This window comes from Anopheles arabiensis, chromosome X, assembly GCF_016920715.1.
Source record: "Anopheles arabiensis isolate DONGOLA chromosome X, AaraD3, whole genome shotgun sequence".
Lineage (NCBI taxonomy): Eukaryota > Metazoa > Arthropoda > Insecta > Diptera > Culicidae > Anopheles > Anopheles arabiensis.
Window position 1 is genome coordinate 15,433,437 of NC_053519.1, and position 125,691 is coordinate 15,559,127.

Sequence of the window (125,691 nt, forward strand, 5' to 3'; positions counted from 1 at the left end):
GCATTGTATTAAGATAACAGAGTTGGTTTAAGAACAGATATTCATAAAACATATTATTGAAAGAAACATACTTTCCCAGGCCAACTGCTCACTAGATGAACTTCTAGCAATACCTATCATTCGTTAAACGAGACATACTAATTGTATGTTTTTGAATTCAAATCAAAACGCCAGCAAATTCCTCCACCCTATTTACGAAACATAAGCAGTGATTTACACAACGCCCAACTATTTATGTACGATTTTTTTACGATAAAGCAACTGATAACAGAACCATAATATCTATGTTTGTGCTATATTCTTTTTCTTTGATTTGCTTCTTGGTGGCGATTGTAGTTTACAGGTATATGAGATATTTTTTAAAGCAAAAGTCTCAACTACGTGAAGAATGATCGCCAACTGTGAAATAATTGATGTCCGGCTTTGTAAAAGCATTTGCCACTGCCTCTAAACCAACGGGCTTCACCCACTAGTCAACTGTCCTGTTCTGAACATATCGTTCAATTACCAGGTTTACTAGCACTGTCATTTTGGTTAATGATACGACGGCAGTATGAACCTTAAGTTTATGGACAATCGTTTATTAGAGATCTGTTTACGCATAATTGATGAAGATACATGTAATGAAGATACCCAAAATGACACGAAAGTAATGAATGTAAAAAGGTATTCGATATACGGTTCAACTATTTAAAGTTAAAGTAAGAAGTTCATTCAATCATAAATGATTGGCCAGTTTACATCTGAATTTGTCGAAATATGTACAACAAATCTGTGAGTTGTTGCGGACGTGTGACCGATGTTCTATTTCTACTTTAACTGCATCCAAATGAATCATACATTATATAATAAATTAAAAAAATGCAAATAATAAGGATGATAAGCATAAAGAAAAATCTACGTACAGATTAATTAGGATGTATTAACTACATTTCAAAAAATTGATAGTCATATGTTTATGAATTGTTGGCTTATTAGATGCATGTAAATTGTTTGATTTTGGCCATATCGTGTAGCCTATTAGCTAAGCCTACCACGATGTTTTATTGGCCTGCTTAAGGCACACTTACTACTTCTTGAAGTTGTCTGAGTTCCATGTTCGAAGCCATTTGTTGTCAGCTAGTTTACTAAGATGTTTAGAAGATAAGCCTCCCGGATGTATCTTCTTCCCGGTCGTGTACCCATGCGGTAAGATCTACAACTCTATTTACCGAATAAAACGAATTACAAATTGTAGGCTCCAAACGCACAGTGAAGCCGCTTAAAGGTGCATATTTACTAGCTATCGCTACATATTTTCTACTGCTCTTAGAGCGCTACTGTGCTGCAATTAATTCTGTGCTATTTCCAAAACTAAAATCTTTAAACCATCGCCCCGAAGTTCCCTCCAGTCCTAGGTCCACAAGACAACCGCGCGATACTTGCGAGGTGAACGCCGGGGCGAGGGCGTACCACTCTGCCAAGATCTCTGTCTTGAGTGGTACTTCTATCGATCAAATTTGTATTCCCATTTCTTACAACCCAGCCGCCCATATTTTCTTCCTGCCGGTGGAGAGTCCGTGTCTCGCAGTTAACGCAGTTAGTCACAGCAGTGTAGTAAGTTCATAGAAGCGCCATAATTTGATATGCACCCTTCCTGTACATTTCGATCCGAGGAAATGGGCATCAGGGAAGGAAGATTTGGGGAGATGCTGGGAATAAGTATGCTTTCTGCTGCGGCAGTACCACACATGCAATTACTCGGGCGCCCGGCAGAACACGAAGCGCAAGGATCTATATATATCATGGCCGGTGGTATACCGTTGCCGCCAGATTATGTCGCGCGCGCTCTCCATAATCAGTACACAAGCGATGGATGCCTGTTTCGGCGAGCGAACGACGGTTTTCTGTGCGTGCGGTAGGCGGAGCTACCGGGCGAAGGGAACGCTACGCCCCGCCCAGCAAACGCCAGAAGCCGCCATCCTAGCTCCACCCCATCACGTTTTCTCTGTCGCGTGTTGGTTTCTCGCTTTGCTCGTGTTATGTTTTCCTTCGCTTTATCGTTTCAGTTGCGTGCTCATGTTTTCCCGTGTTTTATTTTCCGTTTCATTTTCTTCCCATTTATGCTTTTCATACCAGGTTCCCCCCAAACCGTTCTCGCTTCTTTTGTTTTTTTTTGTTTTAGCTTGAAAATACTTTTCTTTTCATTTCCAATTTGTAGCACAGTTTTTGAGTGGAGTTTTCTTGCTTAGCGGTTGTTGTTGTTGTTGTAGCTGTTTCGGGAAAATTGGTTGACATTAACGATTTGTTTCCATCCTTCCCACGATTCTGCTGAATGTTCGGTACCGTGGGTGCTTTTTTTGACCTGATGATTTTTATTCGCTTCTACGTGTCGTTAGGTTAAAACAAACAATGTACAATTTCTTTAAAAATATATAAATCACTTTCTTAGCAGAACGAAAAAAAAAAAAAATAATAATAAACAAAATGTCTTGGGACCGAAATCCGAAAACCTCATTCCAATTCAATCTTCCTCTTTTATGCTGCCAAGCGTATCTTCACGATTTCCTTACACCTGCACATGAGACAAGAGCGAGGGACAGAGAAAGATAGCAACAGACCTGGTGTGTGTGTGCGTGGATGTGCTGATATGCTGCACAAGAGGAAGCTGTAAATGGATGCCAAGTGATTGGAATGGCTCACCAGAACTGGTTTCGTGGTGGCTAAGTAAATCAAAAATCTATCCCATCCTAATATTTATCTGCTGCTGCAGCCATTCTACCCGTGCGACACTGGGAGGGAGGCGTGGGGGGCACTTGACGCAGAAAAGCGATGCTCTTAGCCCCGTAAAGTGCTTTCACACCGTAGTGAGTAAGAGCCTAAGGGGAAGGTCGATAGGATAAGTAACAAAACGGAAGAAGATTGATAATGTCAATGTTGTTACTTTGCTTATTGGCTTTGCGTGTGAATCTGTAAGAAAAAAAAAACAATAAGTTGAAATTCTACCATGAGCTGAAGTGCAAATCTATGACAGAAATTGGTAATAGAAATACAGTCTTACGAGTATGGTGACTTAATTATCTCTTCTAAAAAAATAAATAAATAATAAACACGTAGGGAGTCTAAATACAAAAATCCTTCTCGTTCAAAAACGTTATATAAACAAATTTTAGACTTTTATTTTTGTTACCATGCCACAATGAATAAACGTTACCATGCGAAGAATATCGACCAAAAAGAACCACCGCACATCGAACCAAAAAGGAACAAAAAACCGCGCAAGCAAAATATTTCACCCAACCACACGTAAGGTTGCCAATTTCCCCCAGTTTCCGGCCCACAATATATCGTACACATGATAAATGTACTAAAATATATAGATAAACGTAAAGACACACGGGCCCGCTCTTCGCTCTATATGGTGCGGAAATTCCGTGGTAGAGCCGCTACCACCCAACGAGCTTCAATCGGGCGTGTAACGAATGTAGTCAACGTGCAGTGTAAATACAACAACCAACGGCTTGAATTTTCGGCTAAAAATTATTGAGCATAACTAACCTACGCCTTCGCGGAGTGCTTCCAACCAAAACGTGTGACACACCACGTGCACCGCACTGGGGAGATTTCCATCGCTCCGGCTACAGCAAAGCATGTCGCGTGCGCCCTTCAAGCATCTTAAGTAGTGTATGCATGTGTGTGTATGGGTGTGTGCGTCTTTTCCTTTTATCTGTCTGGTGGGGATCTGAGCCGCCATTTGCTAGCGAGTGGCAGAGCACAGCAGGCATAAACTATTGCCAGGCGAAAGGAAGATCAAACTAACGTCAAAACAACGCGACCGGCCGTACAGTGTGCGCCACAGCACACACAGACACATACAGGCGCGCGCGAATGCGACAAAAAAAAACCCCTCAAAAACAAACCCTAAGTAGGCCTGTGGAAAAGCGAGAAAATTTTGGGCAAGCCCTTTCCTCAACTGCAGCAGTGTGCAGTGGGGCGACGAATGTTGTTTCGCCTGCCTTTTCCCGCATGCGAACATCGTTGCACGCCATCGGCAGCATCTGTTTGCTCTAGCCCGCGGGATTTCCTTCGAGTTTTTCTTCATTGGACAGGGAAGGTGTGCGAAGAGCAAGAGGAAAGAAAACAAACGCTAACGCAGAGGCAAACCCTGTCGCCGCTGCTGCTGCTCCTGCTCGCTGTGAGGAAAAGCCTGCACAGAAGATCCCTTTCCTCCCGCCCGGAGCGACGTTGAAGAAATGGGGCGTTGTATTGTGCAAGGGACAGTTGGACCAATAGGCGGCCTGCGTGCACACGTTGCTGTGCGCTCGCTCGCTCGCACTGCCACTTGAGGCAGTGCCGCGGCGTAGTTTGAGCGTGTCGCGTGCTCTCGCTTCCTCCCAGGCAAGAGCGAGAGCACACGCAATGCCCGAACACGCCGTCGGCCGGCCGTGAGTGGCGGGTGTTGCGCTGCACAACAGGGAAGGGGGCCCGCGGGCAACCAATATCGGTAGCTGCTCGCCACCTCCCTCTCCCCCTCCCCGGACCCCTTCTGGTCGGCGCGGGTAGGGGTTGCCCGCTAGCACCGGGCCCGGCAGCGAAACGGCCATACACATGCACCGTACAGTTCGTCGCGTTTGGTTAGTGGTCTCATCGTCGTCCGCTTGATCTATCGTTTGCGCTTCATCCGTGTCGACGTACGTGTTTTCTGTTCAGGGCCGCGCTGCTTACGAGCAGCGAGCAGCAAATCTACTTGAAAAGTCAACCGAAGCGCTCGCACAACGGTACGCACGCAGTTCCCTGGTGTTTAGTGTAGCGGTGCGGCAGAGTGTGTTTTTCACGGCGCTAGTGCGTATGTTGTGCGTTTTCCGCTCCCCGGGGCAGTGTTACAGAACAGCGCCCAACGTCAAGCAATACTTCGGGAAGGTAAACGAAGAAGAAGCAAAAGAAGAAAAGAAAAAAAAACCCGTATTAAGCTGGGATTTAGGTTGCTCTCGAGCGTTGTGCGCGGTCGAATAAGAGGTGGCTTAAGCGCTTAATGAGCTTTGCGAGGGGACTGCAAAAACAAACATACAGAGGCGCGCCTCAGCAAAAAAAAACATCGTTCACAGCCGTAAACAAACGAAAGGAAGCTGTGTAGATCCGTAGGGTTAGTGTGTGTGTGTTTTAGCCCCCAGGGTGACGACCTCGCGATCGTGGGGAACAAGATGCGTAATTGATAGGAAAAGTGGCAGTACAAATCACGATCTGGTTATCGGACGATTTAGCGCGAGTGCAAAGAAAAATACGGCAGCTACACAAAACTACAACCAATTCGACCTGCGGGAACACCCGAAGACAACGATCAATCAACAAAGCGAAAGCCACCTATGTTGATTTATTATCTCGAGATACTAGCGGACCTTCAGAAGGTAGGGCCTGAGCCAACACGTGTGCACTATTGCTATATAACTTGCATTGCAAAGTAGGCAGTGTGGCTGGATGGGATGTATAAGACATCGCACACTCGGGACCTGTAACGTTACGATTGTGGTGCAAAAACGTGGATTATAGCCAAACTTTGAGGACCTAACGCGTGACGTTCATGTGCATGTAGTGTGTATTAGTATCATCCGAGGTAAACAAAAAATCCACTTGGGAACTTTAGGTGAGGGTTTTCTTTTACACGAAACACACTCGCTATCGGCGCGAAACAGTGATGAACGCACAACAACCTAGCAAAATCTAGTCTTGGTGTGTGATCATTTGAACGTGTAATTTCCAGCGGTGTCGATAGACGACCAGTACCATACGGGAGCAGCTCGGTGTGTGCTATTGCTTCACTAGTGTGTCCGTTACAACAACACTCTTAATCCTTTATTCGTTTCCATATATTTGTTTTTTGTTTTGTTGCTAATGTATAATTTTCTCCAACATCTTAATCCCGCCAACAAAACCAAAATGCAAACCTTTAGTTCGTTCCTGTGCTTCTGGCCGGCGGTACGTACTTGAGTTTCAGTGTGTGCTGTGCCAGTGTCAGTGATTAGTTGTGATCGCGTGTCGTGATCGGAGCGAAGAAAAGCTTCTTCCTCACCCACACCCTCCCCAGCGAGCAGTTGCGCAAATCGTAACGCAAAACCCCCGAAACGAACCGTAGTGCGCACACTGGGTGCTGCTGGGTGTTGTGCGGCGGGGGGTGGCTCTATTAGTGGCTGGCGTGCGCGCGTATCCGTAACGCGAAAGACAAACACAAAGGTGAGCCTGCTACTGTCTAACACACAATCAATCCCCACAAATACCAATCCGAAATGACTGCCGGCGGTTGCTTTCGGTTGAGTCCAACAAACCGCGCAGGTAGATGAGTGCTTATCGGCAGACCTCTTCAATCAACTGGCCACCAGCGGCAAGCACTAGTAACGTCCAGGTAACGCGCAGGGATAATGGAGCCGCACTAAAACCGCCCCGCCTTTCCAATTCCTGGACAGGTTAGCACATGAGCGTTGTCCAGGTTGCGTAGCAAAAGAGCAGATCTGTGTGTAGCTGTTTTGAGTGTTTGCACAGTTGGTTACAAGTTTTAGTAGTTTTTGTTGCAGAAAAAAACAAATCAGCACCCCCTATTGGCACAGAATGAGCTTATAGAATTCTAGTTTATGTTGAATAGGGCTTTTTGAAATAGATATCAAAGTAATATGCTCAAATTATAGCTAACAACATATGAGCAAACAGTAATGAGAAAATAAGATCATTCTGGGAGCTTAGAATAGCATGCCTTATTAACACGCCCCTCGAAGCCATATTGTTATGGCGTACTTAGTAGGCGTGCAGCTTAACGTAACACCGACGCTATTTCAATTCTTATTTAGAGCCGATTTCTTCTAACGTCGACACTGGTTTGATTAGTTCAGAATAAGTTTTACAGATATTAAGCGTTTATTAATCAGAGATTTGATTGACACGAGAAAATGTGTCTAAAATGTTGATTTTGTGTTATGATGTGTGGTAGGCAACTCCATTCATCTCATGTTTGACATCTCTAACAGCACGGAAGGTTTTGTCAAACATACGCATTACTTGACTCAAACGGAGACTGGTTTGTTAAACAACTTTCCGTGAGATCGGAGCTACGGAAAGTATTTTGTTTTACAGTTCTACGGTAATATAGTAAATAATACACTAATAACAAGAAATTACATAAAGAAAGGAATTATTATCATTTATTACACTTAAGAGTGTGGGAATAACAAAATGCACTAGGAGTAGGGGAGTACTATAGAACCGTTTTCTTCCACGACAGGCTTAGCAAAACATTAGTACTCTCATGAAAAATGTTGCCAGAATCAAATAATAAAAGAAGAACAATAGAAGACGAGTAACATTTTTAACATTTTTGTACCGCTGCTTGCGTTTCTCGTTGGTGTTTGTTTTCAAAAAATAAGAACAGTGACAGACCAATTTGACAGCAATGTCTTGAGTAAACGAAAGCAATATTCAATAAAAACTGAGACCTCTCTAACAACCTGCTGTTAAACGAATACAATTTCCGTTCATTTAGAGTGGGTTTGTTTGACACTTTTCCGTATGATTCGGATAATTGCCCGGATCAACAAGGAACATCTGCTTGAGTCTGCCAGTTTCCTGATACACAGCTTTTGATTGTATGATTTTTAGAACTACTTACTTCTTGGAGATAAGGAACCCATTGTTTGTTTACCCTAACAACCCCCTGGCTGAAAAGAAAAGGTCACTCTCAATTCTATTGCAAATATGTTTTTATATTAAAAAACAAGATAAAGGAGAAGTTCGGTATACTGCATTATGAGTTTGACATTGCCCAAGAGTGATAAAGATTATGGGAAAGTAAAGATAGTCGAACCAAGGTCTAAAAGAAAGGGATGAGCTAGAAACGTATTGCTCAGTGTCATGTGATTCTAAGCAATTGTCCCACCGCACAGCCCCGAACAGATATGGCAGTGTGCTAATTGAGGCTCTAATATAGTGTGCGGCAGCATTGTGCTTATCATTTGCGTTTATGATAACCAACTTAACCGTAAATCTTCAATTAGAGCGCTGTGATGTTTGATGGACACGTTTAGATATTTTATCTATTTTACATTTTCGTGGTACAACTAAATTTTCCTAGACCTCCTAATCTGTTAGCGCTCTCGTGCACTGTGATAAATAAGGTTAAAATAGTCTGACTGGCATGGTACGTTATTGTTGCTACTACTGCCGCTGCTGCTGCAACTCGAGCGCATTCTCTATCCGTAATCAGGTAGCTAGGCTATTCCTTATCTCTTAACAGTGAGCCACCACTCTTGTATGCACACTGGCGCCTGGTCCCGTGTTGCTGTACCCATCTTTCTCGCCTTTTGCGCGGTCTCTCCCACCGTACTCGGCACCATGCTTCCGCCACCGTCGGGCCGGGTGCATCTTTTTGCCCCCGTTCCGGGTGCATCAGCGGTGCAGCGAAACGCGCGCGCGAGAAAGCACAAATACTGGGTAAAGATCTCCCGGGGTAATGTTTGATAACAAAAAGGTAGATCAATATTTGCTCACGCCTTCTCCTTTTCGCCCGCGGTGAAATAGCACCGAAATGGGAAGTGAAAAAGTCTAACGGCCGAGGGGCCGTACGGGCAAACTGACTGCGATGCCCCCAACACACACAAACGCACATGGCGCTGGTTAACCGTTCTTTAAACGAACGTTTATAAAGCTATCAACAACAAAAAAAGAACTCCTCTCTGAAGTGCGGTAGGGTTGATCTGGGTTGCCAGTGAAATGTATCTAAAGTGATAGAAAGGTGCACACTTTTTACTACGTACTACGCTTATTGACGTTTAGTAGTTGCATTAGTGTTACATTTTTGACGGATATTGTTTGGTTGTATTCCACATTTTTCCAAAGAAAACGGGACAGATTATTAGCATTTTAAAAATACATAAGATTGTTGTGTTTCAATGCATCTTAAAGTATACTATAAATATACAATACGTAGGACAGGAAGATTATGAGCAATGGAAATTTACCTGTTTAGAATTAAAGTTGAGGTACAACACCGTTCAAGTGTCAATTTTACATATACTAATTTTGTTATGGTGTAGGCAACAATGAGTAAAACTGCTTGGTGTTAATTGCATCGCACTTCCTTCGATTACATTTGAGCAAGTGAACCCATATGAGAGATTTGCTTCGATTTTTTCATCATCGGAAACACATTTAGAACAAGCACTAACAACACAGCTCAATACAACGGTGTACTATTTACACGTCATTTCGAGGTACAGCAAATCTGGAGCGCCGTACGCGCTGCTCCATTATCTAGATTTAGTCGATCCGTCGGCCGACGCTGTACCATTCCCCGACAGCCGACACAAATGAATCTTGGAGGTATCGTAGGGAAAAAAATGATACGACAAAAAAAAAAGAAACTTACTCTCTCATGTACACGCAACGATAAGATAACGCAACGTGTAGTGCGGTAGTGCCTCAGCGAACTCGGCATGTTTGTTGTTATACCTGATGTCGTTCGGTCGTTAGTTTTTGTTGTTGTTGGTGTTGTGTGTGCTGTGTTGTTGCTCTCGCTTTTCGTTTGGATTGTGTGAACCTTCGGTTGACAGAGAGTCTTTTTTTCTGCGTGGTCCGCGTAAACGACCTGTGCCGATGATCCGTTGCACCTAATGCACTGGGTCGCTTGAGCCGGCCCGCTAAGACACGACTGGATGGACAGTTTGCACCATTCCCGAGCCGTGTCTCGAGAAGCGGATGCTAAAGAGAGTGGCCCTACGAGGTGTGTTAATGCGTGTTTCGATTAGTGGTGTCGTGTCTGCTTTGCCGAGTTCACTTTTGTGCTTCTCGGCGACCGGCGACCGTGATCTGCTTCAATTCCTTACGATCTATCCGGGCGACAGCTTGTCGCCAAACGATGGCAAACGTAGTACGTTTGTTTATCGACACGTCAAACAAAGCACTGATCCCACGCAAGCTGTGTGCTTGACAGCAATGGTTACATGCTTGAGGACAATATTTCACTCTCATGAAATGTGCAGAAATCAAAACAATTGCATCGTGAGCTGTGTTGTACCGAGCATTTGATTGACTTTGTGATAGCGAAGATACACCGAAGAACTGTGGATGATTGGTTAGTTCTTCGAGTTTACTAAGGTTATTGAACTTAACTTAGTTTTAAAATTTTAGCCCGTAGAATGTTTGAAGGGAAGAATAGGATTTTTTAACATTGTTTTGTTGATTTTAGTGCTGCATAGAATAATACAGCGTAGCATGAAAGTTTTTCTCCATCGTTAATAAGAATTCCTGATTCGCGGGCGTCAAGACTTTGTTTTGATTCGAAGGACATTGCATAAAACTGTACACTTACTAACTTGGAGTAACCCACCAAGTAAGTTCGAGCACTACATTCGGACTTTCGTGCTATTTCCTTTGAAGTGGAGCCTTAAACTGCCCACCAACGTAAGGCCGTTTAAAATCCAATATGAGACCTCCTGGATTACACATACTTTGATTCTGTATTCCATCACCGGATCTCTTGAATGCACCTTGGGATAAATGTAAACAACACCGTGTTTTCGAGCAGGTACTCGAATCTAATTATAGCTTTGAGGCTAAAATAATCTAGACCGAAAATTGTAGGCTAGTTTATTGTGTGGTGTTGTATGGAGTGTGTACATGATTTCAGCCTCCAACTGTCAAACTCCATACAAAAAACTAACTAGAATCGTGAAGGGCCCCATGATGTGTCTTTTTTATTACATCGTTCTTGTTCCGCCGGGTCAATAACGTTACGGATTCTTTTGATTGGTTGTGTAGCAATTTTTATTCTGAATAATACCATAATGATATGGCACAACAATTTTTTTTAGAAGATGATAGAAGATGTTCCAGTATACACACTAATGAAATCTTTACGCTTTAAACCGGATTAATCGCACACAAATCTACATTGTTTGGAATTTCGAACAAATGCCACTTGGGTTGGGAACTAAGCCACACGATCGGCGTGCTCGGGGTTGGCTATAATTAAAGTAGTATTACATTGAACATGCAGAATAATGTGGAATGATTCGAAATGGAATGGTCCGAGTACAGTAGTAAAGTATGCATTAAACATTTTAAAGTGCCCAAAAGATAGCTGGAAATATGGAATCATCATCTGAAAACATGATTTCGTTCGTAAAAAAGTACGTTTCAACTCCCATCACATTGAATTAAACATGCTAATAAAGAAGTTTGTCCGTTGCAATACATTGACATAATACATTCGAGCCTTTATTGGTGAATTTGCAAAACACAACAAGACACGGGAACAACAGGGGCGTCTTACCTTTCACTACCTTGAGTATGGTTACGTTAATGTTTTCTCTAAATGTGGACCCACTGTTTGGGTGCCCGAGCTCGAGTGTTATGGAAAGCGAAGCATGAATAATACACCTTTCTTGCAGGATTTAAGCAAAATGGCTACACTCTTTTTGTAAGATGTCCACATAAAACCGAGGCCCTCCAATTGCGCTTGCCTCAAAAAAGAGAAAAAAAGAAAACATGTAACGATTGACACGAGTCTTTGCGGTGCAATAATCTAGCCCATCCGGGGCTCCGAAAAGCCAGCTAAGGCACAACCGTTACCGGTCTGCCGGAGCAAAAAGATTCGTCAAACTTTGCACGTTGACGTTGCGGGGGTTAGGATGAAGGTTTGGGGAGGACGTAAAAGTAAAATTTATTTCATTACCATGACTCCTGTTTCACCTCACCGTCCGAGAGCAATACAAAGCCGGCAAGGAAGAGCACACAACAGCATAATTGCCCGAAATGGGTAACAAAGTTCCTCTTCGTTGTTTAGTGCCAGTGGGGCCTCAAACAAAACCAACCGAAAAAAAGACGACAACCAAAAACTCCAAAGAAAAGATGGTTAAAGATCTCGAAATTGCCCTCTTGGGCCGGTCGTGAAGCAGTTGATTGAACGTCGTCCTTGGAACTGTCGACATACATCTAACGACGTGGAACTCCGCCCTATAACTCAGCAACTCGCCCCCTACACAAAACGAGCCGTAACCGGGCCGTAACGAAACCCACCGCTAGGCTCTTTGAAAATTTTATCGTTTTTTACCACTTCTTTTCGCAGGACGGTAGAGAGCCATGCCGTACCCGGTTGCTTATTTTTATCTTCTGCAACTCCTAAAGGCCACCCAGTGCCACCAGACGGTGGATGCTGTGGATGCTATCCCCAAGGTTTTGTATCGCCCACTTTCACCCCCGGGATAGACAGGACATACACTCACACACACACAGTCACAGGGGCGCGGACGATGGGGCACCATAGGAAGGCAGGGGGACAGATGTGGCGTGTCCGGGCGGCCTTACCCAGCGGCAGCTCAGAAAATTTGTGTTTCCCTTTTCGGCCCAGTGTCTTGGCGGCTCAACTTTACTCCTCCATATGTCATTCATAAATACCCGTCGTATAACACATGCACATGCCCTGTGTAAGACAGTGGAGCGTGCAGCACTAGGCAGGAGGGAAATAAAAACAGATCATAACCATAAACTATATCCTATCAACTTTATAAGCCATATTTTTGACTCGTTTTACTTGCCCGGCCCCGGGGTACCCGGGGACATTTGCGGTAGCGTAGGGTTACGGGACGGCAGCAGGCCGAACCGAGATGGCGTGTCTGTACATGCTCTACACTTTGTTGTGTTTCCTTGCCGGGGCATCGCTCTTCTTCTTGAAGGCAATTTTTCCGTACACCACACAGCGCCCGCACGAGGATACTTCCCATGGTTCTAGCCACTGGTTCCAGCGGATTGGACTGAGTGCCATAGAGAGAGAGAGAGTGCGAAGGAGTTCGGGGCAATGAAAAGACAACACTTTGGGTAGCTGGAAACAAGCGCGATGGCACGACTGTGTACTTCGGCCCCGGGGCGAAGATACACTATAACACATTCTTCCTGAGCGCTTGCAGCCGTTAATAATCTTCTTTATTATTGCGACTGTACTAACCCTCAATATTCAAGATGGTAGAGGATAGATAGGTAATTCATAAGCTCTCCTTTTGCCTTGTACCTAAACAATTCCAACTTGAGATTACGAGTGTGTAATATGTGGTCGTGTGCGGCGCTCTGTGTTACTATGAACCCTTCCTCCTTCATCCAAGCAGAAACTATGTTTTAATCAGGTTTCGGTAGTGCCGGATAGTACGCTACCACTTTCTTTCCCAGATTGGGAGAACCATCCTTGTGAAAGGTGCTTTGAAATTACTTACCGCACTACTATCCTGCCACAACTGTTTCTCGCAAGTTTACGTTTGCGGATTAAGTGCTGGAGCGGGCAATGTTCTGTGTGTTTTCAATTTCGCTTCTGAGTGCTGGAAACGGAGACCCGTACGCTCGTATTGCTTGTTAGAAAACATTTAAATTGCCCGCTTCAGTGTACTTACGGCAGTTGTCGTCGGAACTGTGCAGACTAGTGAATCATTTTGACAGTTGTGCAAACCAGCGGTAAAGATTTTGAGTTAGTTTTTTAGTATCAATAATTTGGTATGTTGGAAAGCACAAATAATAGCGTTAGCAGGACAGATTAGTTTGGTCACTATTTATACCATATCTGGTAGAAAGTTATTGTTCATTTGTACTTATAGCTACATCTCCACATAATTTAACTATATTTTATTTAAATTTATCTACCAAAAATCATAGTAACTGAGATCGCGCTCTCTTTACATTTTGTCCATCGTATTGCTATTGTGAGAATTATATTACTAAGGTAGCTATAATATTGATTACAAAGTATTTGTGAGCCATACATGCTGTTGAATTTAGTGAAATGGATATTTATCGTGCAACAAAAGGATTCACTCACAGTTAGGTTCATGTTTTATTGAGCGAAAACTATAATTCTGCTTTGACGAACTTTTCATCTCTTCCGTGCTTGATTTGCTATAAAACTGTATATGAATCTAGTTTGATGGTTTATGGCAGTACAGGCGTCCCCCGAGATACGACCCCCTCGAGTTACGACGATTCGCAGATACGACGATTTTGATTTTGACAGTTTAAAGATGTCATTGACAAGAAATCGAAGTATTTTTTTTTGAATTTCTGGGCTGTTAACTATCCGATTTTGAATATCTATATTGTGTACGGCTTTTGGAATATAATTATTACATTATCGAACATTATTTTACATCAAATACACGATGTCATAGATTCCAACTCTTCTACTTCGGTTATAAACTTTATATTCATAGATATTCGACATACGACTTTTTCGACTAACGCCTTGCTTTGGGACATTTTTTGGGTCTCAAATGCAGTCGTATCTCGGGGGACACCTGTATTTATTAACTGTCAATCTAAACTATTTGTTTACTGTTAAACCGTCACTTAAAACTCTTATTACTGTGATCTTACAAATAAGTTTGTGTGTCAAATTGCGTGTGGCATATGCATTTATTTTCGCCAGGACGGCTGTATCGCTTAAGATGACAAAAAAGATGCTTCAATATTGTAAGGTCCTTTGTTGAACAATCATGCCTATAAGCAAATGTTCAATGTTCACCATTTCACATTCTAATTGTAATTGCATCCATGGAAATCGAGTATTATAACTGTTTCAAGATAAGAAACAGAAGTAGATATGCTGCCTGTCAATACTAAAAGGTTCATGCTCAAATTCACCTCTAGAATCCTTTTTGTAGGTAGCAAAAAAAAGAAACAATAGAGATGGCTCGTTAAGAAAGAAAAAGACACACATCACCCTTAGTTAAATGAATTTTATGCCAGCCGAGCAATGTACTACAAATGTCACTGACTGAGGCGGCTTGCGGCAAGAATGAAAAAAAAGCAAACCCGACCTTACACTGTGTACATGCCACCCGGCGAGTTGACATCTTTCCAGTCGGGTTCACCAGTTCAACTGTCTTCCCTTTCGTGCAGTTTGGAAGACGGTAGAGCAGTAAGGCAAAAGGAAGAAGCAAAGCCCAGCAAATATAAAACTAAACCGATCAATGTAGATAGAATTTATGTACTGAAACATTAGTGTGTTCGAGTGTGAGTGTGTGTGTGTGTGTGTGTACTAAGGACAGGCGAAATGCGGGAAGATGAACCTGCCAGTGTGTGTTTGAAGCCTCGGTTATCTGCAGCCAACCATCAAAAGCGTACTGGGTGCCCTCTGTGCGTCCCTGGCAGCAGCTGTACTGTGAGCGCAATGGGAAAATACTATTTTTCCAGTGAATTTTCCAATGTTTATTGTTAACCCCTCAACCTGCTACCACCCTGCAAGCGCCCTCTAGTGGTTTAGTTGCTTACTAGAAAAGCAACAAAAAAAAAGGGAACAGGGCAACGGGATGGGGAGGCAAAAGGAAAGTAATCCATTTTATTCGCATGGTTCTGTTTTCTTGAACCGCACGACCACGACATCGAACCTTAGTCAGGGAGTAGCAGCAAGGCAAAGCAAAGCAAAAAAAGAAGACATACCTCCCCAAAAACAGGGAAAAGAAGGTGAAGCACTAGAAAACAGAATCATGCCACTAAAACCCTGAGACAGTGTTTGTGTGCTCGCTCTACCCTTGCCCCCGGGATTGGGCTTGGGAAAAACGGAAAGCATAATGCACATCCAATTATCTTTTTGTTCAATCAACTGGGCTCAGCGAGTGTGCCGTTTTGCCGGGGCCGGGGCGGGACGACTCGCGTTCGTTCGCATCTCCAAAATCCGGTGTGGCAGTGTGTATGAGTGTGAGTGTGTGCGGTTACCCGAAACGCCGTGCCGTCGTGTGGCTGTTTATGCCACCCGGTTGAGGTGCTTGTGATACTATAATACAACGGGTTTTGGTTGAGTAATATAGTAGGTTGGGTGTATTTCCCCGTTTTTTGTTCGCTTTCCACATTCGTTGGCACATTTTTTCTCTGTCAAAGCCCAACTGGTTGAAGTAAATGATTTAATCTTGGCACTGCTAGAGTGTGTAAATACTACAGCGGATACGCGGCTGTAGTGTAAACCATTCAGTTTAACCTGCCTGCCTTAAAGTGAGCTAATTTTATAGCAAATCATTTGTACGGAGACGAGTACTTTACAACATCCAACGTCTCTTTCTCTCTCTCTCTCTTTATCTCCCCGCCATCTTTACTTGTAATGCTGGAACACATTTATATAAGTAAAATCACCCAGCCATCTCCGCCAACTGCCATGTTGTCCCCCCTTCCCCCTCTCCGAACTGTTCACTCTCGCGCAAGATCCTTAACGTTCCATTCCATTTGCAATGAAAATTTAGCATCCCAAATGGGCACGGGGCAAGGGCAAAATGAAACTGGGGGAGAAAACTCAGTTCTCTGCGTCCACCCACCTACTGTGTGTGTGTGTTGTTTGCGAAAAACGGGGCACCATCGCACGGAACGGAACGCAACGGAAGCGACCGGAGAGACGGCAAGACGTGTGACTGGCATTTGACATTTGGGGAAATCCTTATTCACTTCAAACGAATTTCCAGATCCACCAATTCCGTACACGCGCGCACACCATCGCTATGTGTGTGTGTGTGTGTGTGAATGTGTGTGTTTGGAAGGGTTCGCTTCGGGGTGGAAAATCCCCCTCAAAAAAGGGGCATCCCCGTGTTAGGGCGTGCGGGCGTACCATTGCGTCCTTTCGGGCTCGCTCGCCGGTCTCGCTCTCGCACCCATTGGGCAACCAAAAAACACGCAGGGATGCTGCGCTGTCAATGGAATTAAGATTGTTGGTTGATATTTTTCGAATTTCATCCAAAAACTTATTTTGCTTTACCGCCCTCACCCAGGGGCTCGCGCCCGGCCTGCCACCATTTTCCCCGCTGTGGTTGCCCGTGCTTTCCCATGCTGCGAATCGAGCGCAAGGGATCCCGACGACTAGGCCGCCTTTCGCTTGCGCTAACCCTACGGCGCCTAGAGATTACCGGGCGGAGGCCATGCTTTTCTTTTCGGGGCACATTAAAGGGGCCAAACCAAACCCACGCTAGAATAAGTATATACTCCGGGGGAGGGGAAAAAGGGTTTTTCGATTTGTTGTTTTTTTGCTTCACTCCCTGCCACTGGCCCTGCCTCTGCAGCCACCAAGCTCGACCCAGGTAGTTTGGCGTGGAGACGGTTTTTGGGGGAGTTTGGTTCAATTTATATGCGCCGATTGGAGCTCTTGCACGCCTTGCCTGACTGTATCTCTGTGGTTGTGTAAAGAAAGGGACAGCGCTGGCAAAAATAGCCTCCCGGATGGGTACGGTTTGGGCATATTAAATTATTTTTAATTAACGTTAATCCCCATTCATTGACGTTTTGTAAAGAAATGGAGGAAAAGATAACAGAGAAACAAGAAGAGCAGGAAAAAAGCTCAACAAAACCAATCTAATGCCGCTACCAACCGTTGTGGCAGCTCCAGCAAACGGAAAAGGCCACCCGCAGTAAGGGCAGCGCTCGCAGTACGCAAACGCACGCCACGGAGTGCTAGTGGGGGGGCTAAAGATTTTGGCGTCGCTGTCAAGGACATCATTGAGCTTGAAAGTTGAGACACTCGGCTTTGATAAAACGGTGACGTTTGGCGCGAGCGTTCTTCACCGGCGAACGGTACGGAACGGTACACGCATGCGCCGTGCCCGGGAAGGCATGGGAGGAGATCGATCGGGCTTGATGGAGGCTGGGAGGGAGGGGGACGTGCAAAAGAAATTCACCAGCAAAAGAAAGTGAAAGGCCCACGCCATCTTTATTTCCTTGTCTCCTTGCCTCCCCCCACGAGGCGCTGGTGCGGCGCATTTGGCATCGTCAATCAACCGCCCGTGCTCAATGCACTTCCTTTGTCATTTATTTTCATTTATTCAGCGGGTGCTTCCCGCTTTCTTGGAGTTGGAGAGTTTTATGTTCCATCGTGTGTTTGTTTTTTTTTTTGCTGTCCTTTTCACTTCACTCCTCCGTTGCGTTGGAGTAACGCAAAGCAATAGGAAATGTAAATGCGCTGCGCGGGATAAACCGGTGGTACGGTTTTTGGCTTTAAATTTGCTCGACCGAAACCCATTTAAAGCAAACTTCCATTAGAATAATCATCATTTGAATGTTACATTTCGGTTTTCATTGCCGTCGCACGGTTCGTCCATTTTGAAATTCATTAAAATTCACAGCCTTTAGTGCGATGGAATGATGAAGGGAGCTTACAGCCGCGAAAGTTGTAACGGTTTGTATTAGTTTAAATTGCGTTTTCAGTATTGATTTTGATACTGTTCGGTTTGCGTCAGAACTTTGTCTACAAATAACACTCCATGTACGGCGGCGGTGCGATAGAGCTGTGGTACAGTGGCTGGCTTTACACACCAGAGGACCAGCGTTCAATTATGATCCCCATCAATTACGTTCCGTTTCTTTAAGTAGTTGGGTGTAGTTTTTCAGTAATGATTTGTGTGTGTAAACACCATAACTTTTGTCTACGTTTATGGCATGTCAACGAAAAAAGGATTTTATGTTATTAATGCCTACTGAGGCCTGGTTTAGTGCATGGTTTTCTATGAAGTATTGACATAATTTGCAGCTACAAATATCAATTGTCATAAAAAGATAGTAGTAATCCTAGGAGGCCCTCGCAATATCTAATATTGGGGGCCTTCACGATTCTAGTCAGTTTTTGTATGGAGTTTGACAGTTGGAGGCTGAAATCATGAAAACACTCCATACAAAACCACACAAAAAACTAGCCTGCGATTTTCAGTCTAGAAAATTTTAGCCTCAAAGCAAGAATTAGATTCGAGTACCTGCTCGAAAACACGGTTTTGTTTACATTTATCCCAAGGTGCATTAATGAAATCAGGTGATCGAATCTGGAATCAAAGTGTATGTAGTCCAGGTGGTCTCATAGCATTTTTTTATAATCAAATTTGAATATCACTTTTTGACAGAACGAGTGAAAACTTTTGCTCCAACGAGCTTTCTGGAGGCTTGACGAATACTCAAAACACTCTTAAAATTTTCATTCAGAAGCAGAAGCGATAAAAACCAGTCTTCTAAATTCATACACCTTGGGATAAGCCCACCTGTATATTATACTCCCTCAGATAGCTGCTCGAAAACTGCTATACAATGCAAACAGCTGACAGGCTGAAATTTCAGCCAACGAGCTTCAAACGGAAAGGGCCCCATTGCCTAAAAATGGAATGGACACATAAGCTTCAAAGTTGAAATTTAGGAAAAAATATTTTAATTAAAATAGTTGAAGCTGGTTAAAGTTGGTGTTTAGTGGGATAAAAGCTGAAACGTTAGATTATAATTTTAGTTTTTCTTTATTTTAGAAGTTGTAAATAAAACTTATTTTTAAAATCAACTATTGGGTACAACAAATAAAAGCAATGATGCTTGGTTGTTATTAATGAACGAAATATAAAGAGAAATGAAGATATTAGGACATCCTCTTTTATTTTATTTACTGCAACTCTCGTTGGCTTAGTTATGTCCAATGATGTTGCTGGCTGTACAAACTTATTTAATTATGACAAAATAGATTGCACTGACAACTAACTTTTGAGTTTATGTTGCACTGTAACATGCCCTTCAAATAATACTTTAATTATTGCAAAAAATGTCATTTGAAGCCCATTTGATCGGTCTGAGTTCTAAGCTAGATAAGCACAATAGAAACGCGTCTCAACGACTAACATAGAGCTGCTATCTATTCAGTTTCGGTCAACTAACCCGATAAAGCTTCTCACATGTTCTCGATATTTCCCCTGCAAGCGCACCTAACTAATGAGCTGCACCACCTTCTTTTCTTCTCTCTCTCTCTCTCTCTCTCTTTCTCTCTCTCTCTCTCTCTCTCTCTCTCTCTCTCTCTAAACCCTCTCCGCAACCATTTCTGTTTACCACCACCCCGCATGCAGGTGATAGGAAGCAACGGCCGCAGAGCGCACTCGCTGCATTCCACCATCAACGGTCGAGAAGGAGGCGCAGCTGTCCCACCAGCGCTCCCACAGCCGTACCGCAACTCCAGCAGTAGCAGCAGCAGCCCGCCAGCCGGTAGCAGCGGTGGGCCGTTCCCCTTTACTTTGAGACCCCGGTACGCAGCAAACCGTCAAAACGATTTATCTTCGGCCGTACAAGGACATCTTCCCGGGCGGTGGCCATAACCAGCTATCCTCGCTATATCCGCAACCCGTGATGGAGCGTAGCGGCGGCGGCGGTAGCGGTGGCGGCGGTTCCGGCGGTCCGACCCCGAGCAGCCTCGGCGACACGATGAGCGACTCGGCCGGCCTGTGCCTGCAGGACCTGGTCGGCGTCAACGGCACCGGGGGAGGCGGTGGCGGCGGCGGAGGGCGGGCGGAACGGGCGGTGGGCCCGGGGGAGCGAACAATACGCTGGCGGACCACCTGCACGGTACCGGGGCGCACCATGGGCCCCACACGCACCACAGCCTGCACGACGGGCTGGTCAGCGGCGGCGTGAGCGTCTCGTCCGCCATTACCAGCCTGATGTCGCCGGGCGGTATCAACAGTGGCGGGCTGGGGCACCTGCACCACGGCGCCCCGGACCTGTCTGCCCACCATCATCATCACCATCACCACCATCAGCATCACCATTCGTCGGCGCTGCACGAGCCGCTGGAGAAGTTGAAGCGTAAGTACCATCCATTGTGGGTAGGAGCGGTATGGAAGCGGGGGGGAAGTGGGCCGGTATGCCACTTGCTACGGTATGTGCAATTGAACCCAATGTGTTCAAACACGATACGCGCTACGAAAAACGAATGTTTTGTGCTGCTAGTTGCATACTTGCGGGAGTTTTACGTCAAAAACTGCCTGAAGTTATGCAAATGAGCAGCACAAAATCTGCTTTTCGCATTCTCAGCTGTCTCGCCGCTAGTGTAGTCAAGTCAGATGCGTTTCTAGTCCCATCAGAACGTTCCAATTTCCCACTCGTCCAGCGCGAAAAGAGCAGCTTGCGCTTTATCTTGCAGCTCGCTTCCCTCCAGTGGCGTACGTGGGAAAAAAAGTTCCCAGGGACAGACAGGCAGCGATCCGGTGTGTGTGTGTGTGTGTGTGTGTGATGAAATCTTCATTGACAGCACGGCATGACAAGTGTTCGCATTGTTTGGGCACTTGGCGCTCATGTTTTTGTGTCTTTGCTTTCCTCACCCTCCCTTTGCGCATCCCTTTGCGCGAGCATGCATGCTCTTTTTTGCTGTTGTTGTTGTTGCTCCTTATCGCGCCCGCCCCGGGGCTAACACCGATAAGCGGCGGCTACGGCATGTAGCCCGCAAGCGGTACGGCAACAACTTGTCGCGCGCTGCTGCTACTGCTACGCCGATCACAATGCCCGAATGATTATGATGTAATCGTTATTATGCTATCACACAATTAAACAAATTAGATCCGAAAAACATAATAGCGTCCAATTAGTTCGCTCCCTTTGCAGCGTTGGCTTCGGTACCCCTCCCGAATGCCGACCGATACCGTCGGGTTGTACGATATTAGCCGCGCGCGAGCGACAACCCCTTGCAGTGCGGTGAATAGCAGGCGAGTCACTGTATAGTAGGGGGAAGAACAAGCATCAGAATCTGTTGCTGCTGCTGCTGCTGCTTACGATTTTTAAGCCCTGACGCTGGTTTTTCCAGCTAAGCGGAGGGTTCGGTACGGGATGCCGCACCGGAAGGGATGGAAAGCACTTGCATTTGTAGGTGCGGTTTTGTGGGTACCGATTTACCGAAGCCCGCTACTCTAAGGGTCAGTTGTTTAAGCTGGGAGAAAGATTCGCCAGAAACTGCACTGCCCTAAACAGGTTAACCTGCAGTCTAGTCTCTGCTGCTTCCATTCCTATCGTCCTGTTTTTATTTGTATTTTCCCGTGGGGCCGTGATTTCGAAACTGTGATTGTACGGCTAGTGTTTGCTGCGGCGTGTTTTGATTCGTGCTGTTTGCACCGATATTGCTCAATTAGCTCTGGTACAATTTTAATCAATTAGCTGCTGCCCCTAATCCCTGCCGGGCTTTGGGTCGATTAAATATCATATCATACCTGCCGTTCGAACCTTTGCAGGAACGTTGGAATCAGTGCAGCAGGTTTAAATGCACTAAGAATGCTGTGTACTAAGCGTACAGTAGCGCCCTCTGGTGGCAAAATGTGCCAAACAAATTCGAAAGAAACCCCCGAAATGCTCCAACGACAGGTTCGCAGCCACAGGGCCGAGCAAGTCGCAGACCACGAAAGATATCCCAACGTTACTGCCACCACCGCCGGTTCAGATTTCCCTCCTCGCTAATCTGCTTGATGAGGAGCTTAGGGCAAACTTTACATTTAGATTAAAGTTTGCTCGCAAAAGGGCAAACACAGACACAGTGGGGCGCAAAAAAGAAAAACACAGAGCTGGTTTCATGAACCCGATTTCGTTGTGTTCTGTTGTCCTCTTCTTTTTTTTTTTGTTTGTTCGTGTCCATATAAAAAGTGTTGCTTGTGGGGGATTCGTTCTTTCCACACGCATCCTCTGTTTTAGCGTATGAAAATGCTTTGGATTTCGGAGAGTTTCTTTTTTTTTTGACAACATTTTTAACACCGAAGACCGTTACGGCACGATTAGAGCATATTAGTTAGCTTTCGTGTGTATTTTTTGTTGTTGTTGTTGTTGATGGTTTCTTTTTAAACCGTTCCAACTTTATACTTTTGGCCACTTTTCATCCCGGTTTTTCACTTATTGCAGTTGCCGTTTTTCCCGCGTGCCCATCTCTCATTTATCTCCATTTCGAGCGTGTTGTTGTCGTTTCTTCCTTTTTTTTTTATTGCTGTCTTCCTGCGAGGCTAATCTTTCCCCATTTGTTCCTGGCCTGTTTCACCGCCACCCTCCCCTTCACCCACATAGGTTGGTTCCCTTTTTTTACCGGGAGCCTTTTGCCTGCCAAACCTCAAACACACAAAAACCACTCGCTCGAGCGGCTCGATTATTCTCTCGCACAAAATAATAACAAACCATCGACCGTTCGCGGCGAAGGGTGATCAATTAGCCGTGAAGAGTTTCCACGCGTTCTTCCCTTCCTGCCCTGGTACCCTTGGCACACACACACAAACACACAGATAGAATTATCCAGCCCCGGGCGAAAAAGCAGCAAACGCATCATAATGACAAATTACCGACGCAGATTGAGCGTGACGGTGTGAGAAGGTTGATGCTTGAGCACGATTTCGTAAACAAATGACGGTGAGTAGGGACCGGATAAGGCAGGCCCCTTCTTGCCACAGCAGCTGGGCCATGCAAATTCGTTCTCCCATGGCCGCCCGGGCGCTGGGCCAAGGATGTACGCGCGTTTTCGGGCAGGACGATGGCCCATGGCTGCCGTTTTCGCCGCCTGTCCCTCTTTTTTGTCGACGCACAACGTTTTTACATTTTTCCAATAATGATAAGCGTGAATAATGCACACGTACACATCGTGTGCACCTTCCGTCGCGAAACGTCCCAGGGGGGAGCCTGTTCGTTGCGGGACAAAATGATAAGCAAAAGCGGAACACGCAAAACCGACAGGACGGTGACAGCTCCACGGCGGAGGGAGCCCGACGAGGCCATTAATTTATCTCAATTATCCCGCTGTTTATTTGTTCAGTTTATCCGTTTTGCGTACAAAACTCCATCTCCATTTCTTGATAAGCATATTAATTCTGTCCGCCGTGTTCGCTGCTGAAATGTGGGCCAGGCAAGCTGGTGGGAGCCGTTTGTGCGAGGGGAGAAGCAGCGAAAACAATGCAGCAGGAGCGCGCGCGAGCGCTCGTGATGAACGATTGGTTCTGCTCGCGGTTGGGAGGATTCGCATTTTGACAGTTATTTAGACCCGAGTGGGGGGGGGGGGAAGCTGGGTGTTGTTTTACAGGTGTCACTGTGTGTTTTGGTACGTACAATTGTTTAAAGATGGTTTCGCTATCAAGCTGTAATTTGTATTTGGCTTGCTTTTTGCCCCTAAAAGTATGCAATCGTTGTACAAAATGGGCTTAATAAGCAAAACAATTCATTTTGTGCCAAACTGACTCAATCTACAAGAAAGAAAAGGAGAAGAAAATTAACAACAAAATGCTCAACTTTTTTCGCATAATTTAGGAGTAAATGTTCGCTCCGAACCGCTGAGGCTAATCAAAAGCACGCTTTGCGCGGTACATCGTGTAGCAAAAATTGAGTCACTCTGTATGCCTACACCTAGAGAGCTCTATCCGCTGCTACAACGATACCGAAATGGGGGGGAAAAATGCTCAAAAATGCATGCTCCGCGCGTACGGTTCGTAGCGAGAGAGTCATAAAATAAGACTTCATCTAACCCCGGCCTAGAGACGTGCAGGAGGGGTGGGAGAAACCGAAACCGAAATGCGCCAAAAAACACGTCCAACTGCTGTTTCCACCGGCAGGGTACGGTACAGAACGCTTTGTAGGGACTAGGGGAAAAATAATCTATGCTATAAAATTTACCAATGGCACGCAGAGAATGTGCCGCCCTTTCCACGCCCGCTCTGCCTACGAGCGAAAACCCACCGAAAACGGGAAAAACCGTGCTCGCCGCTGTCTTCATGGGGAGGAAAATAAATCGAAGAAGGACAACAAAAAAACCTTCCGGAGGCGCGGGGTACGCATGCCAGCGTCGACCGCGTACACAATAAAAACAAAAGCAACCACACCCGAAGACACCGAGACCACAGTTAATCTCCATTTCGGCTTCCCCGCAACACACACACACACTACGGGTAATGATGCATTTTTTTCTAGTCTCCCACCGCCCCCGGACGCACAAATGCGTTTCGTCAGAACGGTGGTTTGTGCGGTGGTGCATATCTGCGTACACGGGACATAACCGGGACATCGAGCCAGCTGGTGAAGTTATAATTCTTCGAACTGTCAGTCCGAGGGTAGTTAAATACCAGAGACAGCAGTGAAAAGAAGAGGAAGAAGGCACAAAAAAGCCGTAGCTACGATGTAAAAAAAGAAAAACAACTACCGATGATGCCGTCACGAAATGCAAATGCATACGGCTGCGGAGATGCTGGGCAACCAAGATGTGCGAGTTCTACGGCAATTGGTTGGAATCTTGCATTCCTACTGGCCCAGAAGCGCTGACGCATAATGATAAAAACGCTTCAATTGCAAATCATTTTGCTCCAATTCAAGTTGGAACCGTACCGTCAGCTTTAGTTGCAGCAGTGCAGCTGTTAGGAATGAGACAACAGTTCAACCAGCTAAGAAGCAAATTTTAATTTTTGTAGATTTACCCTCTAGTATACCTTTAGCTTTGGGAATTATCTAATCGAAAGCCGAACCATTTTGACCTGTTTACATCGGCAGGAGGCTCAAGTGTCTAGTTTTTGCTATTAAAAATGGATTTGCCCGGATTTAAAGCACTCCAATTGACAAAAGTCAATAGCGCGATGTAGTGCATTACACCTGACGGATACAACGGAGGCTTAAATTGGACACCTTTTGTTTCTGCACCCATAAGTGGGTATGCCTCCAAGGAAGTTTTCATTGTTGCTGGAATGTTGGAAGTGCTCCAAACCAAAGCCCTCTTGTAGATTCCAAGATTACCCCGCTCCGCCATAATGCTAAGCATGTTCTTGAGCATCCCAACAGAATTTCCCTAATTCTACTTGTCGATTACACACTTGACACTTCAGGTACGGCCGCGATAGGGAATGTCTGGTTGAATGGTTGGGTGGTCTGGTGTTATGTGATACTCGGTCATGTTCAGCATCACATCTTTGGGCTTTGTGGCTCGCAATTACTCAGAGATATCTTCAAAAACAGAAGCGTGACATCATTTACCGTCTACAGTTTGCCCAATAAAGAGACATTTTCTTTCGCGCTGTTTCATGGGAGTTGCCCCCAAACGGTCTAAATCACGTTCAGGACATCAAACCGCAAATAGTGCCATTCTGTTCGATCACGCTATTTCCACTGAAGCTGTCAAATTAGCAAACACAGTAACTATCACTTCCAATGATGTCTAATTGAAGTACAACATCAAAGTCCTAATAACATTTAGCAAACGGCTCACTCGACACCTACTACTTCACTTCAGGAGGCTGAGGCTGGTTGTTGGCATTCCCAGAATTACGCACTCGACGGGACGCGCACTACGCCACCCGATGTAACAAGCTCGGGAAGCAATTTTAGAAAGCCTTATTGTTTGTCGGCGTGACATTACGACATCTCCAGCTGAAAGTTGTTACCCAACGCCGCTGGTGTAGCGCTTCCAGGCCTTGAAGTAGCAGCGCTCCGTTGTTTCGCCAGCAAATTGTTAACACCAACGGATTGTTGCAAATTGTTTTTTTTTTTGGTCCTATTTTGGGTTCCAGCACTCCCGGCTGCGCGGTGATGAGCACTAGCAATCAGCGTCATCGCTAGTTTTTCCGGCTAGAGCCCGTGGCTTCTATGTGCTGCTGTGTTTTTTTCTTCTGCCAATTTGACCATTTGACACCGAACCATCTCATCCGCACCGAAAAGCCGGCGGGTGGAAACCCCGTTGACATTTGCGGATACTGGTGCGACAACACACAGGCGATGGCAGGCGAGCAGAGAGATCGTTCAATACGCAGCTTGGCATCCCATCAACACCGTGTTTTTGATGGTTGCCGCTTGTTGCTTGCGGATCGGCCTGTCTGCGAAGCGTTACGTTCGCCGTGCGCAACACCGTGAGCAGCAGCGGCAACCTCCAGACATGTACTCGCTACGCTTGGGCCTCCCGTGGCGGATGTCCCGCGGCAGTGATTCCGTGGGCTAATTCCCGGGGTCAGCAGATAGCGCTGTTTTGGGGAGGGATTGCGGACCACTCATGAACGGTGTTAAGAGGATTCGGTACAACCACTTCTGCAGCTAGTGGTGCGGATCTAAATAGTGCGTTTTGGAACTGGTTGTTCGCGTGATCTGGCGCGACTAACAAATGTCACACAGACAGAGAAAGAGAGGAACTTCAATCAAGAATTCTTGCAGTGTTTTGGGGGAACGGAGAGTTCTCGAGAGTTCGAATTTATGGATTTTGTAAACTGTTTACGCTCCAATACATCTCACCAAGGTCAGAACCACGTAGAGAGATGGAGTAGATATAAATTTGGGATAATAATTCTACCAATGTTCCCCCTTTTTTGTGGAGCATATCCATTCACTATAAGATCATTCCATAGAAGTTAAGGTTAGTGCGCGAAGGAGTCACTCTGCTCCACTTCACACGTGATGAGATGCAGCAGCCTTATTGAAGAAGCACATTTCCATAAACGGCATCGCCATAAAACCGAAACACACTTCAACCGGCAGCACTGACGCTTCCGTCATGAAGCGGGAAAAAATCAATACCTCATCCGAAAATGATCAAGGTCATCAATGGGTATCATAGCGCACATCATGAACCCTTATCATTTCCATCATCTATCGTTATCCACTGAGATTTCGCACCGCACAGTCTATCGATCTTGGCCTTGTGTGCCTTGTGTGCCCGTCCAGGGGTGGTTTTTTTGCGCACGTACACTCGCCCGGTTCCGGTTTTTCTGCCCTGGCTCGAGCGTTCTCCTCATCGTCGTCTGTGCTTGCTGTTTTATTAGCTCTCGCCAGTCTGCCATTTTAGGACCCAACAGGAACTGGGATAGATTTACTATAAACGCGTCTCATGCACTCCCACCCCTCCCGTGATGGGTTTCCCCCCCTGTTGGGTTGGAATATGAAGAAGACCTAACCGAACCAAACCAAGCCAACAACAACGAAAAAATCCCCCGAAAAACCAGAAGCTCCACTTTAGCTCCGACACGTACGACCCGTTTGTGACGAAACATTGTCGGGGGTAGAAGGGCCGCCGAACCTGAAGTGAATGTAATGAAAGGAGCTTTAGATTATGTTTAAATTGAGATTTATGAAGACACATTACAGCGCAGACACACACACACACACACACACACACACACACACACACACACACACACACACACACACACACACACACACACACACACACACACACAGAGTGCGACGGGTAGAGCTGTTCCGAGGGAATGCACGAGAGGAAGCAACATTCTTCAATAACAGAATCGCTACCCGTTCACCTTTTCTCCCGACCCTCCCAAAACCCCCTGCAGCTCCTGCTCGTCGGCATTGGTGAGATGAAATGTGAACCCTTGCCTGTCTATCTCTCTCTCTCTCTCTGCTGCCACTTTTCCCCCTGGATGGTGTACGAAAATGCCGTCGGAAAATCGCTTTCGAAACCGTTCACCAGCCATCCGGTTTGCGTGGTGCGGGTGTGTTCATCCGGAGATCCGTTTTTCGGTTCGCCTCAAAATGGTCACGCTTCATCGAGCTTCTCTTCCTTGCAGGAGGCAGCAAGCGGCAGCACCAGCACCAAGTGATGGCAAAAGCCAAAACCTCGTCCCGTCAACCGTCCCGTGCAAGTGCAAGGTTTTGAATATGATCACCGAACGTCCGTTTCCTCCCGGGATCGGAAATGTGTACCGTAAAATAGCTGGGTGCACGCCAACCAAAGCACAGCATTTTGCGTGCACAACTTATTACAAAATATTTTCGTTTCGCTTTATTTTCTTTTACTTTACGATCTAGGATATGCCCCGGACACACACACACACACACCTGCTGCCCTCACAAACCAGTACACCATGGTTTGTGACGGAGGAGGATGAGCACGTCATGGGAGACTGCAATCCGTCGTGGATGAAGAGAAGAGGTCTTTGTTTTGAGTAATGTGGAAATATTACACACGCCTTCGTAAATAAATAGAGGCAGCACACTGTGCACTATGTTACACACTTTGCACAAACCCGAAATTGTTGCAGATTGTTGCTACACAGAGGCGGAGTCGTTTGTTTTACAAATGTAATATGCATTTTAAAAGACACCGTTTTCCCAGAAATGTCTTCATCAAAAATGCCAACTTCCATTTATAAAGCGAGGCACGCTAATGTTAATTATACGTATTTGCTGATTCATAAATTGTTGAGAACAATTTATCTCAACACAACGATATAAATTAAATGCATTTATACACACTCAGAGATAAGACATCGGCGCGCCGCCGCTAGGAGTCAGCGACAAAGTAGCGCGAACACACAGAGAGCTCCCTTCTAATCGAGAACTGGATGCGTGACAGGTGGTGCAGCAAGCCGTGCGCTTGCCAAATACTCTGCGCGCGGGAAGCAGACACGATTCGTTCGTAGCCAATCAAATACGATGACACGCTCCAGTGGGCAACGCTCGGTGCTTTCATGTAGCGACTGAGCACTGGTCGCCGGTCGACTGGTAGCTCGGTGACAGGTTCCATTAATTACACTGGATCGTGTGGCGCGATACGAGCCAGCCGAAATTCTCATTACAAAACAGTTTTTCTTCTGCAAACGATATTGGTTTCTTCGCTGGATGACTCCCTTCCCCCATTCTATGGCATCAGCTTTCTTCACACTGTGATTATCCTTCTGCCCTCAAAACCCTTTTGCCGCGCTCGCACGGCACGAGCAATCACGGTCGAAATTCCGCCCGTATGGTGGGTTTTCGGGCGCGCACAAACTCAATTTTCATTATATGTATGTTCATGTCGCACCGCAAAACAAAACACTTGCGCATCCATAAGTCAAACAAACATTGGATTTTGGCGAGGGGGCTTCCCCCTTTTTTTGTCGGGTGCGTTCGATTTGGTGCGTCTTTATCGTTTTGGTTTGTTTCGTACACAAACACACACGTTTTACACACTCCTGCTGCCCCGGAGCTCGAGTCAACCCGATCACGGGTCGCATTTTCTGGTGCGAAAAACCGCATAAATTCATTTGACCATTAAATTGGTCCCATATGGCTTATTGTTTTCTATTTTACCCGTTGCTCGCGCTCCTTCCATTCTTCCATCGGGGAAAAAAATAGAGGGGGAAAACAACAGACGGCGAAACAACGCTCGGGCCTGACTCGGTACATCGGAGCCTGCCGCTGACCAAATCGCATAATCATTATCTGCCTATTTTCTTTTGCCTCGCTCTCGGCACCCCACTGCTGCTGCTACTGCTGCTGTTTCGGTCGCCATTTCCATCGACAGCAACCGATAAGCATGCGATGTCCCCTTGCTGGCTGGCAGGGACAAAAAGGGGTTTTCCCTAGCCGAGGTATTACAGATTCATTTCGCTATAAAATTATCATTTTCCCGGTACCAAGTGCTGTCTATGGTGCTGCTGCATGCTGCTTGTTTTCCCTCCGTTAAGGCGTAAGGTGCTGCCAGCAGGGAAAAACCTGTGCGCCGTGCTGGGCCAAAAACGGCAGCGACAAAAAAGGTATCGAATAGATAGAAAAGCACTGTGTGTGTGTGTGAGAGCCAGTTAATAAATGCGTAGGGCATATTTAGCTGGCACCCAACAAAACGGTCCCGTTTGTTCTTGTCCCCTCGGTGTCTTCCCGACTTTGCTGCCTAGACCGCTGAGTGATTGATCGTTAATCGGTACCGCACCGCGAACCCCTCCGTTCCTGCCCGAGCTACTGCGTTGCTAGCCGCTAGCCGGAAAACGCCGGGGTCGGGTGTGAAATCAAAGTCAAGATAAGTTTTTCCCGGGCTTGGGGAAGGGGGGGAAAACGCACATTACGCACATGTTTCAATCCGTGCGCGCCCAGACTCCGGGCGAGCTTGGTGTAATCATTTACACCGCACCATTTAAAAACTCCCGACCCCTAGGCACAGAACGCGGGGAAAAAGTTTGTCGCTTCTGGGTGTCGGCGCGTCGGTCGGGACGCAGGGAGATAAGATTGAAACAGATGAGCCAGATTAGTGTCTGCTTGTGCGTGTGTGTGTGTGTGTTTTTTTTGTATATGCACACCAAATTTCCCTCCCTTGCCAAATTGTGTTCCGTGTTCGGAAACCGTCTGTTGCCCATTTTGTTACCCTGCGTCGGCAGCGGGGAAGGGAAGTGGGTTGAGGCCGAGCGAGATTGAGGAACATGTTATTGCCGATCGGTGTGTAATTTGTTTTGCGGGTGCATATTTATTAGGTCATCATTATACGGGACCTTATCAAATAATAAGAAACTAATGCCTGCGGCGACGGCGACTAGACGAGGGTTGCAAGCGTTCTCCGCCCCGCCGTTGGTTTGGTGGCTCCGGCGGCCTTAAGATTAGCAGCGCACAGATGATGGGTGGTGACTGGAGAATGGTCACGACTTTAAATGCAATTTGAGCAAACGATAGTGGTGCATTCGGGCGCCAACCTACGCACTAATGTGCCCGCGTCTGGTAAAAATTTCGTACCATATTGCATCTATTGCTCAGGGTTTTGCAGGTGCGCAATAGAAAGGGCATCCAGGCCGCGCGCACTAATTAGTCAAATTATCACCATTCAAACAGGGCACGGACTGAGCTGTAAATCAGGCCGGCGATAGTTTGCCGTCCACCGTGCCCCACACTATTTGCCGGTGCTCCAATGTCATCGCGCCGTCTGGGAGGATGCAATGGCTTGATAATAGCTCAGGCGCGATTGCGCGCTTGACTTGGTTGCGAAGCAGTCCGGGGGTTTGCAGAAAGCTGTCCCGGGGGGCCGACCGGGGCCAAGAGAGGGTGCAATAAATTTCCGAACCAACCAGTCCCCGTCTCCCAGTCGGTGCTGCACCAGGCCAGTCCAAACAAACAGTCAAGTGTGTGTGCACTTGTGCGGGGACCTGGGACGGCGCGAAAAATAGTGTGTGTGTGTGTGTGTGTGTGTGTGTGTGTGTGTGTGTGTGTGTGTGTCTGTGCCCCCTCCAAAGTAGTAGCGCCTAGGAACCGGAGCGCTATCATCATTAATCTGCGTCCAACTATCCGCACCGCTCATGTGGGGGAACCCTTCGTCTACTTCTTCTTCGCCTTCTTCCTCTTTCTGCCGCGACTCAAACTCAACCCACGTGATATGGTTGGGGCCTGGGTGCAATATAGACTTTCTGTCAATACATGTATGGGTGCAGTAAAAGTGCAGTGCAGTGCAGTGTCACGCTAGGCCTGCCCAATGCCTGGGTCCAATAAAACCTGCAGCTGCATCTATACACATATGTGTGTGTGTGTATGTGCATATCTGTGTCATAGTCGCTGCAGTTGGGGAGTAGATGATACCTCTTGTTCCTTGTCTCTCTCTCTCTCTCTCTCTCTCTCTCTCTCTCTCTCTCTCTAGTAGAGGTGCACTTAAATTGCAACAAATATTGCTCCTTCCACAGCCAACAAGCGGTGTCTCCGAAAGGGCCGTCCTAGCCCGCGACCGATTGAAGGTTGTCACCTTGCAGCCGAGCGGTGGTGCAAGCGTAGCGTGCAACTTCTTCCCCTGTTACTAGGCCGGGGCGATGCGGCTGGTGGTTCGGTATCGGGAGATAAGCACAAACCGTTTGCGCCTGTGGCTGTTGTTTGACTAACTATTTCCAGTTCCGCAGGGTGTCTGACATGTGTGCTGACGGTTGGGCCCCTAAATCAGGCCATCCGGATGCAGCAGGAACATCCCCTCTCACCCCCCATACAGAGAGTTCCGATGGGGGACTGACCCTACAAGACAAGCTTGATTGCTCTGTAGGCTATTTCCAAGTCGTCGATGTCCAACCGGGCTTAAGGTTCAATGCTCCGAAGCTCCGAACGGTGGCATTTGGCCGTTTTGGTGTGACCGGATCGCGCGAGCGAATTCTTGATCTCCTAGCTCCGGCCCTCGTGCTCGGTACGGAGCGCACACCCTGGGACATATGCGCGGTGCACTCAGGGTTTTGGCGCTATTTTTAACCAAGATGTTCTTTTCTCTGTTTTGTTGTGCTGGTTGTTGTTGCTGGTTCCAGACATCCCACACTGCGGGATCCGGCAGCGGGTCGAAAAACGCCAACAGCCAAGTCAGACATCGGCATCGGTTAATCCTGGTTAATCCTACTTTTCCCGAAGTGGCAGGCATTAGGTTGCTACACGCTGCCGCCTGCTTCTCGATTTCTTGGGAGGAGGGGAGGGGGGGGAGGAGCAAAATAAGGATGGGAAGAGTGCGCTAACGCGCGCATCCCGAAATCCGGTCGCGCGGAGTTATTTCCTGAACAATAAATTTGTCTGAGAAAATCGGTGTCCGTGTGTGTGTGTGTGTGTGAGTGTCGTGCATGCATCGGCATTAACCTCCCATTAAGTTAAAAAAAAGGTCAAAACCTGCATTTGCTTGGCCTGTCAGGCCCAGGCCCGTGCAGTATAGAAAGGCAGAATTTTTGGAAAACAGAAAGCTATATTGACAAATCGGTAAAGCGTAACCGGCCGGAACGGGTGCGCGGGCAGGAAGTTGAACGGTTGTTAGGATATAGGCAGAAATATTTTGTGGCACCCTATTTATATACACCCCACACAGCACACCAGTGTCCATGTGTGTGCCCTATCTATCCTCCGCCTTCAGCATTTTAGAAAACACAGCTCCGATTGTTTCGCACGGAAGACTCCCGCATTCGAACAGATAACTGTCACTTTCCCGGAGAGTGCTGTCACTGGCTGGTGGGACACGAATCGATACGCAACGGAAAGGCTCCAAAACACATACACACAGGAACACATGTGTTCCACCAGCAACCATTGCCAGTCGTCGTTGTCTGTTTTTTTGTTTAGTTTTTTGCTCGCAAACTGGGCGACTGCGCACCCAGCTGAAACGCGCGGCACTCCACGACTGTAGAGCGTTGGCACGCATCGAGGCGTACCGCTCTGTGCCTGTGCCATTTTTGGTGCCATTTTTGTTGTTGCAAGCAACTTCCCGACAAATAATGGCGCTACCGACTGCTCACTCGCTCTCGCACGCGTTTGCAAACGGGGTGTTTCGATATTGTGTGAGCGCGCGCGCGCGCGCGCCTGTGCTTACTCCACCACTAGAGCCTCCACACAAGAGACTGGTCCTGTGCAGAGTGCCCCATCTCTGTCGCACGGCACCAGATCCGCGAGGAGCAAGCAGAGCGAGCGCAGTCCTTGGTCGTGACGTCCTGCAGAACTGGGAAAGCATGGCACATGGCAGACGAGATGTCGTCCGCCATACCTGAGCGTATGTACAGCTATAGGTATACACTAAGCGTGCTGTCCTCGCACAAAGGTGGCGAAGTGAGTGCAACAACCACAGAAAGAATCGCCGCAATAGTGTGTGCGTGCGTGTGTGTTCCCTCCGCCTGTCTGTGCAGTCGATTGCACAAACAAATATTTGCGGACGCGCAATTTTGGACGCTGAAACCAAACAAAATGGATTACCTGGGAGTACATTTAGCGGAGCAAAATGTGCTCCCCATTTTGGGGGCACACACGCGCGCGCACTGTTCTGGCTGATTTGTTTGCCCGCCGATGGTCTGGTGGGACTGGTTGAGTGATGCACTAATTGCTATCGAATGGATCTCTCGTACGTTCCACGGCGTCGGGGTGTTGAATTCTTCAGGAATGTCTACAGAGCACGCACCACGCGATTACCAAGCAAATAACTCACACCACCACGGGCTCACATTCCACACGGGCGAACACGTCGCTCTGCAAGCCGCGAACAAAAGGGCGAGCAAACAACGAGCATTCCGAACAAGTGTTAAATGATGTTTAATTTTTCTTCAATTTGTATGCTTTCTCCGCAACGTTCACGGCGGTAGAAAGGCAGGGCGTGGAAGCGCACTCGGTTAAACGCTAAACGGGTGCAGCATATGACAGGCCGGACGGACGGGTTTCTGGTTGGGTGTATCGTATTTCTTCGGCGTTCAATTTGCCGGAACCGTTGTTGTTGGTGCAAGGCACAACTCCCTTGCACCCTGGCACGAGGAGCATTCTGACACTCTTTTCCCAAAACCAGTGGACAGCGCGCCTGGCACATCCGCTGGTGTGGCAGGAGAAGCAAAAGCCAAAAAAAAAAGGAAGCTTAGTTTCTGCTGCCCGTCCGGAGGTCGAGCGTAATCCGAGTGCAACTGTGATGCGTTCAAGATTTATTCCTCACAATTTCAATGTCACAAGCTAATATCCGGGCTGTGTGTGTGTGTGGGGCGCGCACCGTTTGATTTGGTGGTGCAGACGACCGCGGACGAGTTATGACAGTCGGTTGTGCAGCTCGCATCCCGCCGGTCACGATTTTTGATTTTTCTTTTGGATCGGAAATTCATCCAGGCATCATATCATGTAACGGGCATGATCTCCATGCTGCGTTAGGACACAGTGAAGTGCAGCCGCGTGCGTGCGAGTCATCTGGGTCGAATTTTCTTTGGAAAATGTCAGGAAGAGATAGAAGATCTTTTGCTAGAAGTCGGTAGAATCATTGACCGATTTTGAACTCGTTGAAGAATTCTTGACTCGATGAATATCTTGAGTCAAATCAACTTTGTACCTACGTTTGTTGGTTCGGTTATGAATTGGATATGATTGTACATGTAATGAACATCTTATCATAGACAAATCATCCATATTCAATTTTATTTATATTTTATTTTATTTATATTTTATTTTATTTATATAGGAACTTTTTCAGAAAGATTCTCTTCTTGACTAAGATGCCTAGTATACTCTCCCTACAGCTCACCTAGCTGATCTTTCTAATTGGTTCGCTAAACATATTGAAATAGTATGTCAATGAGTATTCTCAAATTAGAATTTTCCACTCACGATGCTAATCAAAATGCAAAAGCCCTATGAGAAACCATTGAAAGACATCAGTAAGGCACGAAACGTTTTCATGCTATGATTCAATTAATTGCCTCTGAATGATATGAACTTTGGAAGTATAAACTGCTTCAGTGAAAAAAGGTTTAATAATAATATATGCTTGCTTCTATTTGGCGTAACGTCCTACGAGGACCGAATAGACGCAGCCGAATAGTCAATCCTTGCTACGGGCGGACGGGTCCATTCTGGGCTTGAACCCATGCCGGGCATGTTATTGAGTCGTTCGAGTTGACGACTGTGCCATGGGACCGCCCCGAATGTATGTTTCTCTACTCCCAAAAGAAAATTGTACATTTGAACAAGACAAGCTTGATGGAGGTTACGTCTTCTAATCTCAATTTTAAAATTCATCGTCTCGGATTAAAATATACATTAACTACTGCGCATTGCAAAACTACTCTCAATGGTTCTATTCAGCAAATAAAAAAAAAAACAGAATCACTCTCGATACAAAAAGATCTCACAAAGAAAACCCCCACTATTGCATTATGAAAGTAAATAAAAACTGCAAACAAACAGTACCATTCTGCCAGCCTTTTGCTACCGTTCGTAGCTACTCGATCTTGCGGGCCTCTTTTTGCTCCGCTCATCCATTCCATTCCTGTGGTTGCCTATTAATTCTTTATACATTTAAGTTGCGCACACACATACACACTACTACTACAGTACAACCCCGCAATCAATCACGTCTGCCATACGCGCGAGGGGTCATAAATAGGTGTTAACAAAAACCAACTGGTTTCGCCCAAAACCATATGCACCGTGTACTAACCCCGGGGCGAAACACTCACACACGGGATGGCACACGGGGCACATTGCACACACTGCACACTGCAAAGCACATAACTTATGTTTCCCGAACCAACCCACCTTCCTCTCCTCTCTGCCAGGAGTTTTCCCCTTTGCCCCCGCTTAAAACCTTGCCTGAACACGATACGAAACTATCTATAAATTATTTTGATATTTTAACACCCCTTTTTTGTCCTCCCGTGCCTTCTTCTCTCTCTTGTGTATGTGTATGTGTGTGTGTGTGTGTGTGTGTGTGTGTGTGTGTGTGTGTGTGTGTGTGTGGCAAACCCTGGGTTGTAGCATTCCCATTCGGTGTGGATTCTGTGACACGGATACTGAATGTTCCTTTTTTATCTCTTTTTTGTTGTTCATTTTCACTGCTGCCTGCAATTGCTGCAGCACACACAGTAGCACACACCAATCCCGAACCAATTTGCTGTCCTTAGCAGAGTACGCATTCGAGTGTCTGTGTTTTTGCGTGTGTGTGTGTTTCCCACTACGAGTCAGCAGCATGGGATGGGTTTCGGAATGATTATCTCTTCGCGGTACACACACCCCCGGTTTGCAGTGTATGCAACACTCCTACACATCGTTTCCCCAAACATCGTGTACATCGGTCGCATTATCCAGGGAGTTTTTTTTGTTGTGCAGGTTGTTGCTATTGTTGTTAATTTTCTGCACCACTTTTCTGCATTGAAACAGTTCGGTGTTGTTCGTGTGGTTAATTGTTTTTATCTATTTTTTATTGCTTACGCTCCATCAGCTATCTCTATTGAACGTGTGTGTGAGTGTATGGTTTTGCCGCTTAATTTGGTTCGATACAAAGCCACACACACACACACGCTCAGGGCACAATTTAGCAGAGAAACCACGTGATGAAATTTAAAACGATCAATTTTGCGCTACTAATGGGCATACCTGACCGCACCGATTAATGTTGAAAAGTTCGTCTTTCGGAGTGTTTGGGTGAAATCGATACGCCACAATGATTGGGGAAGGTAATCATGTCGCTTTGTAGACTCAGCCAAACAAAAGAAACTTATGCTGTGTTATATATCAATAAAAAACTTCACGATGCATTGATTGGCTTTCAGTCTAATAAATCATTTTCTTCTTCCTACGTTTCTTTTTTTTGCGAGCAGTTTGGGCAGAAACCGGCGACTTTCGGGAAAACAGCCACACCGGCATGACGTCCGTCAGCAGTATTGACCACGCGCAGATGGGTTTTCCAGCATCTTCACCCCGCAACAGGAGCTCTCGGGATCGGAAAAATGATGGTACGTATCACCGCAAGCAATAGGACGAACCTGTATGCTCTGTCACAGGTAGTGTTCGTGTACGCTACGATAGCGCATACGGTAAGAGCGCAGTACATTCTGTTGTGGATGGGGCGGCGGCGGTTCAAGCCTCGCAAAGTAACTGATTCGCTTTTAGGGAAGATATTTCAAATGAAATGCGTTTTGTGTCATATGCCCCCTGAATAATGGTTTAAAATCACATAAATACTCCGACAAAAAAGGTGTTTTGATGATCCCTGATGTTTACTGCTCTTGCTAAACAGAGGGTGTTTTATATAGAAGGATTGAACCGGCAAACCAATATTAAAAAAACCGTAAACTATTTTCAATAGAGAATTCGTGTTCGACATTCGACATTCGACATTCGTGTAAAATCGCTCTCTCCCATTCTTTATTCACATCCCAATCCCCCCGCATGCAACGAGTATCATCGCTATGTGCATTTTTGGTAGGAAAGATTATCTTGCTACACCGGCTCCGTTCGTTTTTTTTCTTCTTCCCCCCGTTCGTCGGCTGCACACATTCCTTTCTAAAGTTTTAAATTGATTTGCTTCACCTTTTCTCTGCCCCCGCTCTAGTATCTCGATGTATCAACGAAGCCTCGGTAAAGACCGAAAACCTTAGCAGCGGCATGTCCCACGAGGACGGCACCGGATCGGTCGCGCCCGGCACCACGATCCAGCAGGACGGCACCGACGGCACCAAGAACGATAAGAAAAACAAACGCCAGCGACGCCAGCGAACACACTTCACCTCACAGCAGCTGCACGAGCTCGAGCAGACGTTCAGCCGCAACCGCTACCCGGACATGTCCACCCGGGAAGAGATCGCCATGTGGACCAACCTGACCGAGGCACGCGTGCGGGTAAGTTGCCACCGGCAAGTAGTATTAGCAGTAGTAGTAGCAGTGGTAGCAGTAGTATCACGCAGCAGTTCCTAGTAGAAATTATGGCCCGAGCGGGTGATAGGGCAAAAAGGGCCATGTGCTCACACTCGAAGGAGGTTTAGGAATAGTTGCCGCTGCCTATTCATCTTCATCTTCCAGCAATTCCGGAGCCGACTATCTGCATTCAGTTCAGTCGGTTCACGTTGGAGCTCGGCAGAGCATCGCGCATGGTATCAGGTTGTGGCAAACCCCTTAGTAAAGATTGTCCGGAAAAACGGAAGTGTACTCTTGCCCCGTAAACATATGCTCTCCCCTTGGTTTTGCAACCCAAACATAACAAAGCAGAAACGAAAAGAAAAAAACGGACCAGCCCGACTAACTCTGTAGAAAAGCGATTCCTTTCCTATTGTCGCAAAACACGCAGCAAAGCGGGGTCGAAACACAAAATTCGCAACACGCAAAAGGGGAAGCAAAAGAAAGTTTAGCATCATTTTTACACCCCGGCCTGGGCCCGGGTCTGTAGGGGTTTTGTAAATATATATCTTTCTGTTTTTTTTTTGTTGTGTTCGTTGCCCTCCTGCTGTGGTCTTCTCTTCCCTCCTTTCGGAAATAGGCGCAGAAGGGCACTGACTTGCTTCTTTTCGGTCGCTTCAAATGGCCCTTCGCTTCTGTGCAGCTTGCAGCTTGTTCGGTTTTGGAGCGGCGGTAATGTGACAAACGTTTTGTGTAATAGTTTTATTATTATTACCATAATGAAACTCTACACACACACCCTTTTCTTCACACCTCGCCTCGATGTTCCTGAGGGTAGTGGGGTGCTGTGGTGCAGGCACCTTAGTCAGATCGTAGCGCTATTCTGCCACTCTCGGCCTCGGGAGAAACAGGGGAGTCCGGCAGGGGCATTTGTTTGATTTTCTGCAGCCGAAGGGCAAACATCTCCTGCTGCTAGGATGTATTTTATTACGGCACATATCCACCCATATTTTGACTCCACCCGGCAGGTCTCGACTGGCGCGCGCACTACTACTACCACTGCCACTACTACTACCGGCACTACTAGCGTCACCGTCGCCGTACTCTACGGGCAATAAAACTGTGATTTTATGCGACACCACTTTCGCGATTTTCCCAATAGTTTGGATCGGGCAGCATCGGCGAGACGGGGAGAAGTTGCACAACTATCTTATCCCATTAGCGCAGCGGGGCACGGCACCGATAATCTCGGTGTCAGTAGGGCTGAATGTCATCTTATTTCATTCCGTGCCCGCTTGCTGCCGGCTCCAGACCGAGCCGGGGCTGGGCGGGATCGGCAAAAGGTTAGGGTTCGGGGCGTTCAGCGTTTGGTTTCGTGGCGTTGGGAAGGGACGAGCAGCAGGGTATGCAGATCGGGCCGGCACCGAGCAGGCCGCGGTGTAATTTAATCGACAAACTTATGGTTTTTAATGATTTTTTTCCCTGTTCGAAAGGGGCGTTCGGCTCGGTAGGTGGTGGTCCGGAGCGGCCTTCTTTTTTATTTCATTGAACCATGTTCTGTGCGACAGGTTTATTTGATTTTACTTTTAGTATGATTAAAATAACAATAATAAAGAGGGTTGCGAGCGTCATGTGCTGTTTTGTTCTTTATTTGTTTTCTCTCTCTCTGCTTGCTACCTACAAAGCGGATGATGAACTTGTTTTAACTTTGATTGAAACGGGCTGGAAATGACACGGACGCAAGGTTGCATCACTCTAATCGGCTATTAAATACAATTACCTTCAGCAAGTTAAAGGGAATGGAAGGGATGAGGAGCGGGAGGGAGAGATTGGAGGACGAGAAGCATTATACATTATACAAGGAAGGCAGAAGAAGAAACTGAAGCAGCAAACCGATGGGGAAAAGCAGTTCGGCAAAGGACCGAGCATGTGCTGCCCGCTGCCTTGTTGCAATTCTTTCCCAAAACTCCCTCATGCCATCCCCTCCACCCAACTAGGTAATAAATGAATTAATTATCTCGAAGTTCGGGGTAACTTGGCCGCCCTGCCGCCCCGGGGCTGACAATAAATAAATCATTTCACTCCCGCACCTTTTGATTATTATATGGGTCTGACTTCAAAATACTCTCTCTCTCTTGGCTGTGGCTGTGTGTGTGTGTGTGTGTGCTTGCGGGTGTAAGTGAGTACAAGGAGCCACCCCATTTCCCCATGACAGGAAAAGGGCGCCAGCACAAAATGGCAGCCATAACTGGTGGCTGTCAAAGTAAGACCGGTTCGCATCTCCAAAACTTTGCTCTCGCTCGTCCCCTCCATCCGTTCTCCCCCTCCCCCTCTCTCTCTCTTTCTTTCTTGTTAATTCCCCCGTCCCCCCCCACTTTCTTCACTACCCTTCGCTACATTGAGCTGTCAAGTTGCAAGGCTTTCTTTGATCAAAGACACTACAGCATCGGCTACTTACGCCTGCCGCCATTTATTGCCAGCCACCTTGAACCCGGACGGGTCTTTCTCACCACACTCTCTCTCTCTCTCTCTCGCTCTCTTTTTGTGTGGGTTGCGATCGATCCTTTTACCGCAGGACGACACCGGGAGCAGCCCGTGATGCGTTTAATAATAGGCGGAAAGGAGCAGGGTACTGGAACCGAACCCAGCCAGCCCAGCCAGGCGCCATTATTCATCCAATGTTCCGCATGATATATATGCGGCGTGTGATATTTATGGCAGTTTATTTAATGTATCGTTTTTTTCGGCTGGGATTTTCCTTATCGCTCCTGATCGGCAGGACCACTTTAAGTGAGAGAGCGAGAGAGAAAGATGGAAGGTTTGTGCTACACCTTTAATGTGAAGCAAGTGAAGCGGAAGAAGCAACCTACAAACGGACGAGAGCCTTATACTAGAGACCACTAACCACCGCCACGGTAAGAAGTCCCTGTGCCCGAAGAAAGCAGTAGCCTTAAGGGGGGAAAAGGGCACCGGGCGAGTGAAGCAGTCTCGAGAATGTGCCATTTGGAAATGGGTTTTAATTACTTTGCCCGCAACCGTGCTGCACCTGTATCGCATGAGTTATGGTAGATTGTTTTTTGCAACAAAAAAGCTCCAAATCGAAACAATTTGCGCTTCAGTTCACTTGCGCACGGCAACGGATGCGGTTTCAGGAAAAGGAGCTCGGTCTGCCTTCTTCTCTGCCAAGTGGTCTGTCTTGTGGGCTCAATCCTTTACAAACGTGGCACGTAGAAATGAGCAGACAGAACAAATGTCCGTATGTCTGCATGGCCGAACGCTGCGCACCGCTTGGTATGTGCGAGAGAGCAGGAAGAGAGTGGAAGAGGGGTCAAGAGGGGAGTAAAAGCGATAAGTTAATTGCAATAGTTTCTTGAGATTTTGTTCGATAAATCTTCACACACACACACGAACAACAACAAAAAATCTCCTAAAACAACAACATCCGAACAAAAACCACAGAAATGATAGCACGCACGGCAGAGCGCACAACAACGTGGCGGACGTGTTATGCAATTCAATGATTTATCGCTGCAAGATGTAGGTACACAGATAGAGACACTCGCATTCTCTGTGTTACCAGTGGGATGAAAAGGTGGGAAAAAGCGGAGCACGAACCCGCAAAACGAATCGCTGCCTTTCCTGCACTAGGTTTTTGGCTGGGCAGGATTTTAGAATTCTTGCCGCTACCGACAGTAATGTCCCGGGGTATCATACACAGGGGATTAGACGGGTAAAATAATGTACTGCCGCTACTGTGGCCTCCCCCCAGACTCTGCAGTCTTCTACTGTTTGCAAACCAACTGTGTGTAAGATAAAAATATAATGTTAAACAATGTGTTTAACTTATTTCATATTAAAAAAACGCACAAACCTGCAAACCCATTTGCTTTAATCCTGCAAAATTGCTAGCGGCTAATTGCAAACAAGATGATTGATTATGACAGCAAGCGTTTCTAGTGAAGCGTTTTTTCGAAGCGTTTCTCATTCCGGTCGCTAACTGGCACTAAGTGTCGCTAAGTGTCATTTGTTCGAGGGCAGGGGAGGAGGTGCGAATGATTGCTACTTAACGTGTTTTTCTGTCATACCAATGCTTGCCATTAGTAGCGATTGTGTATACTAAGACGTATACTAAGATTTTTGGTAGTGTAAACATTTGTTCTGAACCGAAATAAATTGTCACTTCACATTAGTAGAACGATAAAAATTCTTCAACTTTCGCCATTTTTTTTAATCCCACTACTAGTGCACCTTCGCTCGGTGAAGCAATGTACTACATGTGCAGCAGCGCCTTACTAAGCTCGCACACTACCTATCCCAACATGCCTTCGCTCGTCTTGACGATCGTCTGATGCATTCCTATAAGATACACACACACACACACGCACATCTGTGTGTACTATTCGCCCTTAATTCCAAGTCGCTCCGGATACCGGATCCTAAAAATAGCAAACGTTTTTTTGCACTTAAACACTCACATACACACAGACACACAGTGACTCTATATTCTCGCCACTACTTATCGTGAAAGTTGCTCCGGGCGAATCAAAACCGGCCAAACAGATAAATAAACATTACATTAAGCTAAAATATACCTACCCAGTAGTCCTTCCGGGGCCGGTTTAAGGGGTAATCCTCACATGATTAAGACAATAAATCTGCGAGGATTACCACCAGAGCGCCGTGCCGGTTTGGAAGAGCACAGACGATGCCACACACACACACACGTACGAATCTGTAGCACACATTCAAATATTTTGCGCTCTATATGTGTGTATATGTGGTGCAGCTGTTTTTTTTTTTTGCTGTTGCTGTTGTGTAGAAACAAGAAAAACACTCACACAGCGGGGCAACGGGAAAAGCCCGCCGGCCGACAAGCCTTTTCGGGAGGTTTGGAGCTGCCGTGATTTGGTATTCTGTTTCTTACTTCTAGCGCTTAATGTTTCTTTCCACCGTACTTCCTTCCTGCTTGGGTTGAGAGTGCTTTCTTCCGATGCCTCAAAAAAAAAAAAAAGAAAACAAAAAACCAGTCAGAGAGTCTCTTTGTTACCCGACGGCAAACAAACAAATTTAAAAAAGGTAGTTTTACACAAATATGCATACATTGTGCGGTGTGATGCTTATAAGGCGTGTGTTAGCTAGATTGTGGCCCTGCTGCTGCTGCTGGTGCTGCACGAAAACCCGTCGGGTAGATTAAAGGATCGTGCCCGGGCAAAAGGTGCGATTTTAATTTCGTTTGACCAATTTTTGCATCCCGTTTGCATGGGGCCGAAAATTCGCTTGTGGGTTTGGGATTGTGGGTGCCAACAATTGTGCGGTTGTACATTGTTTAAGGTTTTTGTTTTTTTTTTCGTTGCTGTTTTACAATTTGTGTACCTAGCGTGGCTACAACGGTGAACGTTTTAATTTGATTTTTGTTGAAGCAGCACCAGGCTTGCACTTTAAATCTGTGCGTTTAGTAAAGAGTTTTTGGGTTGAAAATATAGCCGTAAGCTGCACAGGTTAAATGTCCTTATGTTACAAAAATTACAAACCTGTTTTAAGGATTGACCCTCTTAAACGCCACGTTAAGTTTAAACCTCTATTTTCTATGTTTCAAATATATGAAATAGATTTGTATCATGTACTTCCCAGTTTGTGGCAGTAGGGCCATGAATTTCAACAAATGAATGTATAGTCTTATTAGAAGAATCGGTTCTAAACGAGTCTCTCAATGAGTTCCATTTATAAGCGCTCTAAAATAAGCTTGTATTACGAGCTGTTGTTGTTGCCCTACCTTTTTGACAAGACAAAATCAAGTTTGAAATCATGATTAGCGTTGAATGACAAGCTTGATCGAATGTTTTAGTGGTAAAAACGAAGCAAGCGACGCAAATTCTTCATACAGACTAATTGTCAAATTATAATGCTCTCAACAGCAGACAATAAATGGATTCATTCGTGATGGCAGGTAAGCCAAGCGTGTACCTCCACCTCGATGGCAGATGTGCTGTTCATTTTATCCAATTTATTCAGTTTTTCATTTGTTCATTCATACGTTATTCATTTGCTTGCTTTCTTGTTATATTTAATGATTTGTAACGAAGTTCAAAGTAGCTGCAGCTTGTTTCTTTGGTATTGGGGTCCCTGCCGTTTTAAGTTCGTAGGCTGAAATTTCAGCCTGTCAGCTGTTTGCATTGTATAGCAGTTTTCGAGCAGTTATCTAAGTAGGTATAATATGCAGGTGGGCTGAATGAAGATTTTAAGAGTGTTCAGAGTTTTCTTCAAGCCTCTAGAAAGTTTGTTGGAACAAAAGTTTTCACCCATCCTGTCAAAAAGTGATATTCAAATTTGGTTATAAAAAAACATGCTATGAGACCACCTGGACTACATACACTTTGATTCTGGATTCTATCACCTGATCTCTTTAATGTAACTTGGGATAAATGTAAACACCAGCTTGTTTTGCCATTTTTCGAGCAGGTTCTCGAATCTAATTATAGCTTTGAGGCTAGAATAATCTAGACTGAAAATTGTAGGCTAGTTTTTTGTGTGGTTTTGTATGGAGTGTTTACATGATTTCAGCCTCCAACTGTCAAACTCCATACAAAAAACTGACAAGAATCGTGAAGGGCCCGATTATTATACTCAAAATTCTGGCCTACTGCTACACAAAATAGTATGTGAGAAGCTCAACAACACCACCCAGAACTGATAGTTTTCGTTTGCTTGAACAGAAGAAATAACTATCTTAAATCACTCGATTTTTTAATGAGCAATCCAATAAGAATCTTTTTCTGAAGCAAGAAATGATTTTCCAAAAATTCGGTGAAATTAGATTTTTGTGATGCAAATTTTCACGTATACCATCGAGAAATAAAGCAACGGAACACACATGCCGTGTGTGAGCATGTGTGTGTGTGTGTGTGTGTGTCGCACATCACTATCACATCAATGAAACACATTGTTCCTTCCAAGGATACAGCAAAGAAATTGATTAAGCTTCTAAATTGCAGCGGAAACGATGTGATAAACACTAAATTTGCTTCGCGCTTGCACGTGCATCAACCGGCGCAAGGTCCGCATGATAGTACACATACACATGATTCACTCCAACCGGTTAGAAATTTCCCTCCATTGGCGTTTTTTTTTTCCTCTTCTTCGTCCCACTGTCGTTTGTTTTATTTGCTTTCAAGCAAATCCTCACACGAAGCAATAAAAAAAAAAACAAAGCAAAAGCGAAGCTCCATCACACCTCCACCGAACGGCGCAAGAACCGGCTGTAAATCCCGTAAACACATCAAACTTTTGCCGTGCAGTTGTGCGAACATGAATGGACCAGACCGGAGCCCGTGTCTTGTGCGGCGGCATGGGCAGTTGGGCCGTCTTTGCCGTTGCCCGGGGGGGCACCAGCACAAGAAGACATAGTGCTTCGACGACGTGTGGTCTGGGGCGGGCCCGAAAGTGGCCCAGCGAGGCCGGCACTGGAGCGCCGGGTAAAAGCGCCGGCCAAATCATTAATCTTGGTTCGATGTTCCAACAATCATCGCAAATGGCCTCCGGGTTTTCTTTGCTCGGGGCCCGGGAGGGGTGGCCATTACTCCGGCAAGATACGATGCGACCGGGCAGCGCAGGGGGGAATTGCTGCGATTGAAAATCCCAACACAACGGCAAACCGATACACCGGTCGCTCTGTTCGCACATCCGGCGATTCTAGCGCCCGGCACACAGACACTAAAAGGTAGTTACCGAAAGCCGTTGGCAGGACACTTTCACCACCGCCGCTCCAGCAAACTTGCAGATATTGGAAATGGTGCTGCCGGTGTGTTGCCGGTGTTGTAGTTTTGTTGCAATTTCAGCAAAGCGCCATATTTAATTTACCGTGCCAACACACACAAGCCAAAGGCACTTTTATGGCCTTTCGCTTGGTTTGATGCCACGTCCGATTGGTCCCGTTCCATGTTGCTAGCAGACGGTGGTTAACAATTTCACGTTTTTGCCCGGTGCAGCTTCAGCAAATCTGTGTTCGAAAACTTTTAGTTTCCGTTTGCTTCCACCGAAATACAGCAGCCGTCGGGGTATGGCGCACTAGTCCGACACGGTGGTTAAAAACTTGTTGATGAGCTTGAACCGGGGGGGGGGGGGGGGGGAGTTATAGTTTATTGTTAGTGGATTGTTGCTTGTTTCACGGTTTTAGTTTTGAGTTACGGTGAGCGCTCGCTGGAAGATACAAAACGGTAGAAAGTGATATAAAACCCGAAGCTTTATTTCGATCGTTTAGTGCTGTGAATCAATCATGTTTACCGGATACTAGTAGCTACGAATGACAGTTTACTGTGTGGATAGTGGTGAATGTATAGAATGCACTCATCCGGGTTTGATCGACTTTCTACCGTGACAGCCATACAAACGACTGATGGGTGAATTTGATAGAGTTTGATGAAAAGATACCTAAAAAGACATCCCAGAGATGTAGTTAAGTACCTTAGTAAACCAATTTGTCGCGATAGTAGCCGCTATAAATGTTTTCGGCTTGTTGGAAGCCCTGTTTAAAAATTAATGTCCCTTCAAGCCGCACTTTGAAGTGTGCAATCGAAACTAGCAACAAAAAAGTCGCTCGCTGAGATGCTTGCCAATCGAGCTGCGAGTACGATTACGGCTCGACTGACAGGTCAGCTTGACGGAGCTTAATACCTCAGCAAAGCGCCCCACAAACCATGCCGAGCTCTGGGCAGATCTGCGAGCAAACGAGCATGCATTAAACAACGTTTTAAGCGCGTTTGCTTTAAGCTCCCGTCGAGCTTTTAATTGTACATGATGCAAAAGGGAGCTTGTCAAACAGACACCAGGTTTGCTTTCAAATTCTTGTTCATTAAACTTCTTTTGGCCTCTAAGGCCTTACCACTAAGAGCAGTGTGTGTTCACTGTTTGGGTGAGAGCACATTAGCAGAGACAGCGAACCTCCTTGCCAGCTAAGCTGATTTCGATCGGCCAAAATTCGAAATCAATTTTGTGTAATCTCTCCCCCCCCGTGCAAACCTCAAAATGTTAAACAAAAGTGAAAATTATTTTATCCCCAACAATGGGCGAACCGGCGCGCTGCGACATTGCGCGGCCATGTCAAAAACCTCAAATCGTACGTTTAATGAAATTTCATTTGCAATTAATCCCCATCCGCCAACCCACTTTCGGCACGGGAGGGGCTGCTGGCAATTGTTTTCGATATAAATCAGGCCCCTCCACTGCCTCCACCCTACCCTGCACAGCATTGTGCAGCGCTTTTCACGTTTTATTTCGTTGTTGTTGTTGTTGGGAGCTTGCAGCTTCGCCATTATTCATCCGCCGCGGCAATTGTGACAGCCTGGGAGGACCCAATCCATATCCCCGGCCAACATCAATCTGCCACTATATGATGCCACCATATTTATTGTCGCGGCTTTTTCCAGGCTGCTGCTCCGGGACAGTGGCGGCGCATTTTGTGCCTTTTTGGTGCAACGGGCTCTTGACAGCCGGGTGTTGACAGCTTGGCCAACCGGCGGTGCACTTTTCGCGGTGGTAATTTTGTGCTCTCCTGCAAAGAGAGAGGAGAAGCAGAGGTTGGAAACGAGCGGGCGCGACAGGGTCGATAATTTTATGTTCAGGCCTTCCCCCCTCCCTGCGTCGTCGCCACTGCTGCCTCACTTTATTAGTGTTTACGCCTTGATAACATATCAAACACGGGGCGGTATTTTTGATGATAACGGGTGAGAGAGCATCATGTGTGTGGTGGTGGTGCCTCTGGTTTTGCCGGATGGTATTTTTTATTTTTCTTATTTTGTTGAACTTCGTTTGGAGGATTTTCGGGGAAGGTTAAACGACCCCAAAGCAAAATTCGACTGGCGGGGATGGGATATGCAGACGATTGAGGCGAGCGGTTGGCTGCCTGGGGTGACTGTCGTGACACAGTTCGATATCGCCCAGTGACGTCGGTGACATTCTTTTCCGACGTCGCCACGACCACGGCACGGATTTAAAGGAAAAGCAATAAGCCACGGCGCAACCAGCGAAGACCCGCGACCGGTCGGCATATCTGAAGGACTCGTCTGAAGTGCGACATCGGCAGCAAACCCTCAGCAGCAGCAGTAACACGGCAGGCAATGCACTTACTGATCGGCTGAGATAATTACGTATTCGCGTTGCTCCTGCAACCTCGGTAGCAATTTGGCCGCAAAAGATGTTCCGCCAAGGGAGCGCACGCCTGTCCCCGGGGACTTTATACCCCAAAACACCGAAAACGTCAGCTTGACGTTGAGCCGTCCCGTCGTTATCTAAACTGTTATCATTAGCCGGGGATGTGTCTATATCTCGCTCTCTCTCTCTCTTTCTCCCTCGCCAGAAATGCTTCTCGGTCGTCTTTCCACCAAAAACTAGTTGACCAGCTCAAGCCACAGCCCCACAGTAGCCTCCAGGGGGAGAAAAGGATGTGGGGATTGGCGGAGGGGAGAGGGGGGGGGATGAATAACAACACATGGAGCAAGAAGGGATGATAAAAAATTGTGTTCGTTATCAAATTCGGTAGCTGCTGCTGCACGCCCGTAGAATGTGTTGAAATGTGTTTGCTGGGCTGCCCAGTTGTGTGCCCCGGTGGGTTTTGGCTTTTGTTTGCTTGTCTGTTTGTTTGTTTGTTAGCTTTTTTTTTCTTTTCATGTGATGTCTAAACAGCTCCCGACTATGCTCTGCTTTCGGTGGGATCGTTGTTGCGTTCGTCACTCCGGTAGCCAATGGGAGCCGGACGTTCGGGCGAGGATTCAATCGAGGATCTAATCTACCGGAGTGCGCGCCCCGTATCAGCTGTCCGGTTTGTTGTATCTCGCGCTCTCGTGCGGCGACGATGCCAGATTTTTATGATGCAAACTGACGCTCATGCATAGCTGTGCTCAGGGGGGTGGGGGGGGGAAGTGGTCGGGAGACCCGTCTAGCAGCGTTGTGATGTGATTGAAAATAATTGTGAAATTAAGGCGCGTTTGGTCGGGCAGCAAATGTTACACTCGGCGGTTGCTGCGAACCAGGCACAGAGGAAGGGAGCAAAATCTTGCAAATATTTATATCCCACCACTTAAGCGTAAGCGTAAACACGTTTATCCGATGATCCTTGCACTTGGGATTGCTGGTGCTCGAAGAGAGGAAGCAATTGGCAGCAAAGGAAACGCAGCAAAACGAAGCGCAATCCCGGGATAATGAGGTTATGTCCATCACTCACTTCCCTGCCTGCACGACCGCCATGATTGTTTGCACTTTCGTTGCACTTTCCGTTTCCTCACGCTCACTCAGCTCATCGCTGACTCTTGCATGCACTCTTGCAACAAAATACAAAACAATAAAAATTCGTTCAAGTGGGTATTTTTTTTCGCATTTTTATTTTGTATGTGTGTGTCCCAACAAAGTCGCGATCTTGCACTGAACTTGAGTGCTTGGACGAACATTTTGTGTATGTGTGTGTGCGTGTATGTATATAGGTGCAAGCCGTACTTCACTCCCCGGTAGTAGAGAAAGTTGATTAGTTCATAATGACCGGGAGAAATCGTGTTCCGCACTCGACTACGCCTTAGCAACTGCTCTGTCCCGATCTTCGATCTTGAATCTTTGTCAAATTCACGTAACAGCTTGACCGTACTGTGGCCCGAACAAAGCATTAAAACCCCCCAATCGAACAGTCCTCTTTTATTTTATTTTTTTTACGCTACTATCAACTGCTTTACCGAAGCTTATTGTGAACGGTTTAATGGAAACCACTTTACTAAATACCTTCACACACCTCCTCCATTGCATTGCTGCTTTCTGTGGGGGGGCTGATGCAAAGTTCAAGTGCACCAGCCGGACAAAACGGGCCCACTTCATGCCCGGTCGGACGCAGTATCAAATCGATTGTCACGTCGCTCGCTTACAATGTGCCGGGCACGCTGTGTTGTCGCGGTTCTTTTAACCGAACCGAGATAACGACACCGAGCCGCAGTAGCCGCTTGTTTGTCATGTTTTAGGCGTGTTTAATGCATGTTTTTCCCTTCCCGCAAAAAGGTTGCTAGTGCAGGTGTGTCCAACACTTCTAACCCACAGCTCACCACCCAGATTGATAGGCTGTGCTCATGATTGATCGGTGGAAAAAAGGTAGAGTGAATAATTTCTACTGCAGCGTTGCGTCAGAAAATTGCACTGCACAAAAATGGATAATGCTTAATTACCTTGTGGGAAACATAAGGGATAATATTTAGCTTTTTTGTAACAACCAAATGATAAAGATTTCTACATAGATCTGGTCGTCGACTTGTTGTAAGATCACCTAAGTCATTGGTTTTGAATGAGGGAAAAGTAAGGAAACTCGTTTGTTTGTTTAAAAAATTATTTTGTTTTAATTGAGTATAACCGTACATTCTCCCCGGCGGTACCGTGGTGCAGACGTCAACTCTTACGACTCAATAACATGCACATGCCGTCATGGGTTCAAGCCTAGAGAGACGGTCCTCCCCGTAGCAAGGATTTAATTTATCTGGCTGCGGATGGTGTAATAATGAATTAAGTCTCAAACGCCTGTGTAATTAGGGGATGGCCTTGTCCACGTAGGACGATTGTATTAACGCCAAATAGAAGAAGAAGAAGAACCATATATTATCTGATGAATACAAACTTGTAGAAGAAATATTCATGTTTTTTTTTATCCAACAACTCTAGTCATAATCCCTCGACAATGATCTAAATAAATTATGGTTCTAAAAACATTCAATCAATTCCAATATCTAAACGGAAATGTTCGTTTACATGAATTACTAATTGAAGCAAAATTCTATCAATTCCGTTTTAAGTTGGTAGGCTGAAATTTCAGCTGTCTGGATTGTATAGCAGTTTTCGAGCAGCTATCTATGTGGGTATAATTTACAGGTGGGCTTATCCCAAGGTGTATGAATTAATAAGGCTGATTTTTATCGCTTCTGCTACTGAATGAAGAGTTTAAGAGTGATTTGTGCATTCGTCAAGCCTCCAGATGAAACCACCTGGACAACATACATTTTGATTCTATATTCCATCACCAGATCTCTTTAATGCACCTTGGGATAAATGTAAACGCCACCTTGTTTTGCCATTCTTTCGAACAGGTACTCGAATATAATTCTAGCTTTGAGGCTAGAATAATCTAGACTGAAAATTGCAGGCTAGTTTTGTGTTGTTGTTGTTGTTGTTGTTGTTGGAATAGTTTAGAGAGGCTTTGGCTCCAACGGAGTTCTTTCTCCTCTTATGGCTAGTTTTGTGTGTGGTTTTGTATGGAGTGTTAACATGATTTCAGCCTCCAACTGTCAAACTCCATACAAAAAGCTGACTAGAAACGTGAAGGGCCCCAATATTATTTAGACTCTTCCAAAACCGCAGAGCGACATCTTCAGAGTTCCTATCTAATCGAAATCGTAGATCCTCTTTGGTAGAAATCGTTGCCATTGGTTGAACGTTTCAATAAATATGTACATAAACACCTTTACTTTAATTTTAAATAATTATGTATGTTACATTAGCGTAATAGTTTCGCTATCACTACTAGTTATTTGGCTAAAAAAGTGATAATAACTGGGTCTGGGGTCATGTAGCTTACTCGCTGTCGTCGTGTTGGTTGGCCCTAGTTGGTCACGAATCAGTGAATTATCGCAGGATTTGAAACTATCTCTTGTCAACTTTTCTCTCTTTAAAATATAATATCTATCTAGCTTGTATCGTACAAGATGAATTCAAAAAGACACAATAATTGATGAGTTTATCTCGCCGGCCGTCACTGTCCGCTAAATAATTGCTTACCAGTACTGACTGACCGTAGCTTTGCCTTCCCTGCTTCCCCGGTCCGATTAGCATGTTTTGCACGTGTGAACCGCCCGCTCGCAAGACTCCCTCGATCCATCTTGAGAAAATTGTGGTGCGCGCTCGGGTTCCAAAATTAAGACATTAGTAATGGTTCATTCGTTTTCAGCTTCACCGAGCGCGCGCGCGCGCTCAGGCCACACAATGCATCCGCTGGGCGCATCCAATTGGCACGCGTCACGCCGGCCTCAGGCATCAGATTCTTTTGGTCGTCTCCGGTCCGACACACACAGAACCGGGCCGCTACGCTACAGCCGAACGAATTCAATTGCCACCAACCACCACCGGGCGGTGCCGACGGATGGGGCATGTAATACATTCGTTGTTGTAGTACTTTTTTTAAAGGTTGTTGGGCTGATGCGCACACGCTTTCCTCCAACAGTGCGATTCTACGGCTCATTATACGCCTCATCAACGGCATATTTTGTGTGCTTGTGTGTGTGTGTGTATGGTACAACCCCGACGGTATATAAATAAAAGTTTGTCTTTTGAGAGGTTTTTCCCATGTCCTGACGCGCCGTTTGGGAGGAAAAGCGAACCGAATAGAAACCAGAGGAGATGGCAAACAAACAAAAAAACGTTGAGACGAACAATCTCTGACAGCGGGAAAATACGAAACGGACCAATAAAAAGTGGCTCCGTCGAAATGTATGTGTTTGTGTGTGGCTAGGGAAATAAAACGCATCCAATTTTCCACCATCATTTCCTGGTTGGGTAGTGCTCCCCGTTTTATTCGTTCTTTTCCTTTTTGCACGCTTCGTCGAAGGTGGCTTAAGGAAACGAAACGACACCACACTCACAAAAAAGGCCAGGAAATGACGGAGAGCGGAGAAAAGTGGGAAAAAGAATAAGGCGACCCTCTCTCTAATACAAACACACACACACACTAAACAGCACACGCACGCACCGAGAGCATTTTCACGCCCAGAGGACGCCACGCCGCTGCGTCCGCAAGGTAACGAAATCGTTAATCATGACCGAGGATTACGCTTATAATCCGTTCGGCAAACAAAACCGCCCAGGCCCGCCGCCCGCCCCGCCTCGATGATGGAGGAGCGTGGGTACCCGCCGCGACACGTGCGGTTAAATAGGCGCAACTAAAAAGCGCATCCTTCGCGGCGTTCGAAGTTGATTTACTTTAGCGGTGCATGAAAGTCGATTAAAGTTAACGAGAGTTTAATCTCGTGCATACCAACACAACGCTCGCCCGGGGCCGGCAGCGACCTGCTGTGTGATTTGTGAGTTTAGAGCACATCTTTGCTGCTGCTGCTGCTGCTGTTGTTGCTGCTGTAGTTGCTGTGTTCGTGTGCGCTTTTGCTTAGACGTGCTTATGCGTGCCAGTAGAATAGAGGTACCAGTTTCGTTCTGAACCCAGCAACTCTGCAACTCTTTTATGGTTTTGTAGCTGTAGCCATCTTTAAGGCGACGTAGTAGTGTGTTTTTGGGTAGAAAATTCTACGCTTCATTATGTTTTGCTCTCCAAGTATCATCATCACCCCCTCCGAAACGTAGGACTTTATGAGCTAGCGTTTTACTACTGTTAGCGTCGCGCAACGGTGACTTTTTAATGTCTACCGGATGGGAAAAATGGGCCCTGCTTTCGGGGTTTTGTGTGGCAAAACATGTGTCTTTACCCACTGCCAACATCCAACACAACACTTGGACTCGGATTTTTGCTTGTTTGTTGAGCGTTGCGCAGCCTGAAACTATGCAACAGTAAGTAATTCATAATTGAAAAGATTTGGATTTAAAAATTAACTCCTATTTACATGTGTAAGATGTGCTCAAGCTGCATGAAGCGTTTTCTGTAAGTTGGGATTTCCATTGAATGGAAAGGAATGAAGTTAACATTTAGAAGTCAGTACAGACTGTTCCCGAGTTACGCGGTTTGTGCGTTCCCGAGGAATCCGCGTAACTCGAATATCCGCGGAAGTCGAATTTTAAGTTTTTTGGCGAATATACTATTAATTACTTGGAGATTTTGATTTAACTTCGTACTTTTATACACTTTATCATTTATTTGATATGATTCGTGCAGATACTTCTGATATTTCTGGTTTTAAGGCGGTTTCAATTTGTTAGCAAAAATGCAATTTATACAGAACTTGAAGCAAATTGTACTGATTTGACATTTAATCGGTCAAAGGGGCCCTTCACGATTCTAGTCAGTTTTTTGTATGGAGTTTGACAGTTGGAGGATGAAATCATGTAAACACTCCATACAAAACCACACAAAAAACTAGCCTACAATTTTCAGTCTAGATTATTTTAGCTTCAAAGCTATAATTAGATTCGAGTACCTGCTCGAAAAATGGCAAAACAAGGTGGTGTTTACATTCACCCCAAGGAGCATTAAAGAGATCACATGGTGGAATCTAGAATCAAAGTGTATTTAGTCCAGGTGGTCTCATAGCATGTTTTTTTTAACCAAATTTGAATATCACTTTTTGACAGGATGGGTGAAAACTTTTGTTCAAACAAGTTTTCTTGATTCTTGACGAATTCTCAAAACACTCTTAAAATCTTCATTCAGAAGCAGAAGCGTTAAAAATCAGCCTTCTTAATTCATACACCTCGGGATAAGCCCACCTGTATATTATATCTACTTAGATAGCTGCTCGAAAACTGCTATACAATGCATACAGCTGACAGGCTGAAATTTCAGCCTACGACCTTACAACGAAAAGGGCCCCATTTCTGGTTTTGAGGCGGTTTCAATTTGTTAGAAAAAATGCAATTTATACCGAACTTGAAGCAAATTGTACTGATTTGACATTTAATTGGTCAAATTTAGAAAACCGCGTATCTCCGAATCCGCGTAAGTCGAGAACCGTGTAACTCGGGAATACACTGTATGTGAATAATAATGTTCTATGAATAACACGTGTGATACATATAAGATTGCTACTCCAAACTTAGTTACAAGATAAGTTTACATATTGTTTGAATAGCGAAACTACAGCCAAGAACTATCTATCTTTACAATATTTTAGAAAACTTTTCTAAATCCGTAAGCTATTTCCGGTAGGCATATGCTGTGTATGACCACTAGCAGCATCCAAATGGACTTGCTATTTTGAGTTTGATGGTAGAACTCGTATGCTATGTTAAAAATACCTTTTATTAGCCTTGCACATACATGCGCAATCTACCGTCATGACTGGTTAGTAGCTATTTGAAGCGTCAGATTTTTTGTTTGTCAACTGTGAGAGATGTTTCTTGCAAAGCGGATGTAAGTATCTGGTACCTTGGCTTGACGAAATATTATTTGATGGTCTTTTCCCGTGATTATAGACATTTATCGCACGCAGCAAACAAATAACTCGGCAACCAGTTCCTTCCGTCCTCCAACGCCCCGACACACACACACATTAATAAATATGAAAAACCAAAAGGAGTGTGTTTCGAGTTATTTTCCATAATAATAAATAAATCTACTAATAGAAACAAATCCCCTCATATTTATCTATCTCCGGATGCTGGTTGCAGCATGCCGGCGGTAGAGATTGGTGGCAAGCCGTAGACGCATACACGGGACTACGGGAAAATGCCCGGTGTGTACGCGTGCGCACAAACGGAAACAACGGGAATAGTTGGGTATTGAGAGCGACAGTAAAATAGGTATTTCCAGGGATTATGTTAACCGAACGTAGAGGATTTCATTGCAGATGGCTTTCGCCATCCATACCGACGCCATACACACACACACACGCAGAGAAAACAAGAGCCAATGCGTCGCTGGTGACAGCCCAGACCCAAACGCGCTGGGCCGGGGTCGGTGTTGGGCTTGGGGGGGGGGGCATCCTCTGCCCAACCCAGCCTGGTACGGATGTACGGTGGCGGTGTAGCTTTAGGGTAGGCTTTTCACATATGCTCCCGGTATGATGCATAAATTTTAGCGGCGAAATGACGACGAGGATGAAAACATGGGCCCGGACACCGGCGCTTCTGATCGGAACCGGGAGCAGGGAGCCGGGAGACCTCGCACAGGCACGGAGGGACAAATCGAGCGCGGGTGGCCTGATTGCATTGTCGTCAGAAATCGCACATTTCCATATTTCCGGGCGAATGCCTGCCCACCGCCCCGGCCTGGAAGGCAGAGGATTGGCATGGCCGCTAGCACAGTGAGCACGTAGCCTGCGAATGTACGGGGCAAATGGCGCCGGCTAGCGAGCTCCACGGAGGCTCCAGCAAAGGGCGTTACATTCGCATGCCGCACTGTGTACGCCTTGTGTGTTGTGGATTTGTAAATTTATTCGATTGACTGCTACGAACCGGGTATTGGTTGGTTAAATGAAAGATATATAGTGCTGAAAGCCGATGCGTTCGTGCTTGCCAAGCGCACCGAGGAGTGTCCGTGGAAGGCTCCGACAGTTTGGACGCAATCCACGCGCTTGTTACAACGGCGAGCCTCGGCGATTGGGGGCGTTTTCGTATCGGCCCGCAGCTCTGGGGTCTCGCAAGCAGTGTTTCAACACGGACATTTCACGAGCTTTTTTCGAGCTGAATGATGCGGGGCAGCTTTTACGGACTCAGTGCCAAAACGTGGCCGTTGGTGAGGACACAGCAGGCAAGCGGGTGGGTCTTTAGGGTGATGTAGTAGCTGCAACGCGTTCGAATCGAGTTTGAGCGAAGAAAGCTTTCAGAAACATGGGAAAATGTCTAAAGAATTGCAAAAAAAAGATCCTGAGGTTCTGTGACAATGGTAGATCTAGCAGTTATGTAGATGGTAAGTTACATCTTGTGCCAACAGTTAGCGTTTGGAAGGATTTCAGTATACAAATGTTGTTGCGCAAAACGCCACCTCACAACCTCCTGTGACTCTGGAAGACAAACTCTGTAGGTTATTTGGATTTGATAATTGCCTGCATTTGTCGTAATGCTAGTTTTTCATCTTGTTTTGTTGAGATCTTTCTATGAGTTATATTTGGAAGACCGTGTGTTTATTGTACAATCTTCAATTCATTAAAATTTGATTGTAAGTTCAAATTAATACATATTGGTCATGGACTTCTACAACATTACCTTCCTAATACATGGAATATTCCAAATGTTTTCCCTCCTTAATTACGATACATCTATGTTTGACTTCTTGGTCATTGGAGAAGTGCTGGTGAGCCAGAACATGCCCCATTATACAGAAAAGACAGTAATCCAAAGGATTAATGTTCAGGTTAAACAGCGTGGAGATTAAACTTTTAATTTCAGTGTTTCTTAGCACTATTGAATATATGCCGCACGTTTTTACGGAGCCAAAAAGTGAACTAATGGCGTTCGTCGTTTGGCAGCTTTAGCAGACATGGGAATTAAAATATTCCATTAGTTGGATCATTCCCATTGATTTTACTTACTTGCTTACCCATTGATTTTACTTGATGAAATGATTTGATGAGATTCCTTAAAAGTCTCTGGAAGCTCTTAATGTTATTGTGCAGGATCTTCATCCAGAATTGCTTTCAAAATCAGAGTTTAAGAGTTCTTCATCTTCTAAAACAAAATTGCCTTTTTTACATGGGCAAATCACTTGGGACTCGTACGTTCAGCATGGAATAACTTACATTAATAACAGAGCCGTTGAACAAATTTGGGATGCTGTGTCCTGGAAATAAACCCAGAAAACCTTTCCTAAGATCTGTTTAAACTATATTCTGCCAGGAATCCTTTTTCTTCATTTGCAAAGACATCTTAAGACATGTTAAGGAAGCTTTGAAGTATACCTACACATGAGCTGCATTGTTTCTGAGCGGCCAATTCTTAGGCTCTAAACATTGAGATAGTCACGGTACGACGGCTACGTCTTGGAGTCATAGTTAACTACTGTTACGCATTAACAAGGATAGCTTTAATTTGCAAACTATATATCCTCATCAACTGTTCCATCTCCTTCTAAAGTGCTGATTTCTTTCCGCTCTTCCATCCCCGCAGGTATGGTTCAAAAACCGGCGGGCCAAGTGGCGCAAGCGGGAGCGGAACCAGATGAACGCGATCGCGGCGGCCGACTTCAAGAACGGGTTCGGCCCGCAGTTCGTGCAGCCGTTCGCCGACACAGACACGCTGTACTCGTCCTACACGTACAACAACTGGGCGAAGGTGCCGTCCCCGCTCGGTGCCAAGACGTTCCCGTGGACGGTGAACCCGCTCAGCACGTCGATCGTGTCGACCAACCACCACCAGAACTCGATCAACTGCTTCAACACGTCGGCATCGTCGGTGGCGGCCGGGATGGCCGGCACCGGCACGATGCTGCCGGCTAGCATGGGCACCGGCCTGACCGGGACGTCCGGGGCGACCGGCGTGTCGCCGACGCCGTGCCCCTACACCACGCCCACCAATCCGTACATGTATCATCATCGCGCCGCGGCCGAACCCTGCACGGCCATGAGCTCCAGCATCGCGACGCTCCGGTTGAAGGCGAAGCAGCACACGTCCGGTTTCTCCAGCCCTTACTCCGCGTCGTCGCCCGTCTCCCGCTCCAACTCGGCCGGCCTGTCCGCCTGCCAGTACGCGGGCGTCACGGATACGGTCTGAAACGCGGCCAGCGCAACCACCAACCCGCCGAACCCGTTCGGCACACTGCTCCTGTTCGTGTCGCAACCGTCGCCGATGCCACCGCCGTCGCCGCCGCTCTCCCTGGCGGCGGTGACACCGCAGACCGCCACCGACACCGGCCCCAGCTCCCCGATCACCCAGCAGCAGCCAGCGTTGCAGCAGCAGCACCAGCATCCTCATCATCTTCATCAACCGCTGGCAGGCGCGCCACTGTTCTCGCACCCGAGATCCGCCCGACAGCAGCCACAGTACCCGGTGGAGCAGCTGTACTCACCGGACCACCATCAGTACCACCATCGCCATCAGTACCAGGCGTCGCATCAATCGCAGCACCACCAGCACCATCCGCTACAGCAGCAACAGCAGCAGCAGCAGCAGTATCAGCAGCAGCTAGCCTTCTCCACTTCCTTTGCCTCGGTCACGCCACCGGACCTGGACCTGGCCGGGGACGACGCACTGCACGGCGGGTCGAACGCTACCTCACCGACGTCCTCCTCCCCGATGGCGGCCGTGTTCGTCGTCAAAGGACAACTGCCGACGCACGAGTACGGTGGCGCTGCCGTTGGGCGGGGATGATGATAATGGACGACGTCAAGGAAGTGGGAGCAGCAAAAGCCAACAACAGCAACAACAACAAGAGCAGCAGCAGAAGCAGCAACAAAAAAAGGGCCAGAAACAACATCCTAGTCGCATTTCTCCCCTCGGTACAGTGTGTTGAGCGATATAAAAATAGACAGAAAGATAAGGTGAGATATAAGATACAGTAGCGTTGCTGGAAGGGCATTGGAACGGGGCAGCAAATGAGCAACTTACACAATAGACATACTCACACACACACACACACACACACACACACACACACACACACACACACACACACACACACACACACACACACACACACACACACACACACACACACACACACACACACACACACACACACACACACAGCCAATCTGCTTTGCCGCGCACCAATGTCCCCCTAGGAAACGACGGACACCGCCATGAATTTCCAAAGTAAAACAATGAGCGTTGTACAAAATGATATTTGCATTAATCTGAGCGAGGAGGTCGTCCCACCATCAACCGGCGCACGAAACGAGATTGTGATGAGAACGGACGTTTGTGTCATGAACTACTCCATGAGCGCTGATTGGAGCATCCAATAAAGCGGGAATACGATGCTTCCTGTTTTTTTCTGGGGGAAGTACCAAATCTTCACATCTTCTTCTTGTTGCAATAATGTTGGAGGTTCTGGCTCACCGCAGTCTTCTGCCCTGCTGCTAAAATACTCCGCTCAATTAGTCCGCACACAATATACCTTTTAGTAATTATGTACATGTCTTGGCTTTATGGTATGAGTGCGCGATCAATTTTGGTTATCCTCCTAATGGTCGATGCTGGCGTCGTTCTGGATTAGGCAAGATGGAGATGCTCCTGTGTCTATCATACTGTCATTTGTTATCGAATCGAATTTAACACGCAGAATCAAGCGCTCCTCTGCCGTACTCTGTTCTAGGTGTTACTATCAAGGTCTAGATATTCCAAGAAGTATATTTCGCAAACAACACCATTGGCAGATTTGGGTGCCATGTTTGTTGACAGCTGTTCGAACATCCAGAACAAACATTCATCAAATTTGGGTTTTGAATGTGAAGTTGATACTGAGCATTTGACTCATGACTTTTAAGGACTCATTTAAGGCTCAACTCCTCCTAGATCACAAAAAAATATGTTTCTCAATGTCACACATCTTTGTTTGTGTGTGTGTTTTTTTTTTTTTAATTTGACAGTTAGTAGATGTCATATTTCTTTTACACTGCCATTCTCTTACGAGTGACGAATGGCAAATTTCAAACCTTCATTGACTGTAGTGTGAACCACATTATTATTCTACGATTGGCAGAGGATGAAGAACCCTTCAACTGATTGTTAGCGGAATTTTGCGTCATCATTTCGCGATACCAAAGAGCGCTGAGCACGGTAACATGATTAACAGTTGAAGGCAGCCCTACCAACAATGAAAAAGCGACGGGATGGAGAGGCAAGAGTCCACCTTTTGCCACCTAGCACTAGGCAAAACCACGTAATAACAATAGTAATGTTAAAACGGGGTAGAAAACACGGGCAAGGTGGTTTCAAGCGCGAGCGGTTTCCTTCGTAATGATCAAAGAGCGCGAGCTGCCGGCTGGCTGATGGGTGTTTGTTGATTTATTTATTTTCATTTTTGCCTCCCCTTTTTTGATTTCACCTCTACTCTACTACCCTTCCCCCTGTCCTTTACCCCTTCTGTACGCTTTGGTACACTCAAACACTTGCACACACGCACACACGTTTCCGAAATCGGTAAAAGTGACATCAAAAGATTGCAACACCCCGCGGGAGCGCGCACGTGAGTTAGCGCCTCGCCGAAACCAGAAGCCCAATTTCACCCCACTGTCCAACCCATCTGCTTCTCCATCTCCGCCCCCCCCCCCTTCCCTCATCACACCCGTTATCGGTCTTATCACACCCCGAAAGAGGGGATTAGTAAATTTCGGTATCAAAAGTTAATATTCACCGTCCCGGCCTGGCCCGAACCGAAGCAAACGGGCTGGGTGGGCGGTGACCGGGGTAGGGAGACAGAAAGGTGTTTGTGTCGGGTGACGGACAGCAGCGCGCCGGCACTAGCCCACAAAGCGCCCCAAATCCTTCAACCAGAGCCGGCTGTCGGCTGTCGGCTTGTTTCAAGAAAGCCCCTATTCGATCATTTCCATCTGCGCTTCCACCTGCTTGCCTCCCCTTTGCTTTCATTGAAATCGCCCCGTCAGCTCCGGCGCCCTATCCGAAGGGCGCGGTACAGATAAAGCGCGCGGGGTTAATTAATTAAAACGCTCGCTGTGTGTAATCGACGCGCCGCGCCGTTTTCGAGCAGTTGAAGGATGGGAACAGTTTAACCCGTTCTGTCTGTATGGGCGTGTGTGTGTGTGTGTGTGTGTGTGCTTGTTTTGCGAAAACCCAAAATGGCCTCATCATCAGTGTCCCTGTGCTCATACACACACAAAGAGAGACAAAGACAGACATTATTGATCTCTATTTGACATTCGAAATTAGGCGCTGGGTATCCCTGTCGCTGGAAAAACAGGCTGAAGTTTGTTTGTTTGGAAGTGACGTATGTTTTTTGCAATTTTTTTTTTTTTCATTAAAAGCGAAACAGCAAAGTAAAATACTCCGATACAACCGACAAAAATGGTGGCACAAATGTACCATAATTAAGAAAACACTCATTGAATTCCGAGCGGCCCAGCAAAAGGACGGAGCTTACTTACAAAATGAACGCACAGCAAATGCACATTCGAAGCTGTGATACTTCATCGCGGCAAAGCAAAAAAGGGGGGAAAATGCCACATTAAACACACAACTTCTTCCTTTCCAAGCAAAGCGCCCATTTCACTGACTCAAATCGAACGATAGTTATCCTCGGTAGAAGCTACCCGCTGTTCGCAGGTGTCGGTTCTCTTCGTTTGATGCTTTTCCGTAAATAGTACACGCCGCGTACCGCCAGTAAAGGCTGGTGGAAGCTCACGCAAGTGATACATTATGGAGGAAATGGGCAAAACAAAACAGACAAACATTACAGAGTTTTCCAGGAGTTCTCATAGCTGTGGGACACTTTATTGACCCCTTTCTTAAGTGAAATGAACTTAATGTAATGGAAATTGGACTCTGTGGCACGATTGTTGGACAAATCCAATAGGAATTTCCAACGAGCCTGACCGAATAGGGTGCCGTAGAGTCCAATTCCCACAATATGAAGCCTACTTCCAATAAGAAAGAGTTAAGGAAGCGTCCGACAACTATGAGAACCCCTGGAAAACCCTGTAACACAATGATCTACTCAAACACCCAATGGACATGCGCAACAGAACAGATTAAATGAGAAGAAGAAAATGCTTAGGCGTCGGTGCTGGTGGTGGTGGTGGTGGCGGCGAAATCGTGGGGCGAAACGGCGCAGTTTAATGCAAAAAAAACAACAATAAAATATAATAATGAAGAAGAAAAAGAAGAAGAAGAAGAAACTAGTACGATCTTTAACAAGAGCGAAGCAAGAAGAAAAAAACACTACAATACAAATTATTATAATTAACTGCAGTACATTTAATGGTAATAATACTAATAATAATATAAAATGCTTTTAATCATATCCTGAAACTGTAAAGGTAGGTGCAGGCGGGGATCGATCACCCGATTGCTCTGCTCGATCACTTAAACTAAACTAGTGGCCGGGTGGGACGAGGCAAGAGAAGCAAAGCAAACAAAACAACAACAAAAAAAAAACAACCAAAAAACAAAGGAAAAAGATAGTAGTCAAATGCGTTTGGAAAAAAGGGCGCATCTTCGTTTTCTTTTTTCTATTTTCTTCACCCTGTTCCAAGGCGGCAGGGGTTGTAGCTACACCAAACTTAGTCGAGACTTAGTATATACATAAAAAAAAATTATAAATATATATATATGGGCGTATGTAAGATGTTGCGGTTAGCAGTGATCTGTCAAAATTTGACGTTTTATTCACACCTAAGTACACTCACGTTTGCTGACTGTTTCCGCCAACCGTTTACATAGTCCCACTGCCACTGCGGGAGTGGCAGGCCATGTACATAATGCTACACGCAGAAAAGAAAAGAAGAAATAAAAACAGGAATGGATTATGTGCCGCTATGTTTCGCTTGGTCGAAAACTATCCGTTTCTAGTAAACCGAATAGCAACAAAAAAGGAGAGAAAGCAAAAGTATGGAATAAAAACGAGAAACAAAAATTTGGTTCGCGCTGATTAGTGTCTCACTCAAGGATGGCAATGAAGAGGAAACATTCGTTCCGGATGCTGTACTTCCGAAACGAAACGAAAAAAGGGAAAACCGGTGTCGTGAAATGTGCAATACACACGCTAAGAAACGGAAACGGAAAATACAAACCAAACAAACCCGCTAATCATTTACTGCAATTTACTGCTCCTTTTCTGTGTACACAATCGCACTCATAGAAGAAAAAGACGTTAATAAAAGGTAAAGCAAACTACAGACTACAGGAAAGCGTAAACTACAGGCGACAGACATCGTGTGAAAGGGGGGTTGAGTTTTTGTGTATAGAAATCTAAATTGGCGCTAAATTCATTCAGAACATTTGCGACAAAATTGAATCGCGCAAATGTGTGTGTGGACTAGAAAGAAGAATAGTGGAAAAAACAGCCATTAAAGCTCGTAACTAGATTAACGCTTCCGGAGCGGGGGTTGCTTCTTCTTTCGAAGCTTTTACCTACCTACGTACACTCAAACATGCGCACGACACTCACATGCGCTATGCGTGTGTCTGCCATCTTAATAATTTCCAGAGTAAACCTTTTTTTTTTCAAGCAAAATAAAATATTTTTCACAACATATCCTTGAATGAATGAGTGTAACGAGCCCTTCGAGGAACAACTTCCGAAAAGTCAATAGAAGCACTTGGTATATCTCTTTGCAGTGAAACAAAAAATTTCAAATAAAAAGCAAGAAGAAAAAAGAAGCATACACAGACACACACATACAAAGCAGTGAAAGACAAATAAGATAGCAGAACTAAACATTGGAGACGTTAAGTCGAAAGAAAGCGGGGAAAAAACAAAAACCGGACGAATGAGAAAAACTGACATGATCAATAACAGGGAAAAATATGAAAAAACAATGAAAAAAAAACAAAAAAAAAGATAAAAAAAGTTGTCAGGTTTTCTTACGTGCAACATGTTGCGGAAGTGGAAGGAAGATGTAGAAGCAAACATGTTGGCTTTCAATTCCTTTTTGCTCACACACACATATTACAGGAGGGTAGGTGTAAGAGCGGGCGAGACAAGTGAGGGACAGGGTCAGAAATGGGAAATGGAAGGTAGCTGCTGCAATAGTGTAATTAGGAGTGGTACAGCACCGGCTAAGGGTGCGAAAATGCGGCCGCACCCATTCTAATCTTAGTACTTTGTATTTTAGTAATTAAAACGGCTATACTGAGTTGAACCGAATACCTACCGTAGTACTCGTGTCTCCCGTTCCCTTTGCCGATGCTGCCGATGCAACCCCACAAAACCCCCCCTATCTCAGGCCGGGCATGGCGACACAATGATGATGAGCGATCTATGCCGGTTTTGCCACGGTGCGAACGTTTTGTTTTGCTTTCTCCTTTTTTTCATTTTATTTTACCAGGGAAGACAACAAACCTTCCATCCAATGCTTTTGGTAGGCGAACGCTGGTTCTTTACGCTTTGATAGCGTGTTTGTGTTGCTATTGTTTCTTTCTTATTTTATTTATTTTCCTATACGTGTAGTAATATGGGGCCAGCTGACGTTTAGCTCGACTATCTTAGATCGGTACTACTGATGGTTCTGAAATTCGGTTCTTCGTTCGCACAATACAAAAAAAAAACAAAGAAAACAAAAACAAAAACATGTATAGAAATATCCCAGTCAAATATTTAAATATAATAAAATCATTTTCACTGAAACTTTCTTTTCATTCCTCAATACATTTTTTCCTCCCATTCTGTTTACTCCGATGCTTATTTGCGTTGTGTTTTATCATGCTCTGGATATGGGTTTTGTAGGTTCTGATTATAGGTAGGTTTGTTCCATTGGTATATTTGTCTGTTACATCACATAACCATTAATATCACAATCAACTACCTTGGTTTCATTCTTTATTTACTTTTTGTCACTCTTTTAAGGTAGCTGTTTGACTTGTTTCACTTGTTTCTATTTTTCTTTCTCCAAAAACAAATTGAGTCATAACATAACAAGAACCATCCCATCCCAATAAAAGTAAGAATGAGCTTGTGTGTGTGTTTTTTTATTGTTCCGTGTAGCGTACAAAAGGTTGATATATCAACACGCGTAAAGATCATCCACATCCGCAATGTGAAAGGATTTTTTTAGCCTTCTCTTTTTGCTCATTTGTCACTTCTAAGATGAATCTTGTGAGAATGAAAAGTGAGAAGAGCCTAAAGTAACATTACAGAAGGAACAACATTCCACAAACACGCAAACGCACAAAAATATAATTGAACCTAGCATTGGATTATACAATAAACATAATCGTACTATGTTAATTATAAGATTAGTAAAACAAAAAATTAAAAAAAATTAACTACACAAATAAAATCCTGCTCAAATAGTGAAAACAAAAAAAAAACAATACTTCATTTAAAAAAAAAAAACAAAAAAAAGGTATACAAGAGTGATACAAAAGATGTAAAATATGACATTAAAATGGATTCAATTCCCGGAGGGATGCGAACATCAAAAACAAAGAAAAAGAAGCAGTAGGAGAAAGAGAAAGATTTAAATTTGGAGGAAAAATCAATAATGACAAATTTACTTTTTTCTATTTGTTTTTTTCTTAAGAATTAACTAAGCAGTACTGTTAGCATACGTGACACTAAATACGAAACGGAAAAATGCAAAGTTGTAAATGGTCAAGTTTTAATAGTGCAAGGGGTAGATGTGAAAAATACTCGAATGAAATTTACAACCCAAACAGAAGCATAGAAACACTAAAAACACTACTTCATGTACACATATCTCGTATTTCATTCTCACCGGTCGAGCTCCTACTGGGAAAGAGTGTTAGAGTAGTAAAACAAATAATATATATATATGAAAATTATAAAAAAGATAACAAAGGGATAACACGGAAAACGATAAACCTTCTTTTTTTCTCTCTTATTAAATTAGAAAGTTATTCATTTTCTACGCGTGAGTAGCGGCGAGGAGATAGGTAGGGGAAGAGACTCGTAAACCCAACAGGAAAAAATGTGTTTGCAAAGAATTTAAAGAAGAAAAACAACAACAACAACAATAAGAAAAACCAATCTATGGATAATAAAGTCAAACAATGTAAAAATAAAATAAAACAAACGCTATGTCATTGTATTTTACTAACGCTTCAAATGTCATTCTGATGGTGTTCAAACTAGTGGTGGGAGCTCGGAATCGGACCTACTCGATTCCGATTCCGTGTTCGGAATCAATTCCGGAGCCGATTCCGATGCTGGAATCGATTTCGATTCCGGAGTCGATTCCGATTCCGGAGTCGATTCCGATTCCGGAGTCGATTCCGGAGTTGGTTCCGGAGCCGATTCTGGAGTTGAATCTGGAGCCGATTCCGGAGTTGAATCTGGAGCTATTTCCGGAGTCGACACCGGAATCGATTCCGGAGTCGCCACCGAAATCGATTCCGGAGTCGACACTGGAATCGATTCCAGGATCGGAATCGGCTCCGGAATCAGAACTTGACTCCAGAAATGGAATGGTTTGAGTTGAAATAAGAAGTGTGGGAAGCGAAATAAGTTCACGAAACTCCATGAGAATGGATCATTTACAAGTAAATTTTGATTCTTTGCCGCTATCAACACATAGCATCATTGGACCCAAACGCCTATTCCTATGAAGATGCCGAAACCGACTCCGTTTTGAAGCCAATTCTGATTTCGGAGTCAATTCCGATGTCGGAACCGATTTTGATTCCGGAGCCAATTCCGGAACCGATTCCGATTCCGGAGCTGATTCTGATTCCGGAGCTAATTCCGATCTCGGAGCCGATTCCGGAACCAATTTCGGAGCCGATTCCGGAACCAATTCCGGAGCCGATTCCGGAGTTGGTTTCGGATCCGATTCCGAAATTGGTTCCGGAATCGATTCCGGAAACTGATTCCGGACCTACTATCCGGAATCGATTCGAGAAAACTCCGGAGCTAGCTGGAATCGGATCCGACGAAATCTTTATTAATCCCATCACTAGTTCAAACGAACCCGAGTGTGTGTGTGAGTGTGTGTATGTGTGTGTGATATGTGAAATATTTCTCACCGCATCGTGCTGTAGTGTCATACGTCCGAAATGGTTTTATTTGATATTGCAAGCGCCTAAAGGTATGCAATTTACCATGCAATAGCAATTGTTATACGATTTCCGCTCGCCATGAAGCGGCACAGCAATTTACAGCCGAACACACACACCGCAGCCGAAATTCGGTTTCATTTCGCGAAAACTCATAAAACAAGCTTCCAGTAGCGGCAGTCGCACTATTACTATTTGTAGAAGTACACGTGACTATCGACAATCAAACCCATTGATTCCTTTATTTTCCCGTCCCAAAAATAAGGGAATGGATTAGAACTTGCTTGTTGTAAGCGATTGCTGCGTTGTTTACAAATAACCCTTTTTTACGGTTAAACTAAGCAAACACAACCGATCATAAAATCAAAGACCCGAAGCAAAGCGAATCTTTAAGGTGAGCAATTTTGCTGCTTTTTTGCACCGCATTGTCCTCAGCCTCATACACAGCCGCTGTACACAAACAGGCACACACACATATTTTATTGCTCGTGAAATTTCGGCTCTGGTTGGTACATTTTCTATAATGCCTAAGCGTGAATTGATGCATATCATAAAAGTACGCATCATAATAAGGCCACACCCTCGCTTTTGCTTCTTGTTTTTCTTTTGGCAAAAGCTATAAAAACAACAACCACATCGAGTGAGAGACATGAAAGCGATATTCCATTATTTGGCGTATCAGTTTTGCTCGCAGTATTGTACCGATGGATTTGGATACTTTCCACCGTAAAAGAATAAAAACCAAAATCCAATAAAGTTGCATCACAACGCCGGCACGGCACACGGCATCGGGAAAACGCCAATGAAACTACAGTGCGAGCAGGATGCGGGCGTAATTGCGGGCGAGGGCGTCCGACCGGCCCCACGTCCCGTTCGCCATCAGCTTGTGCCAGTAGCGGTTGATGTGGTACGGGTAGACGATCCGCAGATGGCACAGCAGGCCCAGGCTGGCCGTGTACAGCAGTATCGAGACGGGCAGCCGGCCGTCGAGCCAGCGGACGGCGGGCGGCTTGCGGAACCGCTCCGACCGCATGTACACCAGCCAGCCGAGCTCGGCCAGCTCGGTCAGGGCGAAGGTGAACAGCAGATAGTTCGGGAAGCAGTAGTAGGCTAGGCCGGCGCACAGCCCGCCGGCGGCACTGCGCACGATCGGCGAGGGCCGTCGGGCGGCCAGCCCGCAGTTGACCGCTTCGTAGATCGTTTTGTAGCAGGTGATGAAGCCGAACAGGCCGAGATCGAACCGGGTCAGCAGCAGTTGGCCCAGCGCGACCGGATCGGTCAGCAGCATCGGCATGCGGGGCAGGAAGTTCTTTACCAGGCTGATCGCGAGACCGATGTACACCGAGCGCATCATGGCCGTTACGATGTGCTGCCGGCAGGTGGTGGTGGTGGTGCTGGTGGACGCCCGACTTGGGTCAGCCGGGTTGACGTGCTGGCGGGCGCAATGGTCAGCTGGGTAGGTGCTGGCAAACCAGAACCGGTCCAGCTGCAGCCATTGGCGGGCCGCCATAATGCCCGCACTGAGCGCGGCGAAGATGGCGGTCCCCCACGGCCGGGAGGTGCGCAGGTGGGCCACGAGCGGACTGTGCGCCCGCCGGATCAGGAACTCGATGTACTGGGTGACACAGAACGAACGCGAGCTTGCTGTTTATACCATTCGGAAAGAGTTCTTTGCACCGAGTAACTTACCATATTGAAGAGACCAATGCCCTGGGCACGAACGATGTGGCGCGGCAAGTAGCGTGCCGTCAACCCGCCAGCCAGCGAGGGTACCAACACGAACCAGGCCGCCGGAAAGCGACCCATACATTTGCTGCAACGCCACCAAAATAACACTCGGCATCAGTTAATGAGGCGAGTCACATTAAAGAAATAGAGAGAGAGCGATAGACCTTACTAGAACAGACAGAAGGCGAGGAAGCTGCCGCCCGTCATGGGCAGTCCGGCCAGGATGCAGCGCGCGTACTGCCAGAAAAAGTTGCGCCACTCCTCCGGATCGGACCACTGGCGGATGCGGAACAGCATCGGCGTCTGCCGGGGATAGACAAACATTCACTGAGACACTGAGCGTCACGCCAAAACCGTACCCCCCCCCCCCCTCAATTCACCCGATACGTACGACAACCGCTGGCAGGTAGTGGCGCAACCCGCCCAGCACACCCTCGACGAGGAAGGTGCACCAGGCGGCGGCGCAGGTTTGATCGGGATGCAGCATCTCGCGGCACGTTTTGTCCACCGTTACCAGCTGGAAGTGTTTGCTCAGCTGGCCCATGGTTGCGCTTGGTTTTTGGCGTCGCGACTGGTGCCCCAAGAATATATCGACACTTTGGCACAGGAACGCTCGTAGAATGGTTTCGCGAGCCGGGAGCAGTACACGTACCAGGAAGCGTGTGTGTGCCGCATATGGTCCGGTGAAGGAAGGTGAACCTTTCTAGAATAAATTGACCAACAAACTCGCAACCGATGTGCAGTTTGTGAGCACACACACACACACTTACACGGCAGTCCGTTGTCAGTAGTTGCAGCGGGCTCTTTGTAGTGAGGTGTGTCACGTCGTAACAGACGAGGGAAAGAAGAGTTTGGCGAATCAGGTCAGGTCAGGTAACCACAGTGACGAACCCTTTTTGGGGCGACTCTCTTGTAAAACCACAACATTTGAAATGAAAAAAATACAAAGAAATGGCAAAAATTGAAACTTTTTGTTTTCATATTGCCCGGCTGTAAAGATAAACCTGTATCACAATTAGTACAGGGTTTTCCAAGTCAGTTTCAATGGAAAACATTGTTATGCCCAGGGTTTTCCAAGTCAGTTTCAATGGAAAATATTGTTATGCCCCACATCCAAGATGTTTTTCAACAGCTGTCGAATGGTTTATTTGTTTCAAAATCAAGTTTCAGTTTCAACACATGATTTTCAACACAAAACAAAGAACTGTCAAGCTCAATCCAGCTAGAGTCGTGTTGAAAATCAGGCTGTAGAAATTAAAAATTATTGTGATGGAAATTAAATGTCAGATCGATGTGGAACAACATTTTGTATGCGGTGAATAACAACATTTACACTCGAAACTGACTTGTAAAACCCTGTAATGATAGGATATTAAACTTAACAACAGTTCAAATAAATTATAACGCACAATTTAGAATTAATCAACCAAATAGTGGTGTGCCTAATGATTCTTTCGTAAAGATTCATTCATATGATCGAATCGAATATCCAAAAGTTCACTTATCTCTAAAGATTCATGAATCTTTGAAAATGGCATACTTCATCGGGTTCAAAATAAAATGGACAAACGAATTTGACACATCGAGAAAATGTGCCACCGGCATGTATTCAAGTTTCACAGTCCCGGGTATCGTTAAGCATCGTGCGCTGTCAAACGGATGACTAAAGATAGTTTAAGTGTCCCACAGTCTTAGGGTGAATTGCAGACCCCATTAACTAAACATCGATTCAACCCGTGTTTGTAGTGATGTGCTCTCTGGAATCGTCTGAATTGTCCGGAGTCTGAATCCTTCAGAGACTGAGTCGTCCGAAGTCGTATACGTCCGGAGTCAGTCGGAGTTAGGGTCGTCCAAAGTAGTAGTCGTTCAAAGTCTGAATGATCCGGAGTCTGAGTCTTCCAAAGTCTGAGTCGTCCGGAGTAGTAGTCGTCTAGAGTATGAGTCGTCCGGAGTCTGTGTGGTCCAGAGTTTAAGTCGTTCAGAGTCGAAGTCGTCCGGAGTAGTAGTCGTACGGAGTCTGAGTCGTCCGGAGTCTGAGTCGTCCGGTGTAGCAGTCATCCGGAGTCTAAGTCACCCGGTGTCTGAGTCGTCCGGATTCTTTAGCTGCCGGAGTAGTCGGGAGTCGGTGTCGTCCGGAGTCGAAGTTGTCCGGAACCGTCCGAAATTCCGAACGGCTCCCAATAATGCTGGTCGGACCTACTTTTTGAAGTTGCTTTCGAACCAACCCAAACGATTTTTTACCAACTTTACCCAACACTAGTATTATACTTCGTAGTGCTATACGATTGTATTACTACAAAGAGGCTTAAAAGGGAAAAATCTTTAGAGGGACTTGCCTGATCTCCAGAGATTCATGATGTATTTAGCGATTTGTGAATCTTCAGGGAAACATAACGAAATTAATTAATGAATCTGAATGAATAACCCATTTCTACAACTAAAGTAAATATAAAAATGGGATTCTAATGGTAAAAGAAGTGAAAAAAGCACAAAAAGTTCAACAAAAGAGAGTTACGAAGGATCTGTGGACTCTATTCTAATTGCAAATGAAATCCAAAAACGCATCATTTGATCCAATCACGGCCGGATCATACACTACATTGAACGTAGCATGTGGAAATGGTGCCCGTATTAAGTACTGCTTTTAATGTAGCGCCATTCAATCGTTTTCGTACACTAACAGATAAACAGGCGGTCTCATATGGTGGTGATCGTGAGTTCGAATCTCGCTTCCAGTAGGAAACTTTTAAACAATCCATATTGAATCGATGGACATGACTGTCTGCATTCAATAGGAATACTTAACTGTTGCCTTGTTTAGAAAAGAAGAAAAAGAAGAACAATTTGTATGTGTTGATGCTATAAACACACATCATGCACTTAACCGCATTTTGTGGGGAAACTAAAACTGACTCTCTTGCTGGTTGAGCAACAGTATAATTGTTTGAGATGGATTCCTTCACACTCGATGCCACTACCCAGTAGCCATAGAAGAGAAAATTTGTCTCAAACCAACGCGCCAAACGCGCACGGCGGCACGCCTTTTAAAGCTCTTTCTAATCAAGGCTTCAACACCTCGATGCACCGTAATGTGTGGAATGTTTTAGATACAACACGTGTGCGTCCGCTGCCGTTGTACCGTTCAGGCCAGCGCCGGACCTCCAACGCCACGGAAACCACGAGCGCACAAACACGACGCTCGGGTGTGCTAGAGCAAAAGCCGCATTATTAATGTTTGTTTGAAATAATTTGGAAAATTATGTTGGCTTCCAGGGCTGCTGCTGCAGCTGCTGAGTCATTTCGGCACATTGTTTCGCGCCTTGGCTGCTCTCCATTCCGCCCGAGCATGAGCCGCGCAGAACAAGCGAGGAAAATTGAGAAGTGATGATCTTTTAATTGTAAGCCACCAAGACCGAGCGACCTTGCGATTACAGATAGATTTTTATATATCCATGTAGTGAAATCTCGACCGATCGAGCGCCTGGGTAATCCGTTTGCCGCCCCGGTCCCAAAGTCAGAGTGGCATATTTACATTGACCTTTGCGTTTCGTACTGGCCTGTTTCCATTTCGGAAGCTTTCCTGGCCTAGGCGAACACAAACTAAGTTCGGCGAATCCAGTGCTCCGGATGCCAGAGCGAAAAGGAAGGACAACAAACCGAAACCCCCCCCCCCCCATTGAACAATGCAACCGTCGGCCGCTCGTGAATCGAGGAGAAAAATTAATTAAAAACCAATCAATCGGAGTGGAGTGGAGCGAGCCGGTGTCTCTGCTGGTACAGAAAGAAAATGAGAAAAACGGCAGCACAGCACACGGGAGACTGGGCGCGAGGTGGCGACGCTTGAACGAATGGATTTGAGGCCCGCGCAGGCCGTAGAAGCATGCGAGTTGTCAGCGGAGTTGCCGCGTTGATCAGTAACAGGAGGAAACAACAAGAGTAATAATCAAGCCCGTGAGGGGTTCCCTCGTGTCGTCACGGCTAGTTTGTTAACTTTGCCGCTAGATCTGTGTTCGCACGGTCTCCTTTTGACCCTTGATCCAAACCAAATCGAGCTTACAAACCCATGTGCCAGGGAGGAAGGGCAGAAAACACAATCGACACGCTCGAACTGCCGCAGGAGCCATCTAGCAATATTCGAAAACAAATTAATAGCGTCCATTTAAACTACGGCTAACATTAGCAAAACTATAAAAAGTAAGATTGACGTGGAAAATAACAAGTCATTATTATTTTTTTTGTTTTGTTATTTTACAGTTTTATGGCCAGGGACAGTTTTGAAGCACATATTTGTTTTTTTGTATTTCTTTTTTTCTTCTCAAATTATGGTTTTGCAAAACGTACGCTGAGTGACAATAACATGCCAACATTACCAAATTCAATCGGAATGTCTACGTCTTAAAGCATGACGCAATTTGGACATCATATATCATATGCCGGGAGAATGTTCCAATCCTTGCCCCAAGCTAGACCGTCCATATTGCCTCGAATAAAGCATGTACAGCTTTGGAAGTTATCTTGAAAATAGCTCACAAATCCGCTACCGCTGAATTTCTTTGAAAGAAGTAATAATGCTGATCAAGTACGTGATTTTGCCTTGTGTTCCCTTAATGTTGATTACTACTATGAACTCCTTTATTGTCTGAAGAAATTCTTCCCAAACGTCCTTGGAGCATTGTGAGGAAATTGCAGCCGTTTTAATGATAAATTTGCAAAATATTTTGCTACAGGCACCGGTGCAACATCTTTTTTTTAAATGTAAATAGCTAAAACATGGGGCAGTCCCGTGGTACAGTCGTCAACACGAAAGACTTAATAACATGCCCGTCATGGGTTCAAGCCTAGAATGGACCGTCCCCCCGTATCCTTGACTATCCGACTGTATGGTAATGAATTAAGTCTCGAAAGCCTGTATAGGCCGCCGGCATGTTCGCGTAGGACGTTACGCCAAATAGAATAAGAAGAAGAAGCTAAAACAAAATCGTCCCTGAGACCTCATGCTAAAGTATGTTTATCGTTATAATTCATTTTTTTAATGCAAAAGTGGTGTGTTCTTGTTCAACTCAACTGATACTAATCAATAGATATGCAAAAATGTTCTACCTTACTCTTGAACAAACAAACAAAAAAGATTGTTGTTGATTGTTTGATGTTATAGAGTCTTTGGGTCGTTTTGCTTCATTTGTTTCCGAAATTAAAAAAAAAAAGTATTGAATAAAACATCCTGCGCTGCGGGGTGATATTTAGTCATGCCAAAACCATTATGTCTAGACCCTGCATCAGCAGATACCATCTTAGACTATGATAATTCATGCGAAATGCCTCTCAGCCCCCCGCTGAACAGTTCATTGGCACCCAAGCACAAGGACAACGCACCAAAGGATATTCTGATTAGATAACGTGAAGGTGATTCTGATTCGATTCCGTACGTGAAGGTTACTTTTTAGAACGACAAATGGATGTTAAAAGTGTGCTGACACTAAAATTCAAATAGAAAGCGGAATCATAGCTTCAGTGTTTGTCGCACACTGTGCATTAGAAAAAGAAGTTTAATTCAAAACAAATGTTAACATCGGTGTCTTACAGCTTCAGGCTGTACCGAAACACGCTAAAATAAACTTGTGACACAAAACGGAAGCGTCTGTGAACAATCAAGTCGAGCGTCCTAATTAAGATGCTTTTGAAACAGCAACAGTAACACATCGCACGAAAAACAAATCACCAGTCGTGCAAAAAAGAATAAATATCCAGTTTATCATTTGGCAGTCTGTAAATGAGGATTTCGCTAAAAGCTCGCCTGCTTAAAAGTGATACCTTTTTTACACACCTTCAAAGACCCCCCGCTGCCCCGGACTCATGCCGCATTACGCCGCGTAAGCTGCAAACACAAACACGGCAAACAATCAATTATTTGTCGATCATCCAACGAGCCGAGAAAAATTATCAACACAATCGGTTTCCTCGGATCCCCCACAACGCATCGCCCCAGTCAGCAGAGGTGTTTATGGACACGCGCGTTTGACGCTCTTTCTCCGGCCAATTATACATACACCTCCTCCCCACCCCCTCCCAGCCTGCGCTGGCTGACGGTCGCTGTTCCGCGGGCCGCACACAAATCGTCACCCTTGAAGCCAGCGAAGAAGCGGTACCCACAGCGCTGCGTCGTTTATCGGGAGGATGAAAGGAGGAGAGGGGGGGGGGGGGGTTGGGGGACGCCTTCGAGCTGGCCAGCTGCCCGAATTTTTCCTCGCTAGAGGTCACCGATCGGGCCCCGGTTTTTGGTTTGGTGTGTGAGTTTTTTTTGTTTTCGGTTATGCTCCGGCCGATCGAAACCAAAATTTTATAAATATGAGGCCCGGTGCGTTCGGCGCGCCCAGATCGTCACCATACTTTGCGCCGTCAGCGCGCGCGCGCCTGTTGTCTGGTTTGGTGTGTTTGGTGCTTAAAATTGTAAGCGAAACGACAAAAGAAAAAAAACAAGAGTGAAACAAAGCTGCACAGTGTGCAATGCATAGATAAAAAAAAGGAACAAAACGAAAACGAAAAAAGACGTTGCTGAAAAAGGTTGCAGTTTTTTTTGTTGGTCCAATTGGATTACAATACCCGAACACGTGGAACGGGTTTGACCCGTTGCGGTTTAAATTTTAGAACCGTCCAGTGAATATTCTGACAGCAGTATTTAAAACAGTGAAACCATCTAAGCATTCCGATTCTTTTGGACTTTAAGAACATTAGTGAAAACGGATTGTTTTTTCGATTGTGGTTTTGTTTTATATTTCCGAGAAGAATAATCGTATTGGAACACCGCAGCATGGAAAATTCGTTCACTTCCGATCGGATCGGGACGGTGCGGCGCGAGACGGCCGCCCTGGTGGCCGTCTTCTCCCCGCTAACGATGGCCATGCTGCTGCTGCTGGCGCTTGTGCTCGTGGTGTTTAAGGCGCGCCGGGCCAAGATGGTGAAGCTGATCGATCAAATACCGGGCCCGGTGTGCATGCCGCTCGTTGGCAACGGGCTGCAAATAAACGTCGGCTGCAAGGACGGTAAGTGCAATAAGGGAGGTGAGCGTTAAAAATCCCGTGGGACGTTGTGTTTATCAGCAATCAACCAGGCAGCCAAGTGTCTCGCCCGCAGCAAATGCAGCAATCAATTTAAACATACATCATGCAAGCGATTTCTAACGTGTGGAAAATTAAAAAAAATGAAAAAAGACAGCATCGACACATTCTTCCACTCATTTTGAGCGGACGTTCCACCGGCACGAACGAAGACGCAAGCAAATTAGGTGATTGATTAAAACCGAGCGTGCTTTTCTAATGCCTCCGCCCTGTGTGTTACGTCAGCCGCATTAATGCAACCGCATTTGTCCGGAAACGTCACTCACTCGTCCAGCGATAGTGCGTCGTTGGCGCAGGGTTTGCAACGAGACCGCGAGACGATCATAGTTGCCTCATAGTGTTGGGGAGCTTTGGCGAAAACACTGAGATTGCTGCCACCCCAAATATCTCCCAAACACACTAAAGCCTTCATCGCCTTGCCTCCCTGCCTCGGCGGTTGCCTATGTTAATTGCTGTCGCAGAGATTTGGATTTCGCCTTTAGCAGCAGATCCACGCACCGGTGGCCACTTATCTGCCAAGGAGGCTCGCGTAACGCCCGGGACGGATGAAATCGGTATTTCCTCTCGCCGGCCACAACGGTTGCGGCAGCATGCTGACCCCCCCGGGGGCGAGAGAGTATGTTGTGATGGTTTCGAATTAATTTTATTCCAAACATTGCATTTCTTGGTGGGCCTATCAACACACACACACACACACACCCAGAAATGGTCAAAACCAGATAGATGGGGATGGGAATTAGGAGCTGGAAAAACCTTCCGCATTGGTAGCTCTCTCTCACTTTGACACACACGCACAATAGCAGCTTTGAAAAGTGAAACACGCTCTCCGATTACATGTGGCCCACAGCGATATGGATATTTAAATATATTTTAGATTGTCACACACACACACGCACTCGGGTTAACATTTTACCCAGTGAAGAAGCGTCCTCGGCGGCAATAAGCGATGAGATAACTGACGCATGCAAAATGTGAAACTAGGTTATCAGCTATGAATAAAACAACCACGGGAAGCTAGGGTTGCTTGCCGTGTGTCTCCACTTTCGGACGATTCATCGCGTGCGTATCTAGCAACACATATTGCCCTTTCGTGGAAAACGGTACGATGTTTCCTAAGCTGCCCCAGCCAGCCTCGGCCGACCTTGACTTTCTTTTTGCGCCAGCGATGGAAGATAATGCTAATTTGTTGATTTAAATTTTAACATCCCTCCGCATGGGGACGCTTTTCAAAATCGCCCGAAACGCGCTAAGCGTTGCACAATGCAGCCGTCACTTTGAAAGGGTGGGCATATTATTTTCAACACGAATGAGAATTAAATAAAACAAACATCCTAAACGACTTCCCAACTGTTTATCTGCTTGCCCTCGACAGAACTGTTCGATCGCATTATCGCGTCGAGAAAGATGTTTGGCCGGCGACAGGGCATCAGCCGCGTGTGGAACGGTCCCATACCGTACGTGCTCATTTCCAAAGCTTCTGCGGTCGAGGTAAGTTTGGGGTTTAACTTTATTTTGCTAGCGGTGGCGGGAACACAAACAGGTAAACTGTTTTGCGTTAAACGTAAGCAGCAGAGAAGAACAGCGAATAAGAATAGCCAGCAATTTCCCGGAATTGAATTTATGCAGCTAAGCAGGTACGGAACGTGCTGCCAAAGCTGCTTGCGCGAAACAATCGATCGCAGCTCAGCAACAGGCTGGAATGCAAAATAAGGCATTTATTTAATGTTGATCGCTTAGTTTTATGTTTTTGTTTTCGTGAGAAACATTCTGCACTCGCCAGCTAGTGTACTTGTACGGTTATTAACATCCCATTAAGCGAGCTGCTTCTATAGAGCAATTGGTAAGCGCACGTGTAGCCGACAGACATCATAACGCCCTCTTCCGTTCGAATCTTAAGCTTTGACTTGCCCATATGCGCCGTTTTACGTACTTTACAGCCAAATTTCACCATTTTTGCATTTTCATCTCTTAATGGCACACAAAACGGTATATTAAAACAGACATGTGTAATCAAAGTGGTTGCAAATCTGTGCGTCATAACCACGTTTTCTCGTACCCATGCAGTGGTACAATTAATAACACACCAAACGCTCAACAAAAATACCGCGGCAAATCTTTTCTTTTTTTTTGGGGTGGGATTTTCTCTGCCGAAGGTGAAATGTGACTTTTCGTGGCCGGAATTGAGTCCCCAATAGTCCATTCTATGCACACACGCACACATTGATCGCACCACCAGCTCGCACCCATGCCACGCTGCAGACTTTCTGACATTGAACTTTTCCTATCCTTGAATTTGTTACATTTTCGAGACATTTAAATAAGAATAACAGTTGGTCGGCCGCTTCGGGCCTTCGCTGGTGCAAAAAAAAACGAAAACCCCCTAGCACGCATCGGACGGCATGAGAGCGTTGGCAGCGTCGTAGCATACTTTCTAACACGGTGTCGGCCGCGGTATCGAAGCGCGCCCCCTACATTTATGCTGAATGGTCCAACTGTTTGCCATCCGCAGCCCATACTAAGCAATCCGAAGCTGGTGGAGAAGAGCAACGACTACGAGTACATGAAGGCCTGGCTGGGCAATGGTTTGCTCACCTCGCCCGGCTACATCTGGCATCCGCGCCGCAAATCGCTCACGCCCGCGTTCCACTTCAAGATACTGTCGGACTTTGTGACGATCTTTCAGAACCAGGCGGACGTGCTGATCGACAAGCTGGCGGAGCACACGGTACAAGGGGAACCGTTCAACATAGTGCCGTACGTGACGCTCTGTGCGCTGGACATTTTCTGCGGTAAGTACTCATTGCAGAATGGTGACCGAAGAGCTCGAGATTGCTGATTGCTAATGATGCTGATTTGGACCTTTTTTCTCCCCCCAGAAACTGCCATGGGATGTCCGGTGTATGCGCAAAAGAACTCCAACTCCGAATACGTCCGTGCACACAAACAGTTAAGTTTGGCTAACGCCTTTTCCCTACGCACTAACGTCTTCTGAACATGCTCTTCCTCTTTTTCGGCACACAGAATCGGCAAGGTGATACGCAACCGGCTGCAGAAGATATGGCTCCATCCGGACTTTGTCTTCAAGCGCACGAAAGAGTTCCAGAAGCACCAGGAATGCCTCAAGGTGCTGCACAACTTCTCCGACCGCGTCGTGCGCGAACGGAAGGAGGAGTTGCGCAAGCGCAAGGAACAGCTAGACCAGAACAACAACAACGGCAATGGAGAGAGCGACTACAGCGTGCTGGAGGATGGCATCTACCGCAAGAAGCAGCTCGCTTTTCTGGACCTGCTGCTCGAGGGTTCCGGCCTGTCGGACCTCGCCATCCGGGAGGAGGTGGATACGTTCATCATCGGCGGCCACGACACGACGGCCGCCGCCATGGCCTGGATACTGTACCTGCTGGGCGCTGCGCCCGACATACAGGAGCGCGTCATCCAGGAGATCGACGCGGTGATGGGCAAGGATCGGGACCGTCGCCCAACGATGGCGGAGCTGAACGAGATGCGCTACCTGGAGTGTTGCATCAAGGAGGGCCTACGGCTGTACCCCAGCATACCAGTGATTGGCCGGCGGCTGACGGAGGACGTGCGGGTCGACAACTACACCATACCGGCGGGCACGACCGCCATGATCGTGGTGTACGAGCTGCACCGCGACACGTCCGTGTTCTCCAACCCGGACAAGTTCAACCCGGACAACTTCCTGCCGGAGAACTGCCACGGGCGCCACCCGTACGCGTACATCCCGTTCAGTGCCGGGCCGCGGAACTGCATCGGCCAGAAGTTCGCGATACTGGAGGAGAAGTCCGTCATCTCGGCCATCCTGCGCAAGTACCGCATCGAGGCGGTGAACCGGCGCGAGGACGTGCAGCTGCTGTGTGATCTCGTGCTGCGACCAAAGGATGGGCTGTTAGTGCGGCTGCACAAGCGCGAGTAGCAGGGAGGGGCGTGTGAGCGATGAACGTTACCAGACAGCATGTCGCAGCAGTAGCAGTAGCTCTCTCTCTCTCTCTCTCTCTATTCTTCTCTCGTCGCTCTCAGTACTCAGTATTACTTATGCTGCCCATCGCACGTAGTGCACACGCTTTGATTTCGGCTCTGGTTGCTGTAACCACCGGAAGGAAGGCAGTACAAAAATCAGATTTTAATGTGTGCTTCGCTCGCTTGCTGCTGTTTCTGTCTCCACTGTGCACTTCCCAGGTTGCTCTGTTACTTCTACGGGCATTTTACTTTAGACGCTTGTGTTATACATGCTCTTGCGGGTTGTAAGAAGCAATGGTATAAGTCGCTTTTGTACCATGCTTGTCCGCCCGCATGGTTGGCACATTCGTACGTACTTGCCGCTGGTGGTATGCGGTGTCTATAGGGCCGCTCTATTTCTCTCTAGCCATAGAGACAGCAAGATCGAGACGACCATGCCAGTATTTTACGACGCGATGCGGTGGATACGTGTTCTAGTTATTGCAGGGTTTGCGAAACATCGCTGACGGCTCAGGACAATAAGACTTTATAAATGTAGATTTTACTTTTACTAGTATAAATAAAAGTTATGCGGAAAATCGGCCTCGGTGTTTTGCATGTACCAAAGCACATGACACGACATATTATTTAGTTGTTTCAGGAATACCATCTCGTTTATGACAACTTTTTCATTTGATATCACTAGTGCTTGTGTTAATTAATGGGTTTCTTCACTTGAGAATATCTGTAAAATAACCAGTATCACAAGTTAGTTTGAAGCAATACGGCTTTCTCGGACCGTTCCTCTGAATAAAAAGTTACTTTGTAGCTTATAACATCCAATTACTATACTGGATCGTTCTGAGACACGTTTGAAGTATTTGTAAATTCGCTCAAAACGTTTACAGCGTCGAATCAATTTGTCAAATGTTGTATAGCAGGCGGTAATAACGCCCCCCCCCCCCCTAATTGCACACTGGTCCGATTTACATGAAAACGATTCAAAAATATATATAAACGATCTATTCTCAACCTGATTGAGATCTATAGTATATGAAAGTAAACGTAATATTAATCTTATGCAGTACATTCGTATCTTAAAATCTTAAAAAAACGTAATAAGCATGCTACCAGACAACCAAAGTATTCTAGACAGCGTTTCCCCTCATCATGTGACAGCTGATTTTGTTAACATATACTTTAGCTTTAGCATATGGAAAAGTATAGTGATGCTGTATAGGAATCGTATGACCCATCAACATGCACAATATGGGAACACATATCATGTAGTCTGAGCATGGTTGCAGCTGGGGAATTGTTATGACAGATTGAATGGAGAAGAAGAAGAAGAAGAAAAAGAAAAAGAATAAAAAAGGAAATGAACAAGTGGAAGTAAAAGAAGGAGAAGGAGAAGAAGAAGAAGAAAAAGAAGAAGAGGAAGAAAGAAAATACGAAAAAGAAGAAGAAGATGAATAAAATGAATAAGAAGAATAAGGCGCAGAAGAAGAAGAAGAAAACGAAGAAGAAGAAGAAGAAGAAGAAGAAGAAGAAGAAGAAGAAGAAGAAAATGAAAATGATACAAATTAGTGAAAGAAAAATATATAAGAACATTATGAAGGAGAAGACATATTATTATACATTTATCACTTAAGTAACTGTCATGTAAAGGTTCGGATCTCATATTTATAAAAAATATCTCAATATTTGCTTTTAAAAACACCTCACACTTACATATCAAAATTGTCAAAATACAATCATTACGGCAATAAAGTGGAAAACAAGCCATCCCAGTAGTAGTATTTATATAAATACATCCCACCCGTGATTTAAAATAGAAAACAAACCATTAAAATTCCTTTACAAAAGTAAATAAAACGGTGAAAAACAAACAAAGCAAAAATCATCGACACGTTTCAATTGCGAAAAACCACCGACACGTTTTACAATAAAAAAAACCCACCCACCCGGAACGGTGGAAAACACTAACGAACCATAATCAGCGCCCGCAGAGGCCCGAAGATAAGGAATTTGGATTTTTCCTACATTTTTTTTCGCGTCAATTTCCACACCGTTGTATCACTCCGACACATCAGCCGCTCGATACATACCCACCGGGCACCAGCACTCAGAGATCGCTTGAATACGCGCTTGAAAAAGAACTTGAGTTGGCGAAATTATTCAAGTGATCCGTCGGGTCCCGAAGCCGAAGCAAACCCGAAGCCGAAGCAAAACCCGAACGGGGGTCTGCACAAACCTTCGTTTTAATAGCCCCCTCCCCCTTTTTTGCCAGGATTTCTTTCCAAAATGATACAGTGCACAGAATTATATCACAAGAATTCTATTTATTGAATTTAATACCATTAATCTAACAAGTTTCACAAAAATCAAAAACACATGCACTACGAACACTGAACTTAATTTCACATTAACGCACATTAATTCAACACACACTTTCCACACTCGCACAGTGAATAAAATCACAAAATCGTCACAACACTTTCAGCTCTTCCTCGATGTTGCGCCTAGTTCCTTTCGCTACACTGTACGGGCCACCATTTCGAACACTACGACACAGCCACAGGCTTTGTTGTCTCCGTTCGCCGTGAAACACTCATGAAATGGAAGAAAAATGATATTAATTAGAAGGGGGGATGTTGGTTGATAATTTTAATCACTTTTACTTACCTTAAATTAGAATGATCTCCATTTTTACGGGGTTTATCCGCTGACCACCAAGAGCTGCAACACCACACAAGCACCAACCTCACTGGACTGAAAGTAAAGCCTACTGCGTGGATGTGTGTATGCGCTTCTGCCAAGCCAACAGCGCCGTACTGCGTGTGTAGCCAAGTGCGTGTGTGTGTATATTTGCACCACTGGACACAGAACACAAATCTCACCGCACAGCAGAGCGTGTGTCGCCAAGTGTATGCATGTGTGTATTTGCACCACTGAATTCTGAACGTCCATCGCACCGCACCACACAGCGTGTATCGCCAAGTGCGTGGCTGTGTGTAGTATCACCGTGGACTGCAGAAAACTGCCTGCAATAGAACAGAGCGCTGGTGTGGCCACATGTGTGCATGTGTGTGTGTACTTGCTCCACTGAAAGCCGGTATCGCACCAAATTTCGGGTGTCGCCTTGTGCGTGCGTGTGTGTTATTGTCACAGCACACTCGCTCATCATTTTTTTCATTTTTCGCTTGAGCCACTCGATTTCGTTCTTCGCTGATTTTGGCAGCGCACGAAGGGGGTTCGGTTTCAACTTCCAACAACAACAACCACACGAGGAGGCTCGGGGACACTCATCAGGGGAAAATCGCTCAAATTAGAGCGAGAGACAGATAGAAAAAGTGAAAGGTCAATATAAAATCTTCGGCTTTTGACCGTTGGGTATCCACGCGAACGACTGCGACACCGACCACGGCGTCACCTTCACACCTCACAGCGGCACACGTTTGCCTATCTGCCACGAGGGTGTGCTGCAACGCTTGGCGGTGCAGCCCATTAATTGATTACCCGTCCGCCCGGTTGCGATTAGCATTTAGCATGCATGAAGAAAGTGTGAAAAATTGCATCTGTGCTATCGGACTACCAGCCCCGAAAATTGCCTAATTGATGTGACTTTAATTAACGAGGTGAGTCTGATACGCATACGCTTAGCCAGATGTGGAATGGCCATTTTCTTGGTGGCAGTTCGCAGAGCTGTGATTTTCGCTCACCCAGGTGCATGAGATGCTAATGACCATTATAATTTTTCACTCGAATGAGCTCTGTGGTGTGTGGCGGGACCTCGGGCGGGAGGCGCATAAGTGAAGCTTGTTTGTATATAAGTTCGCAACGGTACCGTCTTCCCGTTTTAGTCGACCCGTAGTAGCAAGTGTGGTGCCACCCCCGTTAGGGACGAAACACTCGTTGCGTTTAGGTTGTTGGTGCAACGTCATGGCTTACGGTGATTCTGTGCTGCTTGCCTCCAGCATCGGAGCAGGGTCCAACAGCTGGACCAGGCAGCAGTTTATCGAGAGTGTGCCGAAAACTAGCGTGCTGCTGCTGCTGAGCTTCATCTTTATCGTGTGCTGCTTGGCAGCGTACCTGGAGCGCTATCGGCGCTTGGTGCGACACATCAACTGCATCCCCGGCCCGGCCACACTGCCAATCATCGGCAATGCTCTGCTTATCAACGCTGACCGCGAAGGTACAATCAATTACAATCAAACGGTGCTGCTACGAACATGTGTTAGCTGAGAAAGAACTTAATTTAGCTCAGATGAGGAACAGAAATGATAGTGAGTCCTATACAAGTGCTTTGAAGTGTTTCATAATAGTGACCATTGCAAAATGTGAAAAAATTCTAATAATTTGTATGCTTCTGCGTACTGGAAACTTAAATGCCCTTGTGAAACGCTTCGCAAACTTACGTTGCATACCTTTAGGCGCCAAAAGTGAATAAAGCGTTTTATATCAAATTGATTGTGTTATACTGTATAACAACCGATATTACAGCGATACAGAAGGCAGGAATGATACGTTATTGATTAAAATTTTAAATGACTAACAGTGCTTTGAACTGATGAATGTTAATTTTGTGGTACAATAGAAGCGTTTGTGCACTGGAAATACTCAATTATATTACCCCTTTCCTATTTTATAACGATATTTCATGATTTTAGAACTGTTCAATCGCATCATCGCATCCCGCAAGCTGTATGGACGCCGCCAGGGTATAACGCGCATCTGGAACGGGATGACGCCTTACGTGCTGATCTCGCAGGCGCAAGCAGTTGAGGTAGGTTTCGCTCGAATGGACTGTACGCTCCTAGCCACCAGCTAACCAACTAAATTGCCACACTCTCCAGAAAATACTGAGCAGCACCAAAAACATTGAAAAGGGTCGTGACTACGAGTTTCTGCAGCCCTGGCTCGGGACCGGGCTGCTGACGAGCCCGGCCAGCAAGTGGCAGCACCGGCGCAAAATCCTGACGCCCACGTTTCACTTCCGCATACTGGCCGACTTTGTGGAGGTGTTCAACAAGCAGGCGACGGTGCTGGTCGAGAAGCTGGCAAAGGAGCTGGACAATGAGGCAGGCTTCGACTGTGTGCGCTACATCACGCTCTGCTCGCTGGACATCATCTGCGGTAGGGATGGAGTGTGCATCACAAAAGCGCGTTACTAATGATTGCCGTTTGTCATGTGTGTTTCCTTTTCTCTCGCCCTTTCCTCCAGAAACTGCCATGGGATGTCCCGTGTACGCACAGCGCCAGTCCGACTCAGAGTACGTGCGGGCACACGAGAAGTAAGTTTCCGGTCGAGTCCGAGTTTGTCAGCGCATCATTAACCCGGCACGCGCTTATCGCTTATTTGCAGAATTGGAGAGATAATGCTGAACCGGCTGCAAAAGCTCTGGCTCCATCCGGACATCATCTTCCGCTGTACGCGGCAGTACCGGGAGCAGCAGAAGTGTCTCGACATCCTGCACCGGTTCTCCTACCGCATGATCACGGAGCGGCGGTCCATTATTCAAACTGGCAGCGTGGTGAAGCAGGCCAACACGGAGGACGGGCTAGATGCAAACAACAACCAATGCGAGGGCACCGGGCGTAAGCAGCTCGCCTTTCTCGATCTGCTGATCGAAGCGTCCGACGGTGGTCGGATACTGTCCGACACGGATATACGCGAGGAGGTGGACACGTTTATTCTCGGCGGGCACGATACGACCGCGACCTCCATCTCCTGGACCCTGTTCCTGCTCGGCACGGACCCGACCGTCCAGGAGCGGGTCGTACAGGAGATCGAGTGCGTGATGGGCGACGGTGGCGAACGGTGGCCAACGATGCGCGAGCTGAACGAGATGCGTTATCTGGAGGCGTGCATTAAGGAAGGGTTGCGGCTGTACCCGAGCATTCCGATCATTGGCCGGCGGCTGACGGAGGACGTGCGGCTGGCCGACCATGTGCTGCCGGCGGGAACGAACGCCGTCATCGTCGTGTACCAGCTGCACCGCGATCCGGCCGTCTTTCCCAATCCGGATCGCTTCAATCCGGACCACTTTATGGTGGATGCGTCGTCGTCCGAAAAGCCGCGCCATCCGTTCGCCTACATTCCGTTCAGTGCGGGACCGAGGAACTGTATCGGGCAGAAGTTCGGGGCGCTCGAGGCGAAGGCAGTGCTGGTTGCTGTGCTGCGGCAGTACCGGGTCGAGGCGGTCGATCGGCGCGAAAATCTTACGCTGTACGGTGAGCTGGTGCTCCGGTCGAAGGATGGACTGCGGATACGCATAACGAAGCGGAAGTAATGTATACGATGTGTGCTGTGTGATAAGAGTTCTATGTTGGACAGCAATGAGAGGGTCAAGAAAGAATAATGAATAGACCTTTCACCTTCAGATTACAGAATCTCATAACATGGACATACCTGAGGGTAGTCTGAGCTATTTCAATGCAAGACAGGCGATCGATATCGTATCTTCATTTAGCTATTAAATTAAGAGCTGACTACAAAAACACAACAAACTCACAAAAATGTTTTGATGTAGAATAAAGTTGAATCTCCAATATGAAATAGAACCTAGAAAATCCGTTAAAGTATTCATTCCGTAAGTTGTTGTAATGAGCAACCTTGTACGGTGTCCCATCTTGGCTGATCTTTCGAACTATTATCCCGCAATATTGCCGGTCTGATGGTACAGTCGTCAACTCGTGCGACTTAACAACATGCCCGTCATGGGCTCGAGCCCCGATTGGTCCGTGCCCCCGTATGTGGGACTTCACTATCTTGCTATGTGTAATCAGTAAGTCACTGAAAGCCAAATCCCAATAGTAGTTCAGGCAGGCTTTGACCTACAACGGTTGTTGTGCCCAAAGAAGATCCCCCAATATTATTTTGAGGATATTCTAGAAGGCAAATCTATAGCTTCTTGTCAAACTTCAGAAGATCTGTTCATGATATTGATGTAATTATCTTGAAATGAACATTAAATCACGTTTACTATTCGTGCTAAATACTCTCCTTGACATAATCTCCTCCAAAATTTAAAATTGTTGAAGATTACATAAATTTTTGCAATAATCTAGTCCACTTAGAAATATTTCTCGTACACTTTCTAGGGCCATATACACATGGTTATGTGGCAAAAATTAGTTAGTATTTGGTTCTAGTGGTTTATAGATTTAGTAGATCTTTATATGACAACTGGAAGAATTTAAAAACTTTTGGGTAAGTATCCAATTGACATATTTCATGCTCATCGGCGCTACATTCTACGAATTTTACTTAAACTGAATGACTAAATCCGGCTATAATAAGTTAAAATGCCTCCTAGATTGAATATATAGACACTCTCTTCAATATCTAGATCCCATTCTAGGTCATATTCCAATCAGTAAGCTTAATTTTTACTAATGAGGCTAACATGAAGAAACTCCTCAATATTTGAAATGCCTCAGGATACCCCTTGGTGCCTGTTAATGAAAGACACACGTATACTCGTTTCAAGATGAATATTTTTTTGTGTTTTTTTTAACTCCCTCGAAGCCGATGAATCGCAGTGTTAGATCGACTCTGCGTGCCTCTTCCCCTATCATTACAGCTGGGCTTGTTTGTCTTGCTCATTCAATTACTAGTTACGAACATTTTCGCTCGAACCTGCAAATAAGCGCCATCCTTTCGAGGGTTCTTGGCTACAAGATAGCAACTCAGTGCTCATCAAACAGATTGCGTGGTAAAACGTAACTCAGTGCTGCATAAATATCGCCCCCCGGGGAAACTTCCGCACAGCATACAGGGATGCACCATGTGCGTGAGATAAGCGCTCTAAATCATGGCAATCCACGTTTGGAGGCCGCCAACCGTTTGCCAACCACTGCGGCCAGCCAGGCACCAGAACGCATTCTTCCGAACTGATAAACACACACAGAACTTCGACCTGCCCTAGCATCGAAGCACCCGATTGCTAACCTCGACCGCTTATTAAATCATCGACCGCTAATGACCAACCGATCGCGAGAGAGACATTCGCAGAAGTAAAAGTTTGATCCCTGCACGGGAAGTGTACGGACCACGCGGGGCAGAAGCCTTGATTGCAAAAATCGTGTCGCTGGCAAATACTCGAATGCAGCCGACGCAAAGGGCAAACCCCATGCGCGCAGAGAGGTGAAGTGATTGTCTTCCCTCTAATTGATCGACATCCGCCATATACAGACGCAAACACACACACAGGTGCTTGCCATATCTGTCAGAGTGGCTCGCTAAGGGAGCGATTTGGGTTCAGCCCCGTGAAAGGGTGGACACACGCTTCAATCACACAGTGCGCTTGCCTTCCCGCGGGTTGACCTGTTGCCGGGACGGGAACGTCGGCGAGAGTTAACTGTTATGGCCGGTTGCGTTCCTTCATTAAACCGTCCACCGCTGCCCTGGTGCAAGGTGCAGCCGTTGCGGTTTTCGGGCTGTTCACCCTTTTGCTGGCCGGTGGTACGCCTCGAACCTTTTTTTTGTACCTTTCGCAAGGGATGGATGGGTCCGCATAATCTTTATGCAGCCCTCCACACACACACACACACACACACACATGCCGCTCTAAAAGCACCACGATTGATTCTGACAGGTTCAAGGGCACGGTAAAACATTTTCAATTCCGCCATGCCGCCCCGCGGCGAATGCCGGAACATTGGAGTTTGACGACTGCGACTGGCGGCGTGAACTCCACCGTACTGCGATGTGAAAGGTTGCCGCAGTCCGTTCGTGCCAATGAATTGGAAAACTCACATGTTTCTGGCTCTGCAAATACCCACCAGCCGGACAGACGATTGACGGATATGGACAGCAACCGCAAACAAAACCAAACCGAGCGCGACATTAAATCGTGCAGGATGAGGTTCACCCCGGGGCGTCGGGGGAGATGAGATGTTGCCGTGCTTCGGCCTCCGCCGGGAGTCTATTATCGTGATTAAGGGCGAAACAAATCAGTTCCCTCCGACCGGCACACTGCCTCGCGCGGACATGGTGGAGATGCTGGGAGGAGCATACGGGAGGGAAAGCATGTAAGTAAGGGTGCGCGCGCGCGACTTTTGCGTTCCTTGCCGGTGGCCTCGGAGGTGCGAAGTACACTCATTATTAATGATCATATTAGCACGCCCGTGTGCAGCCGCTATGTGCGCGATGACAGATGTAATAAGCTTTTAAAAGCTTGTCCAAGAAAAATGTGCGTGTTACCACCATAGTCCCTCCCCATCGTCCCCTTCAGCCGAACCGGCAGCATTGGTGGAGCTGCCTTAAGCGAGAGCGCACCTCGTCGTGATCTGCAGCTTGACAAATGCTCCCGCGCCACCCAACAAACGCCACAAACGCAATCGGCACTCAGCCGAGCGTCCCAAAAGCGCCAACACCTATCGGAAGATTGTACCTTTTCCTGCGGGCTACGGCTATCGGCCAGCAAGAGTGCAGCTTATATTGTGCCGCGGCAGCTCACTCGCACTTCCGCCATCATCGCGCACTATCGGTCATCTCGCTGGGGGCTGAGCTCTGGACATCCACTTCAAGACTTTGCTTTTTCAAAGGCCAATCAGGCTTTGCTGATGAACTTCCACATCGGTTCCGCTTAGAAAAGGATCGTTTGCCTTTACCCTCTTTTCTTGCTTTTTCATTGTTTCCGCGCAAGCGACCGTTGCGACCGTGGCCAGCCAGTGTGTTTGTTGATGGTATAAAAATTTCACGCACGATCCTGGGTGACAGGGTACTGCAGCCCACAGAAGAAACGGAAGAAATAAAACTAGCCTCCACCTCTTCCTCCTTCGCCGTGGATGCATCGATCATCGGACGGTGCGTAAGCGTAAGCGCGTCTGCGATGGTCAAAGGTAACGATAGCAATTTTCATGCGCGTGCGCGCGCTCGGTCCGTGACGCGGCCGCGCCCTTGTTCGCTGAATGAGGTCTTAATTCCAGGCATATTAAGGGGAGTAGTAATCGATTTATGCAATTAGCTTTAATAATAAATACACCGATAGTAATGATAACGCTAATAATAGCTTCCTCATTGAGCCCTGATTGTTGACATTAAAATGACAGTGGCCATTCTGCGGTGGTTTATTTTGTTTGCTCCAGCAGGAGCTGCTTGTTTTTTTTTTTTGTTTTGGGTCGCGGGAGCTTTTACTTCCAGCAAAGAGTGTAGGCATTTTAAAGAGGAGCTGTCGTTGTTTACAGAAGAAAGTAAATTAAGGTATTGGAACTTTGACATACAGGTGTAGGACCTTGAAGTCATCGGGAAGAATTATCTGCTGTGACCATATAACTTTTAATTTTGAAGTAAAAGTTAGATATGAAAGTTTCAATTCTGGAACGCATTCCAGCAATCAAGTTACAGCCAACTGGCCGCCTATCGAAGTTCTGCCGATCGACCGTAATGTTCTGCTTCATGAATCTTTCGATGAGATTAAATTATACTATTCTACAGCAATGATTGATAGAAACCTAGAATCTCTAAACATTCATGAATCTTCAAAGATATGTGATTCCACAAAAATACAAAATTTCTAAAAATAACATAATACAAATACGTATTTCTGAAGATTCATGAATCTCTGATGATTCAGGAATCTCTGGAAATGCATGAATGGTTAGACATTAATGACTATCAAGGTCTAACCTACAGCCCGTGGTACAGTCGTCAACCCACCATAGGTTCAAGGACGTTACGCCAAAAAGAAGGAGAAGAAGAAGAAGATGCTGAAGATATATGAATATTTGCGATTCATGAACCTTCCCAAGGAACATTTTAAATCTTATCATAGTTTTAACGATGTTGCTACGGTTATTTCATTAAGCCTTCCTGTTTCATTTGAAAGTCGTGTATGACCTCATAAGACTAAAATAAAACTAACTTAAGACTGAAAGGGCCCATCTACAGAACTCTGTTAAGACTACTAGTTAAAACAATTTCTAGAGCTTTAAAACGTGAGGCGCAAATAAATTATCAAAATAACAACATATTGCTATGGATATGTTTTTGAGATGGCAATGAAGCATTGACTATGAAGTCATAATAATGGTTGAGAGTTATTTGTGATTTTTTATGTTGTATTAATATTTTTTCTGATGATCTCGCTCGCGTACGAGCAGAAATTCATGCTAAGAAAATTTCACTGTTGAAATACATTATAATAATTTGAAAAATATCAAAGCGCCTCAAAAATATGCACCTTGTTAGTTTAAAAATAAATTATTAAAAAATACAGATTCGTTTTAAACGCCCTCAATCTGCACCAAAAGGAAGTGTCATAAAAACATGAGGTGAAGGTCGTTTTGGAAATTGCCATTTTTTACTATTTGTCATGTAAACTATGAATTTGTTTATCAAAATATCATCATGGCTGACACATATTGAACTCAGAAATGAACAATCGTATTAATAAAAATGGATTCCATTGGCTTAAGATCAGAAGGACTTTTTTGATCACAAGTTCAGTTGATTTGTAGTGCAATATGTGTTGCTAAGATCTTTTCAAACAGTACATTGCTTTAAGAAGCGCTTCTGCAGACTAGTTTTAAGAATCTCCTCGTACAGGCAGTATCAGAGATACGCGGAATCTGTTGGTAAATATGCGTTTACATAATCGCGATTTTCTCAGTTTCATCCATTTTTATTTATTAATAGAATTAAACATATAATATAATTTATATAATTTAATAAGATCAATTGATATTGATGCCTTAGTCTCAAATAACAAGTTTTGAAACGTGTTTAAGAATGCGTTTACAGGTTGATTAAAGTCAGCCATCAAAACTCCAATTTTAGTTTTAACAGACAGTCTTATAAGCGACTTCAGAACGTTTTAAAGGTTTAACAACTTTAAAGACTGTTAAGCATCTTCAAAAGACATTTTAAAACTATGTGGCTCAGTACACTCATAGTAAAGAATGCTTTAAGACATGTTTAAGTGCAAAAGGCAGTGGCGGATTTAACGGTACGCGGACTGAGCGGCCGCGGGGGGCCCCGTCAATGTAGGGGCCCCGTGTATGGTAATTCCAGCATATAGAACAGTGTGTACAGTAGTCTCAGCAAGAGCTAGATAGGGGCCCCATGGATGAAGGGGCTCATAAACTATAGGGGCCCAGAACAGGGATTCTGAGCACCCCCCCCCCCAGCAAACCATGAAATTGTGTTTGATTAAAACCTAATGCAACTATATGCACCCCCCCCCCACCGCTCGACACCAACCGGGGGGCCTCCACTCCTTTTAACGCTTAGGGCCTCCAACACCCTAAATCCGCCACTGGCAAAAGGTATGGGAAATGTGTCTTGGGTCTCGAGATTCATCAAGCCTTAGAGATTCATGAAGCCTTTATTCCGAGATTCAGATTCATTAAATTATTTAAAAGATTCAATCACATTCATTCAGAGAAAGATCCTCGGAGATACCCGATGGACAAATACGATGAAGAATAATTTATGTACAATGTATTACAATCGCTTGGTTCCATGTAGCATCATGAAAAGGTCCTCGGCTCGTATTGTTTGTTCATGTCGTCATATGTAGTGAAGTGTGATAGTGAGTGTTTGATGATTCATTTAGCCACAAGCTGCTCCATAATCATTTGAAACAGAACACAACATGTGAAACCAGATGTTGCCATATTCTTCTTTAACACACCTTTAACCCTGTAGAGTTAATACTTAGTAATTTAATGTGTTGTCGATTAGCTGGGGAATACATGACACTCAGGTTAGGTCCCAAAAACAACTCAACCCCACACCCAACGACAATACTTGAATGATTTTAAATGGTGAATTGATCCTTTTTTTGGTTAGCTCTAGATTCGTCTTGAACTTGCGACCTTTACCGTGACAGTCGAGGTACGTTGCACACAGCGCTATAGGTCTTGTTGCATTCAGCTGTGTTAGAATGTACATATAAAGTAATGATGGTTCACTGTCCGTTTCATGCAGCCAACTTCTTTTGAAACGCAAATAGCTGTAAAAGAACATGCAAAATACATGCGGAAGTACAGCATTGTTTATACCATTTCAAAAACGATTGACATGCTTTATAGAGAAAAAGAACAAATACACAACAAAAATATCGTTATGACCTGTCACATTCTGTCATTTTCCAGAGTATGCCACTCAATAAATTTTGCCCGGCTGTCACCGCGCATGAGATGGAAGCCAAACAGGAAACCAAAAAAAAGAAAAGCACATCCTTTCCAATCAAAGCAACAAAGAAACCTCCACGCGATCGTGACATTCAGCCAACGGCCGGCGAGTCCTAGAGAGTGTGCCGGCCGGATGACGATTGTACCCGCGCTCCCGTTTGCACTAAGCAATAAATGCACTAACTACCCTATCAATAAATACCGAGCAAATGTGGCTTCACGCCCAGCTTCTAGGTTAGAGATGCAGTCGGGCGGCAAGGCCTCACCTTAACATTGTCTGCTCAGGCATCCCCTTTGAAGCCCTTGACAGTTATTGTCAGGTGCGAGTGAAATGACCGAAATAAACAACAACAACGCACCGAAAGCGAAAAGTCTGAAACGTCAGCCGGTGGAGCCGATTTTTCGTTCGGGTCACACGCGCGCCCGCGTTGCTCTCGGAACGGGCGTTCGGGCGTTGCACGATCTTCTCCGCTAATCCGCGCTCCCGCTTTGCACGCTCGTTCGCAGCATTCGTCATCTCGCCGAAAAGGGAAGGTGAGGTGGAGCTTATAAATATTGGACTATCGGAAATGAGGCAAGTCAGTGTGCGGTGACCACTGCTGGACAGCTGACATCAGGTGTGCGCGCGCGCGTTTCGTGAGACTGACCCTTCACTATCGCGACGTTTAAAGGGAAAGGAAAGCTACAAAAAAGAACCTTAGGGCGTGCGAATAACTTTGTGCGTTTGTGTATGTGTCTGTGTATGTACTGTGACTGTGACACGAGCTCGTCTCGTGGTTTTGTGACAAACTAGTGATTTTGATGCTTCATTGTTAGGAGGTTTTGCAGTGCAGTGACAGACAGACTTCTCGAGAGTGATCTCGACTGCTCGAAAAATACTGCAACAAATCTGCACCATTCGCACTCAACCACCGGTGCGGATTGCTCAGGCGACCGGCCAAACCACCAACCAAAACAAACGCTCCCTAGCACCTATCAAAAGTACGTGCCCGCGCACGTTAAGGACCCACGCCCGCGGCCGCGTGCTTGCAATATTCAAACGGAGCGTTTGCACGACCACCGCAAAGCATGGAGAGCCTTCTCGGCGGCAGTCTGCTACTGAGCAAGCTGTCCAAGGTGTTCACACTGTTCTCGCCCGTCACGCTGCTGCTGCTGACCACCGTGTCCTGCGCGATCTACGTATACAACCGGCGGCGGGCCCATATCGTGCGCCACATTGACAAAATTCCCGGCCCGGCCGGTCTGCCCATCCTCGGCAACACGCTGCACATCAACGTGGACCACGATGGTGAGTGATGGATGCATTTCGTGGGCGGCAAAGAGACCCAGCAAGCAACAGTTCATTCCATTCCGAACACGTCCTTGGCGCACGTTCTACACCACCTTGTGCCGTCGTGTCTAACGAGTCAGGTAGCCAGGCAAGCGAAAAGAACCTTCGTAGACCACACCATCCACTTGTACTTCCTTGTTACCGGAGTCTGGGCAGCCCGCAGTCGCGGTTCACTTCCTGCTTCGCCCGGGCCAAACGGCACCCCAAAATCTCTCTAATCGGCAGCGCAAACAACAGCGCGGATGCGAACGCAACCTTCCGCGAGGAGTTCGTACAAACGCTCGCGCAAAGGTTATCCAAAGGCAATCGCATCCTCCAGTTGCTATCATTTGAGGCGTCAGTGACATCTTCCCACCCCTTAGTATTGGGGTTCGTCGCTTGAACGACCGGGGCTGATGGTTTATCTGCGCGTGGCTGTAGCATCTTTTTTTTTTTTGCTGGGACGAACATCGACACACGCAGACACCATTTGCATTTCAAATTGTACCAATCGAACGAGATGAAGAACACGGACTGGCTGGCTTTTTTTTTTGGTTGACCCGTTGTGTGTTCCAAAGAGGGTTTCTGTTCGTAAGCTTATGCTGCTACGTGACATAATACAATTCATGTGTGGTAAATTTGTCTACTAAAACAGAACACAATTTTTACACGTTGTGCCACCAAGAATTTAATGGCCAATAATGGCTTCTTTTATTTTTGTTAATTAATTAAACAGTACAAGAAAAAATACACACACAACCTCCCATGCTAATGACCACAGAAATCGCTCGTTAAATCGAAAGATTTCAACAGCGATAAGCGACGAACCTTTACTTTCCCGCGCACTTGATGCGTTTGTTTGTTTGTTTTTTTTTTTTGTTTGTCCCGCAACCCTCTCGCATTTATTGTCGTAATCTTCCGGTTGTGTTGTGAATGGGGCCCACCGCATGCGGTGCAAACTGTGCACCGTAACAACCCGTACCGCGCGCCGTGGTGGTCAAGGTGAGCGCAATTACCAACTGGCGCGCCGAGCGCAAGTGAGTGTGTGTACTTGAAACGATGGTGTACTCGCCTGCACGTGCTCGCAAAACATTTCAAGTTGAATGGTTTTTGGGCTTTTCACTGTCACGGGTAAATCGATCCGAAGCAGGTTTGAGCAAGTACGCTACGGCTGTACATGCACAAGGGATGGGGTTCAATCCCGCCAGCTCACGGTGTTACATGGCAGAGGCACATTTTATTCCGCCCTCGTTCGCATGTGTATGTGTGTGTGTGTGTGTGTGTGTGTGTGTGCATTTGGAACGGTTAAACGAGCCGTTGGGTCGGGAAAGGACGGTTGCATAATCGGCTTGCATGCTGACGGTGCTGCTAGTGGGGAAGCTAATCATGTATCTTTCCTAGTCGCAGACTAAACGGGCTCCGGTCACAAAATGGGCCGTCCATTGAAATTCGTATTCCACCCAATTTTTGTGTTTTTTTTTTCTCTTGAGCGACAAGAAAAAGATCTTTCGTAAGCTCTTGCGCGTCCAGCGACCGAACCGATACGCAACCCACACTGCTGCAACGCATTCCCTTCCGTCCGTCTGTGGCTCGCCGAGTGTGGCACCGAATAGTTCGAACAAATGAAACAAGCTTGTTTAAGGAAAGATACGTGTTTTCAAAGCCTCTCAACTTCATGCTGGATTACGGGGTTTGCCTTTCGTGGCGCGTAAAAATCAAATGGGAGAGAGCGTGGAACGCTACTTTCTGTCCGTCTTCTTCGTCGCTTGATTTTTCGATCAATCATCCGCCAAACGAAACACGCTCTGGCCCGTGGGTCTCGGCTCATTTGGCCCCATTGCATCCCGGCGCCCATGTTTTACCATCACGCTGCCCTCCTAACGCCTTTCAGTGGTCCGGCGAAGACCTTGGGATCGGTGACATAATGCCCCCTGTACGATGGCGGTTGCTTTTGTTTGACGGTTGACAAAAAAAAAGCTGGGAGCTAAACCGGATAAAACACTCCACTAGATCTGTCCCGTAAAGCGATAAGAATGCCTGCCAGCTACAAGCGAACCAACTACGTGTTGGAGACAAACAGCGTATGTTAGATTTTCCTTTTGAAAGACCACTTTCACTATAAAGCTTCCTTTCTACGAGCTTTCTCTCTTACAATCTCCAAAATCAGAGACAAAATTATCTGTTCAAAAATTGCCACAAAAATGGTTTAGAAATAAAAACAGATTATTACATATTAAAGATGTGTTACATCTCAGTAAGCATCCTCGCGCACCAATACAAATGCCGTATAAATGTGTTTCAACTAATTCAGTCTGTAGGTGCCACATTTTAAATCATTGCCTCTCTAATCCAACGAACGACGAAAAAACAGCCGCCGTGAGGCTTTGCTTTGTAAAATGCTACACGACGAAACGGTGACTGACCACTGCCACTGCTGTGACATAGAGCCGGTTGACTCACTGCTCCGCCACGTGTATTGTGAAGCTATTGTGCGTCTCGGCACGCAACCATTTTTCCCAACATTTTCTTTTCTCATGCTACGTTTGTTCGATGCTTGTTGCACAATCCGCAAAGGTTAAACTAGCCCAAGAAAGCAGCATAAATGCGATAAAGGATGCACCGCATTCAGCACAAGATTCGTCGCAATGCAACGACAGTGGCTTTACGAGCAACAGTTTTATCGTTGGGCTCCTCCCCTCCCATAAAGGGTGTTGTCGCGTAGTATACTGTCGATGCGCATTAACCTTCACGTAGATTTTTTTTATTATACACACTGTCGTAAAATTATACAGATTTGTGGGCTGTAGAATCGTGATCAATCATGATTTGCGAAGAAAACAAAACGAAACATGGGAAGGATTAAAAAAAAATAATATCGTATCGTAAACGAAGAACTTGTGCGATGGAAAAGCGACGAACCGAAAACAAAAAATGAAAAGTACAAAATTAAGCGGAAATGAGGAAACATTTTCCAATCAAGCGGAGACTGTAACAAATTACCTGCATCGAAACGTTCCTGCCTCCCTCCTTTCCTCTCCCCCTTCCCTTCTTTTAGTGTAACATCGTCTCCTAGGGTCTTCTTTTGCGTCATTTGTCAGATGAGTTGGCACTTTTCGGTTTTCCCGTGGTTTTTTGCACAAAGCACAAAACTTACCATTTTTCTGTGTCTGTGTGTATTTGCAGAAATTTTCAACCGCATCATCGCCATTCGGAAGCTGTACGGACGCATCCAAGGGTTCAGCAGGGCGTGGAATGGCCCGCTGCCGTACGTGATGATATCCAAAGCGAGCGCCGTCGAGGTAAGTGTGGTGGAATGTATGATGCGCGAAGCCTTCCAGAACGCGGCCGGCACTGCCGTCCGCCCGAAATGTTATATCATCGCGATGATAAAAGTTAAAGTGATTAGAGCCGTAAAGGTGCGCGGTTGTAAAACGAGGAAGTAAATAAGCGGGAACCTTCAGCGCAGCGCGCATCCTTCCACGGTCCCGATCATGACCTCGGCATTGTCTCTGCGCTGATGCGCGGCTTTGTGTTGATTAAACAGACACGACGGCGCTAACACGCTCGGCCCATCGGTGTCAATAAAGCGGGGCAGGGGTGGAGGTCACCCCCAAAATCGTAAAAGGCGACCAAAACCACCGGCTGGTTAAATGGGAAAACAATCGACCGCGCGATGACAATCAATCGATCGCACTGCCATAAAAAGGATGGATTTTGGTACAATTACCCACCATCAGGTCACACATAATAAAAAAAAGAACCTTAGTAGCAAGCTTCGCTCCATATTTTCCGCTTGTAAACTATCGCAAGGGCGCCCGTGTGTGTGAGTGTGTGTTTGTGTGTCGGGTAAACAATAGACGAGCGGTTTAAAATCATAAAAAGCCATTAGAAGCGATGTGCGCGTGCGATCGAGCAAGAGCATCTACCACCGGAAGCGGTCGGCTTTTATGGACCACCCCTACCTTCGTGTGTTGCACGAGGATTGTGCAAGACATAACAGGAACTTCTTTTTTTGTTTTAAAAAAGCTACATAGAAAAAGTATGATAGACGTAAGCATTTGTGCATTTTGAAAAGGTAAAAGTGAACGTGAACCTGTTTTTTTTTTCGTTTTCCTAAGGCATCCGGGAGAGTTTGTTTATGGCGTAAAGCGAAATCGAAACGTCGCAAACGGGGCACACAGCAACGCTTCGATTAGGCTTCTCGAACGTTCTGTATTCCAACGCATTGGGCGTCGACTGTCGTCAAAGAGAGAAAGGGAGACAAAGAGCGAGACTAACACAGCTACTAACGCACATGGTGAGACAAGCATTTGATGAAAAGAAGAAGAAGAAAAAACAGATAAACACGACGCACACCGACGAGAAAGCAGACGCTCCCAGCTAACTGTACCGTTTCGCTTTTAGATGGTATGGAAATTTCTTCTAGAACAAAAAAACGAACGCTCGATAACGGTAAGAGACGAAAACCGATCACCGACAGCATAAACAAGCATAAGATCGGTCCAAAACAGCCCTCAGAAGGAGCCCTTCGTAGAATTTAAAAAAAAACACTTTATGCAGTAATAACTAAGCAAATTATCTGCTTACAGAAGATGCTAGCAGCGCCTAGCGCAATGTGTAATTCAAGTCTTTTTTGATATTGCTGCCTACTCATGTTTTGCAGATTTGCGCCCAGTGAGCTACATTTGCCACTTGAAATGTTCCAAAATCTTTTCCTTACTGTGCTATACATTCTTCTCTGCAAAGGCATTTCTTCTATGCAGTTGCCTTATTCTGAGCATCTAAGGTAAATTCTAGTTTGAATAACCGGTTTAAATTCTCATAAGAAAAAAACACATCCTTATAACACCATTTGATTGGCAAAAAAGATAAGTCAGCAAAGAAACAAACAAACGTAAACTTTCGATCGACACTGCTTAAGAGCTCCCTGAATTCTTGGACGTTGCAACCGAAGCATTGTATTTTTCGCCTGATCACACCAATCCATACAGCATCTCTGAGTGAGCTCCAGCCAAGCTGAAGCTTCCCACTCCGCTCATTTCTTCAATGCGCACTTCTTAACCATTGCTATCAGCGCAAATATATCGAGAATTAATATTCAAGCACTAGGTTTCTCGCCTACAGAGGCGCAGGTCTCCGTCCTTTACTGGTTTTCCAGCAGTTCTCATAGCTGTGGGACACTTTATTAACTCTTTATTTCGTGAAATGAACTTAATGTAATGGGAATTGGACTCTATAGCACCCTTGTAGGACAGCTCCAATAGGATTTTCCAACGAGCCTGTCCAAAAAGGGTGCCATCGATTTCAAATTCCAACAAATGAAGTTCACTTCCTATAGGAAAGAGTCAAGGAAGTGTCTCACAACAATGAGAACCCCTGGAAAGCTCTGTAAAGCGTTTCTTTGCTTATCGACTGAAACTCACTTCTAATGCGAGGTGATGCCAAGGATGCTAAGGTCAATACATTCCAGCTCTTGCCCTGTTGCCTTGCGGGCATGTGTTTGTTGTGGTCGCTTCTGGCCGGTTCGATTCGCTTCCGCCAACGTGGTGCTGTGATCTTGTGCAAAGAATTAAAATTTGACTATCGAACATATGCAGCGTTCGATTCGGTTTCGCTTAAACCGGTTAGCGCATATTAAACCCCCTTCCTCCCTTTCCGCTGCAGGTACGCCAGCAATGGGGCAACTTTATATGAGCGAGAGACACACAAGTTTAATAAACAAATACGCTCCCGCCAAACCTAGTCTCTAGCCACGGTGGGAGCTAATGCTGTCCACACTGCTATGTTGCTATGTTCCGGTTTTGTTCGGTCTCGTCAGGCAAAGGCCTGACCTTCGGACGGCTAGGAATCAAAATTAGGTTGTCTCGAAGTTACTAAACTATTTGTTGATTTAAATGCACCCAGCTGGCGAACATCCCGAGCCCGAACACATTTCCCATGCGTGCCGACACTCGCCAACTCCAGCGCGGCCGTTTGCGATCTGGTAAAACAAAACACGTCTAACGATATTCCATTAGGCAGCATTGCAACAGATCGTTGCTCCGGCAGGTTTACGCAAAGATAAAGGTAGAAGCAAATTAAAACAAAACCTTCGCCGCGACGAAGAAAAAAAAACAGCATGTTCGACAAAGATTCGACGTTGATGGGCATTAGACGTCTTTGTCCACCCCGCCGGATACCGTTTTCGTCAGGCATCGTTGACTGAACTCATTATACAACATAGTTATCTCGCAGGTTTGTGCTGGTTTCGGCTCACCGAAACGCTAGCCCCCCGAAAAAAAAACTGCTTCATTTCATTTTGTTTCATTTAATCTGTACCAATGGTGGCCGATTAAAGTGATCGTTTCTGATTACGCATTTACGAATTGCTGATTTTACATCTTCACTTGGTGTCGCTGTACGCATAAAGAAAAACCAAAGTGGCAACTGCTGCTTTACCAAGATCAGCAACACGCAAGCCCGTTTAAGAAATCAATCTCTTCGCTTTAATCAAAACCGGGTGAAACTAGGCGATGCACTACGTAATCACACATCGTTCGGCAGTGGTGGATGAAATTTGGAATACAGCAAACCCGAACCAGTGGCAGTGTTTGGTGTTTTGAACCGCAGGCAAACAACCTTCAACAGTCGACACAGAAAATATCGTTGTTAAAAAAAGGGAAAAATCAAACACGTGTATAGCCTTTCGATTTAGTGGCAGAGGAAGAAACGGTCACCAGCAAAGTGTGGAGAAACAGACGAAACAGAAAACTACGTCCTCGATCTATAGCCCGTGCGCCCGTCTCTTTTTATTGCCAATCTTTCCTCTCGGCCACCCCCCCCCCCCCACTCTATCTTCCACACACCATTGTCCAACGGTTTACAGATAAACTCCGATAGAGCCACCTGACGCCCTAAAAGCCCAAACAGTACGGTTCTCCCACCCTCGGATAGGAATGGCCGAAAAATGAGCGTCTTTTGCCGATACGTTAGACCAGGCACAAGGTTCGCTTTTCGGATGAGATCTGCGGATGAGCGGTCGTTTCTGTAGTTTGTTTTGTTTGATGCATTAACTACACTCCACAGCAAGCAGGCACGCAACTCCGCAGGCGCATTCGGAATTTTAAGGATGAGCTTAAAAGCTTTTACTAAAGATAGGCTACAGTGTAGCGTTTTTTGTTGTCCGTCTGCCACAGCAATCCCAATTGACGACCTTGACGATTTCAAGAGCAGGCGTTGGCCTACGGTTGAGCAATACCTGGGGAATGAACCATTTCCCACGATCTTCGTACAGTGCATTGCGCATGCTTCATCGTATGCAAGGTATTTTCGAATATCTTGTACAGTAACGAACGGAGAGATGTTCTTCAGTTGCTGGAGAAATATTCAATACCACTCCGGGCGACTCAAAAAACCTCTAAACCGGATCCCGATAAGATGTACAACTAAGCTCCAAACACAGGATGACCCTGTGGGGACTCTTCGTCCACGCCTTGCACTCTTGGAGGTTATAATTCTTCGCTGAACGAGCGATGTCCTCTCTTGTGGAGTAGAACTGCTAAGAACTTAAGAAACCAAAGAACTTCAATCTTTATCTCCAAAACGCCTACCAAAACCGGCTTGTCTTTATATATCCCGTGACAGAATGAACGCTGTGAAGAGGTCGTTACTCTCTCTTTCGGTGGCTTTTCCAGAATTTGCAGAAGAAACCACAATTGCTCCGCAAACACAGCCGTCCTAACAACCTAATCAAAAAAGTGTTAAATAGATGTACCAAGCTGGGAGTACATTGCGCGATGGCGTAAATTTGCACAAATTTTTGTTCTATAGGCAGCTCTATAGCGCAACCAGAACTCTAAGTGAACATACACCATGCCGGAATGTTCGAATCCGGCGCATTTTTTCAGCAGCGAATGCCAATCAAAACGGCAAACAAGCGAAAATCACCCAAACGGAGATGTGTTTGATTCTACGTTTGTTGGAGTAGCTGTGACGTCCGTGCTATTTAGAGTCTGATGCGCAGTTGTCCAAAATGTTTTTGTTTGATGCGAATTTAATAGTTGCTTTGGCAAGTCGCTGCCCAAAGTCCAGACACACAAATGTCACGCACTGTATCATCCGAAACCGAAATTAACCTTGGAAATTTTTAAAATACGATCCCTTTCACGGCGTCTTGGGCGCGCATCGACCAAGCCAAGAACAGCGCATGCTGCTGAAGCTTTTGTTAGGTGATAGGATTGGCATCTTTAGATGCTCCAGTAAGTCCGCACTAAATTGAGTCTATCTCTCTCTCTCTCTCTGCATCCCCCGACAGCGCATCCTTGGCAGCCAGAAGCACATCGAGAAGAGCCACGACTACGAGTTCCTGAAACCATGGCTCGGTACCGGGCTGCTGACCAGCGCCGGCAAGAAGTGGCACCCGCGGCGCAAGATCCTCACGCCGGCGTTCCATTTCAAGATCCTGGACGACTTCGTCGACATCTTCCAGGAGCAGAGCGCCGTGCTGGTGAAGCGCCTCGAGGCGGAGCTGGGCAACGAGCAGGGTTTCAACTGCTTCCCGTACGTGACGCTGTGCGCACTGGACGTGGTGTGTGGTAAGTAGGGCCTGCCTGAGCATTGGCAGGGTTCAGTCAGGGGGCGGCATCAGTTATCGTATTTAATTATGTTTTCGCCTCCTTCGCCACAGAAACGGCCATGGGCAGGCAGGTGAATGCGCAGTGCAATTCCGACTCCGACTACGTGAAAGCTGTGTACCAGTAAGTGCGACAGGGTCAGGCCCACCTCCTCCAGTGGTGCCGGATTGTAATCTTTGTGCTTCGTCTCTTCTCCATTTTCTCAATCTCTCTTTCTCTCTATCTCGCTCCAAAAAAATAATCCACATTCACAGAATTGGAAGTATCGTCCAGAACCGGCAGCAAAAGATTTGGCTACAACCAGATTTCATCTTCAAGCTCACGCAGGACTACAAGAATCATCAGAAGTGTCTCGCCATCCTGCACGAATTCTCCAACCGCGTCATCCACGAGCGGAAGGAGGAGATCCGACGCCAGAAGCAGCAGCTGGGCGACAAAAACAACAACAACAACAATGGCGGCGGTGGTGCTGTTGGTACGGATCAGGACGGCAACAACAACAAGGACGACTATCTTTCGCACGAGGAGCTGGGGCGCAAGAAGCGGCTCGCCTTTCTCGATCTGCTGATCGAGGCGTCCCAGGACGGTACCGTCCTGTCGCACGAGGACATCCGCGAGGAGGTGGACACGTTCATGTTCGAGGGGCACGACACGACCTCGGCCGCCATCTCCTGGATACTGCTGCTGCTCGGCACCGAGCCGACCATCCAGGACCGGATCGTGGAGGAGATCGACCAGATCATGGGCGGCGACCGGGAGCGCTTCCCCACGATGCAGGAGCTGAACGAGATGAAGTACCTGGAGGCGTGCATCAAGGAGGGGCTGCGGCTGTACCCGAGCGTGCCGCTCATCGCCCGCCGGCTCACCGAGGACGTCGACATTGACGGGTACGTGCTGCCGGCCGGCACGACCGCCATGATCGTGGTGTACCAGCTGCACCGCAATCCGGAGGTGTTCCCCAACCCGGACAAGTTCAATCCGGACCACTTCCTGCCGGAGAACTGCCGCGGCCGGCACCCGTACGCGTACATCCCGTTCAGTGCCGGGCCGCGCAACTGCATCGGCCAGAAGTTTGCCGTGCTGGAGGAGAAATCGATCATCTCGGCCGTGCTGCGCCGGTACCGGGTGGAGGCAGTCGATCGGCGCGAAAACCTGACGCTGCTCGGCGAGCTCATCCTGCGCCCGAAGAACGGGCTGCGCATACGGATTTCGCGGCGAACCTAGGCGAACCCCTCTTTAGTAGCGGCAGTTAGCGGCAGGGAGCGTTATGACAATTATAAATACTACCAGGTGCATGACTCCAGGGCAGGGACAGGCGTGTTGTGAGCTGATGTATTATTCTTTTTCCCCTTTTTTGTTGTTGTTTGTTTGCGTGTTTGCTGAACCGAGCTGGCAGCATTCTGCGTTCAGTTATGAATAGATTGGTTGCGTTTATTCATAATTTGAATCATTGCGGCCGTACTCTCAGTCTGCTTTCAGCCCGAAAGAGCTGTTCTGTTTTTGATTTTGGGACTTTTTTTATTCTTTTCTTCGGGTGTAGCTAGTAGGTAATAATATATCGAACTTTTGTGTTAGATTTTAATGATGCGTAACATGTAAGAAACGTACGACAAAAATGCTTACTGGAAAATCGGTACAGCAAACGAAAAATCTAGCTGCAAAACAGTTGCACGTGTCACGATCCCATACGAAAAGCGAAAAACGAGCCAAAGCATTCAGAAACCAGAGCGGCAGAGTAACAACAGGATCTAAATGATCTTCCCAAACGATCGCGATGCAAGTGTATAGTGCGTAAAGGAAAGCAACGATATATGGTAATAAGTTGTAATAAAAACACATATCAACACACACAAACACACACACAACACCGGTCTGACTAATGCATATATCGATAAATGGTATTATGAAACGTTTACATGCTTGGTACAATTATTATTACGTCTAAAGCACTAGCTTAACAGTAGGCCCCGACAGTTACGCTCCGCCGTGTAATATTTTGTTTTTTTTTCTCTCCCCCTCTCTCTCTGTCTCCCCTTTCGGGCGTTGCAACGCCAGTATGTGAAGCATGAAATTTGGCCATTTCATTTGTGTATGGAAGCGCCTACCGACGGACCGTGTTTAGCGAACGCATCCTTCTCCTCCTTCCTTCGCCGTTACGTTACGTTTTAGTTTGTGTTAATTTATGTTTGCGATGTAATTCCCTTCTCGTATCCCGTCGGACTTGCTATCCAGTGGGTGAACGTGGGGAAGGATTTGGTGTCTTTCCTTTCTTCTACTTCCTCTATTCAGCGTAACCGTCCTACGCGAACATGCCGGCCTTTACAGGCCTTTCGCCGAATAGTTAGTCCCCCCCGTAATTCCGTTCCTTTTTACCTTCACTTAATCGCTAGCAGTGCCTTAACCTACTTAACACAAAAAAGAGCTGATTCGGTGAACAAATCCTAAGCACTGGAACTGCTGTTGCGGGTGCAACCAGTGCAGCCTCCATTGAGAGATAAAATGTTAAACATAAAATGAATTAAAAATGAAAACAAACACCGCGCGTAAGCGCACCAAATTGGACTGACACTCTGCGCGTAAAGTTTCAGCGAGCCTTAATTTTTTTTTTTTGTTCATTTACCCATTTGTGTGTTTAATTCTGATACGTATAGGTTTTCTATTTCTTTGTGTAATTATAATATTACCGGAGCATTATATATATAAATATGAATCGTACACCGATAGCTGACGTTGATGGTGCTGTTCCCATCAACGTACAAACAATATAAAAGTATATATATTAAACTAGCGTAATTGAATTAACACATGTTGATTGCGCGTGTGCGATTGCACGCACAACGAGAGGCGTATGAATGGATGTAAATGCATCAAATAAAGCATCAACAAAAAACTACAATCTCAGTTGGAAAAATAAACGGCCAGCCGAACGGGGGGAAGGGGATGCAAAATACAAACCGGGAACAACTCCCTTCACGTGCGCTTCCGCTGTTTCCCCCTCTCGGCTTAGTCGATGTTACACCATTCCGTCTAATGCAAAGTTGGCATCTAGTAAAGCGTGGCCCACGATTTACTGCGCCCGCAGCTTGTTCGGATCGTGGTAGTGCGAGGGCGCCACGCTCGGGTGGGGCGGTGGCGGGAAGCATCGCACGTGCTCCACGTTCGAGCCCTCGATGTCGTTGCTCTTCAGATACTTGTTCAGCACGGCAAAGATCTGGGAGTTGAGCACCTGGAAGCGGCGGATGCGATCGACCATGCGCTTCAGATTCTGGTTGGGAGAACGGGTAACAAGAATACAATTAGATGACACGGTTCGTTCACTTCCTTTGGAGCACGGGATACTTACGATTCCCTTTACCGTGTCGTCCTTGCCGTCGACGCGCTGCACGCGCAGAATGTGGTAGCAGAAGTCGAGCGCCTCAAACTTGCGCTGCTGGTTGAGCAGCACGATAATGGTGCAGCCGGCCCAGTGAAGCCCTTCGCCGAACAGCTCTCTGCAAAAAAGAACAGGGATAAATAAATAAACGGCTTGTAAGCATTAAAAGGAGTTCGGAACCAGAACTACCCGATTCCGTGTTTAGAATCAATTCCGGAGCCGATTCCGATGTTGGAATCGATTCTGATTCCGGAGTCGATTCCGGAGTCGATTCCAGAGCCGATTCCGAAGCCGATTTCGTAGGCAATTCCGGAGCCGATTCCGGAGTCGATTGCGGAACCGATTCCAGAGTCGATTCTGGAGCCAATTTCGGAGCCGATTCCGGAGTCGATTCTAAGTCGAGGTAACTCAGGATCCGATTTTGGAGTCGGCCCCGGAATCGATACCGCTATCAGAATCGGCTCCGGAATGTGAATCGACCTGGAAATCGTAATTTGCCCCGGTAACGGAATCATGATTGAATCCAGAAATGGAATTAGCTCCGGAATGGCTTCAGTTCTTCAGTTCTTCAGAAGAAGTTTTCGAAGCGAAATCAGACCTGAAAATCGACTACGTTTCGAAGCCGATTTCGGAGCCAATACCGATTCCGGAGCCATTTCCGATACAGGAATCGATTCTGATTCCGGAGTCGATTCCGGAGCCGATTCCGATGCAGGAATCGATTCTGATTCCGGAGTCGATTCCGGAGCCGATTCCGAAGCTGATTCCAGCACCGATTCCGGAGCCGATTCCGGAGTTAACTGAGGATCCGATTTCGGATTCGGCCCCGGAGTCGATTTCGCTATCGGAAACGGCTCCGGAATCAGAATCTGCTCCGGAATCAGAAACGGCTCCGGAATCGGAATCGACTTGGGAATCGTAATTTGTAGTGGTGGGAGCTCGGAAGCGGAACTACCCAATTCCGATTCCGTGTTCGGAATCAATTCCGGAGCCGATTCCGATGCTGGAATCATGGAATGGAGTTAGCTCCGGAATGTTAATTAGTTTTTGAATTGAAATAAAAAGTGTTTGAAGCGAAATAAGTTCGGGAATCTCCATGTGAATAGATCGTTTACAAGTAAATTTTGATTCTTTGCCGCTATCAACACGTAGCATCATTGGACCCAAACGTCTATTCCTATGAATATGCCAAAACCGACTGCGTTACGAAGCTCATTGTGATTTCGGAGTCAATTCCGATCTCGGAGCCAACTTCGCAACCGATTCCGATTCCGGAGCAGATTCTGATACCAAAGCCAAATCCGATTTCAGAGCCGATTCCGATTCCGGAAACTGATTCCGGACCTACTATCCGGAATCGATTCCAGAGAACTTTGTAGCTAGCCGGAATCGATTCCAACGAAATCTTCATTTTTCTCATCACTAGGAATTTGCCCCGGTAACGGAATCAGGATTGAATCCAGAAATGGATTTAGCTCCGGAATGAGTATCAGGTGTTTCAGAAGAAGTTTTAGAAAACCGATTCCGTTTCGAAGCCGATTTCGACTTCGGAACCGATTCCGATTTCGGGTCCGATTCCGATTCCAGAACCGATTCCGGAGCCGATTCCAATTCCTGAGCCGATTTCGGTTCAGGATCCGATTCCAGCACCAATTCTGAAGCCGATTCCGGAATCGATTCCAGACAACTTTGGAGCTAGCCGGAATCGATTCCGATAAAAACTTCATTTTTTCCTATCACTAGAAAGCACAATGGTAGCAACTTTGTTACAAAAAATATACTCACTCAACCATGTATTCCGTGCCCGCCACCGGGATGCAGTAGACGAACTGTAGCGCCGACCAGAGGCGATGAAACTCGGAACACTCGTCAATGTTCATCACGCCATTGATCGGTGGCGGTCCCATCCAGATCGGATCGTCCAGGAACGATTTCACCCGGCCGAGAATGACTTCGAAAATGCTCAACCCGCAGCACAGCCGTTCGCGGGTCAGCAGGTCCCCTTCACGGGCAATCATCGCTTGCTGCAAATGCACAGAAAAGGTTAGCTCCGACTACAAAAGAAAAAAAAAACTCCACTCTCGCTCGCCCATTACCTTTGCCGTGCCGAGCTTTTCCACGTTCGGCACGATCTGCAGCGAGGCGTACTTCGCCTCCAGCCGCTTCTGCTTGCTCTCCGGCTTCTCGCCATCCTTGCAAAACGGCCGGGGCAGAATGTTCTGGAAGGGGGCGGCGTGCAGCAGATCGCACACCTCCTCCTGCGACAGGGCCTGCTCGATCAGCAGACAGAACAGCAGCGAGTTGCCCATCTCGCGGAACGACTGGAACAGCTCCGTCTTCGCGTCCGGGTACTGCACGATGTCGACCAGGTGGGCCTGATAGTAGCTCAGCACGCCGGGCGAACCGTAGTCGCACAGCGGCAGCTTGCAGCACTTCGGCATCGCCGACATGAGCGTCTTGGTGAACTGGAGCAGATTGCCCTGCACCAGCGGCTTCACGATGTCCTTCAGTATGATCTCCATCACCACCGCGATGCCCTGGTAGCCGAGCAGGCGGCAGATCGCGTGGAAGTGGGGCGCCCCGACGAACCCATTGTACTGGCTGTACTGCGTCGAGTAGGCCGCGTTCAGCGGCTTCGACCCCCACAGGTAGTAGTGCGACATGACCGGGGCCTTTTCGCGCGTGATCGGCCCGGAGAACGCGATCTGCAGCTTGTTGCGCACGAACCGGTTCGTGGCCGCGTTGTAGCAGTAGTTGGCGAGAAAGTCGTAGTTCAGCTCGACAAACACGTGCAGCGTGATGCGTCCGTACGGTGCGAGCACGTTGTGGTTCGCCTCCTTCAGCATCGCGTCGAAGTCGTCCAGCGCGAGCCACTTGGACAGCAGCTTGTGGCACAGCTTGTTCACCGACAGCAGCGCCTCCAGCTCGACCACGCCGGTAATGTCGCTCGCCTCGAACCGGCAGATCGCCAGCTCGAGGCTCTTCTGCATGTCCGCGTTGATGCGCTGCGTGATCAGCTTGTTCAGGTCGATCGAGCGGCCGAGCAACTGAACGTGCCGCTGCTTCAGCAGCGTCTCGTACCGGTTGTTGCGCGGGTAGGACTGGAAGTTGAACCCGAGCACCTCGCACTCGACGCGGAACCGTTTGTCCAGGTAGATGCTGCCCGCCAGCTGCTTGTAGTGCGCAAACACCTGCTCGCTCAGCTTGTACACGAACTGGTCGAAGCAGAGGTTCACCTCCGCCTCCACCTCGTCGTACAGGAACTGCTTGCGGAAGATGGTGAGCGCGTACAGGGCGGAATCGTTGTACAGGTCGAGCGGGTAGAGGACGTACTCCATCATCGACGGCTCCTTCGTGCGCAGTATGTGGTCGGTCAGGATCCAGGGCATCGACATTTCGATCGGGAACTGGATGCGCTTCTCCATCGTGATCAGATCGCTACACTCTTCGTTGTGCTGGTGGCGAACGGTACATTTCTGGTATATCGAGGGGGGGAACGAACGGTTCGGTTAGTTTTGGGAAGGTAAATCTTTTCAAATTTGAAATCAAAATTACATTATTATTTTTTTAAACACGTAAAAGTTTGACTGCATGTGTAGACATCTAAAGCTCATGATTTAAAGCCCATTTGTTCATAATTTTAAGTGACGTCATCAACATGATTATGTTTCAAATTAGAATTAGTGTTCAAATTCCAATTAATATTCAGATTTACCAAACACTAATTAGAACTACTGTTGCAACAGGATTCTTAACGATCTCTTGTTGATGGAAAATCTGGAGATTGGTCTGGAGATTTGACGTCTACTGCGATTTCTCCTGCTCGTTACGATCGATTCTCTCTACTAGACTTTTAACACAACTTTCAAGAAGCAGCCAAGCTAAATTGTTCGACTCAAATAGGGTTTCTCTCTATACTTACGTTTACTTTTCTGCCCATCGTCATCTCGAGGTAGAACTCGCGGTACCACAGCTGCGACAGATCGCAACACTTTTGCAGCGTCTCGCTGAAGCTCAGCAGGTACGTCCAGTAGAAGGACGCCTTGTGGAACGCGTCGATCTGCGACAGGCACGACCCGTCGATGTCCTTCCGCAGCGTGCGCTTCCCGCCCGACTTGTCCGCTATCAGCGATTCCAGCATCGTGCGCACCATGTACAGCTGCGTCGAGGACGGGCCCACGTTCAGCCGCGGCACGTTGATCGCAAACCCACTGTCCGGGTCCTTCTTCCCCTTGAGCGCCGGATCCTGCGACGGTTCCGTGCCCTTCTGCCAGTCCGCGCACGTTTCCCGCACCGACATCACGATCGACCGGATCAGGTCCTTCTTGTTCTTGACCGCCTTGCGCAGCGGCTCGCGCAGCACCAGCTGCACAAAGTCCTGCAGCTCGGCGTAGATGCTGCGCCGGATCGCCTCGCACAGCACCGTCTCGATGCGGGCCATCAGCACCTGCAGCCCCTTGATCATCGCGATCACCTCGATCAGCGCAAACTTCTCGTCCTCGGTGTAGTTGTACCGGGTCGCCCGCTCGTACTCTTCCGCCTCGGCCGGGCACTCCTTGTTCTGGTGGTGGTCGGTCGGGTGCAGCAGCTTCCACGAGTACAGCTCGGTCACGACCGAGGTCCACTCGGACAGGAGCTGCAGGCCGCGCAGCGCCAGATCGGCCGTCGACTTGTTCTCCCCGTCGGTCGCATTGTCCTTGTACGTCGTCGTCACCTCGTTGCTGTACCGGGACAGCTCCGAGATGTACTTCACGTGGTCCTCCCGGATCGTCGGCAGGTGCACCATCAGGTCTGCCTGCGGACTGATCGCGGTCGAGCTGGACAGGGGCCACTTGCTCGGATCGAAGTGCTTGCTACGCTTGATGTAGTTGAACGGTGCGATCTGCATATCGCCGAACAGCGGCACCACCTCCAGATTCTTGAAGATCCGATCGATCCGATCGAGCCGCAGCTTCTTCTTCTGGTCGAGCTTGTTGATGTTGCAAATCTCCGAATCCATCAGAAACAGCCCGAACCCCATCACCTTCACCAGCATGTGCTTCTCCTCCGGCGTCATGTACATCTTCGAGTCGTACATGTGCACGCAGATGTTCACCACCTCCGACAGCAGATCCTCGTACCCGACGATCTTCTCCAGCGTGTCCTTCACCGTGTCGCGGATTTTGTTCTGCGTCGCGAGAAACATCGACAGATTTTGCGACTCCTGCAGGCTGTGCGAGTCCGTCATCACCTTGAGAAACTGGGCCGCCCGCCGGTACGTGCTGTAGTCGTTCTTCACGCTCGACTTCATGTTCTTCAGCTCGTCCAGCACGGCAAACATGTTGATGAACTTGCCGAGCGTCAGCAGGTACGCCTCGGACACGAAGTCTTTCCGCTTTTCCGCGTGGCACAGCCGCTTCACCTCGCCGGAGAATGCTTCTATCGCTTTCCGCTAAAAAATAAACAATAAAGAGCGCAACAGGGCCAACCGTTCCATTAGTGAGGCAGTATCTAATAATCTAACAATCAAGATTATTCTATTCTTGAAAATCGAGTTGTCTCGACGTCGAGTTGGATATTCTTAAGGAAATCAGGCCCTACTTTGCTACAAAACTATTCTTGGTTGCATTAAAACGTCTTCGTGTTCTTTCGATTCGAGAATCGATTCAAGCCTGTCGTTCTCGGCATCAAAGCCCTAGCGGGAAATGGATCGAATTCGATGTTTTGGCAGTAAAAAAAATTATTTCAGTTTTCTGCTATAAGCAACTGAGTACTGTTATGTGTCAAAATTAATTAAAGCAAATCATTTATACGACATACGAGCTTTTTTAGACAAAATTTGATGGACCAACATGAGAACAGCCTGAATTATTCGATGAAATATTATAAAAAAATTGGCTAACGTTCTAATTTTGTAAAATTATTTTAACGCCTTCTCTGGGAGTTGGTCTGGCTAATTGTCTCCTACTGCGATGTATTTTCCCTACTACACTTTTTAACGGCAAGAATATTTCAAAGAGCACTCGAAATCAAATTTCGCGACTCAAATCCAGTAAGAGTAGAATAGGCTCCAGTGTTTAAATTTCCAATTATGGCCTGCTGTTTTGGGGACCAATCAGCTACATTTTTCAAAGAGAATTATCGTTACGTTCAAAACCAATATTTCTATTATAGTTAGTCAAATATTTTGCCTATCATAAACACTGCAATAGCATCAGTCTATTTACTACAAAGAAATAAATTATCAAAGAACTCATCTACCGTAGTACTTATTTTTAACATTTTTCATTACAAAATCCAACGCCTGACTCATGGTAAGCAATTGGTTACGCGCTGAATGAGGGAAAATAAATTCCAACATCATATGTTTCACGCCCTAACTGCCAGCCAGTTGCTGCGTGTCTCAGTCCAACCCTTTTAGAAACAGATGTGCATTTGACCAATTTAATTCCAATTTTTTGTGCTAAACGGCCCGTTTGATTGGTGTAGTGCGTTGATTGTAGCATGCCAAATGGCGGGTAGGGCACCGCGCACCGCGAATGCTTACTTGAAAGTACATGAAGTTAAGCAGCTTGTTCACTTCCGGGCTGAGTACCTCGACCGTTTTCTCGTAGATTTCCACCCGGTTCGGCTGCTCGTTCGATTTCGGCTGCGGTATGGCGCGCGAGCAGCACCGCCAGGTGTAGAGCATAACCGCATGCTTCTGTCCCTCGTCGAGCAGTTGGTTCTGGAAAGCAGAAGCAAAGGAGGGATGGGGGGGGGAAGGGGGAAGCAAACGTTCGTTAGTACGGTGTGTCCAAAGGGGGGAGACTGCGTGGCATACCGCGTTTATGCTCTACCATGCACATCCCCGTCTAAAGTATGTAGGGCAATGATTGTGTGAGTGTGTATGTGGGGTGGGACATCAATGTTTACATGCAAGCGAGCTGTCTGAGTGCGTGCATGTGTGTGTGTGTGTGTGTGTGTGTGTTGGGGGAGGGTGGATTACAATACAAACAAGCGCTTTCAAAGCTACTGACCAGATTCGCATGGGTGGTCGCCTCCTCGATGTATTTAGCGATCCCGGTCACGAAACCGTTCCGATCCTCGAAGTTGGTATCGAAGTTGGCCTGGTAGACGACGGAGCAGGGCTGCGCCTCGATGCAGGGCTGCTCGTCCGGCAGCGGCAGCTCGTCCAGCACCTCCACGTTCGACAGCGCGTCCGCGAGCGTGATCTTCTCCTGGGCCATCGCGGTCCGAGGGTGTGATGCTGTGCTGGAAGACGCCCACAGTAATGCGGTGCACAACGGAAGCGATTCGTTTACTTTGTTAACTGACCGCACCGTTATTTACTTGGGAGCAACGCGCCCTTCGATGCGCATCCGGCGGACGAGTTTAATGCACGTGGCTGGTGCTAGCCAACCTATCGCACTGGCAAACACCGTCCGGGTTGGGCACGGTTCTGTGATGAAATGGATCTTCTCATTCACCGCACTATACTCACCGTTCAGGAAGGTGTAAATATTACTAATGCTTTGGTTGATGTTGCTGTTGCTGCTGCTGTTTGCTTACGATGATGATGTTGATGACGACGATGATGATGCTGATGGCGATAAGTATTGATTGGTGCTAAAGCTACGGCAGAAGGCGAGCTGCGTACGAAAATGCACACATCTGCACACTTTGCGCTACGAGCTGGAGCTTTCTTCACTCGCTGGATGCACTTTCTGTGACGATACGTGGATTTTTCCTATCGGTTTTACTGGAATGTCTGATAAAACACTCCTTACTCGGCGGTTTCTTCTTTTTTCTTTTGTGCTCTTCCCCCTACTGTACACAATAACCCTGCGCGAGAGAGTGTGTGTGTGTGTGTGTGTGTGTGTGTGTGTGAATGATTGTTTGTACTGTTTTCTTTTCGAGCGTGCCCCTTCAGAAACGTCTCGTCACAGCCCGGCAAACATGTAGTGGTGTGCTCGTCCCAGGACAGACGTCAACGCACCAGAAGCGGCCCAGCCCAATTAGCAGAACGAGACCGACATCAAAACGAGCTATGCGAACAAAAAGTGTCAAAGTGACAAAGGTTGCTTTTTTGCATGTTTGTTTGCACTCAAACTTCCATTTCGTATTTTTCTAATTATTATTTTTTTATGTGAAATTAAGAGTGACTGTAGTCAAAATCAGCTTTTACAAAATGCATATTTTTTCTCGCTCTTCCCGTTTTGATGATAGCGAAAGAACAAAACCCAAGTGCCAAAAATCCACTAAACGACCACTAAACGGCTTCTAAACGACTCAAGTTTTCTACCTAAACGGAATATAGAAAGACTTCGTTTAGCAGACGGCAAACGACTGATGCATTCTAAAAATAGCAAAAAAAAGCTGGTGGCGCTCTCTGTTGGTGGGATACCCCAACCAGTTGAGCTTCCTCGCTTGGAGGAGAGCTTTCTCATTTCCTCTGTACTGTTGTATGGTTTCGCATTGAAGTTATGCATCGCTAGAACTAGAACGGCGATACAATTGTTTAAATACTAAACTCCAACGGAAACCTTCAGTACTGAAGCAAGTGAGATTTGAGTAATGGTCGTTGGTGTTGATACCCATGTATCTGACCACACGACCATTCATATGGATTTTTGCTCAGAAAGTTAGAAGGCTATATAGGTCATAATAAGAAGAAACTTGTCGAAACACATTGCAAGAAAAAGATAGCAATATAATGATGAGTTGTAATACGCCATCTATTGATCAAACCAATGAAGCTGTGGAGCTTTCATTTTGTTCTATGGATATTCAATTTTCCAGTCGTTTAAGCTTAATCTGTGTCGCTTGGGAAGAAGTTACCAAGATACGTGTGTTTCCAATTTTTACAGATTTTTTATTTTAATTTAATTGTTTTTAATTTAATTGTTTTAAATATGTTATTTAATCGGACGTGCTATCAAAATTTTGCAAGGGGTTTGACAGCAAACGTCGCACGTCAAAATCGATGCCAGGTATTACCCAAGCGCCACAGATTAAGCTTAAACGACTGGAAAATTGAATATCCATAGAAAAAAAATGAAAGCTCCACAGTTTCATTGGTTTGATCAATAGATGGCGTATTACAAATCATCATTATATTGCTATCCTTTTCTTGCAATGTGTTTCTACAAGTTTCATCTTATCATGACCTATATAGCCTTATAACTTTCTGAGCAAAAATCTATATGAATGGCCGTGTGGTCAGATACGTGGGTATCAACACCAACGACCATTACTTAAATCTCACTTGCTTCAGTGCTGGTGGTTTGCGTTGGAGTTTAGTATTTAAACAATCGTATCGCCGTTCTAGTTCTAGCGATGCATAACTTCAATGCGAAACCATACAACAGTACAGAGGAAATGAGAAAGCTCTCCTCCATTCGATGAAGCTCAACTGGTTAGGGTATCCCACCAACAGATAGCGCCACCAGCTTTTTTGCTATTTTTAGAATGCATGAGTCGTTTGCCGTCTGCTAAACGAAGTCTTTCTATATTCCGTTTAGGTAGAGTGCTTGAGTCGTTAAGAAGCCGTTTAGTGGTCGTTTAGTGGATTTGTGGCACTTGGGAAGAGCCGTCCGGTGCAATGTGCTTGTGATAAGGCATTTCATTTCGTTGTGTTTTTTTTTGCTTTCACTTTGCACGTGCACTTCGTATAATATGTGTTGAAGGCCGACACCGGCTGATTCCAGACGACTCCGACTCCAACCGATTCCAGACGACTTCGAGCGACTTCGCCAACTACGAACGACTCCGAACGACCTCGGATGACTGCGACTACCAACTGTTAAATCTATTGTAATTGGTTCACAAAATAGTCTACTAGCGATTAATCGATTGGTTTAAGGTGAATTCTTACTAAAACCAGTGAATTTTATAATTTTTACATGAATTTGACATTTGTTGGGCCATTATCCGTGGAAATCGATTAACCGCCCAAATAGCCAGCTCGTAGTTTATAGCTGATTTGGAGCTGTTCAACGAAAAATCGTTCCGATGTCGTACTTTGTGGCTGATTAAAAGATAGACGGTACTTTGCGGAACTATTGAGCTTCTTAAAAGGCACATGGTACTCTCAGGAACCTTGTAGCTTGAAGGCTTGTTAAGAAAGTGTACCGAACTTGGTGGATCTTTATAGCTTTTTAATGCATGACATCGGTGCGAGGTGGCCCTTGTCAATGTGTCAAGGACTGGGGCCGTCAATCATTTCGTTGCTGCTGCCCAAGCTAGTTAAGTTAATTGTAGGAGGAATATTGTGTGAAGTGATTGTGATTATATAGTAAATTGTGAGAAATTTTGTATAATTCATGAATATTAAGGATTTAAATATATACACATGTACAGTGGAGCGCCGTTTATCCGGGTTTCTCGGGACTTGAACTCGCCCGGATAAGCGAATAACACGGATAATGAGTCAAATGATTATTTTATTACCAATTCCTGATTAGGTTTTGGAAAATTTTCTTATTTTCTGATAAAAATAACCCAGTTTTCATTAAATTCATGTTTTTCCAATGAGAATATTTGAAATTTGCCATGAATTATAGTGTTTTTTGTTATGACAATGTGCTATTATAACAGTTTTTTCAAATATCCTCCTCATAACGAAATGTCACTTTTGTATTGAGCTGTCATTTCTCACCAGCACGGATAAACGGAAAGCCGGATAAAAGGTACCCGGATAAACGGCGCTGCACTGTACACAAACAAAACAAATCCTGTTTCCTGTTCCAAAACAAAATTTCACCGATGACGCTTGCTTGAAAATAAAACACAAAGAAAAATAATCCCCGGTACCCTGGCATAAGGAAGCTGCTTAAGCGCTGTTTGAAAGACCCAACTGGAACTTTGATGCTGTTTATCGACTGCAAAAGGCGAATTGAAGCAGCGATCTTTAGCATGCCAAAATTGGCTGCTTAAGCAATTTTGGCTATTTGGGCGGCATCCGCCCGATCCCGATAATCGACGTTCTACTGTATATTCCTGATATTTTTTTAAATTTTTATTATGTTTTAGGCTGGAAATAGACGAACCGAGATCATTGCGGCACCGTGAAAATCGCGTATGACTTGAGCTGCCAATTAAGTTATAAAATCTGACAGATAGGCGAGATAATCGCGGTTCGTGTATGGAACCATCCGAGGTCTGGTGACGATTGAATGTGCCTAGAATAAATATTTTTCTATCAATTAGCGAATCGAATTATTTATTTCACATAGTTTATGCAAAATAAAATACAAAACTCATTTCTCGACACGAGTTTTCACACAAATCCGCCAGAAAAAGTAAAAATAATCGGTTCGCGCTACCGCGAAAATCTCAGCAATACCGAAGTTGGGTATCTCTGCGAAACAGCAGGCGTGATTGGTGGCGCGGAAGATTTGACAGCTCTACTGTTATACTACTGTTATAAACAATGCGCGAATTTCGCGGTACCGCGACGATCTCGGTTCGTCTATTTCCAGCCCAAGGATAATGTATTTATAAGGTTGATTTTTATCGCTTTTGCTGGGCGACATTGTGGGGGACATCTGTCACTCTCTGCATACAAATTTCATTACCCCGCATCAGCCCTCCCCGATTTTTATACCAGAGCCCCAGGAAGAGAAATGTTAAGTCGAGAAATGTCATTTTGCTCTGAACAACTTCACCTTGTCATTTATAGCACCTTGTTCCAGCCTTATAAACGGCGCTCCACTGTTCATAGGGTTTTCAGCAGGCAGAATTTTGCGAAGGTTCCATAGCCCAAACTTGTTGTGTACAGCTGTAAACATACGGCTGTCAAGCGAAAAAGCAAGATGGCGCTTGTGCTTTGTTTTGATCCAGTGGTGCACCAACCTTGATGGTTAGCGGAGTTGTACGCAAACCGTGAACATCGTGCAAGGAAACTAAAACAAAACCTGGCAAAACCTTGCTTCAGTCTCAATTGAATTAAGTTTAAAATGCAATAAGGCAAAAAGCGGAAAAGTGCAAACTACCCGCAATGAGTAATATGTAGCGTGCCGAAAGAAAGAGTGCTGCATCCTACCGAACTGTCCGTTGTCGTTGGTTAAAATGGACACTGGAAGAGTGGAGCCGGAGCCGGTTAGCTGCGATCAATGCCTGCTGTGTCAGTTAAACAGTACCGATCGAAATTTGGTAACCGAGCGACTCGACACCGGCCAAGGCACCGTAGCGGATGTTATCTGTAAACATTTTTGGCTTTCGGTATGCATATCTCGCCCTGGAATTGTATGTTTTTTGCGTCTGGCTTATGGTTTAACATCGTTATTTTAGGCAACGACATGCACAGGCCGATACATCTGCACCACCTGCTGGGATGTGACGTATTCGTTTCATAAATTCTACCTCGAAGTGGAACGGTTGCATTCGGCCGCGGTTAAGCAAGAGCCACCAGCTGCACCAGCCCAACCAAAGCAGCAATCGGACACAACGAACGCTGACCAGCTCGTCTGGCTGAACGAGGGCAGCACGCTCATCACGAGCGTGAACGAAGTTTTCGTGAAGGAGAGCTTACCAGAAAGCGACGATGAACCGGCCGAAGAGGACGAAGAATCCGACGAGGATGCAAACATTCCTTTGGCAACGCTCAAGCAGGCAGCGAAACCGTCCGCCACGAAACCGCTCGTATCTCTGCAGCAGGATGACGACGGCACGACAGGAAACGCTCCATTCCCCGGGGTAGGATTGTCCTTGTGCCGCATTAGCGGCAGTTCGCTGGAGCTGCTTTGCCACGACTGCTACCGGAAGTCGAACAATGCGAACAGCAGCGAGCGAAGCAAGGAGGGAGCGCGCTTTACCTTTGCCGCATTGCTGAAACACTACCGGCAGGTACACGGCAAGCCGGGGTACGCGGTGTGCTGCAATCGAAAGTACACGCGGCGACGGTCGCTCAAGATGCACCTGCAGACGCACGGCCGGAAGCTGGTGTACCGGTGCGTGCCGTGCGGCATCAAGTTCCGCAAGCAGGAGTCGCTGGACGAGCACAACCTGCTGATACACACGTCGGAGGAGGAGAAGCGGTACCGGTGCGACAAGTGCGACAAAGCGTTCGCCACGGAGCATCTGCTCAACTCGCACGGCCTGTGGCACGAAAATGTGGCCAGAAAAAACATCACCTGCAGCGTGTGCAACATATTGTGAGTATATGCTCAGTTCAATGACCTTTTCTTTTTCCGTTCTGTGAAAAACATTCTATCTATATATTGTTTATCGTGCTGAGATTAAAGCCCTTTAATTATAATGTCTCGTTTCTCCTGCTTTTAGCTTCACCAGCCAACCGTCGCTGAAAAAGCATCGCGCCCTGCACCACCCTTCGATGGAGAGCAGCGATGTGAGCGTACCCTCGACCAACGGCAGCACTGCAGAGGCGGTCGACGATGAAAAATTGGTCGCCTCGCAGTATCGTACCCGCATTTCGGCCACGGAAATCGGCGAACAGGAGAAGCTGATCAGGCGCCACTGTCTGCTGCACTGCAGCCGGTGCGCCTTCTTCGGCGAAAGCTTCACCCAGCTCAAGGAGCACGCGGCCGAGGCGCACGGGCTGCGCAGCTGCGACGTCGTGTGCTGCGAGCGCACGTACAGCAAGCGGCAGTCGCTGTACGAGCACTGTCTGGTGCACGAGAATCCCGACTGCTTCCGGTGCGACGTGTGTGGCAAGAGCTACTCCAGCAGCCGGAGCCTGCAAAACCACAGGTGGCGCATACACACGCCCGCGGCCGAGCGCCCGTTTCGCTGCGACGTCTGCGGCGAAACGTTCGTGAAGGATTACCTGCTCAAGCAGCATCTCGTGCATCATTTGGCGAAGCACAAAAAGCTAAACCACTGCGACGTGTGCGAGCGTTCGTTCACGACCGCGACGGTGCTCAAGTGCCACCAGCAGACGTACCATGGCGGCGGCTTCGCCCTGATCTGTGATATCTGCGCGAAGGGTTTCAACAGCCGGGCGCTATTCGAAAACCATCGCCTGACGCACTCGGTGGAAGGCAAGTCGCAGCTGAAGCATCAGTGCGAACAGTGTAAGAAATGGTACGCATCAACATTGGAAAGAGCTGAGAGAGAAAGTGTGTTTCCTACTATTCTAACAACCCCTTTTCAACCCCGATTCCTTTCAGGTTGCGCAACAAAAAATCCTACCAGCAGCATCGCATACGCTGCCACACGAACGACGGTCCGGTGACGTGCAAGTTCTGCGGCAAGGAGTCGGTGAACGCGAGCGCCCTCAAGTCGCACGTGCATCTGCATCACGCGGCCCGGCCCGAATACCCCTGCACGCTGTGCGACAAACGGTTCAAGACGGCACTGCGGCTGCGGGAGCACGAGGCGACGCACACGGGCACGGCCCTGTACCGGTGTCCCTGGTGTCCGCGCACGTTCGCCTGCGGCTCGAACATGTACAAGCACAAAAAGGCGGGCCACCCGCTCGAGTGGGCTGCCTCGGTGAAGCAACGGTTCGGCGAGCGATGAGTGCAGCGGCACTGGGCTACGCAAAGGCTGGACAACCCGCGATTGCAATTGGTTGCCGGTGAGCGTTTGGAGCGTTTCTACGAGTCGGTCGGGAACAGAGTATTGGTAAGATTGTAACAGGTCTGCACGAAAGGGAGGGCAATGATGCAATTTTAGGATTACATTAATTAAATTATTAAATACTCCAATGATTGAATTCCGGTGTTAGTGGTAACGTAAGTATTGTTTATTTAGGTTTTATAGAAATTTGGTTGGTTAGCAAATCTGAACAAAAACGATCAAAATGCACAATATTTCAAAAAAAAAATACAGATTTTTGTTACATAAGAAAGAACCTTTCCAAAAGAGGTTTGTTTGTCAAAACTTCAACACTCCATACTACTGTAACTGTTTCATCAAAGCAGTTTCTTACTGCTAAGCTCATTATACTCAATTGGAAATATGGAAAATCTCTACATGTTTTTGGCGCCTCACCCTCAGAACGATAAACAAGTTCGTGCGGCTTTCAAGCGAAAATGCAAGCTTTATTGTGACAATTTGGCAATACATTCAACGGTCAAAGTATTTTCTTTCGCAAAAAAAAAACTTGTTTCCTTTCTTTTTGGTAATCTACGATTTTCATCGTGAATCCTAGGCTACTCAGTGAACCCTGGATGGTACAAACCATCCATTTTCAGTGTTTCCTAAAACTCTTTTCATCGCTTGTGTAAAACGGGGTTCGTCGCTTGTTGCCCAATTCCCATATAAAACGCAGTTCTCTACCTTTTGAACCGTTTTGCTTGCTTTTAATCGATGGGAAATTTCTGGCTAATATACTTGAAATGTGTCTTGAAGTGTGTCTAGTGTAGGCGCTTCGATATATTTCTCCATATTTTAAATAGTGAATAGCTCCCTGCCAAAATACACTTTTTGTTACCAAAGTTACCTTGTCAGGAGCTTACAATAAAGATGTTACATTAACAGTAGCGATATTACTAGCAGTGAAAAGGAATGCCTAATGATGACGCTTTAAAATGACTTAATGAAAAAATGACCTACACTAAATCCGCACGAACGCATCGATTGTCCTGATACTTCTCCTGCTTGATCGTTTGACACCCCCATCTGCCATCGATCAGCCTAGCTCCTCGATGTTTACGTGCATAACCAACCTCCCCCATTACGCTTTTGCAAAATGCGAAGGAAAAGGCTTTCGTGTTGCCATTGTTGGTTTGTTTGACAATTGTGTTTTATTTGTTCAATTCATTCATCGGAGGTAAATTTGCCAACATTAGTCACCGTTACTGTCACCGCACATTCGATGAGGGAGGGTAATAAATTCGCATATCCTGGTAGTCCTCTTAAACAAACTCACCCTCATTTCCATCGTACCCATTGCATATGATTTCACAATCACACACACACAAATCACTTATGTTTTAACACCGCAATATGATTCGATTACCTATTTGCATAGCAGTGGTTTGATGCAAATTTTACCTTTTGGCCAGCTTGATGACGTGTGTCCAGTAATTTCATACATGTCTGCAATTTTTACTGTTTGTATTCTTTAAAGATGCATCTCCAATATCACATTTTGCCTTTATAATGAAGATATTCAAGTTAATCGTTGAGTTAAATGCAATGAAATACGCTTGGCTGTAGTTAATTGCACAGAAAACTTAACAAAAATAAAATCCTAATTCTACGCAAGAAACCATCGCATCAACTCTGTACATACAAATCAACTATGCAGCTTATGTAATGTATATAATGTGAATTCACTCAAGAAAGGAGTATGTCAGGCAGTAATGCATTAAAATTTTACTAACTCTGAAACTTTGGCAATTCAAATTGTTTAATCTGCAAACGTATTTTACTATCAGTCCATGTTTTTTTACATGCGCTGTTTACTGTCACACAAATCGGCGTTGACCTAGTTTTGTTTTCCTTTTTCCAATGATTTTATATCATTTATGAACGATACGCCCAACACGTTAACACTTGTCCTAGTTTCGATCGATGAGATGTAAATTTCTGTTGCTGATTGCCGTATAGTCGATGCCAGTATACTGGTTGGATGATTTGCGTCGTCGGTCTTTTCTTTTTTTCAAGACGTTGTTGAAATTATTATGTTATCATCTTCAAAGCAAATAACACAGTTTTTTTTCTATTTCATTATTAGGGAGAAGGTAAATGTGAAGTACAAACAACTTTGTAAATGTAACGACTCTATCGAATGCTTGATTCACATCGAACTATGTAAATTGATCATAGTGTTTGTTGAATTTGTTAACTACATGTTTAACTGGACGTCCTGGGTTCGTTGCCAGCATGGCCCTAAAGGTTGAAACAAACTCACTATATGTGCTCAAAAACACAGCTGAGCATTTGGGGGAACCTTGCTCAGTGTTGCATCCTTTGTGAGATTTCCTATTGCAGAGAAGAAGAACTAGCTGCATTCAGGAAGAACACATATAGGTAAAGACGGACACGTTAAGGGAAATGGCAAAAATCTTGGGATAAATCAACGGCCATTAAAATGTACATACATTATCTTACACTCATGTTTTATCAGAAATTGTGTTGAAAGTTTCCATCGATTTTTGCGTTTTTTGATGAATGAAAAACATGTTTTTTTTTCGTTCAGTTTTGAAACGTTCGGATAAGACGGACACCTGATATGAGAAAGATGGACACCATGAAGGGTAAGATAGACACCTATAAAAAACAACTTTAGAAATTGAAGAGGTTTGTAGTATTTTAACATATCCTAATTGCTTTCCTCGTCCTGGTGCGTACATAACTCAAATTTAGGCCAATTGCAACGACAGTTCATTCAGCCGTGAATTTAGGAATTGTAAGCGGTGCTTGAAATATATCGTAGAATGCAGCATCTAAAGCATTAGTGAATAATCGCGCACGCATGACGTTGCTCCAGCTTACAGAAAACAGTGTAGAACTTCCTTTTAGAAAATTACTCCGCGAAAAGTCCACGAGCCCAGTATGTTTGAAGGGATTTGTTAATAGTTAAAGCCATTTTCCATTCAACTATTGATATTTGTACGATGTCATATCAATGCCTCATCTTTTTATGGCTTAAAGTTGTCCAAGTCGTGACAAGATATTGGATTTCGTGAAGCGCCTCATCAGCGTCGAGCGAGTAATATCATAACGAATGGCTACTATTTCGGCCGGTGTTTCATTTCTCGCTTATTTCAATACTTCCAATACTTCGCTGATTGGTTTATAGCTTCGGAATACCCTTATTTGAGGTATTGTAAGAAATCTAGTCATAACCAATTGATGTAAGAAGTAACATAAACCAATAAATTTGGTGTCCATCTTTCCCTACGACAAAGTGTCTTCATGTCAGGATGTTTAAACCACCAGAAAACAAGATTTTCATTGGTTTCATTCTCGTTCTTTCGCCGGTTTTTTTTTTCATTAATGATCACGACAACTCATTGATGAAATATAACTTCCGGAAATATAAACAATACAGATTGTAGAGCTTAAGATCCGCATTAGATCCACGAGAATATTTATTTTATTTCGTGGATTATCAATTCATTTTGTTCGTCGATTTAACCAATTTTGCATATATTATGCCAACAATGTTCTCAAATGTGTTGGTTAACTTTAAGTTAGGATGCTGCATTGTTGATTTTTCCGATAATTACCTTTTTTATGCATTTATGAGAAGTGTCCATCTTACCCGTAGTGTCCGTCTTTACCTACCTTTTGCATCAAAGAACGAATTAAAGGTGAAGCTTTGGAAAACACAAATTTGCTTTTCACGATGGGTTAACTTATTGTTTGTGATGTATCTTTGAATCTATTGGGTTACATTAAGTTCTCTCCATTTGTTTATACCTTTTCATGATCATCAGTCGAACCTTTTACAGAATTTCCTTATAAGCTGTACAGGGTTTTCCAGGAGTTCTCATAGCTGTGGACCACATTTTATTGACTCTTTCATACGTGAAATGAACTTTATGTAATGGGAATTTGACTCTATGGCACCCTTTTTGGACAAATCTAACAGGAATTTCCAAGGAGCCTGTCCCAAAAAGGTGCCATAGAGTCAAATATCCAACACATGAAGTTCACTTCCCATAAGAAAGAGTCAAGGAAGTGTCCCACTCCTATGAGAACCCCTGAAAAACCCTGTAAGCGGAAGCGGAGATTTCTTATAATTGTTGGAATAAATTG

At 46.1% G+C, this 125,691-nt stretch overlaps 7 protein-coding genes across 8 annotated transcripts; 5 read left to right on the forward strand and 2 right to left on the reverse strand.

Annotated features, from left to right (window-relative positions):
* Positions 1–4,577: 4,577 nt before the first annotated feature.
* LOC120905904 (pituitary homeobox homolog Ptx1-like) lies at positions 4,578–58,920 on the forward strand. The gene is given in 7 exon segments (XM_040317217.1): positions 4,578–4,899; positions 5,928–6,207; positions 19,836–20,265; positions 20,268–20,568; positions 37,503–37,637; positions 38,237–38,523; positions 58,294–58,920. Coding segments are annotated over 5 exon segments (1,479 nt in total). The 5' UTR covers positions 4,578–4,899; positions 5,928–6,207; positions 19,836–20,112; the 3' UTR covers positions 58,897–58,920.
* Positions 58,921–68,029: 9,109 nt separating this feature from the next.
* On the reverse strand, positions 68,030–70,313 carry LOC120906711. Its single transcript, XM_040318595.1, has 4 exons — positions 69,935–70,313; positions 69,713–69,846; positions 69,505–69,628; positions 68,030–69,430 (listed from the first exon to the last, which is right to left on the reverse strand). Exons 1-4 carry the CDS (start codon positions 70,085–70,087, stop codon positions 68,624–68,626), a joined length of 1,218 nt encoding a protein of 405 aa, XP_040174529.1. The 5' UTR covers positions 70,088–70,313; the 3' UTR covers positions 68,030–68,623.
* A 5,795-nt stretch (positions 70,314–76,108) lies between these two features.
* On the forward strand, positions 76,109–81,308 carry LOC120906743 (cytochrome P450 4c3-like). Its single transcript, XM_040318653.1, has 5 exons — positions 76,109–76,583; positions 78,031–78,146; positions 79,168–79,447; positions 79,535–79,604; positions 79,680–81,308. The coding sequence occupies exons 1-5, from the start codon at positions 76,352–76,354 to the stop codon at positions 80,593–80,595; spliced, it is 1,614 nt and encodes a 537-aa protein (XP_040174587.1). The 5' UTR covers positions 76,109–76,351; the 3' UTR covers positions 80,596–81,308.
* A 3,252-nt stretch (positions 81,309–84,560) lies between these two features.
* LOC120905598 (cytochrome P450 4c3-like) lies at positions 84,561–87,145 on the forward strand. The gene is made up of 5 exons (XM_040316545.1): positions 84,561–84,813; positions 85,289–85,404; positions 85,475–85,754; positions 85,843–85,912; positions 85,984–87,145. Exons 1-5 carry the CDS (start codon positions 84,561–84,563, stop codon positions 86,909–86,911), a joined length of 1,647 nt encoding a protein of 548 aa, XP_040172479.1. The 3' UTR covers positions 86,912–87,145.
* A 7,210-nt stretch (positions 87,146–94,355) lies between these two features.
* On the forward strand, positions 94,356–105,595 carry LOC120905920 (cytochrome P450 4c3-like). Its single transcript, XM_040317262.1, has 5 exons — positions 94,356–95,049; positions 98,254–98,369; positions 103,364–103,643; positions 103,736–103,805; positions 103,937–105,595. The coding sequence occupies exons 1-5, from the start codon at positions 94,830–94,832 to the stop codon at positions 104,904–104,906; spliced, it is 1,656 nt and encodes a 551-aa protein (XP_040173196.1). The 5' UTR covers positions 94,356–94,829; the 3' UTR covers positions 104,907–105,595.
* Positions 105,596–106,280: 685 nt separating this feature from the next.
* On the reverse strand, positions 106,281–114,896 carry LOC120905919 (cytoplasmic FMR1-interacting protein). 2 transcript variants are annotated; one of them, XM_040317261.1, is made up of 8 exons: positions 114,518–114,896; positions 114,054–114,283; positions 113,582–113,761; positions 110,978–112,486; positions 109,152–110,531; positions 108,841–109,079; positions 107,026–107,173; positions 106,281–106,947 (listed from the first exon to the last, which is right to left on the reverse strand). In XM_040317261.1, the coding sequence occupies exons 2-8, from the start codon at positions 114,261–114,263 to the stop codon at positions 106,750–106,752; spliced, it is 3,864 nt and encodes a 1,287-aa protein (XP_040173195.1). In that variant the 5' UTR covers positions 114,264–114,283; positions 114,518–114,896; the 3' UTR covers positions 106,281–106,749. The 2 variants fall into 2 exon arrangements, with proteins under 2 accessions (XP_040173195.1, XP_040173194.1); XM_040317260.1 differs by having other exon boundaries at positions 114,054–114,288.
* Positions 114,897–118,741: 3,845 nt separating this feature from the next.
* LOC120906692 (zinc finger protein 845-like) lies at positions 118,742–122,410 on the forward strand. Its single transcript, XM_040318553.1, has 4 exons — positions 118,742–119,238; positions 119,308–120,170; positions 120,298–121,059; positions 121,146–122,410. Exons 1-4 carry the CDS (start codon positions 119,086–119,088, stop codon positions 121,495–121,497), a joined length of 2,130 nt encoding a protein of 709 aa, XP_040174487.1. The 5' UTR covers positions 118,742–119,085; the 3' UTR covers positions 121,498–122,410.
* Positions 122,411–125,691: the final 3,281 nt, after the last annotated feature.

What these genes read in the sequence shown, in the direction of transcription:
- LOC120906711 (XM_040318595.1), bottom strand. Translation starts at nt 70,087, where the DNA reads ATGGGCCAGCTGAGCAAACACTTCCAGCTGGTAACGGTGGACAAAACG. An exon ending in ACTACCTGCCAGCGGTTGTC is followed by an intron (nt 69,847 to 69,934) that starts GTACGTATCGGG and finishes TATCCCCGGCAG; the next exon opens with ACGCCGATGCTGTTCCGCAT. An exon ending in GCATTGGTCTCTTCAATATG is followed by an intron (nt 69,431 to 69,504) that starts GTAAGTTACTCG and finishes TGTGTCACCCAG; the next exon opens with TACATCGAGTTCCTGATCCG.
- LOC120906743 (XM_040318653.1), top strand. Translation starts at nt 76,352, where the DNA reads ATGGAAAATTCGTTCACTTCCGATCGGATCGGGACGGTGCGGCGCGAG. An exon ending in AAACGTCGGCTGCAAGGACG is followed by an intron (nt 76,584 to 78,030) that starts GTAAGTGCAATA and finishes TGCCCTCGACAG; the next exon opens with AACTGTTCGATCGCATTATC. An exon ending in TACGTCCGTGCACACAAACA is followed by an intron (nt 79,605 to 79,679) that starts GTTAAGTTTGGC and finishes TTCGGCACACAG; the next exon opens with AATCGGCAAGGTGATACGCA.
- LOC120905598 (XM_040316545.1), top strand. Translation starts at nt 84,561, where the DNA reads ATGGCTTACGGTGATTCTGTGCTGCTTGCCTCCAGCATCGGAGCAGGG. An exon ending in TATCAACGCTGACCGCGAAG is followed by an intron (nt 84,814 to 85,288) that starts GTACAATCAATT and finishes TCATGATTTTAG; the next exon opens with AACTGTTCAATCGCATCATC. An exon ending in CTCGCTGGACATCATCTGCG is followed by an intron (nt 85,755 to 85,842) that starts GTAGGGATGGAG and finishes CCTTTCCTCCAG; the next exon opens with AAACTGCCATGGGATGTCCC.
- LOC120905920 (XM_040317262.1), top strand. Translation starts at nt 94,830, where the DNA reads ATGGAGAGCCTTCTCGGCGGCAGTCTGCTACTGAGCAAGCTGTCCAAG. An exon ending in CATCAACGTGGACCACGATG is followed by an intron (nt 95,050 to 98,253) that starts GTGAGTGATGGA and finishes GTGTATTTGCAG; the next exon opens with AAATTTTCAACCGCATCATC. An exon ending in TACGTGAAAGCTGTGTACCA is followed by an intron (nt 103,806 to 103,936) that starts GTAAGTGCGACA and finishes CCACATTCACAG; the next exon opens with AATTGGAAGTATCGTCCAGA.
- LOC120905919 (XM_040317261.1), bottom strand. Translation starts at nt 114,263, where the DNA reads ATGGCCCAGGAGAAGATCACGCTCGCGGACGCGCTGTCGAACGTGGAG. An exon ending in CGACCACCCATGCGAATCTG is followed by an intron (nt 113,762 to 114,053) that starts GTCAGTAGCTTT and finishes TCTGCTTTCCAG; the next exon opens with AACCAACTGCTCGACGAGGG. An exon ending in TTAACTTCATGTACTTTCAA is followed by an intron (nt 112,487 to 113,581) that starts GTAAGCATTCGC and finishes TTTATTTTTTAG; the next exon opens with CGGAAAGCGATAGAAGCATT.
- LOC120906692 (XM_040318553.1), top strand. Translation starts at nt 119,086, where the DNA reads ATGGACACTGGAAGAGTGGAGCCGGAGCCGGTTAGCTGCGATCAATGC. An exon ending in GTAAACATTTTTGGCTTTCG is followed by an intron (nt 119,239 to 119,307) that starts GTATGCATATCT and finishes TCGTTATTTTAG; the next exon opens with GCAACGACATGCACAGGCCG. An exon ending in TGCAGCGTGTGCAACATATT is followed by an intron (nt 120,171 to 120,297) that starts GTGAGTATATGC and finishes TCCTGCTTTTAG; the next exon opens with CTTCACCAGCCAACCGTCGC.